Source organism: Natator depressus, chromosome 11, assembly GCF_965152275.1.
Source record: "Natator depressus isolate rNatDep1 chromosome 11, rNatDep2.hap1, whole genome shotgun sequence".
Lineage (NCBI taxonomy): Eukaryota > Metazoa > Chordata > Testudines > Cheloniidae > Natator > Natator depressus.
This window is the reverse complement of record NC_134244.1, coordinates 1185468-1297308: the sequence shown is the minus strand read 5'-3', so window position 1 is coordinate 1297308 and position 111841 is coordinate 1185468. Positions and strand designations below refer to the sequence as shown.

At 60.3% G+C, this 111841-nt stretch overlaps 3 protein-coding genes across 5 annotated transcripts; 2 read left to right on the top strand and 1 right to left on the bottom strand.

The window, feature by feature from the left end:
* The first annotated feature begins 13011 nt into the window (after nt 1-13011).
* LOC141995510 (dnaJ homolog subfamily B member 2-like) lies at nt 13012-34455 on the top strand. Its single transcript, XM_074966747.1, has 8 exons — nt 13012-13076; nt 18660-18769; nt 22852-22905; nt 26218-26334; nt 30067-30177; nt 31161-31266; nt 33078-33148; nt 33869-34455. Exons 1-8 carry the CDS (start codon nt 13012-13014, stop codon nt 34405-34407), a joined length of 1173 nt encoding a protein of 390 aa, XP_074822848.1. The 3' UTR covers nt 34408-34455.
* Nucleotides 34456-41161: 6706 nt separating this feature from the next.
* Nucleotides 41162-55331, top strand: LOC141995690 (dnaJ homolog subfamily B member 2-like). Of its 2 annotated transcripts, none has more exons than XM_074966970.1 (10): nt 41162-41298; nt 44655-44754; nt 45399-45508; nt 48361-48414; nt 49508-49624; nt 50938-51027; nt 52039-52144; nt 52949-53019; nt 53312-53527; nt 54652-55331. In XM_074966970.1, exons 2-10 carry the CDS (start codon nt 44690-44692, stop codon nt 54660-54662), a joined length of 840 nt encoding a protein of 279 aa, XP_074823071.1. In that variant the 5' UTR covers nt 41162-41298; nt 44655-44689; the 3' UTR covers nt 54663-55331. The 2 variants fall into 2 exon arrangements, with proteins under 2 accessions (XP_074823071.1, XP_074823070.1); XM_074966969.1 differs by having other exon boundaries at nt 49505-49624.
* A 1141-nt stretch (nt 55332-56472) lies between these two features.
* On the bottom strand, nt 56473-105939 carry PTPRN (protein tyrosine phosphatase receptor type N). Of its 2 annotated transcripts, XM_074966965.1 has the most exons (23): nt 105817-105939; nt 93681-93731; nt 93064-93177; nt 92772-92877; nt 90425-90668; nt 89720-90059; nt 83878-83994; nt 83593-83627; nt 77559-77908; nt 76767-76853; nt 76302-76381; nt 75881-75945; nt 67118-67330; nt 66753-66962; nt 64911-65058; nt 64507-64580; nt 64159-64236; nt 63292-63411; nt 62995-63161; nt 59736-59789; nt 59330-59394; nt 57950-58023; nt 56473-57414 (listed from the first exon to the last, which is right to left on the bottom strand). In XM_074966965.1, exons 1-23 carry the CDS (start codon nt 105899-105901, stop codon nt 57343-57345), a joined length of 2949 nt encoding a protein of 982 aa, XP_074823066.1. In that variant the 5' UTR covers nt 105902-105939; the 3' UTR covers nt 56473-57342. The 2 variants fall into 2 exon arrangements, with proteins under 2 accessions (XP_074823066.1, XP_074823067.1); XM_074966966.1 differs by lacking the exon at nt 67118-67330.
* Nucleotides 105940-111841: the final 5902 nt, after the last annotated feature.

Below are 111841 nucleotides of genomic sequence, written 5' to 3'. Positions count from 1 at the left end.
ATGGGCCAGCGAGGGAGGTGACTGCAAAGAGGAGGGAGATCTGCTTTCTGAGGAAGGGAAGGGTGGAAGTGGGGGGGGGGCTAGAGGTGGGGAGGTCCACCTGGGAGGCGTCTCTAAAAGAGGCTGGACAGTGGCAGATTTGAGGGGGTCGGTGGAGGTATAAGGGAAGGACAGTGACAATGGTGCTAGCAGGCCCCAAGGGTAGGGAGGCAGCAAGGGTTACTCTGGAGTTGGGAACAGTGGCAGTGCTCTTCAAGCTCTGCCCTCCTCAGGTACCTGAATGAGACGTGGAGAGCGCAGCTGTTCAGAATATGACTGTGCATGTCTCTGAGCTCTAGGGGGCACTTTGCCCCGGCTCCCCATGGAGGGATTTGAATACGTCCACAGTCTCCGCTAGTCTTTTTCTTGACTGGGGAAAGAGAAAGCGGTGGCACCTGCCCAACATCAGTATGTGTAAAAAGAAAAGGAGTACTTGTGGCACCTTAGAGACTAACCAATTTATCTGAGCATAAGCGTTCGTGAGCTACAGCTCACTTCATCGGATGCATACTGTGGAAAGTGTAGAAGATCTTTTTATACACACAAAGCATAATGAGAGGTCACTCCCAGTGACCTGTGAGGAAATAATTAACGGTGACACTTACATCATCACACCTGGGCCTCTGAGCTCGCACGCCCCTGCTGTTGACACTTCTCAGAGCTATTGTTGCCGGTTCTCTGCAGGCTCATCTCTGCAGCACATACACACAGGTCACAATTTTAAAGTTTTCTTCACAGCCATCACTAGAGACTTAATTCTTGTTAAAGACAGCTCAGATTCTGGAGCCCAGCTTGAGAGAGGTGCTGCTGTGTTGTACCTACACACACTGGCTCAATCCAAGACTCGGGAGACAGGCTCAAAGGATTGAAGAGAGGAGTTGACAGAGGAGTCGGGAATGAGTGGCATCTGTAGGGTGGCTGGTGGAAAACGGGAGGAGGAAGGCGGGTGAATGTTACAGTGGAAAGGCGTGAAGGAGGTGGTGGATGGAAGAGATTGTGAAGAGTTCTGAAGGGAAAGGGGAGATCTTTGGAGGGCAGCGAGGGCACTGATATGACGAGGAGGAGGACAGGAACCGCCGTGCTAGATCTATGTAGTCCAGTCTCCAAGTCCTGTCTAGGACAGTGGCTAATACCAATTGCGGTACAAGATGCCCACTGTCGTCAGACGTCACCAGTGTGGTGCTCTGCTCTGTTCAATGATGATAACAGTCAACTGCGTGCATGTGTGTTCTCCCTGTGTGCTGTCCCAGCTCTGTGCAGATAGCTGGCACAGCAGATCTCAAGCGAACCGCCCAGTGACCACAGACTCTGATAAGGTACGAAGGCACCCGGCCAGGTTTCTTGCCAAACGAAACACAGTGTCTAGCTCCCCAGGTCATATGTCTACAGTTCTGCTAGTACATATGTGCTCCCAGACAATGGACCAGCTCAGTCAGTGGCGGGATTTACCACTGCCCCCTAGGCCAGACCAAGACAACTCCTCAGGGGTAAATTCTTATACACAGGTACAAACAAGTTACACATCACTCCTGATGTATTGAGGTGCAACCCCTCTTTGTATTAAGGTGCCACCTCTCACCTTGTACATGTTGGTTCGAACAAAACAACTCTAGCCATCATATTACCCTTTTGCCCGTCTTTAGGATGGGTCCGCCCGTTCCTTGTTATGTGTGGAATGTGCAAGTATCGGAGTGTTCTTGGTACCATCCTGGCACATGTTTATATCTCTAGTGTCCAGTACCTTTTAGGTAGGTGTATTTTTGCAACATCAGCCCTTTCCTTGCCAGCTTCTGTGAGCAGGGCCTGCCTCTGGCTCACTGTTTAACTTTGCTTTATGTTAACAAAGTCTTGACCATTACTTTAGTTCAGGCCTTAGGCCTCACACTGGGCCTCTGACATAAGGGTTTATGTTTCAGGGCCTCATCTTACTACACCCACATAGAGGAAGTTTCTGCCTGACCCCACCCATCACTCGGTGCTTGGCTTATGTTCTGATGCAGGGCAGTTGATACCACTCTTGTTTTAATCCTATCTGCACGTAGCTGTTGATGTTCTCATTATCCAGATAAATGTCTAATCCTTTTTTAATCCTACTTAAGCCTTCCCCTCAGTGATTGTTGTGGCAATGAGGTTAGTTGTGCAGAAGACAGCTGTGGTTTTTATTTTTGACTGTGTCATCTTTTATGGACGTGGCAATTTGCTATGGAGGAAGCAGAAGCTGAGCAAGGTAGTTCTGGCAGGAGATGCATGTTTATTATTTAAGAATATGTACTAGTTTATGACATGCATTTCTAATGTACCCTTCAGGCTCCAATCTGGATAGACACTCAATATATTAACCAGACATCAGATTCCCCTAATGTGCAATTTGCAATTGCACATGTAATCTCCCCCAGAAGAAAGTGTGTCCCCTGAAGTCTCATTTCAAGATGAATTTAAGGATATGGGCCCAGTGGGCAAGTGAACTCGGAGTCCCCGTAGTAGGGCCCAGTGTGCCATTCATGTGGAAAGACTGGAATGGGTAGAAAGGCAGCTGGGTGGTCAGGAAGAACAGAGCTGTGACAGCTGGAGCTGTAGGCCAGTCCCAGTGAGAACATAGCCCCCCCCATCAGTCCGTACCACAATCAGGCTGAACAGACTCTCTTCTTCACTCACCTGAGGAAGGAAGGGTCCCTCCAGCTCAAATACCTCCCCAAGAGCCTAGGCCTGGGTGATCAAAGTAGCCCTTGCAATGACTTGTGAGCAGCCCACAACATTCAAACTCTACTTTCTATAACTTATTCAGAGGTACTTGTGGCACCTTGGAGACTAACCAATTTATTATTAACCAATTATTATTCATCGGATGCATCCGATGAAGTGAGCTGTAGCTCACGAAAGCTTATGCTCAAATAAATTGGTTAGTCTCTAAGTGCCACAAGTACTCCTTTTCTTTTTGCGAATACAGACTAACACGGCTGTTACTCTGAAACCTGTCATTATTCAGAGGTGTTAAGGCCAGAAGGGACCGTTACCTAGGGAGGTGGTAGAATCTCCTTCCTTAGAGGTTTTTAAGGTCAGGCTTGACAAAGCCCTGGCTGGGATGATTTAACTGGGAATTGGTCCTGCTTCAAGCAGGGGGTTGGACTAGATGACCTTCTGGGGTCCCTTCCAACCCTGATATTCTATGATTCTATGACCATCATGATCATCCAGTCTGACCTCCTGCATAACACAGGCCAGAGATTCTCTCCTGCAATTACTGAATCAACCTCTTTAACTTCTTGTTGAGCCTTAGTGGATCTCCAGTCTTCATTTAAAGACTTCAGGGGATGGAGAATCCAGCATGTCACTAAGTAAATTACTCTAACGCTTAATAACCCTCAGTGTTAAACGTGTTCACCTTCTAGTTTACATTGTTCTAGCTTCAGCATTGAACCATTGGATCTTTGCTGCTAGATTAAAGAGCCAATTACTATAAGAAATCTCTCCCCAGGTAGGTTGCTTATAGACCACGATCAAGTCAGCTCTGAACTGTCTCTTGGATAAAGTAAATAAGTTTAGTTAGTCTCTCTCACTGCAAGGCACGTTCTTCAGACAGATCACTCCTGTAGCTCTTTTCCAAACTCTTTCTAATTTGTCAATATCCTTTGTGAAGTGTAGACACCAGAACCAAACATAGTACCCAGTAACAGTCTCACTAATGCGATAGATGGTAGTAAGTCTATCTCCCTGCTCCTACGTGATGGGCTCCGGTTTACACATCCAAGGATCACATATTCCCTCTTAGCTACAGACTTGCACTGGCCCTCATGTTCAGTTGGTTATCTGCCATGACCTCTAAATCCTTTTCAGTCACTGCCTTCCAGGATACTGTCTCCCATCTTATAACTTCCTAACTGTCAGGGTGGTGAAGCACTGGAATAAATTGGCTAGGGAGGTTGTGGAATCTCCATCGCTAGAGATTTTTAAGAACAGGTTAGACAAACACCTGTCAGGAATGGTCTAGATAACATGTAGTCCTGCCATGAGTGCAGGGGACTGGACTAGATGACCTCTCGAGGTCCCTTCCAGTCCTACAATTCTATAAGTCTGACCTACATGTTGTGTTGAAGTACACTTTGTTCAAATGAACCTACCTTACTAAACAATCCAGATGAGTTTGCATAGTTGACCTGTCCCATCATTATTCACCACTCTACCAATTGCTTTGCTATCTGCAAATTTTACCAGCAATGAGTTTATGTTTTCTGCCAGATCACTGATGCTGAAGAGCACTGGGCCAAGAACCAATCGCTGAGAGTCCCCCTTAGAAATATCCCCACTATATGATGATCTCCCACTTGCAGTTACTTTTAGTGATCTATCAGAACTTCGGCAGATTCATGAGGGTCTCTGTTTACATTCAGTGTGTAATCCTGGGACTGAAGATTGATCTCAATCAATGTAACCAGGTCACTCACTCTGTCTCCTGGCCACACCTGGTCCTTTCTCTCACTGGGTTCTGCTCCTCTCTTTTTCTGTTCTGGAATCCTGGTCGCTTTCCCTTTCTCTGTTTCTGCATCTGTTTCCCTGCAGGGGAGTTTCTCCCTCTCCCCTTAGTCCTTTCTTTCCCCGTGTTGTTTTCTCTCACTCTGGATACCTTCAATACCTATTTTTTTCTCTCACTGTTGCCACTTCCTTCCCCTCCCCCAGGCTGAATTTCTCTTTCATTCTTTTTTAAAATCATCCCCGATCCCCCCATCTCTTCCTCCTCCCCCCTTTATTCCTCCCAGTTTCTCCTTCCTTTCTCCACTGCCTGTCCCACACTAACACACACCCAGTGACCCAGGCACTCACCCACCGGCCTAACCCACCTCTCCTCAGGCTCTCCCCCGGGCCCCACCCCCTCGCTCCCCTGCCATAGGCCTCCCCCACTCCCCCCCCACATGCCTCTTACTGTGCCCCCTCCCTCGGCCCATGCCACCCCCACCTCTCCTCAGGCTCTCCCCGGGCCCCACCCCCTCGCTCCCCTGCCATAGGCCTCCCCCACTCCCCCCCCCACATGCCTCCTACTGTGCCCCCTCCCTCGGCCCATGCCGCCCCCACCTCTCTTCAGGCTCTCCCCGGGCCCCCCACCCTGTGGGCCTGGCCAGGCCCCTCCCCAAAGCCCCCTTGGGTCCCTCACAGAAGCACTGTGTGCGTGGGGAGGGGCAGTGGGGCAGGCCCCCCCCGCAGGCCGGGGCAGCAGCAGCAGCGTTGCTCCCCCCGCTGCAGGGGGCGCCGCGCCACCAGGCCACGGCTGCTGGGAGCGAGGGGTGGAGCGGTGCGAGGCCGGGTGGCGCTCTAGCCACATCTCTATGGCTACGGGTGGGGAGGAGACGGCGCTCTAGGCAGGGTCTCTGTGGTCTGGCTGGTTGCTAGGCGGGCGGTTGCTAGGCGGGGCAGGGCCAGGCCTGTTGGTCAGACGGTCTAAGGCAAACTTCCCGTGGGGGGAGGGGCAGGGCCAGAGGGTCACACCGCTGCCACCATGCTGAGCTTGTGGCTGGGGCGCAGGACTCCGGGGTCCTTTGTCCCTGCCTGGCCCTGGGCAGCTCTGTCTGCCCATCTGTCACGGGGCAGGGACGCCGCCCCGCCTGCCGGGGCCACGCGGACGGGCCGAGAGTCAGCCCGAGTGCAACACTTAATCCGGAGTCGGAGCGTCCACACAGGGAGCTATTCCAGCACTGTTGTTCCGCTTCAAATTTACACTCTGCCTTACTGCGGATTACACCTCAGGTGCAGACAAGCCCTAAGTAACGGAGACTCCACCAGTCACATTACTTGGGAAGCTGGGCCAATAGGTAATCACACTCATCTTGAAACACATGCTTCTCATTTGCAGCTGGAATTGATCTAGCTTCAGTTTCCAGCCATTAGATCTTGTTCGGCTGTTGTCTGCCACACTGAAGAGCCTTCTCCCTGCATGGGTACCTAGAGACTAGGATCCAGTCACTGAACTTTCTTTGATAAGCCAAATCGATGGAGTTTCTTTAGTCTCTCCCTAGAAAGCATGTTCCCCAGATCTCTGCTCGTTCTTGGGGCTCTTTTCTGAACCCTTTCCCCCTTTTCAACAGCCTTTTAAGTGTTGACACCAGAACTGGCCCAATGGGGAGGTTCAGATACTGCATTAGTGGGGGGGTCGTAGAAATACCTAGATAGATTTTTCAAAGGCGGTGAATCTCAAGCTTTTCCATTTGGGACCCACAAGATCCCCTTAGCTGGGGCCCCATTCCTATTTAACAATATGGACAAGGCAGGGTGGTGTCATTCCCTCCTGCCCCCTCCCCCCCAGTTTGTGATGCCCCCACAGCTGGAGATTCCCCTCTCTAGCCCCTGGCAGGGTAAACAGGAGTCACTCATTGTCAGGTCAAACAAGAGGGACCTGCTGGGCTAGATCAGATGCAGAGGTGTAGAGACGTCACTTGACTCGCTTCCACATTTTCAAATAGAAAAAGCTCCCGGTGTCACTGCTGGTTATGCTGCCTGGACTCTGTGCTCTGCTCCCAAGTGGGGTGGTTCAGATTGTAGGACGGGGAATCAAGCAGCAAAGGACAGCAGGATTCTTCCCCTTCTTCAGCTTTTCAATCTTTAAGGCAACCATGCTCTTCAAAGTAGCCCTGGTCTTGCTATTATTTATTTGTATTGCCACAGTGCCTAGGGCATCCCCATCGTGGCTCAGGACCCTCATTGCTCTAGGTGCTGTACAAACCCAGAACAAGAGTCCTTGTATGTTAAAGCTCAGAAGAGAGGCAGAGCTGAAGCCCACCACTGTACTGCTTTCTGGCTCTGTTTTTAAGCTTGGGGAGGCATTTCACATTCGCTGCCCAGACTTGCTTGGGCTCCATCTGAGAGAGTGTTACCTAGTGGTTAGAGCAGCTCCCAGCCTGGGTAGTTGTTACGTTTTCCATGTGGATAAGAGCTGGCTGTCCTTTCGGCACAGCTCCCTTTTATGGGCTTGGCAAGAGGTGCAGAATGGGATCAGGCTTTAGGACACCTCATGAGGTCTGTGGGAAGAGAGATTTTCTCCTGCGGGGGCACACAAACATGCGGTATTCAGTAAAAAGGCAACGAACAGCGAAATTCCTGGACTCTTCTTTTAAAGTATTAATTTCAAAAGTGAGTTTCAGTGGGGTCCAGCCAATACTCCCCAGAATATGACTTCCCTTAAAAATTCCATCCCTTCAAGAAAGAGCCCCTGCTATTAAGAAGTCTGACCTGAACACTTGTGGGATGCAGCAAGCCGCCGGTGTATAATCGCCCTCCCTCTCACCCCCTGCCTGTTTGCTAGTCGTAGAAGGTCTTTGTGCAGGGACCTGTCTGGTCTCGGACACGGCCCCTCGCTCTTGGATGCTACAACCTGAGAAATGGTAATGGGCAGAGATCACAAGCAGCTTACGAGGAAAGAAGCATGCTACAGCTTCGGGGGTGCCACAGATCGCAGCCCCGTAACCTCAGGACCACCAAGCGGGGGGCTAGTAGAGAGAGGAAGGTGGCGAATCTGCTGCCCCGCAGAGCCAGCCGTTCTAGTAGGGGCAGGGAGGCTAAAGAATTGTGGGGAGGAGTAATTGCCTTCTCCTCACCCCCGTGCAGTGATATCTGCCCTTATGGCTGGGGGAGGGGAACTGGGTTAATGCCCCTGAGGACCACTGCCCAGGCCACCGCTGGGCTGAGGCTTGCAGCCTCATAAATGCAGAACCTTGACATCACAATCAGCCTGAGCTTTCTATTGGCCGCAGCAGCTGTTAATCAGCAGTGGAGGAACGTGACGGGCTGCTGATGAGCTCCGGCCCCGCCCTCCTCCCTCTAGCCAGCAGCAGGCGCTGCAGGTGTGAAGTGAAAGGGGAGCCACCGGGTTGCCGAGACCATGGTGCAGCTGGGGCCGTCTCCCCTGCACCGATAAGGTACGGCCGAGGGTTTGTTAGCTGCGGAGCACACAGAGCCCCAGGGCAGGCGCTGGAGAGCCGCTCCATGGGGAGCCCCTCGCTTAGAGCCAGCAGACGCAGAAAGACTCCTGGTTAGGTGCCTTCGTCTGTCACAGATGCACACGCTGCTCAAGCAATGCAGCTGAAGTGGGGCCCTCTACTTGTGGGATCCCCAGGGGAGTTCAGTGCTCAGCAGCCAGCTGCAGCCCTGCGGCAGCTCCAGGGACGAGAGGGGACTCTTGTAGCGGCGTAGATGGAACATATGGGCTACGGGCGTTAACATTACCCAGTTGCTGTCCACCATCGAGCAAGGTGCAGGGTTTCCATGCAGAGACCTCAGTCTGCTCAGTTGTGTCAGCCGCTCTGAGACCTGGGAAACTCATACCATGCTCGGGCTATTTAGGGCGTTGCTTTTGCTGCCTCTGTCCGATCACAGGCTCCCAGCAGTGCTGCAAGTTATGCAGTCTTGGCTGGCTAAGCCAGATGGCAAAAGGAGGGAGAGGGAAGAAATAAGTGGGGGAGGAAAAGGACCCACAATGGCAGGAGTTTGTGACAATCTCACACCCTAGGGGTGTGTTTGGGACTCAGCCAGAGCTGGAAGATGATGTCATCTGGATCCCTCTCTCTAGCTGGGTCTGCTCAGGACATCCCTCAAGACCAGGCTGACCAAGCCCCAGGAGATGGTGGGGGTGGCACTCATGATGGTGAAGCTCGCTGCAGTAGCCAGTTTTTCCTCTGAAGAGTCTCTTTCTTTAAGGACCCCAAAAGGGAGCGATGGGTGGAACAGCCCCATCTCTCATTTTGTCCACCACCTGGGCCTAACATCTGACACACCAGTTCTGGTTCATTAATTTCCATTTCCACAGTTCCTCATTTACCAGACCTGATCTTACCAAAGTCCTCGAGTTCTATCATGAGGCCTTTTTGTTTGGCCCGATTCACTGTCTCAATGATTATTATAGGTTATTGTGACATCTTAGGAGCTTCCCCTGGCCCTTTTACAGTTGAGGGAAAATTTGGTGGCCCTGTTATCACAGCAGGGAACCCCTGAAAAGGGAGCAACCGGAACCTGAGACCAAGCCACTCCCAATCCTTCCACTCACTGTCCCTTCCTTGGAATAACTGTTAGCTCTGCCTTGCGGGCAGGGAGATAGGCCTGGAGGGTCTGTGGCTAGCGCTGCTGCACAATGGGGCCTGGAGGGAAGCTGAGTCAACCAGGCTGACAGCAACACACACACACCCCGGAAATACTGGGGAGGGGTGAGGAATAGAGAGGACACAAAGAAAAGGGCCCATGTGGAGGAGAGAGAGAATTCTGCAGGAGAAAGGCTGGATCAGGAAAGTGTTTGAGCGAGAAGGATGTGCAGGGATGGACGATACAGTGAGCTGGAGTTATCGGCAGGAGATCCTGGACAGACACAGGCCAGTGTGACCTGAGAGCCAGGGACTCAACAGGGGGCAAAGCTGGCAGAAAGCAGGGCTGAGAGAGGCCTAGGGGAGGGAATGGGCAGCAAATGAGTGTGGGACACCCTGCAAACCCTAGGAGTTGGTCACTGTGATTGGGGGCTGCGTGTGCCAAGGCATCAAGGCATTGGGAAAGGACCATCCCCTCTCACTGTGGCTCTGGGGAGGCTGCAGCTCCCTGTTCAGGAGGGGATGTAATGTAATGGCATCATGTAATGGCAGACAGCTAAAAAGTGACAAGTTTTTTTAAGTGCTTATATACCAGTGCTAGAAGTCTAAATAAGATGGGTGAACTAGAGTGCCTCGTATTAAATGAGGATACTGATATAATAGGCATCACAGAAACTTGGTGGAATGAGGATAATCAATGGGACACAGTAATACCAAGGTACAAAACATATCGGAAGGACAGAACAGGTTGTGCTGGTTGGGAAGTGGCACTATATGTGAAAGAAAGTGTAGAATCAAATGAAGTAAAAATCTTAAATGAACCAAACTGTACCACAGAATCTCTATGGATAGTAATTCCATGCTCAAATAACAAGAATATAGCAGTAGGGATATATTACAGACCACCTGACCAGGATGGTGATAGTGACTGTGAAATGCTCAGGGAGATTAGAGAGGCTATAAAAATTTTTAAAAAATAATAATGCGGGATTTGCACTATCCCCATTTTGACTGAGAACATGTCACCTCAGGACGGGATGCAGAGATAACGTGTCAAGACTCTTTAAATGACTGCTTCTTGGAGCAGCTGGTCCTGGAACCCACAAGGGGAGAGGCAATTCTTGATTTAGTCCTAAGTGGAGCACAGGATCTGGTCCAAGAGGTTAATAGAGCTGGACCGCTTGGTAATAGTGACCATAATATAATTAAATTTAACATCCCTGTGTCGGGGAAAACACCACAGCGGCACAACCCTGTAGCATTTAATTTCAGAAAGGAGAACTACACAAAAATGAGGTTAGTGAAACAAAATTTAAAAGGTACAGCATGAAAAGTAAAATCCCTGCAAGCTGCATGAAAACTTTTTAAAGACACCATAGAGGCTCAACTTAAATGTATACCCCAAATTAAAAAACATAGTAAGAGAACCAAAGAAGTACCACCATGGCTAAACAACAAAGTAAAAGAAGCAGGGAGAGGCAAAAAGGCATCCTTTAAAAAGTGGAAGTTAAATCCTAATGAGGAAAATAGAAAGGAGCACAAACTCTGGCAAATGAAGTGTAAAAGTATAATTAGGAAGGCCAAAAAAGAATCTGAAGAACAACTAGCCAAAGACTCAAAAAGTAATAGCAAAAAACATTTTAAGTACATCAGAAGCAAGAAGCCTACTAAACAGCCAGTGGGGCCACTGGACGATCGAGGTGCTAAAGGAGCACTCAAGGACAATAAGGTCATTGCGGAGAAACTAAATGGATTCTTTGCATTGATCTTCACGGCTGAGGATGTGAGGGAGATTCCCAAACCTGAGCCATTCTTTTTAGGTGATAAATCTGAGGAACTGTCCCAGATTGAGGTGTCAGTGAGAGGTGGTTTTGGAACAAACTGATAAACTAAACAGTAATAAGTCACCAGGACCAGATGGAGTTCACCTAACAGTTCTGAAGGAACTCAAATGTGAAATTGCAGGACGACTAATTGCCATCTGTAACCGATAATTGAAATCGGCTTCTGTACCAAATGGCTGGAGGATAGCTAATGTGACGCCAATTTTTAAAAATGGCTCCAGAGGCTACCCTGGCAATTACAGGCCGGTAAGCCTGACTTCAGTACCAGGCAAACTGGTTGAAACTAGAGTAAAGAACAAAATTGTCAGACACAGAGATGAACGTAATTTGTTGGGGGGAATCAAAATGGTTTTTGTAAAGGGAAATCATGCCTCACCAATCTACTAGAATTCTTTGAGGGGGTCAACATGCATGTGGACAAGGGGGGGATATAGTGTACTTAGATTTTCAGAAAATGGCCACTGTCGGAAGACGGGATACGGGGCCAGATGGACCTTTGGTCTGACCCCGTGTGGCTGTTCTTATGAGGACTTAGGTACAATGTGTCTGCATCCACAACAGCCTCAGCCACATGTTTCCCTGGCCTCCCTCCACAACTGGGCAGGGACCTCCCAGCTCTGGGCCTAAAGCCACCTGCCTCCTTATTCGGCCCCCTCCTTCAGGCGGCCCGCAGGAGGGGGTCAGCAGCCATTGCTATATTGGTGCAAATTGGTATTACCAGCTGTACCGATGCCGAAACAGAGTGGTCATGTGACTACAGTACTGTAACCCCATCAGTCCTTGCCCCCACCCCTTGGCGCCCCATCCTTTGGGCAGGAACCACAGCTGCCTGCCTCTCCAGTAAGGCACCTGTCGTAGACTCACCATAGTAGAGCACCTCCTTGTGGCGAGAGCCAGCGTCACAGTCCCTCTGCCTCTTGCTCCCGACTCTGCAGTGAGTTCCCCTCCAGGGTATGTGGGTGACACCGCAGCCGGGGGAGTGCTCCCCGGCCCAGACAGACACTAGCTTTGCTGAAGGCTGCATGCTAAAGCTAGCAGCCTAGCTGGGGGCAGCACAAGCTAGGGGCATCCGTGTCACTTTGTACGCAGGTGGATTGCCCCAGTACCTGCCCACGATGCTACCCTAGCAACACTGCTGTTCTTAGCACCTGAGCTCAAGCTGGGAAGCACAGGCCCAGCTGCAGTGCAGATCCGCCCTCAGAGTCCTGCCCCGTCTGAGGTGACAACATCCCAAGGGAGAGGAATGAAAGCACTCCCTCCCTTCCTGGGCTCCGTCCGCCAATCCTCTCCTGGCCTCTGCAGACTTCCCCCTCGCTCTGCTACCCAGGCCTGCCCCCCACGGCTCTCTCCCCAGCACCTCCCAAGCCACCCACCCTCAGGGCTTCTCCCCCACTGTCTTTTCTCCTTCTCCCTTTAGAGACAGTCCCAGTGTACAGCCACCTTCCCAAACACCCCTTTGGGTTCCTGTCCTAGAGAGAGAACTAGGACTCCCCACCCCATGGCCCTCAGTCCTTCCTTTATAGGAACCAGCCAGGCTGGTTCTCCCCAGCTGGATCTAACCCTTAATTAAGGGCTAATTGGCCTTTCCTTTTACCCTCTCACTGCCAGTGTGGCTGAGGTTTATACACCCTGGTGCAGTGTCTCGGACACTGTGATTTGCTCTAACTTACTGTAATAACGCTGCAGAGTTGGGAGGACAGTGCAGAGGGGCAGGGTGGGGCGTATCAGTGAGAGGTGCCATTCGGGGGCTGCACCGAGCGGCAGGGGGGTGAGAGAGTCACAGGTGGATTTCTGAACAGTGGCTAGGTTGAGGTCAGAACCTGTGTGAGCTGGACAGATGGACAAGGACTTGGGACAGATGGACCATACAGGCTCGGTTAGGATGGTGTGGGTAAGAGAGAACAGAGGGATCTGGCCGAGGTCGTCTGCTCAACGTGAGGTACGGGCTGCAGCAGGTCTGAGTGAGGTGGTGGCTCACTCTGGGACCTGCAGGCTGGCCGTTCTCCTCAGTGCCGTTCATTGCCTTTCCCCCCTAGATTCCCTGCTGGCCTCAGCACAGGACCCCACTCGCCATGGTGGAGTACTATGAAGCCCTGGGCATTCCCCGCAGCGCCTCCTCTGACGACATAAAGAAGGCGTAAGTCCCGCTTCCTTGGAGCAACTGCAGCCCCGTCCCCACACATCCCAATGGCACTGTTCCTCTGTGCTTGCCCGCGCTGTCCCCCGGGGCTCCGGACGTAGGGCGTCTAGCGAGCTCTGTGGCCCACAAAGGAAGAAGGCAGCACTGAGTCCCACCGTCACGTAACAGGACCATGGACATACAGTCTTTGCTGCAGGGACCATGCTGCCCTCTCGGGAAAGGGGGCAGTTCTCAGCCTGTGCCCTGCAGGGCTCAGACTAGATGGTCCCAACGGGCCTTGGAATCTAGGAATCAATGCTGAGGTGGCTGCAGGGCCAGGAGGGCGGTGGAGGTGGAGAGGGGGTGTCTGCCAGTGTGTGGTGTGAGCCGGGACACGTGGTGGGGTGGGGGTGGCTGGGAGCTGGCTCCCCTGTAGTACCCTGTGCTGTGCCTAGGTATCCCGTTAGGGGCTGCCCTTTCCCCACTGAGCTGTGATAGAGACAGGGAGGGCGATGGGAGGGCAAAGGTGACCAGACCTCACTGCAGTTGGAGTTACCATGGGAGCCCTGCCTTTGACCTCGAGCCTGCTGAAATCAGGGTCCAAACACCCGTCAGCGGGAGCAGGCAAGGCCCTCTGCAGCAGGGCTGTGATTCCACCTAGCCACCATTCGCTCACTGCCACGCTGGGCCCTGAGATCCCATCATTACCGTGGCCCGGGGTCGTAGAAAGCCACGTGAGGAGACCGACACGTGTTTGAGGGGAGAGGGCCCTCCTTCCTGGGCAGATCCTCCAGTGGTGTCCAGCACGAACCATCCCTGGTCCCTGCTGGGGTGCCGTAGCGTGGCAGAGTTATTGTCATTCCTTAAAGCAGAGGTTCTCAAACTGGGGGGCTGTTTTGGCTTGTGTGAGAAGCTTTAGGGAAAAAACAAACAAACCCTTACTGCGCACATTTTTCCCACAGCAATCAACAGGCGTCTACTTAAATCACGGCGAAATCACACATTTTTTGCAGGTTGGTCAGGGGGTAAAGAGCCAGTTTCGCGGCTGTGTTCATACAGTTGTATGTTCCATGCCACCCTCACTTCTACGCTGCGGCTGGCGGGGCGCTGCCTTCAGAGCTGGGTGCCTGGCCAGCAGCTGCCGCTCTCCCACCGCTCAGCTCTGAAGGCTGTGCAGAAGTAAGGGTGGCAATACCGCAACCCCCCTACAATTGGGTTGCGACCCCTTTTGGGTCGGGACCCGCAGTTTGAGAAATGCTACTCTAGAAGGCCCTGTGCGGTTTGACGGATTTCTGTTAAGCTTGCCTAGCATTATACGAAGTTGTTGCCATCGGTATGTTAATCCGTTTGCTCTGAGGTGGTGTGCGCATTTCATTGTAAGCATGGACCACAAGCGCAGTTTTACTTGTGCTGTTATTACAATGGATCGTTGGCTCATTCGTGCAACAGAAAAGAACAAAACAAAAAAACCAACTCAAGTGAAAAACAAAGAAGCCAAAACAGATCCAAGTGAAGCCCCGCTGCTGGTGGGAGATATTGAGAAGCGAGCCACACAAACAGTGAAGCGTGGTACAGATAAGACTGTGACATGTGGAGTCTGTTGGGGGAGTGGCCCCTCTCTCTCCAAGTCTGTGGGCGGCCAATCCACCCCACTGTGTCTCCGGGGGTCGCCCGGCGTGGGGAATCAGCGGGCGTCGGGAGATGTGGGAGCGGGTCTGTGATCGGGGCCGAATGACAAACACAGTTACAGAGCCCAGCCCCTGGTCAGGGCGGGCAGTGAAGAGTCTCTGGCTCAGGCCGGCCCACAGGCTGGGCAGCAAACAGTCGGGCCCCCCTAGATCTGGCGGAGGGCCGACAAGTGCAGGCGTCTTGCCTAAGGGAGGGGGAGGCTGCCCCGCACGGCTGGGGGTGGCAGGGGGGACGCAGGCCCACCCACTCCACTGCGTCCTGGCCCAGGGCCCTAGCAGTGGGAGAGCGGTCTGGCGCTGGGTCACGGGGATCCTGACTGTAACATGCTGACTCAGAGTCGGCTACCCCTGGGCCACATCCCAGCTCCCCCTCCTGGCGTATCTGCCTCGGGAGAGGGTCGTTCTAGTCGTTGGGGAAGAAAGCCTCTGTCAGCGCTTGCAGCTCCTCCCTGCTCGGGTCTGTAAATGGCCCTGGCCAGTCCTCGGCTCCCTCATTGTCTGCAGCAGCCTCCCGGCTCAGGAGCTCACAGGAGGTTTCTGACTTCTCCGGCGGCTGCCTCCCAACTGAGTTCTCTGGCACGCCTTTTATACTCCTGGTCCCACCCGCTGACTTCTGGTGGGAGGATTGAGCGAGGTGTGGCTCCGCCCACCAGGGTTCAGTGAGGGGTCCCTTGCCCTCCGGGTCTGTGGGCGGCCAATCCGCCTCACTACACATGGCATAAAGTCAAGTGGAGGAAATACCGAGAGGAATACACACAGTACGGCTTCCCCCACTTGCTGATTGGAAATGTGGCGCACCCACAGTGTGTTCTGTGCTCAGAAGAGCTTGCACAAGATAGCTTAAAACTCGTAAAGCTGCAGAGCATCTGCAGCCTAAACACGCCACGCATGCCGATAAGCCAACAATGCATTTCCAGCGGAAAGAATGGGACCTTAAAGGTTGATGGGATGTTATGAACAACCAGCCAACCCCAGAAAAAGCACAAATGGCTTCCTACAGTTTCCTACCTAATTGTTAAATGTAAAAAAGCCCCACATAGTGGGCGAATCACCATTCTCCGGTCGCGGTAGCAATGTGTTGCATTATGCACAGTGACAAATTTGCAACTCCACTTCTAGCCCTTCCGTTGTCCAATGATACAGTGGCATGTCGCACTGGTGATATTGCTAACGACATAAAGGTTCAGCTGATCGAATGGTTTAAACATAGCCCCAGATACGCCTTACAACTCGATGGGTCTATAGGCATCTCTAATCCAGGTCAGCTGCTTGTGTACGTCAGTTACTGCTGCAACAGGAAGCTGCAAGAAGATTTATTTTTTTGCAATTCTCTTCAAGGAGAGACAATGGGACAAGAAGTATTTTGCAATCTTGACAACTTCATGCATGAAGAAGGACTGGAGTGTTTATGCTGAGTTGGTGTATTTATAGATGGGGCCTGTGCTATGGGGGGAAAGGTTGGAGTAAAAGCAAAAGTTTGGGGATTGGTGCCGCATGTTATTTTCACACAGTATGTACCCACAGGGAAACTCTGGCTTCCAAGACACTCGAACCAGAACTTTTTTGTGTTCTGCTAACTGCAATCAAAATAGTGAACTTTGTTAAGTCTTGTTCCCTGAACTTGAGATTGTTCTCAAGTTTATGTAGAGATGGGATCAGAACAGGAGAAATCTGGGGGCTATCTTGAGAAAAGATCCTGATGCATGTATTTGAGCTGACAGATGAACTCCACTTGTTCCTTCTTGATGCCGGCTCACCTTATGCAGAACTTCTGTCTGATTCCAAATGGCTTTCAAGCCTAGCATATTTAGCAGACATTTCTGAGGAGCTGAATGTTTCACTTCAAGGTGCCACCTTGAACCTTCTGCTATTAAATGGTAAAACTGACGACTTCCTGAAGAAATGTACTCACTGGAAGGAGCGACTGGAAGGTGGGATGGCAGAAATGTTTCCAGTGTTGGCAGAGTTTTGGGAGGAGAACGAGCTTGAACTTGAAACGGTAAAACCAATCACGGCTCGTCATCTCGCAGGCTCAATAGCTCCTTTCAGAAATGTTTTCAGGATTTGACTCTCGATCAATATGACCGGGTTTGACAACCTTGTCAAGTGACCCATCACTGAAGACAATATTTGCTTCCACCCCACTAAGTGAGTTCTGGCCGTCAATCGCCGGGGAGTATCCAGTGTTACCCGAAGCTGCAATGAATCTCTTAATTCCTTTCACATCTACCTGCTAATATGAAACAGCCTTTTCTGCCCTAGCTTGCATCAAAAACAAAGACCGATCTCGGCTCCAGGTAGAAGGGAACCCTCCGGATTGGTCTCAATCACCCAGCCCAGGAGGGAATTGCTCTGCTCCAAAAAGCCCCCAGCACACTAGTGACAACAGTGTGATGCCCCTAAGCAGGAGTAACATTTCCATGACTCTCTACTTCAGTGGCTCTGTTTGAGCCAATGCCTTACGGGTTTTAATAGTTAGTGAGAATCGCATATTGATTTGGTTTATCGGTATATGTACTGATGTGGTGGGGTGGGGGATGTAAACACCTACAGACACAAAGAAGGGGGGTGCAATCAAAGAAGTTTGAGAACTACTGCCTTAAAGGGTGCTTGTGCCCCTCCTGGCACTTCAGGGAAAAACCCACGACCACCATCAAAGGGCAGCTTGTCCGAACAAACCCCAGGGCGGGAAACATGTCCAGAGCAGGGAGTCATAGCCAGGAGGCACTGCCTGCCCCCCGAGCCAGGAACCACCCCATGCAGGCCGCAGCCTGGGCCCAGAGTCTGTCATTGTCTGGGGATGGAATTGCATTCGTCTGTGGCAATAACTAGGGTTGCCAGGCGCTCGGTTTTTGACTGAAACTCCCGGTTGAAAAGGGACCCTGGCGTCTCCGACCAGCACTGCTGACTGGGCCGTTAAAAGTCCGGTCGGCGATGCAGCGGGGCTAAGGCAGGCTCCCTGCCTGCCCTGGCTCCACACACCTCCTGGAAGCAGTGGCATGTCCCTATGGCCTCTAGGCGCAGGGGCAGCTAGGGAGGCTCTGTGCGCTGCCCCCGCCCTGAGCGCCGGCTCTGCAGCTCCCATTGGCTGGGAACTGTGGCCAATGGAAGCTGCAGGGGCAGTGCCTTCGGGTGCAGGCAGCACGCAGAGCCCCCTGGCTGCCCCTACATCTAGGAACTGGATATATCAGCTGCTCCTGGGAGCCGCCTGAGGTAAGCACTGCCTGACCAGAGCCTGCACTCCGAACCCCCTGCCCCAGCCCTGAGGCCCTTCCCACACCCCAACCCCAGCCCTGACCCCCCTCCCGCACCCCAACCCCTGCCCCAGCCCGGAGCCCCCTCCCACATCCTGAACCCCTCATTTGTGGCCCCATCCTGGAGCCTGCCCCCCCAGCCAGAGCCCTCACCCACTCCCGCATGCCAGCCCTGTTAAAGTGGTGGAGGGTGGGGGAGAGTGAGCGATGGAGGAAGGACGAATGGTGTGAGCAGGAGGCGGGGCCTCAGAGAAGAGTCCGGGCAGGAGCGGGGCCTCGGGGCAGGGGGCGCAGGGGGTGGGGCAAGGGTGTTCGGTAGCTGCTCTGGATCCCATGAGGAGTCACAGCAGGAAGAAAGTCATCCCCCGTGTCCAAATGGAGCAGAGGTGACGTCCATGGGGTTGATCCGGACGCCTGGATCAGGCTGGGCAAGGCCTGACTGGAGATGTCGGGCAGCCTAAGGGACCGGGGCACTGCTGCGCTTGCCGGGGCATATCCAGAGCCAAACCTGGCTCTCTAGGAAGATCCAGCCCTGCTTTCTGGTGGAGCAGAGCTTTGGGGAAGGAGGGGACAAGGGGATGATTCGACTGGGCGCAGCCCCTGGTGACCGGCACACTCAGGGATCACTGCTTACTGCTGTCTCTCTGGGCACTGTGCAGGTACAGGAAGGCGGCGCTGAAATGGCATCCGGATAAGAACCCAGGGAACAAGGAACACGCCGAGCGGAAGTTCAAAGAGATTGCAGAGGCCTACGAAGTGCTGTCGGACAGTAAGGGGCCGGCGTCTCCCCTCCCTCCGGGCTCAGTGTGGGTCCGGGCCGTGGGGGCCGGCGTCTCCCCTCCCTCCGGGCTCAGTGTGGGTCCGGGCCGTGGGGGCCGGCGTCTCCCCTCCCTCCGGGCTCAGTGTGGGTCCGGGCAGTGGGGGCCGGCGTCTCCCCTCCCTCCAGGCTCAGTGTGGGTCCGGGCCGTGGGGGCCGGCGTCTCCCCTCCCTCCGGGCTCAGTGTGGGTCCGGGCAGTGGGGGCCGGCGTCTCCCCTCCCTCCAGGCTCAGTGTGGGTCCGGGCCGTGGGGGCCGGCGTCTCCCCTCCCTCCGGGCTCAGTGTGGGTCCGGGCAGTGGGGGCCGGCGTCTCCCCTCCCTCCGGGCTCAGTGTGGGTCCGGGCAGTGGGGGCCGGCGTCTCCCCTCCCTCCGGGCTCAGTGTGGGTCCGGGCCGTGGGGGCACAATCCCTGCACAGGGCGGGGTGGCCATGGGTCAGAGCAGGCTCTCACGTCCTCTTGCTGCGCTTGGAAGAAGGGTTTGCTCTCTCTGTTGCCTGCTGGGTTGCTCCCAGCGCTGTGTGTCTCACCCGTAGACGGGACAACTGTGTTACCCAGTGGCCCAGTGTGCCGCTGTCCTCTCACCAGCCGCCCCAGTCGCTGGCTGCCAGGTGCTTCCAAGCCTGCAGGGCTTGGGGAGAGTCTAGTCACCAGTTCTAGCTACGGGGTCTATAGGGCGCACTCCAGGGCCCAGACCATTCATCCAGCTTCTTCCCACCACTGTCCAGCCATCCTAGACGTCAAAACCCATGTCTGAGCCCTCTGGAACCCCCCAGTGCTCACTCGCCCTCCCGCCAAGCTCCACGGGGGCTGCGGGCACTCTGGCCTTCCCATTCAGCCCCCTTGGGGACAACGTGGCAGGAAATCAAAGAACCCAGACGGTGCAGGCGAGGTTCCTAACCCCAGTGACGTCAGCCTTAGAGCCTTCGAGAGTCACAGATCCCTGAAAACTACGAAAGCCGTGAGACACCCGCTGCCCTGGGCTGAGGTAATCTGAGGTTCATCAGCGTTTCCGGCTGGACAGCGTCCCTGTTCTCTCCCCAAGCCCTTTGCTGCTGGGGTGAACCCCCTGCACAGAGCCAGAACCCGCACCCACAGCGGGCCCGGGGCTCTGCACCGTGTGCACAGGCTGGGAAGATCCAGCTCCACCAGGCAGGCTTGCCCTCCCTTTGCGGCCCCTGTGTAGAAAGGCCATTGTCCTGGGGGGCTCGGCCAGCTCCCCCCTATAAATGCCGCAGCGAAACGGCTGTAGCGTGGACACTTGCTATCGCCACAGAAGGGGGTTTCCCATCGCTGTGTAAATCCACACCCGTCCCCCGAGGGGCGGGAGCTAGGTCAATGGAATCGTTCTACCGTTGATCCTACGCCGGGGCTGAGACTGGCTTAACTCCATCTCGCTGGGCCGACCCAGGCTGTGGGTGTGGACCAGTCAGTCCGAGGCGATGGCAGCTTGACGGCTGTCAGTGATGGCCCTTCAGTGAGGTGTCCACTGCCTGGCCCCGGCGGGGCAGCTGCCTGGAATGCAGCACAACGGGCTGCCCTGGGCCAGCCAAGCTCCTGCGCCAGGCTGCCCACATTTCAACACAGGCACTCAACAGAGACTCCGTAATCTACCGTCGCCCGCTGCTCCAGCTGGGCCCTCAGGCGTCCCGTGGCTCTCCCTCTGCCATCACCTCTCCTGCGTAGCTGCCGCCCCTAGGACGGGGCAAGGTGCCATTTGCCAGGCTGGGATGGTAGAAGGGAAGCCTGCTGGAGCAATGCCTCCTGCCTCCTCTCTGCCCCCGGCCCAGGAGTCCCATGCAGGAATCCGTCTGGCTACTGTGTTGCCCCTGATCCCATGCTGAGGAGGGGCTGGGAGCCTGGAGCCCTGTGATGACCCATGAGGTGCAGGATTGCTCCCCTCTGAACATGCCCACATGTAATGCCCCAAAGGTGGGGGCTCCCACCCCTCGCCCTGGGGACAGTTCCAGAGCCCAGCCCCTCCTTCAGACAGGAGCTGCTTCCGGATAGTCAGCCTCCATCTTCTCCCCTTGTGCCCTAGTCACAGCCCTGGCACACCTTAAATCCCTGTCCCTTCCCAGCAGCCGCACCCTCCCCATAGCTGCCGGCTTTGGGCAAGCCCCTCGTTAGCTGTCTTTGGGCTGAGCTAGGATGAAGCCCCGTTAACCGTTCTTCAGAATCCCCAGGCTGGTCTCCACTGAAAACTGAGGTCAGCCTGTGAAAAATCCACCCCCCGGAGAGACGTCGCTGTGCCGAGCTCACCCCCCGGGGTTGCCAGCCCTGGCCAATGGAAGTTCTTCCGTCGACCTTGCTGTCGCCTCCTGGGCGGTGGGTTAGCCAGCCCCCCCCCCCCCCCTGTCTGCACTGACGTGGGGCAGCTGTGCTGCTGGAGCGGTTTAAGTGCAGACATAGCCCACTCCCCGGATGGTTCCTATTGTGCAGCTCCGAGTCCCCTGGGGATTGCCCTGGAGCTCTCCAAAGCAGGCCCGGGCGGGAGTTGCCATGTGCTGGGCAGGAGGTGGTCTGCAAAGCACAGGAACGCCAGCGTCATTTGGCTGTTTGGTGATTTCATTCCCCGGCAGAGATCGGGACATTTAACTGCCCCGCACACACCGAGCACCGGGGCTGGGAGACTGGTCTCGTTCTACAGTCCTGCGGGGGGGCAGCGTGTACCTGTGGGTTCTCCCGTGTCGGTCAGGCCCGTGTGTGCTGCCATCTTCTCTCAGCATCACCAGCCCGTCTGTTCCACAGCCCAGCCTCATCCCTGGCTGGTACCTGGCACTACCCAAACTGTCCCGCCTTTTGCTCACCGAACAGCCTGTCAGCTCCCTCCTGTCCCGGAGTCCCCGGGCAATGCTCTGGAACTGCTCCCTATGAAGCCAGGCAGGACTCTGGGGAAGTCTCCTTTCTGTGAGCAGCCTGTCTGCAGGACACACAGCTCACCCGGCTTCCACCTTCCTGGGTCTGACCTAGGAGCATTCAGCCTCCTCTGCCCCTCCGTGCGCTTCCCCCAGCGAGTCCACCCAGGCGGGGTCCTGGGGAAGCCAGAGGGTCCTGCCCCCTGACTCCGCAGTCAGATGTGACTCTCAGCCAGCTAGCAAAACAGAAGGTTTATTAGATAGTCTAACACAGAGCTTGTAGGTACAGAGAACAGGACCCCTCAGCTGGGTCCATTTTGGGGGGCAGTGAGCCAGACAACCACAACTGCACTTCACTCCATGTCCCCAGCCAGCCCCAAACTGAAACTCCCTCCAGCCCCTCCTCCACTGGGCTTTGTCCCTTTCCCGGGCCACGAGGTCACCGGATTCCTTTGTTCTCCAACCCTTTAGCTCTTACCTTGCAGGGGGGAAGGGCCCAGGCCATCAGTTGCCAGGAGACAGAGCGTCGGCCATTTATGTACCCTGGCCCTTTGCTCTGCAACAATTACACCCCCTTATCCCACCCCCTAGAGACGTAAGAAATGCCTAGGGGAAACTGAGGCACCCCTACAGTATTCAGAGGAAACATTAAGAACAGTCCCATTTCGTCACACCTCCTGTCAGTCTGGGTTCTGCTTGGTGTGTTCACCGGTTCCCTCCGCTGCCAGTCTGGGTTCTGCCTGGTGTGCTCACCGCCTCACAGGCCTGCATGGCTCCCTTGATGCCAAGGCTGCCTCGCTGCCCCAAGCCGCGGACTCCGGGGTCGCACAGGTCAGAGGAGCAGGCCCTCCCCAGGTGAAGTTGAGAACTGATCACTGTTTCTGCAGCCCCCTGGGGATCCTCTGGAAACCTGCTCTCCCGTCCCTCACTAGATGGGCAGGGAGCCCTGACATAGGCACTGGCCCAGGCGAGCCTGTGGCAGTCCCATGTCTGTTCCTCTGGCTGCTTCCCCATTTGCGGGCAGGCAAAGCGGCCCTTTCACCAGGCTGAGCCTCAGCCCCAGCTGGCCCATTGCTGGGGCTGAGGCTCAGCCTGGTGAAAGGGCCGCTGTGTCTGCAATGAGACCCGCACTCGGCTGAAGATGGGCTGGGTGACCTCTCGCTCCTTCTTCTTTCCAGAGAGCAAGCGCGACCTCTACGACCGCTACGGCAAGGACGGGCTCACGGGGGCAGGTGAGTGACCCACTCAGGAGAAGTGGCCTTTCCCACGGACCAGCACTGGATTCCAAGGGACTGGTCTATCCGTGGGTGCGGTTCTCCAGCCCGGGGTCTGTATGCATGCCCTGGCCTAGGGGGCCTCCTTCCCGGCTGGGCATGAAGCGCCTGTCACGGAGTCCCCGGGCGATGCTCTGGAACTGCTCCCTATGAAGCCAGGCAGGACTCTGGGGAAGTCTCCTCTCTGGGAGCAGCCTGTCTGCAGGACACACAGCTCACCCGGCTTCCACCTTCCTCGGTCTGACCTCAGAACATTCAGCCTCCTCTGCCCCTCTGTGCACTTAGAATCATAGAATCATAGAATATCAGGGTTGGAAGGGACCTCAGGAGGTCATCTAGTCCAACCCCCTGCTCAAAGCAGGACCAATCCCCAACTAAATCATCCCAGCCAGACCTTTGTCAAGCCTGACCTTAAAAACTTCTAAGGAAGGAGATTCTACCACCTCCCTAGGTAACGCATTCCAGTGTTTCACCACCCTCCTAGTGAAAAAGTTTTTCCTAATATCCAACCTAAACCTCCCCCACTGCAACTTGAGACCATTACTCCTTGTCCTGTCCTCTTCTACCACTGAGAATAGTCTAGAACCATCCTCTCTGGAACCACCTCTCAGGTAGTTGAAAGCAGCTATCAAATCCCCCCTCATTCTTCTCTTCTGCAGACTAAACAATCCCAGTTCCCTCAGCCTCTCCTCATAAGTCATGTGTTCCAGACCCCTAATCATTTTTGTTGCCCTTCGCTGGACTCTCTCCAGTTTATCCACATCCTTCTTGTAGTGTGGGGCCCAAAACTGGACACAGTACTCCAGATGAGGCCTCACCAATGTCGAATAGAGGGGAACGATCACGTCCCTCGATCTGCTCACTATGCCCCTACGTATACATCCCAAAATGCCATTGGCCTTCTTGGCAACAAGAGCACACTGCTGACTCATATCCAGCTTCTCGTCCACTGTAACCCCTAGGTCCTTTTCCGCAGAACTGCTGCCTAGCCATTCGGTCCCTAGTCTGTAGCTGTGCATTGGGTTCTTCCGTCCTAAGTGCAGGACCCTGCACTTATCCTTATTGAACCTCATCAGGTTTCTTTTGGCCCAATCCTCCAATTTGTCTAGGTCCCTCTGTATCCTATCCCTGCCCTCCAGCGTATCTACCACTCCTCCCAGTTTAGTATCATCCGCAAATTTGCTGAGAGTGCAATCCACACCATCCTCCAGATCATTTATGAAGATATTGAACAAAACCGGCCCCAGGACTGACCCCTGGGGCACTCCACTTGACACCGGCTGCCAATTAGACATGGAGCCATTGATCACTACCTGTTGAGCCCGACAATCTAGCCAACTTTCTACCCACCTTATAGTGCATTCATCCAGCCCATACTTCTTTAACTTGCTGACAAGAATACTGTGGGATACCGTGTCAAAAGCTTTGCTAAAGTCAAGAAACAATACATCCACTGCTTTCCCTTCATCCACAGAACCAGTAATCTCATCATAGAAGGCGATTAGATTAGTCAGGCATGACCTACCCTTGGTGAATCCATGCTGACTGTTCCTGATCACTTTCCTCTCATGTAAGTGCTTCAGGATTGATTCTTTGAGGACCTGCTCCATGATTTTTCCGGGGACTGAGGTGAGGCTGACTGGCCTGTAGTTCCCAGGATCCTCCTTCTTCCCTTTTTTAAAGATTGGCACTACATTAGCCTTTTTCCAGTCATCTGGGACTTCCCCCGTTCGCCACGAGTTTTCAAAGATAATGGCCAATGGCTCTGCAATCACATCCGCCAATTCCTTCAGCACTCTCGGATGCAACTCGTCCGGCCCCATGGACTTGTGCACGTCCAGCTTTTCTAAATAGTCCCTAACCACCTCTTTCTCCACAGAGGGCTGGCCATCTACTCCCCATGTTGTGATGCCCAGCGCAGCAGTCTGGGAGCTGTCCTTGTTAGTGAAGACAGAGGCAAAAAAAGCATTGAGCACATTAGCTTTTTCCACATCCTCTGTCACTAGGTTGCCACCCACATTCAGTAAGGGGCCCACACTTTCCTTGGCTTTCTTCTTGTTGCCAACATACCTGAAGAAACCCTTCTTGTTACTCTTGACATCTCTTGCTAGCTGCAGCTCCAGGTGCGATTTGGTCCTCCTGATTTCATTCCTACATGCCCGAGCAATATTTTTATACTCTTCCCTGGTCATATGTCCAATCTTCCACTTGTAAGCTTCCCACAGCAGTCCACCCAGGCGGGGTCCTGGGGAAGCCAGTGGGTTCTGCCCCCCAACTCCGTAGTCAGATGGGACTCTCAGCCAGCCAGTAACACAGAAGGTTTATTAGACGACAGGAACATGGTCTAACACAGAGCTTGTAGGTGCAGAGAACAGGACCCCTCAGCCGGGTCCATTTTGGGGGGCAGTGAGCCAGACAACCCCGTCTGCCCTTCACTCCATGTCCCCAGCCAGCCCCAAACTGACTCCCCCTCCAGCCCCTCCTCCTCTGGGCTTTGTCCCTTTCCTGGGCCAGGAGGTCACCGGATTCCTTTGTTCTCCAACCCTTTAGCTCTCACCTTGCAGGGGGAAGGGCCCAGGCCATCAGTTGCCAGGAGACAGGGTGTCAGCCATTTATGTACCCAGGCCCTTTGCTCTGCAACAATTAGACCCCCTTATCCCACCCCCTAGAGACTTAAGAAATGTCTAGGGGAAACTGAGGCACCCCCACACTATTCAGAGGAAACATTAAGAACAGTCCCACCTCGTCACAGCACCCTTGGTGCCCTGTCCCAGCCATTCCTCTGAAAAAGCCTCCCGAGGTACAGCACGGTCCTGAGACTGCAGCTACCATTTTAGTGGGGCACACAGAAAAAATCTGAGCTCTCCCTTACCTGGTGCGAATTTAGTGGAGTCACTTAATTCCTCCTGGAGCTGGGCCCAGCCCCACCAGCCTCCTCGGAGACACTGGTGCTCAGACAGCGGAGTGTGGGGGCAGGGCGGGTGGCTCCAGACCCCCTGGGAGATTCTCCCCATGGGCGTTAAGGGCTGGGCTGACCCTATGTATAGTCAGGGAAGCTCTCCCAACCAGAGATCCCCATGGGAACCGCCTCGGACACCAAAGGCATTGCATCCTGAGATCCATAGTGTCCAGAGGCCACAGTTCTGGGTGAAGGTCTTTCCATCTGGCTACAGAGCTCTGGGGATTCCAGCCTGGCCAGCCCCCAATGACCCCTGTTCTCCTTCCCTGGGAAGGCAGGTTTGTAATGGCCAGCGTCTGCTTTTCCCCCAGGGACCGGGGATCCCCGGGGTGGTGCCGGAGCTCCGGGCTTCACCTTCACCTTCCGCGGCGCAGACGAGGTCTTCAGAGAGTTCTTTGGGGGCCGAGATCCTTTCGCCGACTTCTTTGGTGAGCATTAGCCCAGTCTGGCCTCCTCCTGAGGTGAGGTGGGCCCAGCCGTCCCCACGGCCCATCTGCTGCCCTGGGGGAGTGAGCCGGGGGCCTGCTGTCCTGCCTGCGCAGGTCCTGTCAGCTGGAATACAGCCAGACCCAGTGGGGGAGCTCATCCCTTCAGCCCCGATGGATCTCGCCTTGGCCCAGCCCCGAGTGTCACACCCCCTCGGGAGAGCCGGGTGTGACTGGACTCTCCACAGGAGTGGGTGTGACACCCTCCCACCCTGAGATTTCACCCTGCCAGGCTCTAGGTGACTCATGGCTTGGGTCCAGCACCAAACCAGGACTCATGTTACCAGGCAGAAAGGTCTGGCTCAGTAACTCTCCCACCCCTCGGTGCTGAGGGCCAGTGACAGAGCCCCCCCAGGGATCGTTGCTGTGGGCCGTTGGTGAGATCAAGCTCCGGTACAGAGAGACAGGAAACAGGGCTCATTTCCTCCGGTTCATGCTCCACCGCGGAGCTGGGCCGTGGCCTGGGCTGGGCCGCGGCCCCAGTCACTGCTCAGGCTGTACATTCCCTGTAGCCCTGATGGGATGCTCGCGGCCTCTGGTTGCCCCCCCATGGCCCCACACAACCATTCAGCACTTCACCTTGTAGATTCATAGATACTAAGGTCAGAAGGGACCATTATGATCATCTAGTCCGACCTCCTGCACAACGCAGGCCACAGAATCTCACCCACTCCTGCGAAAAACCTCTCACCTATGTCTGAGCTACTGAAGTCCTCAAATCGTGGTTTAAAGACTTCAAGGAGCAGAGAATCCTCCAGCAAGTGACCCGTGCCCCACACTGCAGAGGAAGGCGAAAAACTTCCAGGGCCTGTTCCAATCTGCCCTGGAGGAAAATTCCTTCCCGACCCCAAATATGGGATCAGCTGAAACCCTGAGCATATGGGCAAGATTCACCAGCCAGATACCCAGGAAAGAATTTTCTATAGTAACTCAGATCCCACCCCTTGTTTCACCCCTTCCCTGTGTGGTCCCCCCACTTGTCCCCACTCCGAGCCGATGCTCTATCCTGCTTGTTTCAGAGTGACAGCCGTGTTAGTCTGTATTCGCAAAAAGAAAAGGAGGACTTGTGGCACCTTAGAGACTAACCAATTTATTTGAGCATGAGCTTTCGTGAGCTACAGCTCACTTCATCGGATGCATACTGTGGAAAGTGTAGAAGATCTTTTTATATACACACAAAGCATGAAAAAATACCTCCTCCCACCCCACTCTCCTGCTGGTAATAGCTTATCTAAAGTGATCACTCTCCTTACAATGTGTATGATAATCAAGGTGGGCCATTTCCAGCACAAATCTAGGGTTTAACAAGAACGTCTGGGGTGGGGGGGTAGGAAAAAACAAGGGGAAATAGGTTACCTTGCATAATGACTTAGCCACTCCCAGTCTCTATTCAAGCCTAAGTTAATTGTATCAAATTTGCAAATGAATTCCAATTCAACAGTTTCTCACTGGAGTCTGGATTTGAAGTTTTTTTGTTGTAATATCGCAACTTTCATAAACCAGTCGGAGAGCACTTCAATCTCTCTGGTCATGCGATTACAGACATGAAAGTTGCTTTATTACAACAAAAAAACCTTCAAATCCAGACTCCAGCGAGAAACTGTTGAATTGGAATTCATTTGCAAATTTGATACAATTAACTTAGGCTTGAATAGAGACTGGGAGTGGCTAAGTCATTATGCAAGGTAACCTATTTCCCCTTGTTTTTTCCTACCCTCCCCCCCCGCAGACGTTCTTGTTAAACCCTGGATTTGTGCTGGAAATGGCCCACCTTGATTATCATACACATTGTAAGGAGACTGGTCACTTTAGATAAGCTATTACCAGCAGGAGAGTGGGGTGGGGGGAGGTATTTTTTCATGCTTTGTGTGTATATAAAAAGATCTTCTACACTTTCCACAGTATGCATCCGATGAAGTGAGCTGTAGCTCACGAAAGCTTATGCCCAAATAAATTGGTTAGTCTCTAAGGTGCCACAAGTACTCCTTTTCTATCCTGCTTGTGCAGATCATATTAGAAGCGCCTCCGGGCAGGGACCTTGCTTTGTTCCTGTCTGTGCTGCTCTGTATGTCGCCCTAGATAAACGCCACCGTGCCGAGAAGAAATTAGCCAGCAAATCATTGTGAGCTGAGAGATTTCAGGCAGCCAAATCCTGCACCCCCAAGCCCTCTTCCCACCTTGGAGCCATCAATCCAGGGCCATCTCCTTTCCCTGCCCCATTCCCTTCTCAGGAGCAGGTGCCTTCTCCCCACCCCTAGCCAGCAGTAACGCCTCTTGGGACTGCCCGAACCTGCCCCTCAGCCGCATCCCAGAGACGCAGACAAACAGGGCTTTGGCGTTCAGTTCTCAGCACACGCCCTGCACCCAGAGTCCTCCCGGAACAGGCTCAGCTTTGTACCCGCTCCTGCCCTCAGAACGTCCACGGCATAACCTCGACAAGGGTGCCAGGACGTAACCCATGGGCCCTGTGCAGCGTCGGAGCCTTTCACAGCCGTTTGTGGGCACGTTTCCATGTGCGCTTGGGCTGTGCACGGCAGGGCAGCTTTACCCTCTCGCTCAGCCAGAGTCAGTATCAGCTCCTGGCCCCACAGCGCAGGGTGTGTCTCCGTCGGCCTTAGCAGTCCCTCTTGCTGAGGGCTATCTCCGGGCTGCAGGCCCCCGCTGGCACACTACGTGCCTGCAAGCCAGCCCTGGACTGTACAGACCAGAGAGCTGCAGGACAAACGGCGCTTGGAGCTGAGCAGGGAGGAGGAGAGAGGGCTCTGACAGACCCAGCTCCCAGCTGGCTTAGATTCTGGGGGGGGAAGAGCCCAGCTCCCCTGTGGAGTTAGCACCAGATAGAAGATTTGATGGTCCTGGATGACCAGAATGGACCTTAGTTTTCACACCATCAGTGACTCCGAACAGCCCCTCAAGTCACTGGAAGAGAAGTACCTACATGGGACCAAGAGCTCAGCTCTCAGAGGCCTCTCTGGTCCTGCCCCCAAAGGCAGAAGGGGATCCACTGGCAAGGGGGGAAGCGAGCTAGATTCAGACTAGCAAGGAAGGTGCAAATGGTGTGGGGAACTAGCCCTGGGGCCAACTCACCCAGGGATCTCGCTCAGTGTCTTCAGTCCAAGACGGGGCGGCTCCAGGAGACTCTGCAGCCCAGCGGGGAGTGGTGGGTGTGACACAGGCATCTCTGGGCTATGCAGGGGGTTGGGCGATGGTCCCTTCTGGCCTTGCAATCCTTGAATGAAATGACCCCCCTGCGCCAGCCTGCTCCGCCCGCCCCGTTGCTGGGAGGAGGAGCAGCGCTGCCATCTCCCAGCCGGCACTCGGCCGCCATTCAGCCCTACCTGGCTCATGCCTGCTGGAGAGTGATATTAGTACAGACACAGCGCCCCAAATCTTCAAGAGTACCGAAGCGAGGCCCCTGCCCCACAGAGCCTGGGCTCTCCGTGGACGGGGGCAGGAGCCCCAGGGCTGGAGCGTGGCCTGCAGCAGGAGTCCCAGCAGCTCCATGCTACGGGTTTGGGTGGCTCTGTTGTGTCTGTCCTTGGCGGGCGGGGGCAGAGTTCCAGGCTGTGCTCCCATCACGGCCCCCCCGGAGAGCCCCCTAGTGGCGGTGACCCCTCCCCCTGCCCTTCCCGTTAGCTACCGGGCTGAATTACCCACCCATGTCCTGCTTTCCAGATGACGTGGGCCTCTTCTCAGAGCTGCATGCCGGAGGACCCCGGGGCCACGGACGGGGGGGCCCCTCTGTTGGGTACTCCTTCTGCTCCTACGCCTTCCCAGAGCAGTCAGGTAAGGGGGCGCGGGGTGCCAGCAGACCAGCTTGGGGCTCCCCATCGCCAAGGATTCTTCCTCTGGCTCCAAATTGTAGCCCAGTCCCATTGTCCTCAGTCACACCCCGCTTCTCCCCCCGTCCTTCCTCTGAGTCCTGGCCCTGTCTGAGCCCTGCACATCTAGCGCCATTCCCCTGCCCTGCCCAGCCCAAACCTTCTCCCCTCGGCTCCAGCTCCCCTGCCCAGCCCAGCCCAAACCTTCTCCCCTCGGCTCCAGCTCCCCTGCCCAGCCCGGCCCAAACCTCCTCCCATCAGCTCCGGATCCACCGCTCAGTCCAGCCCAAACCTCCTCTCCTCGGCTCTGGATCCCCTGCCTGGCCCGGCCCAAACCTTCTCCCCTCGGCTCCATATCCACTGCCCAGCCCAGCCCAAACCTCCTCCCATCAGCTCCGGATCCATCACTCAGTCCGGCCCAAACCTCCTCTCCTCGCCTCCGGATCCCCTGCCCGGCCCGGCCCGGCCCAAACCTCCTCCCCTTAACTACGGATCTCCTGCCCTGCCCAAACCTCCTCCCCATGCCTCCATTCCCCTGCCCGGCCCAAACCTCCTCCCCTTGGCTCCAGCTCCCCATCCAGCCCAAACCTCCTCCCGTTAACTCCGGATCCCCTGCCTGGCCCAAACCTCCTCCCCATGCCTCCATTCCCCTGCCCGGCCCAGCCCAAACCTCCTCCCCTCGGCTCCAGCTCCCCTACCCAGCCCAAACCTCCTCCCCATGGCTCCATTCCCCTGCCCGGCCCAAACGACAGTCTCGCCCTGCGACTCCTAGACAGATATTTCCTATCCCAGTTTCACACCCGCCCTGCAGTGCATCCCCTGGCTGACCCGTTACCACCTCGTCACCCTCTCACACCTGGCCAAGGACCCCCTGTGATCCCGCGGGGCTCCCCGGGGCCTGGCCCAGGCTGGGGGCTCCTGCTGTGAGGTTGTCACCCTGTTTTTCAGATTTCTTCTCCTCGTCCTTCAGCCCTGGCACCGACCCCGGAATCGGCTTCCGCTCGGTTTCCACCTCCACCACCTTCGTCAACGGTAAACGCATCACCACGAAGAGGTAGGGAGGGGCCAGCGCGGACTGGCCAGTGGCCAAGCTAGCCTGTCTCCCAGCAACACGGCAGCTGCTCCAGGGGACCACATCATGGAGCCCCCAGTCCCATGTCCCACCACCCGCCATGCCAGAGCCCTCCATGGGGCCAGCCAGGCTGGTGTCCTGCTTTCAGCAGTGGCTCCCTGCCCCGTCTCAGGAGTGAACCTGAGCTGGGCTCCTGCAGGGTGAGGGGGAGCCCAGCAATCCCCGGAGTCACACAAATGACCCTGACTCTGGATGCATTCCCAGTGCCATTGTCTCATGCTCTGGAGGGCTGGGGGACGGAGGGAGGGTGCCGCAGCTTCCGGGTGCGTGGAACGTGTGAGCTCCCATGGGGCACGGCCCTGAGGGTAACGGGGCGCTGTACGCTCACAGCTGCGCACTTTGCGAGGTGGGAGGCAGTGCTGGGTGCCCAGGGGTAGCAGCAGCCTCCCCACCTGCTGAGTGTGTGTGGCCAGGGCTGGTGGGGTTTCCTTTCCTTGGGGTTCCCACTGCCTGGGGCATGGGGCAAAGTGCTCACGTGCTCAGAGAATCCGGGATCCAGGGGGCCTGTGGCAATGTACAAGCGAACGGTGTGCGGGGTGGGGGGGAGCAGGTGCGTGGGTGTCTCTTAGAGCGGGCCGTGTGGGTGGGAAATGGGGAGGAGGAGTGAGTTTCCTCTCTGCTGGACCCATACGCTCTGTGCCCGGGATGTGCCACACTGACAATGCCACGCTCAGGGCAGGCACACCAGAGCTGGTGGTTTGCTCTGTAACTAGATGCCCCAGGCCCGTAACGAAAGTGCTGCATCGAGCCCTCCCCGCCAGTCCCCTCTAGGCAGTCCAGCCCTTGGCTCCCAGCCATACTACCCAGTCCCGTGTAATGAGGGGTGATTGAAAACCCATTTCCCCGTATGTGAGTTTCTACTAATCTCAAAGGACCAGACACTTACCCCAGGTCAGTGTGAATCTCAGATCTTACCCACGTATCACCCTGCCAGCCCATCCTTAGTGAGCTAACGAATGGTTTATTCATGAAAGAAAAGCAGAGTTACAAATGGGTAACAGATCATATACGGACAAGTGATGGCAAAGTCCTTAGACAGGGCTGTAGCAGGGATGCAACAGACGGCTCGCTTGCAAAGTCTCTCTGGCACCTTCCCATAGATTGGCAGGTCTTCAGTCTACGTTCAAGACGCTCCTTTGAGTTGTAAATCCACAGTCCATAGAACTAGGGCAGGAAAGAGGCAACATGGAGATGTCTCAGGGGTCTTTTATATCCTTTGCCGTGTGCGTGGAAATGTCCTGTCCCAAACAAAGCCCACAGCCCCAGTGCATGGAAAGTTACTGCCCAAGATGGAGTCCAGGGGCACATGGGCAGATCACATCCCTTACATGGCTTGCTGACTCCCAGGGGCTGCCACTGCCCATCTTCTCTCTGAGGGGTCTTCAGGAAAGGCTTATGGGGCAGGATGTGTATCTTCAACGGCCCGTTGTGAGCCGAGTGTCCTTGATGGGCCATGAACACACAGCTGTCTGGCCCCGCTGTAAACCCATCTGGGGGCATCACCCACAAACAAAACAGCAGCTGGAGATACACAGCCCATATTCCTCACTTCGGATACAAAGCTGATACGTGGATTTCACCAGGATAATCGCACTCGATAGATTATAGTGTTTCCATTGACACCGGACATGAGACACTTTGTGCAAGACTTGTTGCAAATGCACCACAGTGGTAATATCAGGGGTAGAAATGGTCATCTCTACGCATACAGCACCCCCTCCTCTGTTCCCCAGGATCATCGAGAACGGCCAGGAGCGGGTGGAAATCGAGGAGGACGGAGAGCTGAAAGCTACAGAGGTGAATGGTGAGGAGCAGAGCTTCTGGGCCTCCGGATGGGGGTTGCACAGGGCCAGTAACTTGTGAGGCCCCACTGTGTGCCTGCCCTGGCCGGTGCAATTACCAGGGAGACTGGGGGGAAGTCTGACGGGAGAGGGAACTCAGCCCACAGGGGCCTGGAATGTAGACTCTGCCTGGTGCAGAAAATGGGAACCAGAGCAGTTTGGTAAGTAGCCCAGGCTAGCCCCGCCCAATGCTGGGTGAGCAGATGGGCGTCGGGAGCGTCTGCGGGAGAGGGGAGCGCCCGACGCAGAGACGGGGCTCCGGGGACATGGCCCGACGCTGCATCCCCACCCGGTGCTGCCAGACAGGCAGTCTCCCCTCGGCCGTTGGCCCTGGGGGACATTGTCCCTCGCACCTGGGGCTACCTGGCCCCTTATTGGCAGTGTCAGCAGAGGGGCCCCTGGGAGCTCCCCCAGCTGGAGGTGGGGTGGGGGGCTCTGGGCAGGGGCTGTGGGGAACTCCACTTGCCCACACTGTGCCCGTCTGAGCACAGAGGAATTCGCTCTCTGGGGCTGTGGATCCCTCCTACCAGAACCCGCAATGCCACACTGGGGCAAGGAGCCGAGGCCCATCTGGACACGGAATCTGGGCCCCTGCTTCCCTGGCTGGGGGCTGGCCCCGGGTCCTGGGGAGGCTCTGGCCGGGTCCCTCTCCGGTTACTCTGGTTCGGGTGCTTTCCTTACAGACGTAGCCAACAGTGTGGAGCCTCAGGTAGGGCTGCACCGCCAGGAACAGCACGACATCCTGAGCTCTGCGTCCGACTCCCCCACCCCGCAGCGCCCCCCAAGCACGGCCTCCTCCTACGTGCTCCCCGAAGAGGAGGACAAAGATCTGCACCGGGCCATGGCCTACAGCCTGTCGGAGCTGGAGGACATGGGGCAGCACCGAGTGGACGCCCGCGGCTCCAAGAAGAGACGGGTCAGTACGCGGCGGGCCCGCAAGGGGGCCAGCGAGGAGGCGGGCGCTGCCCTGGCGCCTCAGAGCCGGGCCAAGGGAGCAGAGAGCCCCGGCGGAGGAGACAGCGCGAAGGAAGGGGAGGAGAGGGCGGCCGAGCTGCAGAAGGTGGGGAGCATTCCTGGAGCCACGGGGGGCGGGTTGGTGCCAGACGAGAGCGAGTCGGTGCCGGACAAGAGCCGGTTCACGCTCAGCGACCTCAAGTCAGCGCTTGCCGAGATCGAATCTGCTCCCGACGAGATGGAGTCGGTCGTGTGTGTCCTCCTGTGACGGTGGCCACGGGGAGCCCTCAGCGCGCGGGGATCCGCTGGGACTGCACCAGGCAGCGGCTAGTAAAGGTCAACATCAGCGCTCCGAGCCTGCGTCTTTATCATTCACTGAGTCAGGAGCCACTCAGGCAGGGCGGGAGCAAAGCCCGCCGGGCCAAGGTCTGCCTGGTCTCCAGCCCCATTGCCCCGGGAGATGCTCGGGGCCCCGTGGCCCTGGGGCTGTTTGGCGCTCCCCGTCTCTTTCTCTGGGACCATCTGTCCAGGGTGGAGGCGCAGCGCTTTGGGAGGACCATAGTCCCAGGGCAAGAGAAGGCGCGCTGGTTAGTCCCCTCCGGGGGCTTGGGGTTCGGCTGCATGCCCCTTGCTGAGGGGCATCTGTGATCTGCATGCCCAGGTGAGAGGCTTTTCTCAGCTACTCCCTGGAAACCGGGGTCAGAAGGGTGTGCTGTGGGACCCTGGCTAGCAGCGTTAGTCCTGGGAGCAGATGGAAGGGGTCAGAGAAGAGCAACAAAAATGATCGAGGGGCTGGAGCAATTGACTTATGAGGAGACACTAAAGGAGCTAAACCTGCAGCTTGGCCAGAGGAGAGCAGGGTGGACGTGAGAGCTGGCTCCACAGAGCTGGAGGAGGAACCCCACTAGTGTTAGCACGGTACAAGGGGAGTAAGTGGGAATAGCAGAGTGAAACTAACCAGGGAGACGTTCCTTCTGAATAGCAGGGAAAGCTGCCAGCAGGCAGATGGACCAGGCTGGGGGATCCTTTCCCCCAGGGAGGGCGGAAAGCCCGAGGCCCCGCCTGCTGCATGCGAGATGAATCCAGCTGCGAGCACGAGCTGCCCATCAGCACACAGAGCTACAGCCAGTCCCTGGCAAGGCTTCCTGCTGCCCCCTCTCTCCTGTGCACAAGAGGCACCAAAGCAAGCCCGTGTGCGTTCCAGAACAAGACCCCACCCAGGAAAGCCCAGGCAGTGGAGGAGAACTCTGTTGGGGGCTAGAGAGCTGCTCTGCCTCCAATACCCTCTCCCATCCCCCAGGAAGAGGCGGGTAGAGCCGCTCACCTGCTGACTGGGGGTCCCACTTCTAGCCGTGGGTCACGTGTGGAGCATCCCGCTCCCCAAACATAAGTTGGGGCAGAGTCAACACGACGTTTGTAAGGGAGATCAGGCCTCACCGAGCCGTTAGAATTTTCTGAGGGCTCAACAAACATGGACAAGGGGGATCCAGTGGCTATAGGGTACTTGGACTTTCAGAAAGCCTTTGACGAGGTCCCTCACCAAAGGCTCTTCAGCAAAGTAAGCTGTCATGGGGCAAGAGGGAAGGTTCTCTCCTGGACTGATAACTGGCTAAAAGACAGGAAACAAAGGATAGGAATAAATGGTCGGTTTTCAGAATGGAGAGAGGTAAATAGCAGGGTCCCCCAGGGGTCTGTACTGGGACCAGCCCTATTCAACATATTCATGAGTGATCTGGAAAAAGGGGTGAACAGGGAGTTTGCAAGCAGATGGTACAAAACTACTCAAGATAGTAAAGACCCAGGCAGACAGCGAAGAGCTACAAAGGGATCTCTCAAAACTCGATGATTGGGCAACACAATGGCAGATGAAATTCAATGTTGATAAATGCAAAGTAATGCACATTGGAAAACAGAATCCCAACTAGACATATACAATGATGGGGTCTAAATTAGCTGTTACCACTCAAGAGAGAGATCTTGGGTCATTGTGGATAGTTCTCTGAAAACATCCACTCAATGGGCAGCGGCAGCCAAAAAAGCCAACAGGGAATGGCTTTTGGGAATCATTAAGAAAGGGAGAGAGAATAAGACAGAAAATATCCTGTTGCCTCTCTATAAATCCATGGGACGCCCATATCTTGAATACTGCGTGCAGATGTGGTCACCTCGTCTCAAAAAAGATATATTGGAATTGGAAAAAGTACACAGAAGAACAACAAAAATGATTAGGGGATGGAACAGCTTCTGTATGAGGAGAGAGTAAAAAGCGGGGACTGTTTAGCTTGGAAAGGAGATGGGTCATGGCGGAGGATAGGATAGAAGTCTATAAATACATGACTGGTGTGGAGAAGGTGAATAGGGAAGTGTTATTTACCCCTCCACATAACATAAGAACTAGGGGTCATCCAATGAAATTAATAGGCAGATGGTTTAAAACAAACAGAAGGAAGTATTTCTTCAGACAATGCACAGATAACCTGTGGAACTCATTGCCAGGGGATGTTGTGAAGGCCAAAACTATAACTGGGTTCAAAAAAGAACTAGATACGTTCCTGGAGGATAAGGCCATCAATGGCTATTAGCCAAGATGGGCAGGGTCAGAACCCCCTGCTCTGGGTGTCCCTAAGCCTCTGACTGCCAGACTCTGGGACTGGACGACAGGGGATGGATCACATGATAATTGCCCTGTGCTGTTCATTCTCCCGGAAGCACCTGGCCCTGGCCACAGTCAGAGACAGGGCACTGGGCCGGAGGGACCCTTGGGCTGACCCAGCCTCGCCGTTCTGTTCCAAACCACCCCTGCCACCTGATGTGCCTAGACTACCTCTGAGCCCTTTATTCCCTGCCAGCTCGGGACTCCAGTCCCTTGCCTGGCTGGAGCCAGACCCACCAGCCTGCTGCAAACACAGACCCAGGTCTGAACCACGTCCCCCACAAGCTGCAGGCTTAACTGAAAACAGCTGAAGAAGTGCTCCTGTCTCCCGCACTCAGATACCCAAACAAATCCGTTTTACCCTGTAGAAAGCTTATACAGGGTAAACTCATAAATTGTTCGCCCTCTATAACACTGATAGAGATATGCCCAGCTGTTTGCCCCCCCCCAAGTATTAATACATACTCTGGGTTAATTAATAAGTAAAAAGTGATTTTATTAAATATAAAAAGTAGGATTTAAGTGGTTCCAAGTAATAACAGACAGAACAACGTGAATTACCAAGCAAAATAAAATAAAACACGCAAGTCTAAGCCTAATACAGTAAGAAAACTGAATACAGATAAAATCTCACCCTCAGAGATGTTCCGATAAGCTTCTTTCACAGACTGGACGCCTTCCTAGTCTGGGCCCAATCCTTTCCCTGGTACAGCCCTTGTTCCAGCTCAGGTGGTAGCTAGGGGATTTCTCAAGATTGCAGCCCCCTTTGTCCTGTTCCACCCCCTCATAGAGCTTTTGCACAAGGCGGGAACCCTTTGTCCCTCTCTGGGTTCCCACCCCTCCTTCTCAATGGAAAAGCACCAGGTTAAAGATGGATCCAGGTCAGGTGACATGATCACATGTCACTGTAAGACTTCATTACCCACTTGCCAGCCCACAGTAGACGGGAAGACTTACAAGTAAACAGAGGCATTTGCAGTCAATTGTCCTGGTTAATGGGAGCCATCAAGATTCCAAACCACCGTTAATGGCCCACGCGTTGCATAATTACAATAGGCCCTTAGAGTTATATTTCATATTTCCAGTCTCAGATACGAGAGCGATACATTCATACAAATGGGATGACCACACTCAGTGGATTACAAGCTTTGTAATGATACCTTACAAGCCACCTTTTGCATGAAGCATATTCCAGTTACGTCGTATTCACACTCATTAGCATATTTTCATAAAATCATATAGAGTGCAACCTCACACTCCCCACTGGCCAGGACACCAGGAGCTGGGCCGAGCACAGCACTGGGCTAATTCCCCCCCTCGGTCCCTCTGGGTCCTGGGACTCGCCTCATCCCCACCCGGGGTCTCCACCAGGCTCCCTGCTAGCCATGGTGGGGCCCAACCGCAGCCCAGCAGGAAAGTGCAGAGTCAGCTCAGCTGGCCCCTCCCTCCCAGCGGCTGCCCTGAGGCGGGGGTCAGCAGTTGCTCTGTGCTCAGCAGCCACCTGACAGCCACAACAGCCGGTTTCCAGCATTTGCTGGGGCCTGTCTGCTGACTCTGCCGCTCCCCTCCCTTGTCTCTCATTCCTGGACACAGACCGACCCCGCTGGGGCTGGGGAGCCCTGGGCCTAGCACACCAGTGCCAGGATTCACCGTCTCAGAGCCCAGGCTCTCTGGGCTCCCCAGCATCAGGGTGTCCCTACTGCAATTCCCAGGATTCCCAGGCCCCGAGTGCTGTAGGATCCACCCATGGGGTAACTGCACAGTGCTTGCGTTCACATGCCGGCCCTTCGATGCACTAGTGCAGCGTTCACACGCCGGCCCTTCGATGCACTAGTGTGGGGTTCACATGCCGGCCCTTCAAAGCACTAGTGCGGGGTTCACACCCCAGCCCTTCGATGCACTAGTGCAGCGTTCACACGCCGGCCCTTCGATGCACTAGTGCGGGGTTCACACACCAGCCCTTCAAAGCACTAGTGCGGGGTTCACACCCCAGCCCTTCGATGCACTAGTGCAGCGTTCACACGCCGGCCCTTCGATGCACTAGTGCGGGGTTCACACGCCGGCCCTTCGATGCACTAGTGCGGGGTTCACACACCGGCCCTTCAAAGCACTAGTGCGGGGTTCACACCCCAGCCCTTCGGTGCACTAGTGCAGCGTTCACACGCCGGCCCTTCAAAGCACTAGTGCGGGGTTCACACGCCGGCCCTTCGATGCACTAGTGCAGAGCTCACACTCCCTGCCCCTGAAGGGCAGTAGAATGCACACCCTGGATCCGTAGTGCAGGGCGCATGCTCTCGGGCTCTGGGTGCCACGGGAAACGCACACCGCCTCTAGGTGGGAGAGGGAGAGGAAGCGACACGGAGCTGGAATCCATGGATCTCCCTGCAGAGGCGCGCCCCGTCAGGGCCGGACAGGCGAGCTCTCCTGACCTCTCATCACCATGGCTGCTGGCTTCTCCTGGGGGATCTCTTGCCCAGGCCAGCCCAGAGCGCCTGCCTCGTGGTTTTACTCAGCCCTCCCTCAAGTGGGGCTGTGCCCGCGTAAAGCCCTCCTGGTCTGGCCCAGCCCTCACACTGGGGTCACTCCTCCCCCTCTTCCCTAGGTATGTGGCACTGCCCCTCGGAGTGGGAGGGGAACGTGGCCGAGGAGCTACCCGCAGCTGCCCCTCAAAGGGTCAGAGTGGTCCTAGCACCTGCACAGACCAGACGGTCACACAGGGAAACTGCCTTGGGCTCCATGGGCCTGGATCAGCCTTGGTGGGGGGCCATAAGATGATCCGAGCTGCACTGGGGGCGGGGGGGGCAGGGGACACCCAGCCCAGCTCATGCACTTGGGACTCATCCCAGTGCTGCATCAGGGCAGCCCCAGTCCCTAGGCACCCTTGTGCATGTCCCCTACTCCACTGAGGAGGGGGTGGCAGGGTTTCCTCCCCCAGGAGCCAAGCTGGGCTGGTGAAGCACCCACGCTGCTCCTCTTTGGGCCGGCGAGACCCCTCCTGTGGGCTCAGTGGCCTGTCCCAGGCAGGCTGGGCTCCTGGCAGGAGGTGGCCCAGCAGAGCTCGGATAGGGGGCCACTGGTGCCCCCCTCCCTGCCCTGTGGGATGGGGGGGTGGTTCCCCACCCCCCCAGCCTAACAATGCTTGTGGCAGCCTGATGCTGCCCGGCTGTCAGGACCCAGCAATGGCTGCCAAGGTCAGTCCCCCTTGCCCAGCTGTGCCCACCAAGTGGCCCAGGGGCTCCCAGCCACAGTGGGCGGGCAGGCACTCCCCATCCATGGGGTGGCGTGCAGACAGCCTGCCTGGCGGGCTGGCTGGAGTGGTGGGGCCGGGAGTCTTCCTCCCGCATTCCCAGCAGCACTGGGGGAGGAGCAGCTGCTGGCTTGGCCCAGAGGGCACATGATGACCCATACTCGGGGCCCTCAGCTCAGGCCTGCCTGCTAATCCGTGGCCCCAGGGACTCGGGTATGTGGTGCGCTGCCCGCCAGTGTTTTAGAAGGAGTCTCATGAAATTTGGTTTCAGAGTAGCAGCCGTGTTAGTCTGTATTCGCAAAAAGAACAGGAGGACTTGTGGCACCTTAGAGACTAACCAATTTATTTGAGCATGAGCTTTCGTGAGCTACAGCTCCCTTCATGGGATGCATCCTGTGGAAAATACAGAAGATGTTTTGTGTTTGGTGTTTTTCCTAAGCTCCCAGCTGCTGGAGTCAGGTGATGCGTTAGGTGGGAATTGCAGCCTTCCTTTAAAAAACCAGCCAATTCCTTGCCCTGGGATGGGGGAGAACGGCTGGAAAAGGGGACCTGAGTGAGCCGCAATGGCTGTGGGCGGGCCCGGAGGGTTGCCAGATGTCTAGCTTTCAACCGAACACCCGTGGAAAAGGGACCCTCCCCAGCCAGGTGAAAAAGAGCAAATGAGTGAGGGTGGGGGAGAGCGTGCAAGGGAGCGGGGTGGGGCCTCGGAGAAGGGGCAGGGCAAGGGTGTTCGGTTTTGTTTGGTCACAAAGTTGGCAACCCCACGGCTCCTCACCTTTGGGTGCCTGGGGCTGGCTGGACGGGGGAGGCGAGGCACCCACCTCCAAGCCGCGCCCTCTGGCTGGAACCCCAGCGCTGTGAGCTTCCTTGCAGCAGTGCCCTGGCAGGCCAGCCTCAACCCCAACCAGGAGCGACCCAGGCCTTGATTTCCATCCACGTGGCCATGCAAGGGGAGCCCCCCGGGGTGGGGGGGGCAGTGGGCGGGGGGCCGTCCCGGGAGCCCCGGGGTTCGAGGGAGGGGCGGGGCCAATGGGGGGCGGGGCTCTGAGCTTGTGGTTCATGACCTCATCAGTTCAGAGTGCAGGGCCCTGACGTCACAATCGGCCCGGGCTCCCCATTGGCGCTAGGCGCTGTCCGTCACACAGCGGAGGGGTGTGATGGGCGGGGAGCGCGTTTTTGTCCCGCCCCAGGCCCGCAGCTGCAGCTGGGCTGAGCCGCGCTCGGAGCCTGGGGAGCCGGGGCCGCTGCGCCGCGGGGAGGTACGGGGGGGGGGGCTCTGGGGGGGTGCAGTGGGGCGCAGGGCAGGGAGCACCTGGAGGGTGCAGTGGGGCAGGGATCCCCCGGGGGGCGCGGTGGGGGGGCGCAGGGGGCGCTCCCCCCGGGGGGCGCGGTGGGGGGGCGCAGGGGGAGCTCCCCCCGGGGGGCGCAGTGGGGGCCGCTCCTGCGGCGGTGTCGGGCCTGGGGGGCCCCCCGGGGTCAGGAGGTTGCGGGGCGGCTGGGGCAGGGGTTGGGCCCCGACGGGATCGGGCCCCGTGCCCCGGGATCGGGCCCCAGGCCTGGGGGCCGGTGGCTTGCGCCGCTTGTGGCCAGAGACGGGGCCGCGGTGGCGGGGCAGGGGGCCGGTGTGCGAGGGCCCAGCCCGCCCCGTGCCCCCGACGGCCAGGGCAGCTCCGCGCCGCGGACGGGACGCCAGCCTGGGCCCGCGGAGCCTGGGGCTGCCGGCGGCTCGGGGCCCCTCTCGCGGGGCTGGGGCCCGGGGCTCCGGGGTTGCCCCGTCTGGGCGGCGAAGGGAAGAGGCCGCCGGAGAGAGGCCGAGGAAGTTCCAGCCGGTCCCGGCGCCCGCTGGAATCGCTGCCGGGCACCCGAAGGGAACAGGTGCCGGGGCGGGCCCGGCGTCTGGCCGGAGATGAGCTCCCTGGGTTGGCAGCAGGACGCCCGGCCCTGCACCCGGCTTCGAACCCGGGGCCAGGCGCGAGGGAGCCCTGGGGGTCCAGGGGAAGCTGTGACTCGCCTGGTCTCCCTTGCCCTGGGTGTTTGCCCCTCCTCGGGGTCGCCCTGGGTCTGGGCCTGCTCAGCACCATTGGGCCTCCCCCCCTCCCCCGTGCGCCCCAGGAAAAGTGAGAATTGAAGTTTGTGTTTTTGCTTTCAAAGGCAGAAAATCACACGCTGGGGTTGCAAAATCCCTTATTTACCAACAGAACCGAGCTGGGGCCCGAGGCGGCCCTGGGAACTGCTGACCGCAAGCGGGGGGAGGGGGGCGGCAGGGGGGGAGAGCGAATTAGTGTCGGGCACGTGCTGAATGTGCGGGGGAGGGGAGGGTGCAAAGCAGCCCCACGGATAAAGGGAACAGAAGAGGGGTGTTCTCTCCACCGTGCTGTCTGCTTCGGGGCCTGTCCCCCCTGAAATGGGAAAGGCCCAGAGAAGGGCAGCAAGCAGGGTGGGGCTGAGAGGGGCAGAGTCAGTGCGCCAGGCGAGGGGCCGGCTGCAGGAGCAGGTGTGGGGGCGGTGGGGGGCCGTGTGAGATGAGCGGCGAGGGTGTGAAGGCAACGGTGAGGCACCTGGATGTAATGCGTCTGGAAATGGGGAGCCAGTGGAGGGGTTCAGAGGCCGGGGCCGTGACCACGGCAGCTGCAGGTCGAATGGATTCTGGGGTGCGGGAGCGTCGGCCAGGAGGAGGCTGCAGCGTAGAACTAACCTGTGGAACTGGCCGCTGTGGGGAAAGCGCACAGCTGTGACTGAGGCCACGGCCCCCAAGTAAACAAATGGCCCGATTTCCCGAGGAGCCAGGCGCCCTCCGCTGCCCTCGACCCCGGTGTGGGTCACTGACGGGGGCGGGCAGCCTCCCCTCCCGGCAGAGCTATTCTTACTCCTCCCGGGTGGCAGGATTAGATGTTCATAGTAGCTGCTAAGCTCCTTAATGCGGACAGGCTGACTAGGGAGGGGCTGGGCCCCGCTCTGTCCCGGGGTGAGATTCCCTGTTCTCTGGTCCCCTGCTCACTGCGCAGTCCCCCCCTCCCCGCCCACATTGACCCCGTCCAGCCGGGGAGGGCATCTGCAGCGCCCCCTACGGGCCAAGGCTGAGACTCCCACCTAGGCCCGCCCTCCGGCCCCCCAGCTCCCTCGTTAGGCACCAAGGGCCAGGTTTGTAATGGGATGTCGGTGCCGAACTCCCACTGGGAGTAAACTGCCTGTAAAACCCTGAGCTCTAGAGACTTGCAGAAGGGGGGAGCGATGGGGGCTGGGGGCGCTCGGCCCCTCTGCATAAATCCGGCCACTTCCTCCGGGGCCTGAATGCTGAGCTGGGCGGGCCCCCGCGGCGAGGGGCGGTGTTCTGTGGTGTGGCCCCCGGGGCCCGTTGGGCTGGGCCCTGCCCAGGCGCATGGGGAGGGTGGTCCTGGGCTCCCTGGTATGGGTTGATGCCGGCAGTGCCCCCCCCCCCCCCCAGCTGCGGAGCGGGTTCTAGCAGGGACCCCTCCTCGCCCCTCGTCACCCCCGCCCCCAGTGCCGGAGGCCGGGCAGGGTGGGGGCACATGCTGAGGGGGTGCCCAAATGCCGACCGCAGCTACCCCAGTCATCACCACAGGGAGCTCTCCCGGGCACCTGATTAACAGCCCCCCTGCCCCCGCCCCGGGGGTGAGACCCTGAGGGCAGCTGGGTGCTTTGAGGGACTGGGGTGGGACAAGCAGCCAGCCTGGTCTCTGCTCCTCCCCTTGGCTGCTCCCTGAAGAGCCGGTGGGGGGTGGCTGGCCCTGGCTGCGGGGGTGTCTCCCTGTGGGCAGGTGAGTGTGGGGGGAGCCCCCTGGTGGAGAGGGAGAATGGTGGGGGGTCAGACATGAGGAGGGAGAGGAGCAGAAGCAAACCTCCCGTGGGGAGGCACCTCCCTTCGGCTCAGCAAGGGCGAGGGACCCGGGCGAGGAGGGGGTGGTCCAGAGGGGCTGAGGTCCTGTGGTTGCGTAGGTGGAGCATAGCCCTGCCCCCGAGTGGCTCTGGGAGGGGTGGGACCCTCTGGGGTGCCAAGAGGCAGGGTCCCTTGAAGACTCTGCAGCTGGCGCCGTCCCTGCGCTCGGGCTGTGACAGAGACAAGTGCCCCTGGGGCTCTGGCTGCCGGCGCCTGACGTGGGTGGGGCCCGCCAGCCTCTGGGCCACAAATAACCCCCTTGCATTCCCGCTGCCCGGGCAGGGGCAGAGAGGCTGAGGCCGAGGAGGGGTGGCAGCGTCAAAGTGAGGGGGCGAGCCGGGGGACCCCGTCCTGGCACGACAGCCCATCGGCTGGGAGGCAGACAGACCGGGCAGTGAGGCAGGGACTGAGGGCAGATGGGGCCCGGTGTCCCCACTCTGCCTGCTGCATCAGCAGCTGCCCCTGTGCAAAGGGGGTGGGACGTCCCCCTCTGGAGCTGGTAGCGCTGTTGGGCCCCAGTGGGTCTCTGCGGCTGTGTTTGCCGGGCTGGCCCTCTCTGGCAGGGGACAGACAGCCCAGTCGCTGCTCTTCGGGACCTGGGGACGGGCGGCTGTTTCTGGCTGATGCTCTGTCCTGAGCAGCCAGCACAGTCCTGGGGGGCTCGCTCTGCTCCCCCGGGCATCTCCAGATATGCCTGACGTTGCCCTGCCTCCCCAGCTGCACCGCCGGCCCCTGACGGACGGACAGGCGCCATGGTGGAGTACTACGAAGTGCTGGGCGTGCCCCGAAACGCCTCCTCCGATGACATCAAGAAGGCGTAAGTCCTGCCCCCGCCCGAGTCGCCTGCGCTTTCCACTAGCAGCTGCTGCCCTGCCGGGGCCTCCCTCAGGGTAGAGTGGGGCTGGACGAGCGCTCGAGGGGCAGCGGGGCCTAGTGAGCAGGGCCCTGGGCTGGTGCTCGGGAGCCCTGGGATCCGGCCCTGCTCTGCCACTGATCTGCTGCGAGCTTGGCCAAGTCCCTTCCCCTCGGGCCTCGCTTCCACGGCTGGGCGAAGGCGGCGACAGGCCATCCGTGGCCTCTGGGCCTGCACAGCCCCCTGCCCCCCAATCCCCCCCCGGCAACCCGCACCATCTCCCTCCCAGATCTTGGGCAGGGCCAGGTGGGAACATGCGCTGTGATCACAGGCCCCGCTTGGGGAGGGGGTGGGGGGCAGCATGGGGAGGGGCGTGCAGGGTGAGATGGTGGGGGACTGTTCAAGGGCAAAGGGGGCATCCCAGGAGCTAAGAGCAGCTCTCTAAGGAAGCCCCTGGATGCCAGGCTGTGCCCGGGTGCTGGCGGGAACCTGGCGCGGTGGGGTCGCACCATCGTTTGGTCTTGGGGGTGGCTGGCACGGTGGGGGGAGGATGGCACCTGCTGACGGCAGAGCTGTGGGGTCACTGACTGTCCCTGGGCACTGTGCAGGTACAGGAAGGCGGCGCTGAAATGGCACCCGGATAAGAACCCGGAGAACAAGGAACACGCCGAGCGGAAGTTCAAAGAGATTGCGGAGGCCTACGAAGTGCTGTCGGACAGTAAGGGGCCGGCGTCTCCTCTCCCGCTTCGTTTCGGGACACCTGGCGCTTGTAGCCATGGGGCTGGAAGGGACCTCAAGGGGTCGCTTAGTTCAGCCCCTGCACCACGGCAGGGCCAAGTGGCCGTAGCCCAGCCCTGACGGGTTTTTTGCTTAAACCTCCAGGGATGGGCGTTCAACGGCCCCCGGGAAACCTGCTCCTCAGTGTAGCTCCCCGGAGTGTTGGAAACTTTTCCCGCAATTGCCCCAAGTGCCCCGTGCTGCAGATCAAACCCGGCACTTCCTGTGGACGTGCAGCACGACTGGGCTGTCCACCCTGCAGTGTAGACCCGGGGCTGTGGGGCTGGGCCGTGGACTCCAGCATCCCCACTGCGCGGCAAACCAGGGCCGGGCCCGGCTCTCTCAGCCAGACTAAGGCGGCCGCACCACGCTCTGCAGCCCTTCTGACCCGGGGCTGGGGCTTGCGCTGCGTCCACACTGCAAAGTGACAGGGCTTGGACCTCGCCCAGCAGGGCCCTAGGGCTCCAACTTGGGGACCGAATGGCTCAGCAGCGGTTCTGCAGAAAAGGACCTAGGGGTGACAGTGGACGAGAAGCTGGATATGAGTCAGCAGTGTGCCCTTGTTGCCAAGAAGGCCAATGGCATTTTGGGATGTATAAGTAGGGGCATAGCCAGCAGATCGAGGGACGTGATCGTTCCCCTCTATTCGACATTGGTGAGGCCTCATCTGGAGTACTGTGTCCAGTTTGGGCCCCACGCTACAAGAAAGATGTGGAAAAATTGGAGAGAGTCCAGCGAAGGGCAACAAAAATGATTAGGGGTCTGGAACACATGACTTATGAGGAGAGGCTGAGGGAAATGGGATTGTTTAGTCTGCGGAAGAGAAGAAAGAGGGGGGATTTGATAGCTGCTTTCAACTACCTGAGAGGGGGTTCCAAAGAGGATGGATCTAGACTGTTCTCAGTGGTAGCAGATGACAGAACAAGGAGTAATGGTCTCAAGTTGCAGTGGGGGAGGTTTAGGTTGGATATTAGGAAAAACTTTTTCACTAGGAGGGTGGTGGAAACACTGGAATGGGTTGCCTAGGGAGGTGGTGGAATCTCCTTCCTTAGAGGTTTTTAAGGTCAGGCTTGACAAAGCCCTGGCTGGGATGATTTAATTGGGGATTGGTCCTGCTTTGAGCAGGGGGTTGGACTAGATACCTCCTGAGGTCCCTTCCAACCCTGATATTCTATGACTCACCCCCTGAGGGCTTGCTGAGCTGTCTGACTGGTGTGTGTGTGGACGGAACGTGGGCTCAAGCCAGGGTCAGAGCCCAGCCTTAGAGTGCAGCATAGACAGACCCTTAATCCCCATCCTCTAGAGAAGAGCCCTTCACGGACCTGGAGCCTGGTCTCCGTCGTCTTGTCTGCAGACTGAACGCGCCCAGGTATTAACCCTCCCTCACGGGGCAGGTTTCTAAAGCTGTGATCAGGTTTGTTGCTCTCCGACTGGTTCACATCTTTCCTGACGTGCGGTCCCCAGCCCTGCCGCAGCCCTGCCGCTGAGGCCTCCCCAGTGCCGAGCAGAGCGGGCCAATGACCTCTTGTGCCTTACGGACGGCGCTCCCGTTAGCACACCCCAGCACGAGCAGCCTTCCCGTAGCTGCGTCCCGTTGTGGACCTAGTCGGCGTGTGATCCACGGGGATCCCCAGATCCTGCCCAGCCGGTTCCCCGATTTGGTGTTGAGGGGAGCTGCTGTGCTCTGTATGGACGGTGTCCCCGTCGCGCCCAGCTGTGCGTGTGCCCCTGGGCTGTAGGCAGGACGGAGCTGCTGCCCTGGTTCCTTGCCCCTTCGCGGAGCAGGCCCCGAGACGGCCCTTTGCAAGCAGCCTCCAGCCCGGCTGCATCCTGCCCCGGCGCAGGGCAGGGAAGCACAGAGACCGCGGCTGTTCCTGCTTGTGGCCAGTGAGCCCCTCCCTCTGCCCAGGATCCCCGGCACAGGTGCACTCTGCCCCCCCAGCCAGGCCCGATCCCTGCAGTAGGGAACCCTGAGCTTCCGGAGCCCCCTTTGCACCCCCTGAGGTGCTTGGGGGGGGGGGGGGAGGTCTGGCCGGTCTGTGCCTCTCTCCCTCTCTTTGCGGGAGAGCTTCTTGTTAACCCTCTGCTCTCTGAGCCACACGCACCATTTCGTGTTCCTTTGCTCTCTCCCTGGGGGCTGTAGTCGGGGTGCGGGGAGGGGTCCCCAGGAGTCTCTGGCCATGGCCAGCCCCATGCATTGCGCACGACTTGCTGGATTCGTTCATTCCCCACAGACTCGCTCTTATCCCGGGCGAGCTGTCGGAGCTTGGCCCTCGCTGCTGAGCCCCCAGGCCTGGGGTAGCCCCATGCATCCCATGGATCTAGGGGGGCTGGCTCAGATCACAGCGCCTGGAGCCGCTGTGATCCGATACTGCTTAGAGACCCCGTGAGCCTGGAGTGGGGCACCTGGAGAGCCGGCCAAGGGACAGCCCCACCCACCCCCCGCACCAGCCCCAAGGGTCCCAGAGCAACGACACTAGGTCGAAAATCCCCAGACTTTTCAAAGGAAGTGTTGGGTTCTCGTCTGCGCCCTGTGTCTGAGCCCTGGGGGTTGCCGTCCCCCCAGGCTTTGCTCTGCAGCCAGGAAGGGGAGGAAACAGCAGCTGACAGTCTTGCCCCATCCCATGACTCCGAGAGCTGGGGCTTTAGGAGTACTCCCAATGGCACGAGAGCTGGCGATGCCACCTGCCCACGCAGCGGGAGATGCTCCCCCTTAGCTAGGGGCCGCCCCTTCCCCAGCCCAGCCCTGCTGGAGCGGTGGGGGCCAGCTAACTCTTCCTCTTCTCCCCACAGAGGAGAAGCGTGACATCTACGACCGCTATGGCAAGGAAGGCCTCATGGGAGCAGGTGAGCCGGCCGTGCTGTGGGGGAGGAGCCTGGCCTGGGGGAGCTGAAATCGGGGGGGGGACCTTGCTCCTGAAATCTGGGCTGAGGGGAGTAAAGTCTGACAATCCCAGCCTCTGCTGTCGCGTGACGCGCGCCAACGGGGTGCTGTCCTGCCAGCTCTTGCCGGGAGCCTAAGGGACAGCCACGCTTCGCCCGCACACCGCCCGCCTGGGGCGTGGGCATGAGCAAGACGGCAAAGCCCTACGCGGCCGAGCCCCCCAGGTGCAGCCCCACGGGGCTCGTGGCCCCCCCAGCAGGGCCTCCCACTCTCTACGCGGCTGAGCCCCCCCCCAGGTGCGGTCCCACGGGGCTCGCGGCCCCCCCAAGCAGGGCCTCCTACTCTCTGTGCGGCCGAGCCCCCCAGGTGCGGCCCCACAGGGCTCGCGGCCCCCCAAGCAGGGCCTCCCACTCTCTGTGCGGCCGAGCCCCCCAGGTGCAGCCCCACGGGGCTCGTGGCCCCCCCAGCAGGGCCTCCCACTCTCTACGCGGCTGAGCCCCCCCCCAGGTGCGGTCCCACGGGGCTCGCGGCCCCCCCAAGCAGGGCCTCCTACTCTCTGTGCGGCCGAGCCCCCCAGGTGCGGCCCCACGGGGCTCGCGGCCCCCCAAGCAGGGCCTCCCACTCTCTGTGCGGCCGAGCCCCCCCAGGTGCAGCCCCCCGAGCAGGGCCTCCCATTCACTACGTGGCTGAGCCCCCCAGGTGCGGCCCCACAGGGCTCGCGGCCCCCCCCGGTGTGGTGTGGTGTGTCTGTGCTCCACCCACCCATCAGTGCTGCAGGCGTTCGGGGTGGAACTTGCCCCGGGCTGGGTGCCGGCTCTTGACCCAGGGGCGAATTGCACCCACTACAAATATTTGCAGGGGGACCCGAGTGAGAGCGGCCCTGGGAGCGCGTCATGTCCTGTTGCATGCTGGGACCTGTAGTTTGCACAGCCCCCAGCTAACAGAGCACCTTTATCCTGGCGCGTCTCCCCAGGGGGCGGGGACCCCAGCCTGGTTCTCACGCGGTTCAGACTGGGATCTTGGTGCTCGCGTCCTGCGTCTGCTTTTCCCCAGCAGGGCCTGGGGGATCAAGAGCCGGCGCAGGAGTCCCCGAATTCACCTTCTCCTTCCGCAGCGCCCACGACGTCTTCCGGGAGTTCTTCGGCGGGCGGGATCCCTTCTCTGAGCTCTTCGGTGAGTTTTGGCCCACAGCTCTCCTGGGGGCCCTGGAGGAGGGAGGGGAGAGTGGGCCCAACCCAGTGCACGTTTTGATTCTTTGTGGCCAGAGAAGTGGGGATTGGTGAGAGACCCCAGAGGCTATGTTGTGTGTCATGGGTCCTGTACTGCTGAAAGCTCATGGAGATTCGCCTTTGACTCAAGTGGTGTGGCCTGGGCTTTTGGCTCGGGAGGGGCTGAGTTTGAACTTCTGGGTGACAGCAGGGGCAGGAGTCGCCAGCCTAGCAGCAGCTGTGACCCCTCTGGTTAGTACGGTGCCTTCCACCGCGTCGGCCCCCTGCCCCACAGCTGGAGCAGCAGCTTCCTCCAGTGCCTGCTGTGCCGGTGGTGTGGGAGCCGGTGACGCCATCCAAGGACTGTCCCACGCTTTCAGCAGGCCCGGTCCAAGCAGACGCTGGTCCTTGTGCCAGAGGACACAGGGGAGGAGCGAGGGAGGCCGGATAGCCGAAGGAGAGAGGCTGGGAAGTGTTGGTGGTCTGGGCTCGGTCGCTGCGGGGAGGCTTGGCTCCGATGCAGCTGGGGATGACACGGGGGGAGAGCGTCCGTGACGCGGGAGGCAGCCATGCTTGCTCCTGGGCTGAATACACAGGACAGAAGGATCCGTGCGTGGGAGGGGCTGATCCGTGAGGAAGGGTGAAGAGCCGTGACCGGCGGTGGGTGGCCGACACTGACGACTGATGGAGCTGGCCTAGGTGCTGGGCCCAGGCTTGTGGTAGGAATTGAACTAGAGTCCCAGGGCCGTGCCCTAGCTGCTGGCCAAGGGCTCGCTGCGGGTGCTGGCAGGGGGCGGCTGGAAGCAGCATGCTGCCGTTACGAGGGGGGCAGGTAGGCTGCCTATCGGGAATCCTCTCCCAAGGGCTGAGGGAGCCTCAGGACACGTGAACTGAGAGAGGCCAGAGCAGTGCCCGCTGGCTGCCAGCCCTCGGCAGTGTTTGGCCCTGTCAGAGCGACTAGCACCCAGGCCCTGCCCCCTGTGTGGGCCTGATCCCGCAGCGCCCGGAGCAGGAGAGCCACTGTAGCCGGGGTCTGCTGGATCTTCAGCTTCTCTTCCTGCAACTCAGCAGCTGGACACATGGAAGTGCCAGCTCCGTAGGCCTCCGGAGACCGCCCCCCAGAACCCCCTTTGGGGCCTGCTGCTCTGGGGCCCGTGGGTGCCCTGCCCCCAGGGTGGACTGGCTGCACTCTGGAGTTGTGTGGCTGCCGCAGCCTGGCCTGGCATCCTGCGAGGGAGATTCTCGGGCTGTGCTCACGCCACGATCTCTGTCTTCCAGATGAGATGCTGCCGTTCTCAGAGCTGCGGGGAGCTGGCCTTGGACACCCCGGACAAGGCTCCTTCTTCTCGTCTTTCCCGGCATCCTCAGGTAGGGGGCAGCCTGCCTGTCACTGCCAGCACTGTCCTCCCTGGGCACCTGCCGCACCTGGAGCGGGCACCTGTGTGGTCCCAGCCCCGGCTTTCTCCCGAGTCGCTCCTCCTCCCCTCGGTGCCAGATCCCCTGGCCGGCCCAAACCACCTCCCCTTGGCTATGGCGATTCAAGGACAGTCTTGCCCTGTGTCACGGAGTCCCCGGGCGATGCTCTGGAGCTGCTCCCTACGAAGCCAGGCAGGACTCTGGGGAAGTCCCCTCTCGGGGAGCAGCCTGTCTGCAGGACACACAGCTTCCCCCGGCTCCACCTTCCCGGGTCTGACCTCGGAGCATTCAGCCTCCTCTGCCTCTCCGTGCGCTTCCCACAGCGAGTCCGCCAAGGCGGGGTCCTGGGGAAGCCAGAGGGTCCTGCCCCGCAACTCCACAGTCAGACATGACTCTGAGCCAGCCAGTAACACAGAAGGTTTATTAGACGACAGGAACATGGTCTAACACAGAGCTTGTGGGTGCAGAGAACAGGACCCCTCAGCTGGGTCCGTTTTGGGGGGCCGTGAGCCAGACAACCACGTCTGCCCTTCGCTCCTCGTCCCCAGCCAGCCCCAAACTGAAACTCCCTCCAGCCCCTCCTCCTCTGGGCTTTGTCCCTTTCCCGGGCCAGGAGGTCACCGGATTCCTTTGTTCTCCCACCCTTTATCTCTCACCTTGCAGGGGGGGAGGGGCCAGGAGACAGTGTCGGCCATTTATGGACCCTGGCCCTTTGCTCTGCAACAATCACACCCCCTTATCCCACCCCCTAGAGACTTAAGAACTGCCTAGGGGAAACTGAGGCACCCCTACAGTATTCAGAGGAAACATTAAGAACAGTCCCACTTCATCACACCCTGCGACTCCTGGACAGACATTTCACTGCAGTGCATCCCCTTGGCTGACCCGTTACCACCCCGTCACCCTCTCACACCTGGCCCAGGCTGGGGGCTCCTGCTGTGAGGTTGTCACCCTGTTTTTCAGATTTCTTCTCCTCGTCCTTCAGCCCTGGCACCGACCCCGGAATCGGCTTCCGCTCGGTTTCCACCTCCACCACCTTCGTCAATGGCAAACGCATCACCACGAAGAGGTAGGGAGGGGCCACTGGGGACTGGGCCATGGCCAAGCCAGCCTGTCTCCCAGCAACACGGCAGCTGCTCCAGGGGACCAGATCATGGGGCCAGCCAGGCTGGTGCCCCACCTTCCCCCATGCCAGAGCCCTCCATGGGGCCAGCCAGGCTGGTGCCCCACCTTCCCCCATGCCAGAGCCCTCCATGGGGCCAGCCAGGCCAGTGCCTCACCACTCGTCATGCCAGAGCCCTCCATGGGGCCTGCCAGTATGGTGTCCCCCACACCAGAACTCTCCATGGGGCCAGCCAGTGCCATGTCCCGCCACGCCAGAGCCCACCCTTCCTGGGGCCCAGCTGTGTCCTGGCAGGGTCCCCCCATCTCTGCTGGCTCCTGCAGCAGCTGCTGTTTGACCTGCTGTCAATGGCCAAAGACCCGGCCTAAACAGCGCAGCGTCTGCCCTTCATGACCTCCCAGCCCCTCTGCCGGGTGACGCCTCGATCAGCCCCAGCCGGGGAGCCCAGAGTCCTACCAGGAGGCTTTGTTGCTAGGCCACCTGTCGCCGCGTGCTGGGCGGGGAGAGCACTTTAAATCAATGGCCTGCACCCCCCGGAAGCGTAGCTCGTGCCCGAGGTCAGAAGATACTGACAAGGTGAAGACCAGCCCCCGCTCAGAATGGAGTTGGCAGCTGCCCCCAACGCACATGGAGCCCGTAGCCTGGCACAGTCCCTGATGGCACCGCACAGTGCCCCCCCCATCCCGAATCTCCCCCGTGGGGTGCCGCCCTGGCCGGCTGGGTGACCTTGTGCTGGCTCTTTCTCTGCAGGATTGTGGAGAACGGGCAGGAGCGGGTGGAGGTGGAAGAGGACGGGGAGCTGAAATCAATCCACGTTAACGGTGAGGAGTGGGGTGGGAGGGGTCTCTGGGGACCAGGGTGCCCCCTATATGTTGGCTGAGCCCCGCCCTCTGGGAGGCGGGGGGGCCGGGTTCTCCCCAGTTCACAGACAGCGGCACTGAGACCCAGATCAGATGACCTGGCCCAGGGTGAGCTGGGCAGACGGGGACAGGCCTAGAATTGTGTCTCCAGGGTCCCCATCTGGTGCCGTCGGCACAGGCCCATCCTCCACGGCCAGGCCAGGCCTGGGGACAGCGCGCCTGGGGCCTGACCCCTGTGCCTCCTTCCCGTCAGGTGTCCCTGACGACATGGCGCTGGGGCTGGAGCTGAGCCGCCGGGAGCAGCAGGCCCTCCCGGGCCGGGCCTCGCACTCGCCCCCCGCCCCGCCGCGGCCCCGCGGCTCGTCCCCGGTCTGCCTGTACACGGACAGCGAGGAGGAGGACGAGGATCTGCAGCTGGCCATGGCCTACAGCCTGTCCGAGATGGAGGCTGCGGGGCAGCACAGAGCAGGTGCGCGTGGCGCCAGCAGGCAGCAGGAGGCGCAAGGGGGGAGCCAGGTGCCTCGGCCCCAGCCCGTGGGCAGCGAGGGGAGCCGGACACAGAGCCCGGGGGCAGGGGGCGGGCAGGAGGGGGCAGCGCCCGAGCCAGCAGTGGGGACGGAGCCTGCTCCCAAGCCGAAGCAGCCCCACTGTCGCCTGCTGTGAACCGGGCTGGGGCTGGGGGCCCGGGCAGCCGGAGGATCCCAGCCCCGGGGAGCAGCAGGCGCCGGGCTGCCTGACGACCCAGCGGGGCCGGGGGGCTCAGTAAAGGGCTGGAGAGAAGCCTCCCTCTGGTGGGTGCCGTTGCAGAGCGAGGAGCTGCCCCCGCAGGGCGGGAACCGAACGCTTCCCCTGGGGCGTCCTGGGGGGGGTCGCGTGGGGCCCTGGCACCATCACATGCTCAGCTGCCTGTCCATGCCATGTCCCCCCCCCCCCCCCCTGCAGGGGGTGTCCCTCCCCCAGGCCAGCACTGCCCCTGGCTCAGCTGTGTGCGAGGACCTGCCCAGGTTCAGTGGGAGCTGGTCTGCCCCTAGGGTCTCCTCCCAGAACCCCCCTGCTGGGCCAGGCTGCCTGGGAGGGGTGTAGGGGTCACGGCCTGGCAGGGGAGGGCTGCCCAGGGGTGTGGGGCTCAGGTCCTTCGCCAGGGGACACAAGCACAGCTGGGCTGCTCTAGAGAAGTCAGGGGCAGGGTGTCCCTCGGGGGGGAGATCCTGCAAGGAAGTATTATTATATAAAGAAGGGTATTGGGGGGGCAGGGGATGGGTGCTAGTTCTTGCCCTCACTGTTGCTGCTCTGGATCCTGCTGCTTACCCCACCCCCCACCTCCACTGCTCTGGCTGCAGCCCCTGTCCCACTTCCACAGGGCTGGGGGCCACCCAGCTGGGGCATCAGGGCCCAGCACCCCTCCCTCCTGCGCCTCAGAGCACCCAGGCTGGCAGGAGCCTCGGCTGAGTCCTGCCTCAGGAATGGGGCTGGAGCCCCCCCCAGCCCCAGGGGCGCTGGTGCCCTGGCCTGCACGTACCCTGGCTGTCACACGCTCACAAGGCTTGATTCATCTGTGTCGTCCCTCCCCTTCCCCTCTGCTTGTCTCCCCAGGTGTGTTCTGAGGGACGCGCCGCGGGGACCCTGCCATGTGCAGTCGCCCAGGGAGGCTGGTCACACCCGGACATCGCTCTGTTTCCGCACTCCCCCTCCCCCCAGTACCCCCGGGCTGCGTAGTGGGGGGCTCTCTCCTGTTGCTGTCTGCTGAGCAGTGTGTAGTCGGCTGTAGCTAGTGAGGAGGGGGCATGGCATCTGTGCTGGGGCCTGACTGGGCAGTGCCCTGCACGTGGGGCCCTGACAGCTCTGCAGGGCAGCTGTGCCAGGGGGCCCCGGTGGGAGGGGGGCTGGGGGACAGAGCCCTGGGCACCTCCAGTCCAGTCCTGCTCTGCTGGGGGTTGCCGCTGGAAGAGGCCTGACTGCGGGGATGGAGGCAGCCCAGGGGAAGGAGTAAGGGCCCCCCCGCCGCAACCCCCATGGGGGGAGGGAGCTGCAGCTGGAAGAGATGAAGGATTCTCCTTCAGAGCCTGCACAGGGGGAGGGGACTTACTCCAGCAGCCTCCCCCCCCCCCCCCTTCCCCTTACAGCTGGGCAGGAGCTGCTCTAAGGCTGCGGATGCAGGGGGGTGGAAGGAGGGTGCCTGCGCCCTGCAGGTCCTGCTGTGCAACCCCCTTGCTGCTGTGGGGCTGCGCCAGCCACCAGGGAGCGGACCCTGCTGTCAGTCAATAAACTGTTTGCAATAGATGCGGTGTGTGAGGGGGGCTCTCTGAGGGGGGAGGGCAGGGGCTGGCTGGAGCCCTGTGTGGGGTGGGGGGGTGATTAAGCTCCTACAAGAGGGGCAGGGCAGGCCTGGGAAATTCCACCCTGGGGCGGCTGGGGCTGGGCCAGTCACCTGGCTGGGTCCCCAGCCTCAAGCAGAGTTTTCCCCTGGGGAGGGTAAGCCCAGGCTGTTCCCATTGGCAGGACTGGTGCAGGGGGGTACCCAGGGCCCCTTGCCTAGCTCTATCCCCCAGCTCTCAGCTGCTGGTGGCAGGGCATAGAGCAAGCTGGTATCTGCTCAAACTGCTGCCTTCCCCACCCTGGGGCGTGGGTGCAGGGAGGGGCACAACTCTGCCCCCAGCACAGTAACCCCCTCCCAGAGACGGGCCTGGCTGGAGGGTGCAGGGAGGGGCACAGCCCCCAGCCCCAGGCAGGGAACCACCCACAGCCCTGATGGATGGCGTAGTGAGGGGCCTGGCTGGAGGGTGCAGGGAGGGGCACAGCCCCCAGCCCCAGGCAGGGAACCACCCACAGCCCTGATGGATGGCGCAGTGAGGGGCCTGGCTGGAGGGTGCAGGGAGGGGCACAGCCCCCAGCCCCAGGCAGGGAACCACCCACAGCCCTGATGGATGGCGCAGTGAGGGGCCTGGCTGGAGGGTGCAGGGAGGGGCACAGCCCCCAGCCCCAGGCAGGGAAACACTCACAGCCCTGATGGATGGCGCAGTGAGGGGCCTGGCTGGAGGGTGCAGGGAGGGGCACAGCCCCCAGCCCCAGGCAGGGAACCACCCACAGCCCTGATGGATGGCGCAGTGAGGGGCCTGGCTGGAGGGTGCAGGGAGGGGCACAGCCCCCAGCCCCAGGCAGGGAAACACTCACAGCCCTGATGGATGGCGCAGTGAGGGGCCTGGCTGGAGGGTGCAGGGAGGGGCACAGCCCCCAGCCCCAGGCAGGGAAACACTCACAGCCCTGATGGATGGCACAGTGAGGGGCCTGGCTGGAGGGTGCAGGGAGGGGCACAGCCCCCAGCCCCAGGCAGGGAACCACCCACAGAGACAGGCCAGGCCGGGCTGCAGCTGCACAAACGCGACACGAGAACTTTATTCACATCAAGATACAAAATTATATTTCTCTAGAAATTTCTCTTCTGCTCGACTGATGCTGATTGACCCACACAGGGGGTGTTGGGGGGGGGGAGGGTTCCCCCGCCGGGCTGCCACACCCAAGGGCTTGGCTGGGTAGGCCCCTGGCATCACCAGAGCAGGGGGGCCCTCAGCCTGGCAAGGATTGTTCCAGCTGCATCACCTCTTGCCCTGGGAACTGGGGTTGGGGGGGAAGGGTCCGCCCCCGGGCACGGAGACCGGCAGTGGGAGGGACAGGAGCGGGGCAGGTTGGGGCCAGCCTGGCGAGAGCTGCAGGGCCCCTGCCCCCAGAGGGAGGGCGCAGAGCCGCAGAACTCCTGGGGGTAGGAGAAGCAAAGGCAGCGGCTGCTTCCTGGCCCAGCAGCTGCAGGCTCCTGGGAGAGCTCAGAACCGCCCCGTGCTGGGTCAGACCTTCCCTGGCCGTGGGCAGGGCCTGGGGGGCTGGGCGGGGGCAGCGTGACTAGACACACACACACGGGGAGGAGCCCGTGGCAGGGGCTGTGCGTGGGCACCTGTGCACAGGAGGCAGGTGGGCACTGGGCATGCAGGGGCAGCTGTGGGGGGGGGGCGCAGCATGGTCCCATCTTAACCTCTCAGGGCAGCCGGTGCAGCCCCTGTCCCCCCGCGGGTTCAGGCTGCCCTGTGCCTGCTGTCAGCACGACTCCTCCTCCGGGCCCAGCCGCTCCCAGCAGGAGGTGGCAGCCAGACGAGGCCCGGGCAGCCCAGTGGGGCGAGGGCGGACGGGGGAGACGACCAGCATCACAGACACGACGTTACACGGGCGAGCAGCCCCGGCAGGCGGGCGCTCGAAGCACACGGGCACGAGGGGGCCGGAGGCGAGGTGAGCGGGTCACTGGGGCAGCGCCTTCAGGATGGCATTGACCTCCTCTGCCACGGCCGTCAGCGCAAACTCAAACTGGTCCTGCCGAGGGGAGAGCAGGGTGAGACCCACCCCGGAGCAGCGCAGTGCCTGCCCAGCGTGAGGGGGCAGGGCTGTGCCCCCCTGGCCATCACTCCCCCGTGCTGCCCGCAGCCGCCAGTGCCCACCCAGCTCATGGGCAAGGCCGCCCAGCGCCAGGGCTGCCCAGCGCCAGGGCCCTGCTTCCTGGAGGCTGGTCCCGGAGCCTGGCCCCAGCAGAATGGAGGAACCCGCCGCCCTGGGAAGGGGCAGCCCCATTGTGCCCCCCGTGCTGGGAAGGAAGCCAGCGGCCCAGGATCTTTGCCCCCCGTTGGGAGCACTAGCCAGTGCCTGGGTGGGGGGCACAGCGGCTGTGGGGCCAGGTGCTGTCTGGGAGCAGCGAGCGATGTCAGAGGGGAGAAGGGCTGTATGCCTGCCCCCCACTGCTCCATAGGGGGGGCCCTGCCCCTTCCCTGCAGGGGGCTGGGCTGGCCCCGGGGCTGAGCTGGGCCCGGGGCTGACCTGCTGGCCTGGGGCCTAGCTCGGGGAAGGGGCGCACCTTAGTCTGCACCATGCCGGGCCTCTGGTCGCGGACGTGCTCCAGCGTGGCAGCGATGTCAATCTCCTTCACGCCTAGGGCAGAGCACACGAGGGGTTAGGGGGGCCCGCAGCCAGGGCTGGGCCCCGGAGCACATGCAGGGGATGTGGAGGGGAGGATGCGGGCAGATGAGGGGCAGAGCTAGGACATGAGCTCAATGTCTAGTTGGCAGCCAGTGTCAAGTGGAGTGCCCCAGGGGTCGGTCCTGGGGCCGGTTTTGTTCAATATCTTCATAAATGATCTGGAGGATGGTGTGGATTGCACTCTCAGCAAATTTGCAGATGATACTAAACTGGGAGGAGTGGTAGATACGCTGGAGGGGAGGGATAGGATACAGAAGGACCTAGACAAATTGGAGGATTGGGCCAAAAGAAATCTGATGAGGTTCAATAAGGATAAGTGCAGGGTCCTGCACTTAGGACGGAAGAACCCAATGCACAGCTACAGACTAGGGACCGAATGGCTCGGCAGCAGTTCTGCGGAAAAGGACCTAGGGGTGACAGTGGACGAGAAGCTGGATATGAGTCAGCAGTGTGCCCTTGTTGCCAAGAAGGCCAATGGCATTTTGGGATGTATAAGTAGGGGCATAGCGAGCAGATCGAGGAACTTGATTGTTCCCCTCTATTCGACATTGGTGAGGCTTCATCTGGAGTACTGTGTCCAGTTTTGGGCCCCACACTACAAGAAGGATGTGGATAAATTGGAGAGAGTCCAGCGAAGGGCAACAAAAATGATTAGGGGTCTGGAACACATGACTTACGAGGAGAGGCTGAGGGAGCTGGGATTGTTTAGTCTGCAGAAGAGAAGAATGAGGGGGGATTTGATAGCTGCTTTCAACTACCTGAGAGGTGGTTCCAGAGAGGATGGTTCTAGACTATTCTCAGTGGTAGAAGAGGACAGGACAAGGAGTAATGGTCTCAGGTTGCAGTGGGGGAGGTTTAGGTTGGATATTAGGAAAAACTTTTTCACTAGGAGGGTGGTGAAACACTGGAATGCGTTACCTAGGGAGGTGGTGGAATCTCCTTCCTTAGAGGTTTTTAAGGCCCGGCTTGACAAAGCCCTGGCTGGGATGATTTAGTTGGGGTTGATCCTGCTTTGAGCAGGGGGTTGGACTAGATACCTCCTGAGGTCCCTTCCAACCCTGATATTCTATGATTCTATGATAGGAGACAGCCAGAGGGACAGGTGCCGAGCGCAGGGCAACATGGGGGGGCCAGGGAGAACGGGGCCGGGGCTGGGCGCCAGGACCAGGCGACATGGGGCTCCAATGCCAGGAACGCGTGTTGGACGCGGGGGGGCTGGGGGGGCGGGGTCGCTGGGAGGGGCCACGGCCGCACTCACCTTTGGCCATTCGGTTTAATACCATGTCGATGAGGATGTAGGTACCGGTCCTGCCCGCCCCGTCACTGGAAGAGACACAGACACTTGCAGCTCCAGGGACGCGCCATCAACCCACTGCACAGGGGGGACACCTGGCTCCCAGCAGGGTATAGGGGTGGTGGGGGGAGGGGAGAGCCACTGTAGGCTTCTCGGGGGTCCCCACTGTGCTGCATATGCTCTTCCCCCTCCCGCCCTGGCAGGGGAACGGGCCCCAGGCCAGCCTGGGGCATCCCGCAGAGGGAGGAGGGGGCAGCGTGAGTGAACCCCTGCTAGGATGGAGACTGCCCTAGGCAGGGTGGCAGCCAGGGCCCCCCAGGACCCCCGGGCAGGGCCGAGCGGCGCTCAACGCGGATGGAGGGGCCGTTACCTGCAGTGCACGATAACAGGGCAGGAGCGACCCCGGTAGCACTTGTTGACCTTCCTGCAAGGACAAGGAGAGAGCAGGTGAGAGCAGCCAGCGCCCACCCAGCTCCCACCCAGCCAGCCCTGCCTCCAGACCCCCGCAGCCCAGAGCAGAGCCCTGCCCCGGGGCACACACAGGGCTGGGCGGGGTCATGTCCTGGGGCCTGGCGACCCAGTGGGAAGGACCCAGAGCCGAGGGCTCTCCACAGTGGGGCCGGCGATGCGCTCTGCCCGCTGTTCAGCCCCAGCCGCCTCACCCCGGGGGCCGTTCCTGCAGCGACGGGCACACCCCCCCTGCCCCGGCCGGGAGGGCTGGCGTCCCTGCTCCCGACAGGCCTGGCTGGGGCGTCTCTGCAGGAGGCCACACACAGCAGAGGGGGCCAGGGCATTCACAGATGGGTGGGGAGGGGAGCCATCCCCGGCCCTGGGCGCGGCTCCTCCAGCCCAGCTCCATGCAGCACGTGGGCTCTAGCAACCCCCCCTACGCGGTCTCTGCCGGGGAGCAGCCCCGTGGGGCGGGGGCTGGAGACAGGCCCACAGCAGCGTCCCGGGCCCGGCGCTCTGCACCGAAGTGGGGCGCTGGCGGGAGTCCAGGGGCCCGGGCTCCATGCAGCAGACACGGCTGCCAATGCTCACTTTTGTGACTATGCAACTGGACCCAGATTACTAGCTGCAAATCACAAAAATGCCACTGGCAGCTGCACGAGAGAGAGAAGGGGGCAGACCGCGTGAGTGGCAGGGCGAGCGCGCGGAGATCCCAGCCGGGCTGTGGGGCCCTGCCCCACAGAGGGGCCCGGGGGCAGCACAGACGGCCACAACCAACATGAGGCTTCAAAACACAGCCCCCCCCCCCCCCCCCCCCCGAGGCCAAGGTGGCGGCAGGAGGGGCCGGTGCAGCAGCGGGCGCCCCTCTCCGGTCCAGCCCGGTGATGTGGCGCACACAGCCCCCCACCCCTGGCGCTGGGGCGGCCTGGGGAAGACGCGGCACTGACAGCAGTTAGAGCCAGAGACGGGCTGGCTGCAGACCCCGCCTGGCAGGGAGCCGGTAACACCGTCAGCCCCACGGGGACGCCAGGGAGGGGCAGTGCCCGCGACCCGCCCTGCTGCCCCCAGCTCTGAGTGCCGTGGGTTACGCCCACTCTCCTCCCCACACCCAACGCCACAGCGGGTGCAGGGGGGAACCCATGGCCACAGCCCCCGGCCTGCACTCCTGCCCCAAGCTAACCGAGACGCGCGGCACCGTTCGTCAGCAAGAGGCTGGTACGAGAACCAGGCCTGGTCTCTATCGGGGGAGACATGCCTCAAGCCCAGGTACCCACCAGCCACACCCGCCAGGGCCCAGCCCAGCAGGCAGGGGCTGGAAATCACCTCCCTGCCAGCCTGGAGCACAGTAACCGTGCCCCACCCGCGGAGACCAGCCCCTCTGCGGGTCTAGCTCTCCTGCAGCGCCCCCCAAGCACTGAGCTGCAGGGCTCCTCTGGCCCAGCCCTGGGGCCAGGGCAGGGGTCCTGACAGACTCCCCAGCCATCGGGATCCCAGAGGAGGGCCTGCTCCACTGCAACCCCCCCCTCCCCCCCCCCGTCCAGAATCCTCCTTGAGCCCTGGGTCTGGAGGGCCCAGTGTCCTGTCCCTCCAGCAATCCCCTCCTCCAGCCATGCAGCCCCCAAGAGGGGACTGCGACCCTCTGGCTGGGGCCAACAAAGCCCTAGAACCCAGGACTCACCTCCCTTCGCTGCAGGGTGGGAGGCCCCTGTGCACGCAGGCCCAGGTCAAACCAGGCTTTGGGCTCCCATCTGCAGTGGGGAACTAGGGTCTCATCCCCTGCCCCCCCAGACTCCCTGTTCCCCCGCAGGGCTTCCCGCAAGGAGCAGCTCTCTCTGCCCCAGCTGCAATAGCTGAGCTGGCCCCCACCCTAGGCTCTCCGGGCCCTTCGCCCAGGGCCTGGTTTCTCTGCCAGAACTCCTCCCGCTTCCGCATCCCACGCCAACGGCAGGGCAGGGCACCGTTCCCCGTCCCCCGCCCGCGCTCCCAGGCCCTTTGGCCAGAGCCCCATGCTGCTCGGGGGCAGTTTGCCCCAGGACATTCAGGGCCTTTTCTCTCCGCCATTTCCCCATGGCCCACAGGCAGAGACTGGGACGAGGATCATTGTCAGGGTTCCCTCCCCACTTCTCGCGGCCGGCCCATGCTGGCCCAGCTCCAGCTCTGCAAGTCGGCACACCCGCTTGTGACAAAGTGGGACTGTTTCCTCTGAATAGTGTGGGGGTGCCTCAGTTTCCCCTAGGCAGTTCTTAAGTATCTAGGGGGTGGGGTAAGGGTGTATGATCATTGCAGAGCCCTAGAGGGCAGGTATGTGCAGGGGTCTGGACACAGACAATGGCCGACACCCTGTTTCCTGGCCACTGATGGCCTGGGCCCTTCCCCCCTGCAAGGTGAGAGCTGAAGGGTTGGAGAACAAAGGGATCAGGTGCCCTCCTGGCCCGGGAAAGGGACAAAGCCCAGAGGAGGAGGGGCTGGAGGGAGTTTAAGTTTGGGGCTGGCTGGGACATGGAGTGAAGGGCAGACGGGGTTGTCTGGCTCACTGCCCCCCAAAATGGACCCAGCTGAGGGGTCCTGTTCTCTGCACCTACAAGCTCTGGTTTAGACCATGCTCCTGTCGTCTAATAAACCTTCTGTTTCCCCGGCTGGCTGAGAGTCCCGTCTGACTGCGGAGTTGGGGGGCAGGACCCTCTGGCCCCCCCAGGACCCCGCCTGGGTGGACTGGCTGTGGGAACCGCACGGAGGGGCAGAGGAGGCTGAATGCTCCGAGGTCGGACCCAGGAAGGTGGAGCCGGGTGAGCTGTGTGTCCTGCAGACAGGCTGCTCCCTGAGAGGAGACTTCCCCAGAGCCCTGCCTGGCTTCATGGGGAGCAGTTCCAGAGCATCGCCCGGGGACTCCGTGACACCGCTCCCCAGCCTCCCAGACCCACGGAGCCCCGAGGGACTTACAAGCACAGCCCCCTCCGAGTGGGCATCAACGCCCCCTGGCTGCCCTGCTCGCCCCTGGGGCCCCAGCTGACTGGGCATCCTACAGGGCTGTGCACCAGCCCCTCCCAGAGCCACCCCCGGGACCCGGGCCGGTGCTTTCCCTGACGGCTCCCGAAAGAGGCCTGGCTTTGCCAGCCCATCTGCCCTGAGCCTGCGGCCTGGCCCACTCCTCGCCAGGCTGGGAGGAGACTGCCCCTTACCTGCGGAAGTCCAGGAGGGGGCGGGTGGTGGTGGGGATGCCCTCGGCTGGCCAGCTCAGGAAGTGGAACTGGGTCAGAGTGCGGGTCTCCTGCGACTGCACGTTCTTCAGGTAGAAGCTGCGCACCAGGAAGTCCTCGCACCAGATGTGCTCCGAGACCAGGTTCACCTGCACGGAGAGGCCCAGGGAGTCACGGCCAGCCAGCCCCAGCTCCATCCCGGGGGCTGCACGCTCAGCCGGGCCTGCGCTCTGCCCGCTCACCCCATGGGCCATGCCCCCCGCCCACCCCGCCACTTGCCTCGTAGATGTGGTAGAGGGAGGAGCCTTCGTCGGGCCAGTAGCGATCGCACTGCTTGACGCTGTCCTCCACCAGCGGGCTCAGCATGACGATCACCGTGCAGCCGTTCTCCCACACCATCTGCACGCAGGGCACACGCCGTCAGCAGCGGGCGCCGGCAGGCCGGGCCCAGGCTCAGGGGTGCTGGTTAAAGGGGCTCTGCTGGGAGAGCCAGTGGGGACTGCGAGGAGCCCAGCGGAGGGCAGAGGTCAGCGGCCAAAGCCTGGGGCCCCAGCCTGCACCTGCTGAGCCTGTCCAGAGACTCCTCTTGGCAAGGGGACTGGGCTTTCTTTGGGGGAGCAGCCCCAGCAGGCCCCAGCAGCCGGCACTGGGCACCTCCCTGCTGCTTCCTGCCCCTGGCTCAGGAAACCGGGGCACCCCAGGGCACAGTAAGGTCCGGCCCAGATGATGCCCACCCGCCATCCTCACACATGCCTGCCTGAGGCCCTGTGACCCAGCGCTCCAGGGAGCCTCCAGTCTGCCCACTGACAGGAGAGGGACTCAGAGCCGAGCAAGGGGAGATGCAAGGGGAGCCCCCTCCCAGGCAGTGCCGACGGGACAGCGCCACCGGTCCCTCCAAGCTGTGCGCGTGCGCGCCCACACAGCACCGAAACCCCGGGCACACGGTGAAACCCCACGCACGCAAACATCTGCACAGACGCCCAGCAATTTGCACAGAAGACATTTTGTGCGCACGCGGCCTGCCAAAAATTAGAGGGAACTTTGGACAGCACCCCGCTGTGGGCACCTCTGTGCCCAGCCAGGGCTAACGCCGCAAAGCCAGGGGTGGGGAGGGTCCCGCTCCAGCACCCGGCGGCCAGCACTTACCTGCCAGAAGTCGGCGATGGTGTGCGAGAGGGGCCCCTGCGTGGCGATGTACGCTGGCATCCGCGGGTCGTGCTCAATCTGGGCCAGGAGACAGCGCATCAGACACTTCCCTCAACAGCACGATGGGGGTGCAGCGGGGGCCCCCCAGGAAACGGACACGTCAGGTGGCACCAGGCGAGCAGGCACACACGAGTGTCGGTACAGGGCGGGGGGAGGGGTGGGTACATGAGTGTAACAGGGAGAACCCCGCTCTGAGGAACTCCCCGGTCGCCCCGGGGCAGGTGGGCTGGGGGGGGCAGGGCTGGGGGGCAGGGCCGGCACATGGGGCCCAGGCGAGCTCTCACTTACGATAGGGCTGGCGTTGATGAAGTCGCTGCGGGATGGGTTGGTCTCGGCCTTCAGCTTGATCCGGGCGTGGTCGTCTGGGAAATCACCGCACAAGGGGAGCCGTGAGCGAGCAAGACGGGGCTGGGCAGGGTGCCATGCACCCCGGGATCCGCTGGGCCTCAGCTCTGCCCGCGGATCAGCTCCTGGGGGCAGGGGAGAGAACCGGTTCTCCCTGTCCAGGCCATGCCGGTCGGCACACCCCCATGCCCCCGCTGGCTGGGCTCCCCCAGCCTGTATGGCCCCCTCTACCCATGGCCAGACCCCACCATACCCCGAGGACCCTTGGTGTGACACCGGCCGGGCTGGCAGCTCTTTGGGTCACAGCCCGCTGGGAGGGGGGCGCGCCGAGGGGGCAGGGCACTCACAGGGCACGTAGTCGGGGTTGCGGTTCTTCTTGAGGTTGGCTTCGCTCTGGGCGGCAGTGCAGACGCTGGGCTCAGCCTGGTAGGCGCACAGGGCCTGCCACTCCTTGGCCAGCCGGTCGCGGTTTCTCAGGTGGTCTTCCATGTAGGCCTGCGGGGGCAGCTCGCGGGTCAGCGCCGGCAGGGAGCGCCACTGGGCGGGGCCCACCCAGGCAGGGCCACGGGCCGTGGCAGGGCAGCCTCCCTGGGGTCGGACGCGGAGAAGAGGCCACATGGGCAGGGGAGGGAGCCCCTGGGGCGGGGACATTTGGGCCAGCAGCAGGAGGCATCTCCTCCAGCAGGGGGCAGCAGTGACATCCCCACCCCTACCACGGCTCCCTCCCTCCAGCAGGGGGCAGTTCACACACACACAGGGATAGGGGCAGCAGGGATGGAGACACACCCACCCACTCCTACCAGGGCTCCCTCCCTCCAGCAGGGGGCAGTTCACACACACACACACACACACACACACACACACACACACGGGGATGGGGACACACACCCCAGGGCTCACTGTCTCCAGCAGGGGGCAGTGCACACACACACACACACACATGGGGATGGGGACACACACCCCAGGGCTCACTCCCTCCAGCAGGGGGCAGTGCACACACACACACACACACACACACACGGGGATGGGGACACACACCCCAGGGCTCACTGTCTCCAGCAGGGGGCAGTGCACACACACACACACACACACACACACACGGGGATGGGGACACACACCCCAGGGCTCACTGTCTCCAGCAGGGGGCAGTGCACACACACACACACACACACACACACACGGGGATGGGGACACACACCCCAGGGCTCACTGTCTCCAGCAGGGGGCAGTGCACACACACACACATGGGGATGGGGACACACACCCCAGGGCTCACTGTCTCCAGCAGGGGGCAGTGCACACACACACACACACACACACACACACACACACGGGGATGGGGACACACACCCCAGGGCTCACTCCCTCCAGCAGGGGGCAGTTCACACACACACACACACACACGGGGATGGGGACACACACCCCAGGGCTCACTGTCTCCAGCAGGGGGCAGTTCACACACACACACACACACATGGGGATGGGGACACACACCCCAGGGCTCACTGTCTCCAGCAGGGGGCAGTGCACACACACACACACACACACACACGGGGATGGGGACACACACCCCAGGGCTCACTCCCTCCAGCAGGGGGCAGTTCACACACACAAACACACACACACACACACGGGGATGGGGACACACACCCCAGGGCTCACTGTCTCCAGCAGGGGGCAGTGCACACACACACACATGGGTATGGGGACACACACCCCAGGGTTCACTCCCTCCAGCAGGGGGCAGTTCACACACACACACACACACACACACGGGGATGGGGACACACACCCCAGGGCTCACTCCCTCCAGCAGGGGGCAGTGCACACACACACACACACACACGGGGATGGGGACACACACCCCAGGGCTCACTGTCTCCAGCAGGGGGCAGTGCACACACACACACACACACATGGGGATGGGGACACACACCCCAGGGCTCACTGTCTCCAGCAGGGGGCAGTGCACACACACACACACACACACACACACACACACACGGGGATGGGGACACACACCCCAGGGCTCACTCCCTCCAGCAGGGGGCAGTGCACACACACACACACACACACACACACGGGGATGGGGACACACACCCCAGGGCTCACTGTCTCCAGCAGGGGGCAGTGCACACCCCCCAACGCCCCTCTCCCCCCGCCCCGCCCCGCCCCGCAGTGCAGCTCACCAGGATCATGTGGCCGGTGGAGATGTCCATGTTGGACTGCACTGGCTCCTCGCACCAGGACGGCGTGCTGCTGTGAGAACTGGGGCTGGCCTGGGGGGCGTCGCTGAACTGGGACGAGACGCTGCTGACCCGGGAGTTCTCTGCCGGGGCCGGGGGGGCTTCCGCGCGGCCAAAGAGCGACTTGGCGGCCATGTGCTGCCGGCACAGCTCCTGGGGGGCGGGGGCGAGACCAGTTGCCCCTCGGCACTGAGCCCGCAGCATCCCCCCCTCCCAGCCCGCCCCTCCGCGCCAAGCCCCGGCCGTTTCAGGCCCCGAGGACTCGGTCCCCGCTGTGCCCCCCCCCCGCGGCGCTGCCCAGGCCCTACCTGGTACTCGAAGGTGCTGTCCCCGGTGCCCTCGGGCCCCAGGGCCGCCAGCCGGTCCTTCTCGCGCTGCTTGGCGTGCTGGCGCAGGCAGACGGCAATGCCGGCGGCGATGACCACGCCCGCCACGCAGGCCAGGGCCAGGAAGGTGAGCAGCACCGAGTGGAAGGTGTCGCCGAAGTGCGAGGGGCGCGGGAACGGGGCGGCCTCATTGCGCTGGGGGTGGGGGGGGGCACCGTCAGCGCAGCGGCTGGGGGTGACCGCGGGGCCCACCGGGCAGCCGTCAGCCCCTGCACCCTGCCAGGTGCGGGGCGCGGCGGGGGGGGGACCCCCCGATTCAGGGGACGCCCCGGGGCCGATCCGGACAGCGGGAGGCGGGCCCGGGCTCTGCAGAGAGCTCAGGGCCGAGAGCCAGCAAGGGGCAGGCCCTGAGCCCCCCGGCCAGCCCCCCGCAGCTTGCGGGTCTTGAGGCTGCATGCGCCAGCGGGGGAGGGGCAGGGCGGGGGAGCCCCAGCCAGGAAGGGGGAGCCCCATTGTCCCTCCTGCTCCGGCCCGGGGAGGTAACCATGGGAACGGGCAGGAGCCAAACGGCGCCGGCTCAGCGGGGCACCGGGGAGCAGGCCGGGGTTACCGTGGCAACGGCACGATGCCAGCTGCAGCGCCCGGCCCGGGGCCGAGGAGCGTGCGGCTAACGCTGGGGAGGGAGCCCCGCGCCGGGACGGCCTCCCCCTCCCAGCTCCAGCCCCGGCCGGGGCACCCTCCGGGGGACGAGAACCCGCGGCCAGCAGATGGCCGCAACTTGGAGTCACTCCGGACCCGGGGCCGGGTGGGAGCCAGCGCCCCCCAGAGGCGACAGGCCCCTGCCCCATTCCCCGCCCCCCAGAGCCAGCCAGTCCCGCCTGGGGCCGGGAGCCAGCGCCCCCAGAGGGGACAAGCCCCATGCCCCATTCCCCACCCCCCTGAGCCAGCCCCCGCATCCGCTCGGCTGTTTCTGTCTCAGGATTCAGGCCCAGCTGATCTGCCCTCCCAGGAGGTGGGGGTGGGGCGGGGTGGGGCAGCAGGAGGGCAGAGGGAGGACCCATGCTGCTGGGCTCCTCTCCCCTGACTCCCTGAGCTCCCAAGTCCCTAGGCAGTTCTTAAGTCTCTAGGTGGTGGGATAAGGGGGTGTCATTGTTGCAGAGCAAAGGGCCAGGGTACATAAATGGCTGACACTCTGTCTCCTGGCCACTGATGGCCTGGGCCCTTCCCCCCTGCAAGGTGAGAGCTAAAGGGTTGGAGAACAAAGGAATCCGGTGACCTCCTGGCCCGGGAAAGGGACAAAGCCCAGAGGAGGAGGGGCTGGAGGGAGTTTCAGTTTGGGGCTGGCTGGGACATGGAGTGAATGGCAGACGGGGTTGTCTGGCTCACTGCCCCCCAAAATGGACCCAGCTGAGGGGTCCTGTTCTCTGCACCTACAAGCTCTGTGTTACACCATGTTCCTGTCGTCTAATAAACCTTCTGTGTTACTGGCTGGCTGAGAGTCCCGTCTGACTGCGGAGTTGGGGGGCAGGACCCTCTGGCTGCCCCAGGACCCCGCCTGGGCGGACTCGCTGTGGGAAGCGCACGGAGGGGCAGAGGAGGCTGAATGCTCCGAGGTCAGACCCAGGAAGGTGGAAGCCGGGTGAGCTGTGTGTCCTGCAGACAGGCTGCTCCCCGAGAGGAGACTTCCCCAGAGTCTTGCCTGGCTTCGTGGGGAGAAGCTCCAGAGCATCGCCCGGGGACCCCGTGACAGCATCACACCCTCCCCCCAACCCCCAAGGCCTCGCACGTTGCTGTTCCTGCCCCACCTCAGTCACTGCAGCTCCCCCTTTAATACTCCCAAACCGCAGCCCCTGAGATATCTCCCTGGCCCTGGCACCCAGTCCAGGCTGCCTGTCCTCTCCGCAGCCTGGCATTGCTCCCATCGCTGGCCCCACCCCACTGGGCCCAGTGGTGAGATGCCAGGTGCGCTGCCCCCGTGGCCAGACAGAGACCAGGCTCCCTGCAGGCAGGGCCTTGCAGCGAGCAATGGAGTGCCCAGCGAGAGGATTCACCCAGAGCTGCTCAGCCCTTGGCAAGGAGCCGGCTCTCCTTCCCGGGGCACCATCACCGGAGCACCACAGTGCTTGCTCTGGGGCCTTCCCCTCAGGCTGCGCTGGGCAGTGGCGTCCCTGAGACCTGCCCCATTTGGGGAGTTGGGGTGATCCTCGGGCAGCTGGTGCACTGCCAAGGTGACACTCCTTGCGGGAAGGGCCCTCTCCCCTCACACCACAGACCCCTTGATGGAGTGGGAATTTTTCATAGCATTTTGTTTGATGACTGTGCGTGCCTCAGTTTCCCCTATGTGCTGCACGGTTAACTAGGTCGGGGAAAAGCTGTCTGGAGTCTGGGCCCAGACCATGGCCTGGCCATTTGGTACCTATCAACTAATGACTGGGGGGGTGGGGCACCAAGCTGGGACTAGTTGGAGAACAAAAGGACTAAAGAAGAGGGCCAGGTGACCACGTTCACCCAGAGACATGAAAAAGGAGGGCCCTTTGGGGCTGTTACGTATGGGCCTCTGGAAGCAGGATGCTCTTCCATGGGGACTGGAGAGGGGCTGGAGGGTTCTGGGCTCAGGCTGACCCAGCTGGACGCTGCTGTCACTGTGTTAACCTAAGGACTCTACACTGTGTCCAGACATCCAATAACCCTCCTGGTTGTAGCCCGCTGGCGGAGAGTCACTGCAGAGTCAGGAAGGTGGGGGTGCTTTGCTCCCTTAGGGTGGGCAAGGCTCCCTCAGGAGTTCAACCCAGTAGACTTGCTGAGGGGAGCTCACGGTGTGACCCAGGGGTGCTGAAGGCTCCGAGAGGGTCGGTCCCACCTCCCACCAGCCAAGGGGCTCACACCCCATCCCCAGCCCATCCTGGGAGCCCTCCAAGCTGCACAGCCCCCAGGACACAGCCAGGTCAGCTACCCTGCTGCACAAGGCAGGGACGCTCTAGGTCCAAACAGCTACGCCCACGTCAGGGCGGGCAGGAGCAGCAGCCAGCTGTCCTGCAGCCTCCTCCAGGGGAGAGCACGGTGGTGCGTGAGCCACCGCCGTGTCATCCCCGGGAGTTGGACTGGATCCTGTTCCCAGCAGGGACCACGAGATCAGCTGGCCTGAGCTCCTGTACAGCCCTGACCCAAGGATTCCCCCCCAGTCACCCCCTAGTGAGCCCAATAGCCTGGCTGGGGTAAAGCAGCTGCCAGGAAGGCACCAGGCCGGATGTGAAGCCATGGCGAGCTGGAGAAGCCCCCGCTGCCCATGGGAGTTTGTTAATCAGCCGCACTGTTAACAACGGGTGCCTAATTTCTAACCGGAAGTTGTCTGGCTTCAGCTTCCAGCCATTGGCTCTTGTTTGGCCTCTCTCTGGTCTCTGGGGTTCGCTACCCATTCTGTGCAGCAGTAACAGACGGGTTGTGCCAGGGACCCAGATTGAGCCAGGAGCGTCTTTAAAATCCGTGAAGGCAGAAGCTCCTTTCCCTGGGTCCGATGCCCCGTGGTGGTTGCTGGGCATCCCCACACCCAGGTAGTGGCTCTGGTTTGTTTCTCAGAGCACCTGTGAGGCAGGGATTGGTCAGGTTTGTTTCTCAGGGAGAAAGTCTGTATTAGTGTGAAGGTTCCTTCACGGGAAGGAAGCAGCAGGTACTAACGGATTCGTTAATCTAGTGGAGCCGGGCAGAACAAAAGCCAACAGCTGGAAGCTGAAGCCAGACAAATTCCAATGGGAAATGAGGTACAAACTGTTAACAGGGCAGGTGATTAACCACTGGACCAAGCGCCCAGGCCCCCGGTGGCTTCATGTCCAGCTTCGCTGATGCTTTAGCCAAATCAGTGGGTGGGTGAAAGCGTCCGGCCTGCGCTAGGTTGGGGGTGAGACTAGAGGATCTCATGGTCCCTACTGGCTTTAGACTCTATGGAGTTACGAAAAGTCCCCTAGACTCATGGACCCCCCCTATCAGTTCAGGGTCAAGAGGGCCAGTGTCTGCCCTACACCTGGCCCAGCAGGACCGGGATCGGTGCCACTGCCAGACAAAGGTAAAGAACAGCACCAGTGTCCTCTGGCTGGTCAGGGCAGTAAAGCAGGGCTGGCCCCACCGAGCCTCTCAGCCACGTCCCTCAATACCGCGCCCTGGCCACTCCGACGGATCACCCGCTGTGTGGACCTGGCCTGAGCCCACCGGCGCTCACGTGGGACCAGCGCCCGCTCCAACTTCACAGTGTGGAAACAGGGGTAAAGGATTTAAATATAGGTCTCTTGGTTGTAAGAAACAGAGTAACTGTCATGGTAAGTCTTAGCCTAATATCGGGACCTGTAGAAGCAGGGCTCACGTCAGAAGCGGGTGGGAAGACAGCAGAGTAAAGTCAGCGTGACCCAGCCCTAAAATAGCAATGTTTTAAAAACAAAGGTAAAAAAATACAGGAACGGGCAGGACATAACATAAACAAACTGCAAATGTTTTTAATTAATGCATGCCACTAAAACGTATAAATGCTTGTAAGATATTGCTTGTACTTTGAAGAAACTGAGGCAGAGATGCTCTCTGCCTGCTGTATTCTTCCCTTGCAATTGCTCGAATAAAGCGGTCTCTGATTTTGTTGCTTCCAGCCTGAGAATGGAGTCTGTTTTCTTCCACAACAGCAAGCCCCAGGCTGCAGGGCGCTAATCAGGGCCCTTCAGAAACAGCCGGAGCCACATGAAGACAACACAGCCCTGAGCGCCAGGCCCTGGCCTCGCAAGGGCAGCATGGAGAGAGCACTCAGCAGGTGGCTGGCACCATCCCCAAGGAGCCCCCGGGGCCACAGCCCCCAGCCCGGGGCCACGGGACAGGAGTGAGATGCAGGGCTGGCTCCAACCACAGACCACACTGACCAGGGCGAAACCCCACCCTGCAGCAATACAGACCCTGTCACCTGGTGCAGAACTGGGCGGGGCCCCTGCCACAGGGACTGGGCCACCCCCCCCCCACCGCCACAGAGCAGAGCCAGGCCAGTCTCCCAGCCCCTTGTTCACCGCCCCCAGAGCAGAGCGCCACCTCGGCCCAACCCCTCCAGAGGGCACGAGGAGGGTCAGAAACTAACCCCAACCGCAAACAAGACCCACTGCTACAGCATCGCTCCCTTGGCACGACCCCAACCAGGGCGCAAACAGCCCTGCCCCAAACCAGAATAAGCCCCAGTCTGAGACACTAACGTCCACATCAAAGGCTGCTTGAGATCCCTGCACAGCCCTGCCCTGCCTGGTCCCAGTGACACAGGCAGAGCTAGGCTGGGCCAGGGGCAAATTTGCACCACCCACAGAATCAGGGCCCAGGAACCAGGGGTCAGGAATGGGGGAGAGCCAGCAGGACAGGAGGGGCCGGGGCTGGACAACACAGGAACAGGGCAAGGCCGCCTCGTCCCAGGGATGAGCAGACTGTCCAAAAGCCACAGCTAGAACCGGGCCTAGCAGAAGAGCAGCATCGCACCATAGGGCAGGAATGGCCCTGGGGGCTCAAACCCCACACCCAGGGGGAGGGAACCCCGACAGAGATGGGGTTCTGCCTCAGTGACACCTGGCAGCATGCGGGCAGCCGGCCATGGCAGGGAAGCTTCATTTTAATGTAACTGATCTGTGCCCCATGGGGTAGGTGTGGATCATCGACGTGCACCCCAAGTGCCAGTCTGCCCAGGCCACCCCCTTTGCCATGGCAGCCCCCCCCCCCGTGCCTCATTTCAGGACATTCTGGCCATTGCTCCAAATCTCTGGCCCCAGGACAGGAGCCTGAGAACTCATCCAGCCCCATCTCCACCCCCACCATCCCGGTGCCCAGGGAGCAAATCCCCCAGGCCCCTCCTTTGAGCCCTCAGCCCACGTGGTGCCCGGTGCAGAGGGGAGTGGTGACGGCAGCCATTCCTCTGCAGGAGACGTCTCTGCGCTGAGATCAGCATCTCCCCAGAAACCGATTCTCCCCCACCCAGCTGGGACATGCACCTCGGCCCCTTTCCTCCCGGCACAAGCCAGGGGCGTTTCCCAGGGCAGAGGCAAGCGGACTCCGTAGTCCATGCTGCCGCAATGGAAATTGCCCCGTTCCCCAGAGAGGCAGAGGCTGGCTGGCTGTGCCAGTCACAGCACACACTGCCCCGAGTCCTGCCCCACTCCTCAAGGCTCTGCTGAGGCCAGCCCCCATCCTGTGGGATTTTCACCTCAATCAATGGGGGGGCAGGGCTGGAGCCCTGCTTCAGACCATGGTGCCAAGCAGAGGGGCCCTGGGTACATCCTGGAGCTCAGCCTGGGCACGGGGACTGGCTTCATGGCCATGGCACTGTGGGGCTCACCCCAGTTTCACTCAACTACCTGAAAGGGGGTTCCAAAGAGGATGGCTCTAGACTGTTCTCAATGGTAGCAGATGACAGAACGAGGAGTAATGGTCTCAAGTTGCAATGGGGGAGGTTTAGATTGGATATTAGGAAAAACTTTTTCACTAAGAGGGTGGTGAAACACTGGAATGCGTTACCTAGGGAGGTGGTAGAATCTCCTTCCTTAGAGGTTTTTAAGGTCAGGCTTGACAAAGCCCTGGCTGGGATGATTTAACTGGGAATTGGTCCTGCTTCGAGCAGGGGGTTGGACTAGATGACCTTCTGGGGTCCCTTCCAACCCTGATATTCTATGATTCTATGATTCATGAGGGGGCATCCGTGCTCCCCCACTCCCAAAAGAGCTGAGGGAGGTTGCGCTGAGAACCCCAAACTCATGTCACTTATGTTCTAAGAGTGGGTGGGAACAGGGCCACGGGGGATGAGGGGAAGGATGGCCCCGTGGGGGGGCACCAGCCTGGTACCCCAGAGACCTGGACTCAATTCCCAGCTCCCTGGCTCCAGCCTGTGCAATGGGGCGACAGTGCCGCCCCGCTGCTGTGGGCTGCCAGGCCCTGGCCCTTGGGGGGGCCTGCCCCATGCCATCCAGGCCTCACCCCTGGGGGCTGGGGTTACCTGTATGCCAGCCCCCGTCGCTGGGGGTGCAAACAGCCCCATCGCGGTCACGAGCGGCTGGGGGTGGGAATTGGGGGCCCCCTGCTGGGGGTCACCGGGAGGGCCGGGGAAGCCAGGCAAGGCCCAGGGCACCTCAGCCACTCCCAGCACCTGCCACTTGGCCCATCCAGGGGTGCGGTCATGGCGACGGCTCCACAGGCTGTTGATGGAGACAGGCTGCCTCAATGGCCAGGGCCCCCGCAGCTCAGCCCAAGCAGCCCCGCGCTCAGCCCCCCTATGAAGGGCAGCCCCCGGCTCAGCAGCAGGAAACCCCCTTTCACCTCCAGCTGGAGACCAGCATAAAGGGGCTGGTGAGTGGCCTGGCCCCCAGGCATCCCGCACCCCTCTGCACACTCAGGGGCGCTCCCAGCTCACACCACACCCCCCTCCCTCCGCCCCACCCGGGGAGAGCCGGGGCTGGGCCAGTGGGCTCGGTGGGCAGGAGCCAGCTCCATGCCTCCGAATGCCCCACCAGGGGCTCAGCACCTGCTGCACCCCCACCCTGCCAGGCCTGCCTGGGACCAAGGCTCAACACCCTTTGTTAGGCGGGGATGTGGGAGCCAGGGCTGGATTCAGGCCATTCAGAACCCCAAAGCCTGCCCCCCCGCCCCACGGCTTGGCCATGGTTTAGGGCCCCACCCCCTGCTGCACTCCAGGAGCCCCAGGCCCAGAGATGGACAGGAAGAAGGTCTGATCTCCTGGTACTAAATCCTGAAGTGGAGGAGCTGGGGTCCCTGCGCAGGCTGCTCCAGCCCCAGGAAACAGCCCTGGCCCCTGCCACACACCTGGCCCCACAACCCCAGGAGACAGCCTGTCTCGGTGTCCCCGGGCGATGCTCTGGAACGGCTCCCTACGAAGCCAGGCAGGACTCTGGGGAAGTCTCCTCTCTGGGAGCAGCCTGTCTGCAGGACACACAGCTCACCCGGCTCCACCTTCCTGGGTCCGACCTCGGAGCATTCAGCCTCCTCTGCCCCTCCGTGCGCTTCCCACAGCCAGTCCACCCAGGCGGGGTCCTGGGGGGGCCAGAGGGTCCTGCCCCCCAACTCCGCAGTCAGACGGGACTCTCAGCCAGCCAGGAAAACCGAAGGTTTATTAGACGATCGGAACACAGCCCAAAACAGAGCTTGCAGGTGCAGAGAACAGGACCCCTCAGTCAGGTCCAGCTTGGGGGCAGGGAGGCCAGAGCCCCATCTGGGCCTCCCTCCATTTCCGCAGCCAGCTCCAAACTCTCCAGCCCCTCGTCTGGCCTTTGTCCCTTTCCCGGGCCAGGCGGCCACCTGGTCTCTTTGTTCTCCAACCCCTTTGCAGGGCGGGGCCCAGGCCATCAGTGGCCAGGGGACAGGGTGTCGGCCATTCTCTGTGCAGACACCACCACACTGGCCCTCTAGGGCTCTGCCACAATCACACCCCCTGATCCCCCCACCTGGACACTTAAGAAAGGCATAGGGGAAACTGAGGCGCCCACACAGTATTCAGAGAGAACATTAAGAACAGTCCCACTTTGTCACATGGCCCCACGCCCTGCTGCACCAAGACACAACCTTACCCCGCCCCAGATCCCAACCCCCAGGACGCTGGCACTGGGACATGGCCATGTCCCCAGTCACTCAGCTGTTCAGTGCTACATGGGGCACTGCAGGGGCACAGTGGGGAGCCCGACCCAGGACAAGGGGGGAGCCCGTCGTGCGTCTCCGGCAGGGTCGCTCCCTTACCTGTCCCATGCCCGTCTGCACAATCTTCAGCCCCAGCTCGGCCTCCAGCTCCGACTTCACCATCGCTGCAGAGAGTGGAGAGGTCGGGGGGAGCTCACGGGTCCAGCAGACGCAAGTGGGGTGAATCGCCGAGGGCCTGCCCCGGATCATGAGGGCGTCACCCTGCTTCCCAGCTCCCATCTGGGCGCAGGCCCGCCCCCCGCTGCCTGCCCTGCAGCGAGGGGCGCAGATCACAGCAGGCACTCACACCTGGGAGGGGCCGTGGGCGAAGGGATCAATGAATCACTCGCCTCGGGGCCAGCCCCGCCCACCTGAGCCCCCCGCTCCATGCACTGGGGCCCTGGACTGTGCCCCACACAGCCGCCCCTCACCCAGGTGATGCAGGCCTAGCCCCCAGAGCCCCCAGCCGCACCCCACTCACCGGCCTGATTGGTCACATCTGCCAGCGACAGGTTCTGGTGGTTCTGCCGGATCCGGAAGGTGAGAGCAGGGCCCACGACGCTGCAGGGAGCAGAGAGGCCTGGGCGTCACGAGCCAGGGAGGGGCCAGACCCCAGCCAAGGGGGCCATGCCCCCTGCCCAGACCCCACCCCGGATACCTGTGCCTGGCCTAACCGAGCCAGGGAGTTTGGGGGCAGGGCAGCTGCTGATGTGTTGCAAAGAGAGGGCAGCAACTGCAGATGAACTGGGGTGAGACCTCAACCCCTTGGCCCCACGCTGCCCCCCACTGCACTCACCCCAAGCCAGCCCATCCCCCACGGTGCCCCTATCACCCCACCCCCTCCAGGGATGCCACACCCCTCCCAGGATGCAGTGCTCTGCCCCCCCCCCCCCCCCCGCACTGGACACTCCCCTGACGCCCCCTCTGGGGCTGCCCCTGGCCCCACCTGATGTTGATGAAGCTGGCCGTGGACAGGTGGACGTGCTCGGCCAGGATCTCCAGCAGCCGGACGCCGGCGGCGAGGCCCAGCGGTCTGGAGGGGAGCAGAGACGGGAGCAGCTCAGGGACGACTCCGGGCTCACAACCTCCCCCAGCACCCGAGGCGGGTCAAGGGCCTTGAGGGTGGCCGGCTGGGTGTCTGAGCAAGCCAGCAACGGGGGGGTCCCAGCCCTGCCAGGCCCCCGCCGTGCAGAGGAGCTGGGAGGAGGGGGCGTGGAGATGGGTCAGGGGGGCAGTTAGGCGGGCATGCCAGGCGGGCGGGGGTGCTTTCTCCATCTCCAGGGGGAGGGGAGGAGTCTGGTGCATGGACGTGTGAGCTGGGGGTTAGGAGCATTTACCCAGCTTGCATGTGTGGCCATCGTGTGCAGGGGCTGCCGGCACGCATGTCGCACGGCCCTTGGGCTGCTCCCACCAGTCAGAACCAGGCGCTATCACCGCACGAGGAACAAGCTCCCCATACGCACCGCACCCTGCAGAGCCCCCCCGGGGGGCAGGACAAGGGGCCACAGCCAGAACCCCGGCAGTCAGAACCAGGTGCCACCCCCTGCCTGAGGAACAAGGTCCTGCCTGCAGGCACCCCGGAGAATCGTCCGCAGACCGGCCACTGGGGCGGGGGCCAGAGCCGGGAACGCTGGCCCCCTCCCCACCATGGCAAGAGGCAGGGCAGCCACACAAGCCAGGAAGCCACATGCTCTGGCCCTTTCACCCCCCCAGCCCAGCCCCTGTCCGCAGCTCTCACTTCTGGTCGGTGACGATGTAGCCGTACTCCTCGGCAGGCCGGGGCTCCAGCGGCTCCCCCTTCCCGCCACGGCCCCTCGGCTCCGTGGAGCTCTTCTTCTCCACTGGGACTGGCTTGTGGAGACGGAGCACGTCGCCCGCGGCGGGGTCCCTGGGCACAGCCTGCCCCGGGGCCTGCGGTTCAGCCTGGGGCACCGCCGGAGGCCTGGCACTGCCCCACGCCGGGCCAGCCGCCTCCTCCCATCTCGGCCCCTCCGTCCAGGAGGAGGCACTGGCTGGATTCTCAGGGGGAGGCACCGTGGAGGGGGGCGGCTCCGGCTCCTCTCCGTGCTGCATTTCCCCTTCCGTCACCTGGGGCAGAGGGCGGCACGTTACCCATGGGGCAGCCGGGCCTGGCTCATGGCAGAGTCTGCCCCACCTGGGGAAATGGGGCCTCACAGCTCCAGTGACCTCCCCTCACCCAGCCCTTGGCCAGAATCCCAGTCTCCTCGTGACCTTGGCAAGACCTCTCAGAGGAGGCAGACAGCTCCGGCTGTGCAAGACTCACCCTGGAGTTTTGCTGTCGCCCCCGAATCTCAGCCTGCTGCTCCCCGTAACAGGGCTGCCAATAAATATTTGCAGATGGAGAAAGCACACTCGGGCTAGTTTGCTCTCAGCAAACCCATTCTGTTTGCACCCTGGGGCCTGGAGGCCCAGCCCCTGGGACACTGGACTGTGAAGACCCCTCTGAAGAGCCAGCTGGTCCAAGGGAATGGAGGGCGGTACAGGACGCACCTGTGGAAGGCTGCTTGGCCCAACCGGGAAGGAAATTAAGCCTGCCTACAAAAAGCTCTCCAACCGTCCAAGGAAGATAGACAATCCTGGTCAGGGATTCTATACTAGGAAGATCTACAAGGGCCAGGAGGACCACAGGACGGCGTGCTGCCTTCCCGGAACCAGGCCGCGAGATGTCGCTAAGATCCGACAGGTTTCTGCAGTCGACGGGGACGGTCTGCACTCATGACAGAGCTCGGTGGGATCTCACAGATTACACAGGCCCTTCCAGTTCCCTGAAGAACATCCAAGCGATCTTCTCGGAGATCCTGCCTGTCCTACAAGCAAAGTAGGACAGAATAGAAGATTCTGGGGGTGAACTGCTGGCTAGGTGCTAGGAGACAGGGTTGCAGAGTTTGGCTGGCCTCCAGCTCCGCAGAAAGAGGGCCAATCTCCTTGGGGACAGGCTGGCTAGAGTAGTCAAGAGGGGGTTAAACTAACAAGGGGAAGATGACAACGGGGAGGAAACGAGAACAGAGTTGTGATGCTGAGAATATCCTCACCAAGACACCAGAGGACATGAAGAGCAGAAATTCTTTAACTGCCTGGACACCAAGGGTAGGAGCCTGGCGAACAAACCAGAGGAACTGGAATTGCTCATTTGTGAGCATAAATTTGATCCAGTTGTTTTGACTGGCGGGAAGATTTGGGTGACTGGCATGGCAAAAAACAGCGGTTACCACCGACTGAGGAAGGATCAAGTGGCCCAAAGGGGAGGGGGAGTGGCACTGTCAAAAATAGCATGACCTCCTTCCGATATCAAATGCTTATGGCTCAATAGCCAAAGACAGAAAGCACAAGATGGGGTGTTGGTTGGCATCTGCTGCAGAGCCCCAGATCCCACTAGGGAACAGGGTGACTGGCTTCTCAGGCACCCAATTAGGGAAGAGAGCCACATGCTCATGGGGGGACTTCAGTCTGAAGGACACACACTGGTTGTCTCGTGCTGCCAGGACTAAAATATCCTCAGAACTTCTAAAAATTATAGAATTTCCTAACTCAAGCCAGTGCTGAATCCAACATGGGGGAATTCTGCATTAGACCTCACCCTGAGGGGCAAAGAGGAAATGATCAAAGATATAAAAATTAGTTGCAGCTTAGGTACAAGTTAGGACTTGATCACATTTGTTACGTGCCAACAGAATAAAGTCTGAACCAGTTAAATAGATACCCAGCGGTTTAACAAGGGACAATTTCATAAAGCTCAAAACAATTATGAGCCAAATCAGCTGGGAGAAAGTTCAAACAGAACAGCGTGAATGATAATTATGAATGGTTTAAGAATGTTTTACTAGATGCTCAAAAAGCTACAATTCAAGAAAGAAGGCTGCACTGGTTAAAAAACCACCAACTTGGCTTACAGTGGAAGTGAAGGCAACTATTAAAAATATAAAACAGGGAAGAAAAGAGAAGTTGACAGTAATGAACTATAAATCAGAAGCTCGGCACTGTAGAAAATGAATGAGGGAAGCAAAAGGACACCATGAATAATGACAGGTTTCAGAGTAGCAGCCGTGTTAGTCTGTATTCGCAAAAAGAAAAGGAGGACTTGTGGCACCTTAGAGACTAACCAATTTATTTGGTTTATAGCTTATCTAAGGTAATAGCTTATCACAAGGTGATCTAATGTGCATACACATTGTAAGGAGAGTGATCACCTTAGATAAGCTATTACCAGCAGGAGAGTGGGGTGGGGGGAGAGAAAACCTTTTGTAGTGATACAGACCATGAAAAAAAGGGGTGTTTGTGTATAAAACCATCTTCTGTATTTTCCACAGTATGCATCCGATGAAGTGAGCTGTAGCTCACGAAAGCTTATGCTCTAATAAATTGGTTAGTCTCTAAGGTGCCACAAGTACTCCTTTTCTTTTTACCATGAATAATGTACATCCAGCAGAGTTAAGGACAATAAAGAGTTTAAGTATACTAGAAACAAAGGAATCCTAACAATTATATCGGTCCATTACTAAACGGAAGTGGTAGAATTGTCAATAATAATGCAGAAGAGGCAGAAGTTCAATACATTTTTGTTCTGTATTTGGGGGAGGGAAAAATGATGTAGTCATATCACATGGTGATGATGAAATACTTTCCATTCCAACACTAACTCAGGAGGATGTTAAACAGCAGCTAGTGAAGTCAGACATTTTAAAACTCAGCAGCTTTGGACAGTTTGCTTTCAAGAGTTTTAAAAGAGCTGGCTGAGGAGCTCACTGAACCATTAATGTTGATTTTCCATAACTCTTGGAACACCAGCGAAGTTCCAGCAGACTGGAAGAAAGCAAATGTGCCTCTATTTAAAAAGGGTAAGTGGGATGGCGCAGGTAATTATAGGCATGTGTGACAAGAACATGTGGGACTGTTCTTAATGGTTCCTCTGAATAGTGTGGGGGTGCCTCAGTTTCCCCAATGCAGTTCTTAAGTATCTAGGTGGGGGGATAAGGGTGTATGATCGATGCAGCGCCCTAGAGGGCAGGTGTGTGCAGGGGTCTGGATACAGAGAATGGCCGACACCCTGTTTCCTGGAGACTGATGGCCTGGGCCCTTCCCCCCTGCAAGGTGAGAGCTAAAGGGTTGGAGAACAAAGGAATCTGGGGACCTCCTGGCCTGGGAAAGGGACAAAGCCCAGAGGAGGAGGGGCTGGAAGAAGTTTCAGTTTGGGGCTGGCTGGAGACATGGAGTGAAGGGCAGACGTGGTTGTCTGGCTCACTGCCCCCCAAAATGGACCCAGCTGAGGGGTCCTGTTCTCTGCACCTACAAGCTCTGTTTTAGACCATGTTGCTGTCGTCGAGTAAACCTCTGTTTTACCGGCTGGCTGAGAGTCACGTCTGACTGCGGAGTTGGGGTGCAGGACCCTCTGGCTTCCCCAGGACACCGCCTGGGCGGACTGGCTGTGGGAAGCGCACAGATGGGCAGAGGAGGCTGAATGCTCCGACGTCAGACCCAGGAAGGTGGAGCCGTGTGAGCTGTGTGTCCTGCAGACAGGCTGCTCCCAGAGAGGAGACTTCCCCAGAGTCCTGCCTGGCTTCACGGGGAGCAGTTCCAGAGCATCGCCCCAGGACTCCGTGACAGTATGTCAGTCCAACATTAATCCCAGGAAAAATAATGGAGGAACAGCTGATAATGGGATTTGATTAATAAAGAATTGAAGGAGGGTAACAATGTAATTAATGCAAATCAGCAGAGCTTTATGGAAAATAGATCCTGTCAAACTAACTTGATATCTTTTTTGGATGGTATTACAAGTGTGGTTGGAAAGGTAATACCATGGATGTAATCTACTGAGACTTCTGACTCGGTGCCGCAGGACATTTTGATTAAGAAACGATAAGGATATAAAGTTAAGATGACCACACATTCAATGATTAATAACTAGCTTATTGGTCTCAAAATATAACTGTAAATAGAGAATAGTCACTAAACGGGTGGGTTTCCAGAGGGGTCCTGCAGGGATCAGTTCTTGGCCCTGCACTATTTAAGGTTTTTATCATTGACCTGGAAGAAAACATAAAATCATCTCTAATAAAGTTTGCAGCAGACACAGAAATTGGGGGAAGTGGGAAATAACAAAGAGGACGGGTCACTGATGCAAAGTGATCTGATCACTTGGTTAACTGGGCTCAAGAAAACACACATTTTAATAAGGCCAAAGGTGAAGTCAGATATCTAGGAAAAGAACGTTGGCCGTACTTACAGGATAGGGGATTCGATCCTGGGGGGCAGGGACTCTGAAAAGGACTTGGGGTCACGGCGGATACCTAGCTGAACACGAGATCCCAGTGTGACCAACGCAGCCAAAAGAGCTAATGCGATCCTGGGATGCATCAACAGGGGAATCTCGAGGAGAAGCAGGGAGGTTATTTTACCTCTGCATTTGGCACTGGTGCGACCGCTGCTGGAATCCTGTGTCCAGTTCTGGTGCCCACAGCTCAAGGAGGATGTTGATAAATTGGAGAGGGGGCAGAGAAGAACCACGAGAAGGATTAGAGGACTGGAAAACCTGCCTTCGAGCAACAGACTCATGGAGCAGAATCTACGTAGCTTAACAAAGAGAAGCTTCAGGGATGACGTGATCCCAGTCTGTAAGTACCTTCATGGGGAACAAATATTTGCTCACTGGCTTGTCTGCCTAGCAGCGGAAGATCTAACACAACCCAGCATCTGGAGGTTGAAGCTAGACACATGCAGACTGGCAATCAGACCAATGTTCAGAGGGAGGGTGATTAATCGCTGGAACAACTCACCAAGGGCCGGGGTGGATTGTCCATCACCAGCAGTTTCTGAATCCAGGATGGATGTTTTTCTAAGCCACCTGCTCTCGCTCAGACAGGCCTGAACTCAGGGCAGGGCTCAGGCTAGGTGGCCACAACGGTCTCTGCTGGCCTTCAGGTGTCTGACTCTGTGAACCCTTCCTGACCACTGGGGGCTGTGGACCCTGTGATGAAGCGGGACTGTTCTTAATGTTTTCTCCGAATACTCTGTGGGAGCCCCAGTTTCCCCTATGCAGTTCTTAAGTATCTAGGTGGGGAGATCAGGGGGTGTGATTGTGGCAGAGCCCTAGAGGGCCAGTGTGATGGTGTCTGCACAAAGAATGGCCGACACCCTGTCCCCTGGTCACTGATGGCCTGGGCCCCGCCCTGCAAAGGTGCCGACTGAAGGGGTTGGAGAACAAAAATCAGGTGGCCTCCTGGCCCGGGAAAGAGGCAAACCAAATGAGGGGCTGGAGAGTTGCAGTTTGGAGCTGGCTGGGGAAAGAGAGGGAGGCCCAGACCTGTGGTCTGGCCTCCCTGCCCCCAAGATGGACCTGACTGAGGGGTCCTGTTCTCTGCACCTACAAGCTCTGTGTTAGACCATGTTCCTGTTGGCTAATAAACCTTCTGTTTTACTGGCTGGCTGAGAGTCCCGTCTGACTGCGGAGTTGGGGGACAGGACCCTCTGGCTCCCCTAGGACCCCGCCTGGGTGGACTCGCTGCGGGAAGCGCAGAGGATGCTGAACGCTCCGAGGTCAGACCCAGGAAGGTGGAAGCCGGGTGAGCTGTGTGTCCTGCAGACAGGCTGCTTCCAGAGAGGAGACTTCCCCAGAGTCCTGGCTGGCTTCGTAGGGAGCAGTTCCAGAGCATCGCCATGACAGACCCCCCATCAACAGGCCTCTCGAGTCCCAGCACAGCCCTGGGAATGGGGCTGGGATGCTGCCCTGTGCGGCAGGGAATGGCTGGACTTACCCGCTTGGCCTCCGGAGCCTCCTGGCCAAAGCCACCTGCCGGGAGAGAAAAGGACATTTTGTGTTGGCACAACCAAGGCTCACGCACTGCTCCAGGCACAAAGAAAGCACCTGGGGTGCGGGGGGAGGAATCAGGCAGATTCGAGGATGGGGCAACGTACTCCCCCCCTCCTGGGGGGAACCGGCAGCACATCCCAGAGTAGAAGGTGTAGTGCTGGCATCTCTCACCTGTCTGCCCCCCGCCCCGCCGCCCATCCTCCCGCCTGCCAAAGTCAGCCCCACTCACCGGGGTGCTGGAGCAGCTGCAGCAGGGTGGAGAGGCTGCCGAGCTGCTGGGGACTCAGGTCCTGCAGCCCCACCCCGTAGTCGGCCAGCACCGCCACCAGTCTCTGCAGGGCTGCATCTGCGGGAGGGAGACAGCGCTCGCTTTGGGATCCTGCCCAGGGAGCAACAGGCAGCCCAGCGCCAGGCACCTGCCAGCTGGCAGGGGCCACCCCATTGCCGGGGGCTGGACTCAATGGAGGCAACAGGGAGGAGCAGGGAATGCCTGCTAGGTGAGAGAAATCGTGGCCTGGGTCGGGAGGGGACACCTCAGCCAACTGTCTGCCCTCGCTGGGCCAGAGAGGTCAGGATCCAGGGGGGAAAGGGACAGGAGCCACCTGCTGGGGCAGGGCAGAGCCCCCACCCCGGGGCCCAGAGGAGGAAGGGGAGAGGGAGCTGCATGACTAAGGCTAAGATTTAGTCAAAGTCATGGACAGGTCTCATGCAATAAGCAAATAAGCAAAAAATTCATGCCAGTGACCTGTCCATGGCTTTTACTATAAATACTCGTTGACTAAAACTTAGCAGCTCCTGGGGCCACGGGGGTGCTGCTGCGCTGGGTAGCCCCAAGGGCTGATAGCTGGCCCCTGCTCGGAGGCGGGGGGAGGCTGACTGTCCCCTGACACCCTGAGACCCCCAGGGGCTGCTGCTGCTCGGGCGGCCCTGGGGTCAGCCGCTTTGGCAGCTGCGGAAGTCATGGAGGCCCCGGAAAGTCAAGGAATCTGTGACAGACTTGCAGCTTTATGCAAGAGCTGCGTAAGACTGGTAGTAATGGGGAACTTAAACTACCCCGACATCTGCTGGAAAAGTCACACGGCAAAACCCAACTGTGACAAATGGGAATATTTTATGAGCCTGATGTGTGCCTCAGTTTCCCCTATATTTCTCATGGCTATCCAGGGGAAGGGGGGTTGGGGAGGACTGTTTGTGCTGAGACATAGGAGTGAATGTCGCCCAGCTGTCTGAGCCGGGCTGAGTCACTGGAAAAGCACTGTCCAAGGCTGACCCCAAATCAATGGCGAATCTGAGAAGACAATGGCAAATCCAGTCACTGGGCCATTGACATCTAGCAACCAGGGGGAGACGGCGTGACCCTGGCTGAACTGGTACCAGCTCACGGCAAGGTCCCCATGGTTCAAATCCGTGGCGGGAACCCGCCTGGCTCCCCTGTGCATTAGTGCTGGTAAAACAGGCATTAGAAGCCTGAGGAGGGCGTTCTGCTTCGTCTTTATGGATTGCCGGCGAGTGGCTGGCAGCATCAATCTCACTTACCGCAAGTGCATCCCCTACGGTACGGTGGTAGTTAAGCATTTGTGTTGTGAGCCTGGGAGTGTGTAAATCACCAGCCAGGAGAGACAGTAACTCGCGCGAAGGGCAGGTCTCCGACAGCAGGTGTTAGGTCCTGCCACCAGGGAAGGCCCCTTGACGCCTGACGGACTATTGAGGGATGTGAAAGGACAGAAGCCTGTCGCTCTGCTCTTCCCTCCCACTGGGGACGAGTCGTGCAAGTGGATTCCTCCCCCCAGTTGAGTTGCCAGCTCAGAGCACATGGGAGGAAGGGAATAAAAGCCCCGCCCCAGGAGGAGCTGGATCTCTGGGCCGCTCGGACCCTGGGGGGCAAGGTTTCTAGGCATCAGCAAGTGACCCCCAGCGGCTTAGCTGGGGTTAGCCCTGAAGGTCATACAGAGCTTGCTTATTACCGCAGTTTCTATTACCTTTGGAAACTTAAGATGGTAACCACTGGTGTAGCTATGGTTACCTGCTTTAACCTTGTAAATAACACGTTTCCTTTGCCTGTTTAATAGATCTGTAGATCGCGTATTAGAGGCTTGGCTACAAGCATTGACTTTGGTGAGAGACCCCAGCTTAGTTGTGTGACAAAGTGGGGGGTTTTCTTGGTTTTCCCATGGGTTGCATGCGGGGGGGGGGGAGACTCAGTTTCCCTGGGTGTTACGGGTTTAACGGGGGGGATGGGAGAGGGAGTTTGTTGGGACACAGGACCGGTGAGGGAACTTGGGACCCCGGCCAATGGCCTGGAGAATGGAGACCCCAGCGACTGGGGGGCCCAACTCAGGAGTCCCAGCTGGGTCTGGCCAGCGGGAGGACAATGGGCTGAGAAGAGGGGACCCCGGTGACCTGACCGGCCGGGTCCAGCCAGAGGGGCCAGAGCACAGATGAGGGGAGAGGGGGCCCAGGTGACCCTGTTTACGACCCTGTTTACCTGGAGAGAAGACAATGGACAGAGGGTGGGGCTTGGGGCCGGTGATCTCAGCTGCGAAGCAGGGGGGCTCTGGGCTGGAGGGAGGGGGCAGGCAGAGCCCCCCTGGATGCAGGGAAGACTGGGATGTGCTGGGCTGAGGGAGGCCAGGCCTGAGGCTGGAGAGTTTCCTGTGCTGTGTTCAGATGCTCAAACCCTCCTGTGTTACGCCGCGGCTGAGAGTCACTCTGGTCTAGAGACCGGGGCGGGGCGGGGCGGGATTATTCCTTCTGGGAGTGGAGGTCCTAGGGGTCCAGAGCGAGGGGGCCCATGGCAGAGACAGGTGTGCTAACGCTCAGAGAGGTGCTGTTCCAGGAGATGGAGGGGCTTAACCCCCGAGAGAGAGAGTGGCCCCCCGAGAAGGGCTGTTGCACTGGCAGGGGTTCCCCCCAGGAACCGCACGGGGCCAAGAGTGGGCACGACCTGGGAATCCGTGACAAGTTGCACCTGAGATAAGTGACTGGTGCTTTGGGACTGGGTGTAGCAGGAATAGGGCTGCGATCCTTGGTGTCAGGGAGCATCTGGCACCAAGGTGAGGCAGACAGATGGAGGTACCCAAGCAGACTGGACCCCACGCCGCGTTTGGGCAGTGAGCATGCCCAAGGCGTTCACACTTAACTGGCTGGCGAACTCTCAGCATGGAACTCACAGCCAATGCGGGGTTTGTACGTGCCCTGAGGCTGGTCCCCACGCCCGAGTCACAGCAGGACAGCGTGATGGATGGTCTCCCCCTCGCAGGGAGGCTGGAGCACTAGCCCCCAGCTCGAGAACAGAGGACGGGCAAGGGGTGAGGGGGAGAAGAGCTGGCTGCTGGAGGATCAAGTAAGCAAGGTCGGGCAGAGCCAGAGAGGTGAACCTGGCGCTCACGACAGCTGGGCCAGGCTCTGGGCTGACCAGAAGGGAGGGGGAGGATGCTTTGACCGGCCTTTCCCTGACCCAACCGAAGGACATCCTGTGCTGTGTGCCAGTGAATGAAAACCCGACTGTTTCAACAGCGCTGTCACCGCAAATGCTGGGTGAGGGGCATTAATCCCCAGGGAGTGGACAAGTCTGCTCCTCGGTCTGTCTCAGCTGGACTTGCTGAACGGCACTCACGCTGCAAAGCAGGGGGGCTGGAGCCCCAGAGGTTCAGCCTCAGGTGATGGTGAGGCCGCATGGCTTCCCCTGGAGGAAGAGTGAGACCCTTTCGGGGCCTGGCCCACCGACTGGTTCCTTCGAGAGACTGTTCCAAAGCTGGGGGCATAGCACCGATCGTGGGGATCCGGGACACCAACATTTCCAATAAATCCTTGGAATGTCTTGGGGACAACTTTTTGTTTCAGAAAGTGGAGGAAGTAACCCAGGGGACAGCCCTTGTAGAGTTGATTCTGGCCAACAGGGAGGAATTGGTAGCGAATCTGAAGGAGGAGGCAGTTTGGGTGACAGTGATCATGAAAGGAGAGATGTCATGATTCCGAGGAAAGGAGGAGAGAGAGCAGCAGAACGAGGACAATGGATTCCAGAAACCAGACGTGAACTAACGCAGAGAATGGGAGGTGAGGTCCATGGGCAGAGACTCTAAGGGGTTTAGGAGAGCTGGCAGTTTTCCCAGGAGACAATAGTCATGTTACAACTGCAGACGAGCCCGATGCAAAGAAAAGATAGGAAGAACTGTAAGAGGCCAATGTGACTCCACCAGGAGCTCTTTAATGACCCGAAACTCAAAAAGGAATCTTACAAAAAGCGGAGACATGGACAAATTGCTAAGGAGGGGTACAAAGGAATAGCACAGTCTAGTAGGAGCAAAATCAGAAAGTCCAAGGCACAAAATGAGTTACAGCTACCAAGGGACATAAAAGGCAACAAGAAGAGGTTCTTTAAATACATTAGGAGCAAGAGAAAGACAGAAGAAAGTGCAGGTCCTCGGCTTAGTGGGGAAGGAGAGCTAATACCTGATGACATCAAGAAGACCGCAGTGTTTAAGGCCTATTTTGGTTCAGTCTTCACTAGAAAGATTCATGATGACCAGACACTCAACACATTTATCACTAACAAGGGGGAAGGAACAAGCCGAAATAGGGGACAAACTGGTTAAAGTCTATTTAGAGGAGTTGCATGTATTCAGGCTGGCAGGGCCTGAAGGCATTCATCCCAGGCTACTTAAGGGACTAGCTGAAGCCATCTCTGAACCCTTAGCAATTATCTTCAGGAACTCCTGGAGGACGGGTGAGGGCCCAGAGGACTGGAGAAGGGCAGAGACAGCCCCTGTCTGTAAAATGGGGAACAAGGAGGACCCAGGGAATTTGATACCTGGAAAGATACTGGAACAAAATATTAACCAGTTTGTGAGCACCTTGAGGCTAACCGGTTTAGAAGGAGTAGCCAGCATGGCTTTGCCAAGAACAAATCACGCCAAACCAACCGAACTTCCTCCTTTGACAGGGTCACTGGCCCAGTGGCTGGGGGAAGCAGTGGACGGGATATATCTGGATGTCAGTAAGGCTTTTGGCACAGTCCCACGTGACATTCTCCTAAACAAACTACGGCAATGTGGTCTAGATGAAATTACTAGCCGGTGGGTGCACAACTGGCTGAAAGGCCGTACCCTAAGAGTAGTTATCCAGGGTTCATTGTCAAACTGGGAGTGTGTATCTGGTGGGGTTCTGCAGGGGTCAGTCCTGGGTCTGGCACTATTCAATATTTTCAGTCATGACGTGGATAATGGAGTGGAGAGGATGCTTATGAAATGTGCAGATGACACCAAGCTGGGAGAGGTCACAAGCATTTTGGAGGCAGGATTAGAATCCAAAGCGACCTTGAGAACTGCAGAACTGGTCTGAAATCAACAAGACGAATTCAATAGAGACAAGTGCAAAGTACCACACGTAGGGAGGAAAACTCAGCACAAACTGGGGACTAACGGGCTCAGCGGTAGCCCTGCTGGACAGGAGCTGGGGGTCACAGTGGATCACAAATTGAAGAAGAAGAATCAGCAATGTGATACAGCTGTGAGACACGCTATCCTCATTCTGAGTGTCTTAACAGGAGCGTCGTATGGAAGACACGGGAGGTCACTGTCCCGCTCTGCTCAGCACTGGCGAGGCCTCAGCTGGACTCCTGTGTCCCGTTCTGGGCGCCACACTTTAGGAAAGATGCAGATAAATTGGAGAGAGTCCAGAGGAGAACAACAAACCTGATGAAAGGTTTAGAAAACCCGCCCTCTGAGGAAAGGTTAAAAACCAGGGCATGCTTAGTCTGGAGAAAAGGCAACTGAGGGGGGCCTGAGAACAGGCTTCCAATACGCTAAGGGCTGTTACGAAAAGGCCGGAGATCAATAGTCCGGCCTACTGGACACGGAGAACAAGCAGCAATGGGCTTAACCTGCAGCCAGGGGGACTGAGGTTAGCAACCAGGAAAAACTTTCAAATGCTCAGGGGAGTCACGCTCCAGAGCAGGCTCCCAAGGGGGGCTGGGGAATCTCCGTTGTCAGAACAAGCTGGACAAACCCCTGGCTGGGCTGGTCCAGGTGTCCTAGGAGTCTGTGGGCGACTGGCTGGAAGGCAGGGGTTACCTGACTGCACCTGGGGACCCAGGGCTGGCTGCTGCTGTCTGTTCTCTTCATCGGGCTCGGCGTAGTCCCGGAGGAGCCCCTGGCTGTGCTGGGCCCTCGTGCTGGCAGGGGCCAACCGGATCGCCTTCTCTCTCGGCAGGTAGAGCATGCCCAGGTCCTGGAAGAGATGCCCTCCATCCAGCCCTGGCTGCCCCCCATAGGAAGGGATGGGGCTGGCCCCAAAGAGGGCTTGGGAGGCCTGGGCAGGGGCCCTGCCAAGGAGAGCAGGGAGCTCAGGGCTCTGCCTGGCCGAATTGCCCTGGATAGAGCTCAGCTGCTGTGCACCATCCTGGTAGCCAAACTGTAACCAAAGCACAGAACCATCACACCCTCAGTGCCAGGAACAGCCACCCTGGAGAGCAATCTACCATGGGCTACAGTGCTAACAACATCCTCCCCAAAACCCTAGAGAAGAGGGACCCCTCGCCCAGTGCGGCGATGCAGCCACCTCTGGGGCGGGGTGTGGCCGCTGGTTAACAGCCGTATTGCACAGCGGTTTAGACAAGCTGGTGAGACAGAATCTTGCGTCCATCAGGAACACAGGGGGGCTGGGCCTGCCTAGGGTGTCTGTCTGATCTGCATCTGTCTGTCCCGCTCTGCCCCACCCACCCAGGGCCTCCAGGGCTCGCCTCAGGGCCGGAGGAAGGTGGCCTGCTCCCCACTCACCTTGTGGTACGAATAGGGGTGCAGCAGGCCTTCCTCATAGCCCAGCTCAGGTGGGGGGCCCAGCAGCAGGAGCTCCAGGTATCGCTGCAGGAGGGTGGGGGGCAGCGGGGGCTGTGGTTCCAGGTGTGGGGCCTTCTCGGCGCTGGCGGGCAGCTGGCGTGGAGCCATCTGCAGGGCACTGCCCGGCTGGCTGGGCTCTGACGGGAACAGGGCCATCCGGGGAGCGGCACGCAGTGGCGAGAACCTTAGAGACACAACAGCCCTGGAGAGTGACATGGCGGGGCTGGGCTCCCCCTTCTTCCCCACCACCCCCGAGAAACAGGAGAGCAGGGGCCTGGGGCGCCTGGAAACACGGGCTGCAGGCGTGACCCTATGCCCCATATTCTTCGTAGAGAGATTGTTATGATGTGAATATGGCATAACAAAGATATGTTTTACGCAAGATGGCTCATGTGAGCTCTCATTGGAAAGGCTGCGATTTACTGAATGGGATTATCCAGTGGGTATCCCTGTATCATTTCTGTGTCTGAAGTTAGGAATATTGACTATGTAACAATTACAAGTGGGTTTACATCGCGGGAACGCCCACCAGACAGAATACCATCAGCCTGGATGGGCCATCAGGGAGAACAACAGGACTTTGAAGGTGCTAATCTCCCACCTTCCTGAGAAGCTGCTTTGACACGGCAGGGTCATGTGATCATGTCATCTGGTACTGGACTCCATCTTGGGCTGCTGGTATTTTTCCACTAGTAGGGGGTGGGAATCAAACTGGGAAACTAAGGATTCCCGCCATATGTAAATCCTATTTAAGGCTGAGGAGTTAATCAGGGTCAATTCTTCACTGAATCCCCACCCAGGATGATGGCCGAGAACATCTAAAACAAGGACTGAGGGGAGGAGAAGAGCTGAGCCCGGGCCGGAAAAGGAGTCTGGCCTGTGACAGAAATACCTGGAGTTTTAAGCTGCAAGCAAGAGCAGAAACTCTGCATTTAGGGTGAGAAATGACTACTTGTAGCCAGTTTCAGAAGAAGAGAAGAATGAGGGGGGATTTGATAGCTGCTTTCAACTACCTGAGAGGTGGTTCCAGAGAGGATGGTTCTAGACTATTCTCAGTGGTAGAAGATGACAGGACAAGGAGTAATGGTCTCAAGTTGCAGTGGGGGAGGTTTAGGTTGGATATTAGGAAAAACTTTTTCACTAGGAGGGTGGTGAAGCACTGGAATGCGTTACCTAGGGAGGTGGTGGAATCTCCTTCCTTAGAAGTTTTTAAGGTCAGGCTTGACAAAGCCCTGGCTGGGATGATTTAATTGGGGATTAGTCCTGCTTTGAGCAGGGGGTTGGACTAGATGACCTCCTGAGGTCCCTTCCAACCCTGATATTCTATGATTCTATGATTCTTTAGTGTGTTAAGTTTAGTTTGCGTGTTTGCTTTATTTGCTCAGTGATCTGCTTTGATCTGTTTGCAATCCCTTATCATCACTTACAATCTCTCTTTTGTAGCTAATAAACTTGTTTTGTTTTCTCTAAACCAGTTTGCACAATTCATGGGGGGGGGGGGGGCTCCTAAAAGCTGTGCATATCTTCCTCCACATCGAGGGAGGGGGTGATTTTCATGAGCTTACGCTGTGTAGATTTCTGTGCAGCTCAAGACAATACAATTTTGGGGTGCAGTACTGGGCAATCCTCGAGCTGACTCTTCCCATGCAGAGCAGATCTCAGTGCTTGTGTCTTTCTGCAGCTGGGCATGTCCCTGCCTGCGTGTTGCTGGAGGGGGCTTGAGGGCCTGGCTCAGCAGGACAGGGTGAGGGAGCCCAGGCTGGTGGAACAGGCAGGCTCAGTGGGACCCCAGTACATCACTCAGAGGGGATCAACCCATCACAGCAGGGTCCACCCTGAGCGCCCTCGGGGCTCCTGTGCCTGACCAGCCAGCTCCTGGGGTCACACAGGAAGCTGCTGTGGGGTGCAGGATAGGGGCTCTCTCTTTGAATGCTGGGGGTGGCCCTGGGCAGCAGGGGTTGGGGAAGCCCCAGGACCGGCGCCCTGTGGGGGCCAGCTGGGGTAAGCCAGACACTCCCATCACAGATCCCCTGCTGTGCCTAGTTCTCCCCAGGGTGCGGGTCTGGCTGCTGCTTCCCCAGCGGGTGCCAGCAGCTCACTCAGCCGCAGCAAGCAATGCCCACCAACGGGGGGGCGCCCCAGCCAGAGTGGGCAGACGACACCCAGCTGCGCCCTTCGTGCCACCCTGGTAGGGCTGCGTGTGGGGTGGGAGCTGCTGGGAGGAGGGTGGCACAGGCTCTGGGGTGCCCCTGGCATGGGGCGGGGCGGGCACCCAGCCCAGCCCTACCTCTCCTTGGCCACGGGCTCCCGTGCGGGGGGCGGACGCAGCCTGGGGATCCGCTCCATCTCCTGGGCGATCACGTATTGCGTGAGGTCATCCCGCCACGAGAGCCCTGTCCACGGGGAGAGAGGCAGCCAATCAGAGCACAGAGACGAAGGGGCGGGAGCCAGTTCCCAGGGAGACGCCATGGCGAGAGGAAACGGGCCATCCTGGCACCGACCGCCCAGGCTGACCTGCCCCTGCCCCAGGGCCACCTGGGTCCCAACCTGCTCCCAGCCCCCCGCCCGCCGGGGCTCACCTTGGGCCGTGAGGCGGTGCAGCACGTCCTGCAGGCGCTGAAGCACGGGCGAGGTGACCTGGAAGTAGGGGCTGTCGCGGGCCGCGCTCTCCTGGCACTGCCCAAACAGGCCATCTAGGAGCAGAGCAGAGAGGGTGCCAGCCTGGGGGCTCAGCCCTGGGCCCAGGGGAGCCCAGGGGCAGTGAGCTCAGCTCCTGTGGGTCAGGCGGGGGGGCTGACCCCTGGTTCCCCCCCTCTCATTCACCCTGCTACGGAGCAGCCACCGGCCGCCCAAGGTGGTGGTGGGGGCAGGACGCTGCAGCCAGCACCGGCCCCAGAGATCAGCAGGTGCCAGGGCAGCCCAAAGTCACTGGTGGAGGAGGGGAGCTGGGGGCAGTTTTACTGCACCCTAACCTGTCTTCCACCTGCCCCCTCGGGCCCCCCCTGCACCAGGTGCTCCAGCCTCAGCAGTTCCCCCCCCGGGGTCGCCTTTCACTGCTGGGGCATCACCACAGCAAGGCCCCAGGTCGTGGCAGGACTCAGCCTCACCCCGCCGAGCCAGAGGGCACTGCCCCCCTTCCCCGACACCGAGCCGATATGGGGCCGGCCCCTCCCTCCCAGGGCCCCAGGTCACTTACCCTGCACACAGACCTCCTGCTGGGAGCAGAGTCTCCTGTCGAACAGGCAGCCTGGGACAGACACGGGGACAGTTAGCGTCCCCCAAACGGACAAACAGCCAGCATGTAGGGAGGGAGTGGGGGGAGCCCTCCAGGGGCAGGACCCCCCCCCCAACATGCACTGCGCGGGCACACAGCATGCTGACCCCCCACTCCTCCGCTGCTCCACTAGCTGCCTGTGACAAAGTTTATGGGAAATGTTTATGATCTTATGTGTGCCTCAGTTTCCCCTATATGCTGCATTGTTTTCCAGTGGGGGCGGAGGGGGACCGTTTGCCCTCAGGGCAAGCTAAGAGACAGGTGTGGGTGGCCCCAGCCTTCAGAGCCAGGATGGGTCATTTCTAAGGCTACGATCATGTCACGGAGGTCATGGAATCCGTGACTTCCAGCAACCTCCGTGACACCTTCTGCCCGGGGCTAGAGCTGTCAGCTGGGGGGGCCCCTGCCCGCAGCTGGTAGCCACTGGGCAGCAGGGGGACCCAGGAGCTCCCAGCTGGCCCCCTGCAGCTTCCACACCCAGCCCTGCTGGGGGGACCCTGGAGCTCCTCGCCTCCCCGGGCGGTGGGGGGACCCCAGAGCTCCCAGCCACTGCGCAGGGGACCTGCTCCCACTCACCGCAGCAGCAGGGGGGGCCCCTGGAGCCCCAGCAGCAGTGGGTGCTGAACTCTCCTCCCTCCCTATTTTGACAGGGCTACTCTTAGTGAAAGTCGGGGCAGGTCACGGGCTTCCCTGAATGTGTGTTTATTGCCCACGACCCTGTCCCTGACCTTTACTAAAACTATCCCTAACTCTTAGCCTCAGTCATCACAAGGGACTGGCCCAGGTCAGTGGAGAATCCCAGAGGAGAACAGCAAATGCAGTCACCAGGACATTCGCCCCGAGCAAACAGCATGGGGGGCAGGGGATTTCCCCACCTCTCAGCCGGGAGGCTGGGCGCAATCCCCCAGGACAAAGGGCTGGCGGCTGGAAGCAGGCAGGGGCTCTCACCTGGGTTCTGACCAGGGCGGTGAGATGGAGACACAGATGCAGCTTGGACCGAGGGAGTCACTGCAGCTGGGCTGGGCTCTGGGCTGACCAGAGTGGACTCAGGGGAGCACAGGGAACTGAAGGTTAAAGCACCGCCCAAAGATGGCCTGTGACGTAGGCTGCCTGAGAGCCACGGCAACCACTGGCTGAGCTGCGGTAACCTCTGCAGAGTGGACGGCGTCCGTCTCAGTGGGACTCGCCGAACAGAGCTTGCAGCGTGAAGCAGGAGGGCTGGACCCCCAGAGGTTCAGTCTCAGGAGCCGGTGAGGCCGCAAGGCCTACCCTGAAGGAAGAATGAGACCCCCAGGGGGTCTGGAGCATTGAAGGGGTTGCTCCAAGAGACTGTTCCGAGGCTAGGGTCATAGCACTGATCCTGTGGATCCATGACTGTTGGTGGCAGTAGTGGGACGCTGAATGCACTAGCAGTATTTTGCAATAAGTGACTTGCAGAAGTAAAACAAGGGTAGTCAAAGGAAATGTCCTATAACCACCTCCCTAAGAAGGGCATCATAAACCTCTGCAGGGAGATGGTTATGCATGGGTAAGCTCAACAAGGCACAGCTGATTAAGCTCAACCAGGCTCCCCACTGATAGATCTGAAGTGGTGGGTGTTGGAGCGGAGAGCGAAGGAGCTCGCTGACGGCGAGAGGGAGCGAAAGCATGAGGAAGAACGGTGGAAGAACCAAGAGAACCAGCAAAAGCCTGAACTGGAGCTGGAGAAGCCGAGGGGCAAGAGATCCCACCGAGGGGCGAGTGAGGAAAGGCCCCAGGATACCAATTCCACGGGCAGCCTAGATACCAAACTGCTGCCCCAGTTTAAGAGGGGAGATATCGATACCTGCTTCACTGGTTTGTGATCTGAACCAGGCTGACTCTGCGGACGGGCTACACTATCTCACCCCCAACTTGGCCCCGGAGCCATGGGGCGCAGGGCCAGACGGACAGGTGGAGATGGGGACTAGGAGTTGTTTACAAAGGCTCCATGCTTAGGTTGGAGTGGACCCCTGGGGCATATGGGAGACGGTCTCGGGGTGTGCGAAGATGTCAGCCCCGACCCTGCAGGGAGAATCTCTCTGCGCCTGGGGTCAGGGTCACCGTGCCGGAGGATCAGTGTAACCCGGCTGGGCTGGAGCAGGTCTGAGATCCATCCCCTCGAGCTGAGCACGTGGCCAGTGGCCAGGAAGTCCGAGGGTCTGGCAGGGCAGGTCGGCTGGCAGAGGAGTCTGGGGACAGTAGGTCTGGGGATGGAAAGAGACCCAAGGGGACTGGCCTAAGCCTGGGTCCAGGGAAAGGGACCCAGAGCAGGCACCCCAGAAGCAGGATTCAGGGAAACCCAAAGGTGGGGGAGCAGCCGACCCTGGCGAGGGGTCACGCAGACCAGGGGGGCAGCAGCGAAGGGTAAAGCAGCTGTAAGACTGCTGCTGGTACCAGAGACGCCTGGTCAGAGGGTGGCCACAGCAGGGTCTCCCCAAGAGACCCCGAACCCTGGCCCATTAGGAGGGGGCTCTGTCCTGGGGGTGAGGGCAGCAGGTTAACCCCAAGAGGGGAGATGGGCTCCTCGCATAGGCATAGCCCTGACGTTCGGGGGCCTGCCGATGTGAGGGAGAACCTGCACCCCGGCCTCCTCAGTCCCTGGGGCAAGACCAAATGCTCCTGGGGTCACTGCCTACCCCAGCCTAGGGGCAAGGACACTGTGCACTGCAGCCAGGACAGCTGGCCCATGGAGGTGGGGCGGTCACTGCCCCCCTCACACCCTGGCAGACCAGGGGGAGGGCAGTCACAGGACCCCGGCCCGGGTCCAAAGCCAAAGGTTTTGTGGTGGCAAAAGGGCTGGGGGACTGCAGGAACCCCCCTGTGCCCTGCTGGTGCCGTCGGCCAGACCCGACCGGAGGGAGGACGTGACCCTGCTCTGAGCCGCGTAAGGTTCAGTGATTAGCAACGGAGCTGGGAGAGGCCTGGAAGTGCCGGACGGGACAGTGACCGAGGGCAGGGGAAAGATGCCGCGACACCACTGAACATTGGTGGGTTCAAACTGCCCCAGGTCACTGCTCAGAGCGACCCTGCTCCGTTCAGTCCCCAAGGGGCAGGGGGCCCCGATATGCTGCACTGGTACAGTCGGGGGAGGACAGTTTGCCTGAGCCGGGATGGGGCATTAACAAGGACTGGCCCAGCCCAACCCCAGGAAGACGACAGCAAAGCCAGTCACAGGACACCAACACCCACGACACACTGTGCGCGCGCACCCCCGCTCTGCAGGGAAGCGGAGCACAATCCCCCAGCTGGAGAACAAGGCCGGGGAAGGGGGGAGTTGGGGGCTCTCACCTGGGAACGGACCGAGACAGACGGGCTCACGACAGCGTGGCTGGGCTCTGGCTGACCTGGGCGCCCAGTGCTTTAACCTTCCTTTCTCTGGCCTGACCTCAGGCCTCCCTGTGCTGCGTCCCGCTGAGTAACAAACCTGACTTCCGCCTGCACTGGCTGCGTGGCCCTGCGACGCTGGGCGAGGTGCACTGATCCCTGCGCGGGGACAAGTCTCTGCCCAGGGTCGGTCTCAGAGGGGCTCGCTGTCTGGAGCCGACCGTGGGAAGCAGGGGGGCTGGAGCCCCAGAGGTTCAGGCGCAGGAGGGCATGTGGCTGACCCTGGAGGAAGAGACGCCTCAGGGGTCTGGCACACAGACGGGGTCCTCCAAGAGACAGTCCAAACCTGGGGGCAGAGCTCTGACCCTGAGATTGGTGCCAGTGCCCAATGAGGGGGGCCCCAGCCCTCAGCTGGGCAAGCTTGTGTCTTGCTCTGTCTGAGGCCCCGAGGCAGGATGGTCCCTGCAGCCTGTTCTCCAGGGTTCAGCCCAACCCAGCTCGAGAGCTGCCCCCCATCCTCTCCCCCCAGGCTGGGGAGGTCAGTACAGGGCAGAGGGCGAGAGAGAAATGAAGGGTGTGATAACTGTCCCCCCAGCAGGACTGGGGACATCAGGCCTGTGGCTGGCCCTGGGGGGCTCAACCCCCAAATCTCCCCGTAGGGCAGGGGACAGCCAAGACAAGACCTTCCCCAGGGTGTCCAAGGAACCGCCAGGCAGGCTGGACAGGGCCTGCCCCACGCAGCCAAAGGAGGGGCGGCGCGGGGAGGTGCTGGCGGAGGGCAGGCCTGGGCTTGGAAAGGGGGAAGCACGTGGAGCTGCAGGGAAAGACGGGTGGGAAGAGGGGACAGGACAGAGATGGGGAAGCCAGAGCAGGCCGGGGAGAGACGTGGGGACACAGGGGGCTTGGACCTTGGAGGGGAGCCAGGCTCGGGTCGCTGCAGGGCTGCTCCCATGGCCTGGCCCACGCACGTCACTCGGTAGCCTGCTGGCCCAGCACGAGGAGAGGGGGCCTGCCTGACGCAGGGATAGGGAGGGGCAGAGACAACGCACCAGCTGCCGTCCACCGCGGAAGCTGCCAGCCCAGCCCACTCCCTTCTGCCCCCTCACAACAGCAGCGTCAGGAGCGAGGGGGGGGCACACAACATGGGCCTGATGGGCAGATTCCCCCCCCCCACTGCTTCCCTCAGCCCAGCAGCAGCCGATGACTCAGCCAGAGAAGGGCCAGGACGGCAGGAATGAGAAAGCAGCTGGCGGGAGGGGTCTGGCCGGCCTGGAGCAAAGCTCCCCTCTGCCGCCGGCCTTGGGCGCCAGGCTGGGGCTGCTCTGCCCGGGACACCCAGCCCCGCCGCCCTGAGCTGCCCCACGCACGGGCTCTCGCCTGGGAGCCCGACTGAACCCGGCACTGCTGCCACACGCAGCAGAAGGGCCCCATCCCCACAGACAGAGCCTGCCCTCCAAGGGGTTAAACAGGGCAGGGGCGGGAGGGACAGACACGGGCAGGGCACTGGACACGCGGAGCAATGGGAAATTCAAGCTGCAGCTCCCAGGGAGAGGGATCCGGCTGGGAATCCCTCCGGGGGAAGGGCTGGGGGCCCGCTGCCCCTGGCCAGGAGCCAGAGCCGGCTGGGGAAACGTTCCCCAAGGGAAGGGGCAGCAGCTCCAGTGCTGGGGAGCACGCGAGCCCCCTGGAAAGGGCTGGCGCGAGTGACCCTGCCCTGGCTCAATCGCCCAGGGTCTCCTGTCTGTGCTGACCCCTGGCCCGGGCGGCTCACCCCTCTCCAAAAGGACACACACGACAGGCCTGCCGCGCCGTCTGCCCCTGGGGCATCAGGTCCCAAAGCACCGCACACGAGGCCTGTCTCATGGCAAAGGAACCACGGTCCCCCGCCCCGCCCCGCCTGCTGGGAGCTGCCCATGGTGCTGAACTGCCCAACTCCGTCCCCCCAGCCACGTGTGAAACAAACCACGGCCCCACAATGGGCCCAGCCACGACCCCTGTGGGGCAGGGACCCCCCTTCCATTCAGCGACGTGCAGCACCCAGCACCACGGGGCCCCGACGCGCTACCGCAGCCCCAGCAAACAAACCACTGCCCTGAACCGTGGCGCTCCCTCCCCGGCAGGGCGGAGGAAACCAGGCCACCAACGAGCAGCGGCGTGAAGGCACCAGGGCAGGAGAATCGCAACCCACCACGGCCACCCGCCCTGGTAACACTGGAGTCTGCCCAGCTGCAGCGTGCAGCCCCTGGCCCCGCTCGCCTCTCCCCGCCGAGGCTGAGCCACCACGGCCTCGTCAACATTCGCGACACACTGAACCTCACTCTGCTGCCGGCCGGCGCTTCCGCCAGCCTCCCGCTCCTCGGGGGGCACCTTTCCACAGCCTCCAACCACCACCTACGGCCGACGGGGGCAGGTCTCCCCAGGGTATATCCCCTCCCTGCTCCTGCTCCCCTCCCCGTACAGCCCAGGATCGCAGGCCCCTAAATCCCACGCCGAGTCCCTGCTCTCCCGGGACTGGCCGTTCCGTGATGGCTTGCACTCTGCCAACAGCAGCCCAGCGCACGGCGCCAGGCCCTGTACACACAGGGACACGGCCTGCTCCAGAGCTGGCAAGGCACACAGGGCAGGAGAAGGGCTCGTTACCCCACTGCACAGCTGGGAACCAGGAACGGAGCCATGCAGGGTCTCACCTGGGGAGCCTGGGCTGGAGCTTGGACTTGACCCCGGGCGGTAGAGCGTCAGTCCCCAGGGGGGCCAATCCAGCCCCTGCTGCCTACCAGGGATTTACTCAGTCGCTAAAACGTCCAAGCCCTGGTTCCTGCGTCACCATTAACGCAGCCCCCCCACGCCAGCACGCGCTGCACGAGGGGACTGCAGCGCCGGGTGCGTGTGCGACGCCACGACTCACACTAGGGCAGTCGGGCGCACAGCACAGGCTGGGAGGAGCCCAGGCAGCCAGGGCCCCCCGGGCCGGTCGCCTGACGGCTTCTGCAGACCCCAGATGGCCAGGCCCAGTCTCCCACCAACCAAAACCAGCAGCAGGGCCTGGGGTGCCGGCAGCTGCCTCGGGTTCAGGACAGACTGGCCCAGCCTGGGCCCGCCTGCAGGGAGGCCTTCTGCGAAGAGCAGCAGCTTGCGGCATCCCACGCGCCTCCTGACGCGCCCGGCCGGCGCCCCTCGGGGCAGGGACGGTGACCGGGGCACTGTGGGAGGAGGCTGCACAGCAGGGGCTGCGACGGACCCTCAGGAGGAGCGAGCTGGCAGGCGCCTGCGACTCCCGGAGCCCTGTTGCTGGACCCATCAAAATCCAGCCCCAGCCCCAGGCAGGGCTGGGGACGACCCATCTGTCCCAGCCATCTCCCATCCCGGGGTTCTGGCCAGCCCCAGCGCCATTCTGACGGACGCTTCCCGGCCACGTTTCCACCCGTCCCCGCGAGTCCCTTCCCGCATCTCCGGCAGGCACGCCCCGGATGGGGCCGCTAGCTGGCTACACAGGAAGAGGGCCGGCTACTCTCCTGAGCTCACGTGGGGGGCTGGCACAGGGCGCGACCCAGCTGCCCGCTCATGCCTCCTGAACCAGGAACATTCAATGGGGGCCCCAAATCGATCTGACCAAGCACCCCGCAGCGTCGTGCTCCACTGGGGTGGCCCTTGGGCTCCTGGCACATTGCTGACACAGCCCCCAGCTCACCACAGCTCTGCCCATGCCCGGCCAGGGCCCAGCTCTCTGCACCCCTGCCCCCAGAGAGCTGGGGCACGGGGGGGGGCCAACAGGCTGCGAAGGAGACTGGGGAGGGCTGGCAGCTGCGAGCAGGGCATCGGGAGGTGGCCACAGGGACAGCCTGCACTGACCCACCAGGGAGATGGGCCCTTCCCGGCTCTAGCCGAGGCGGGAGGGGAAGCCACTTGCCAGGAGCAGGGGAATCCCCAGACAGACAGGGGAGCCCTGCCCACCCCTCCTACCACCACCGCAGGGAGGGAGAACCAAGGGGGATCCATAGGACACTGAGTCCCTGAGACAGCCGCAGGCCTGGGGTACTGCAGGGATCTCCCCTTACATCCCCCGCAACCCAAACAGCCCAGACACACGCTGCACCCAGCCCCCCCCAACACAGTCCCCCGGAGCCAGCCCAGCGAACTATCAAGTGGCCTAGGTGCTCCAAGCCAGAGCAAAACACAGAGCTAAAGACAGAGCTACATGCCCACCCTGGCAAAGTACAAGAGACTCTGCCCTCAGCCCCCGCAGAAACCCCCAGGAGAAGCCCAACCCCACTGGAATACAGTGCACCCCCGCAGTCAGTCGCCCCCTCCCTGCCCAGGGGACAGCTCCCTCCGAAGGCTCCTGAGCCAGGTGGCCACCCAGCTGCTGCAGGGCTGGTGCAGCCTAGCCGTACAGACGTGGTGGCACCGAGCTCCCGGTGGAAGAGGAGATGGCTGCCCCATGTGAGCGAGGCGCAGGGCAGCAGATGGCTCGGGAGGGGGGCAGGTCCCCCGGAGGCAGCGAGCCCCGTTTGGGATCCAATCGGACCTGGGACCCTCGCGAGCAGGCAGGGCAAAGCTGAGCAGAGACAGGAGCGTGCAGCAGCCCAGGTGCCCGGGGCCTGGTGAGTCACAGGCAGACGCAGGGCAACAGCTGTGACATCCTCAGCAGTGAGTCAGCGGCCTCCCGAGGCAGGAGAATCCGTCCATGGCAGCCCAGTGCAGGAGGGGGCTACAGGGCCGCTGGGCTGACCGCACTCTGCACAGCCACCTGCCTCCCCCCCAGGGCGGGGATTCACCGCCCCCCAACGCAGCATCTCCGCCAGGGGAGCGGCACTCGGGCCTGTCCTGCCCCAGGGACGCTGGCTCCAGCCTCCCACCGCAGCCCCGGGGCCTGTGCCAGCCCAAAGAGAGCGAGGGTGCCAGGCCGCACCTTGGACAGGGAGAGGCTGGCACGACCCGGAAGCTGCCCCGTTTCTAGTCACCTCACAGCTAGCCGGGGAGGAGCTGGCAGCCCTGCCCCCCCACGCTGGCTTGTCCCAGTGCACAGGGCCTGTGGGCAGCTCCCACAGGCCATCAATGGCAGAGGCGAGTCCTTGAAGCTGTCCAGACGCCCACCTCTCTCACACGGCCAGCCCGGGACAGCCACCAGCCCAGCCACAGGCCTGCACCCACAGCCTGCTCACGCCCTCCGTGCAGGGGCTCAGGGCTCAGCCGGGAGTAACGGAGCCCCACTGCCCTTCGGCGTCACTAGCACAGCACCTCCCCGACCTCCATAAGGTCCCGGGTGCCCTGCTCGGAGACGAGGGGCCCCCAGACTAGCAAGGCCACCGCATCCTCTGGGCTCCCCGGCCCCTCATTCCCCCACACACCCCAGGGCATCACCAGGGGAGCAGAACTGACTACAGGACATGAGAGCAATTTCAGCCGCCAGTCACACCCCCAGCCCAGCCCCACACCAACGGTGGGGCCCACAGCACCTTCTGTGCCAGGCTCCGAGGGGCCCATGATCGTTCCCATGGGAGCCAACACGGCTTGGGCCCTCCCTGTCCTGAGGGGAGGAGGAATGGCCCCAGAAGACGCTGCAGGGGCAGAGCCAGGCATGAGGTGGGCACCCTGGTTACACAGCCTAGGTACGCCAAGCCCCCGGCCTCGCTCAGGCCGGCTCGAGCCTGCTGGGCGTCATGTCCACAATATTTGGATTTTAGAGGCTTCAAGGTCCCGGAGGAGGAAGATAAAGTACAGGGCAGCTTTGGAGCTGGCACCCTGCACCCTGGGTCTGCCCAAGCACTCCCTCCCTCCACACCCCCCCTCCAATGCCCCAAAGCCTCACCACCACCACCACCCTCCCCAAGGGCTCTAAGGAACCCTGGGGTGCTGGGCAGAGACCACCCTTTGCCCAGGGGCATGTGCCAAATATGCCCTTAAGTCTGGACGCACCGTCACTCCTCTCGCTGCCCAGCTCTGCCCCCAGAGAGCAGGGCGGGTGGGGGGCATCAGGGCCAACCGGACATGAAACATTTCACCACCAGGGCCCCAGCCGCCACCGGACTCTCTCTGCCCTCACCAGAGGCTGGAGCCTTCCCAAGCCCAGCACGGGTCCCCGCACAGCCTGGCCTCCAGCCGCACCCCTGCGCCGAGGGACTGCCGTGAGCAACGCCCGCGCCTCCAGCAAACCCACTGCATCCAGCTCAGAGCTGCCCTGGCTGCAAAGCGCTCTAGATCCCAGCTCCGGCCGGCCCTCCTCTCCAGCTCCTCTGCCCCCCATCTCTGCCACCTCCTCTCTAGCAGCATCCCCATTGTTCTCTGCTCCCCTCAAACAGCCTCCCCCTGGCACAGGACTGAGGCACCCCGCCGTCAGGAGCAGCCAGAGCCCAGCAGGGCTGCAGGTGGCTCCACACAGGGGCACTGAGTCCCGGGGTCCCGAGTCCCAGGGTCCCAGACATGCCACCTGCCCGAGCTCCCAGCACAGGTCTAGATGCACTCAGGGCACTGGCTCCTACCCCATTTCACAGGCGCTCCCTGGGCAGCGGGCAGCCCTCAGGGGAGAGCGGCAGGCCTAGGGGAGCCCCCTGGCACCTACTGGCCAGTGTGTTACGGGAAGGACCAGAGCTGGGCGGTGCAGGAACAAACCGCACTGGGGCACAAGGAGAGCCCCCACGCAAGACCCAGCCCAGACAGGGGCCTGGTGGGGACACCCGAGCCCTGCGGGCAGACAGAGACGCACCGAGCATCTCCAGCTCTATCCCTAGCATTGTGGAGGGGACTCTGGATCGGGCCCTTTGAGCAGCAGGCCTGGGAAACGCAGGAAGCCCAGCTCAGTCCCACTACTGTGGGGAACCCAAATATCAGCAGGCCTGGCACCCCCTAGCCCGGCTCTCACCATGGGGGCACAAGAGCCCCAGGCTGGGGGGTGGAGAGGAGAGGCTGCTTGGGGAGGGGGCGTCTGGCACATCCCCCGAGAGCAGCGTCACCGGCACCTGCCATGAAACCCCTTGGGCTCCAGGGACCTCGCCCGGCGAGGGAAGGCACCAGCCTGCGTATCTCTGTGTGCAGGCGCCCAGCTGGACCCCGCAGCTGATGCCTGCACACAGAGATACGCAGGCTGGTAGGGGAAGAAGCCTTGGGCGGGGCGACGGGGCCCTGGGCAGGAGAGGCACGCTGGAAACCGACGGGCAGGGGGTCGGCAGCCCGGCTGGAAAAGGAAGCAGCTGGGATGGCGTCAGCAAAGAAGGGGAGGCATTCCCCCAGCGCTGGCAGGCAGGGACCGAGAGACGTCTGCAGCTGAGCAGAGGAGGAATAATGCCTGAGACAGGAGATCAGAGCATCCTAAGGAGCAGGGCGAGCGATGAGCTAAGGGGGTCCACAGGGCTGGGCTTGCGAGCTCCATGACGTGCCTCATGACAGGCAGCCACGCAAAAGGGGTGACATCATCGTCCTGCCGGGAGCAGGGGGGTCCAGCTAGATACCTGGGATCGGGGGGGGTTCATCCCACCCCCAGAGTCTGGGCTCTGCTTGTGCTCCTAGCTGCATTCCTTGGGGGGTTGTTTGCAAAGACTCAGGCTGGATCTGGCCCCCCAACCCCCACCCCTGTCAGCGCTGCCCATGCTCCCAGCCCTCAGGGGAGCAGGATTAGGGTTTCCAGGTGCAGCCCATGGGGTCACTCCTGCTAGGGCAGCCAGCGACTTCCCAGGGCTCTGCCCAGCCTAGGATGGAAACCAGAGTGAGGAATGAGCCGGGGTGCAGAGCCCAGGGGCCTGGGAGGGAAATCACCACCGAACTGACCCTGCTCCCCGAGAGGAAGCTAACAGCAGTGCAGGGAGCCTGGGGGGTGCAGCCCTGGGACTCCCAACACATCACAGAGGGGATCCCACTTTCTCCCCCACCACATGCACACAGTGACCCCCCCAAAAGCCACAATGGAGCGTCGCAGCCCAGGTGCGCAGGGCAGGTGCATAGGTGACAGCCGGCCCCCCCAGTCCATGCACTGCTGGGGGCCCAGTGCACGGGCCGGGGGGAGGGAGACGACCTCTCCCCCCCCCCTTGATAGTTGGGGTCCGAGCAGCAGCACCCCGTGCATGGGGGTCCGGCCGAGAGAAGACGCTGGGTGCCCAGAGAGCAACCACACCCAACCCTCACACAGCCCCCATTGGCTGTAACCCGCCTCCCCCCAGCCCCAGTCCCCACCGGACCCCCCTCCCGGCTTCCCAGCCAACGCTGCCCCGATAGCCCGGCTCCCCCAGCCCAGGTCTCACCGTGGGTCCCGGCCGGGCCAGTCCCCCCAGCTCAGCTCAGCTCTCCCCGGCCCACCCCCGCCAGTCTGGCTCCCCGGTGCCCGGCACGACCCCCAGCCCATGGGTCCCGGTCTCCCCGGCACCCCCCAGCCCAACCCCCCCAATGGGTCCCAGGGCCCCCCAGCCCAACCCCCCCATGGGACCCGGCGCTCCCCAGCCCAGCCCAGCCCAGTCCCCCCCAGCGCAGCCCCCGCAATGGGTCCCGGTCCCCCCGGCGCCCCCCAGCCCAACCCCCCCAATGGGTCCCAGGGCCCCCCAGCCCAGCCCAGTCCCCCCAGCCCAGCCCCCCCATGGGTCCCGGTCCCCCCGGCGCCCCCCAGCCCAACCCCCGCCTGGGTCCCGGCGCCCCCCAGCTCAGCCCAGTCCCCCCCATAGGTCCCGGTTCCCCAGGCGCCCCCCCATGGGTCCCGGCGCCCCCCAGCCCATCCCGGCCCGGCCCTCACCGTGGGGCCCGGCGCCCCCGGCCCGCAGCAGGCGGCCGGCCACGAGCAGGAGGCAGAGAAGCGCCCGCAGCAGCCGCCGCCCCATCGTGGCCGCTCAGCGCCGCACCATGCCGGGCCCGCAGCGCCTCCCGCCGGCCGCGCCCCGCCCGCCCCAGCGCCGGCCCCGCCCCCGCCCGAGGGGCCAATCACAGCCCGGCGCCCGGACACGCCCCCTCGGGAACCACCATTCGCCGCCGGCCGCTCGGACACGCCCCCAAGCGGGGAGCCAATCGCAACCCGCGTCCCGGACACGCCCCTCTGGCTCAAGTTAATTGTGCAGGGGCACGCCCCTTGCGAATAGCCCCGCCCCTTTTGGGATACACCAATCACGGTGCTCGCTAGAGACCCGCCCTTCGACACAGGGACCAACCGCCTCTCGCAAGCGGGGTTAACCCCTGGGGCTGCCCCAATCGCACTTGGTCATAGGACACGCCCCTCTCTGAGGAGCCACGCCCACTGCCGATGACATCAACCACAACCCAGGCGGAGGGCACAAGAGACACGCCCCCTGCGTAACAGACCAATCACAGCCCAGCCCTGGGACACGCCCTCACACCAGGTGGGCCAATGGGATGGTTGCCGTCTGGACTCCCAGGAGTGGGACCAAGGGGCTTCCCAAGCCTGCTTGCCCCTGTCTGAGGGGTGCAGGAAACCATGGGGTGGGGCAGCCAGTGGGGCAGGGCGAGGCAACGGGGCAGGATAGGTAATAGGGCAGGACAGGATATGGGGCAGGGCAGGGTAAGGCAGTGGGGCAGGATGGGCAATGGGGCAGGACAGGATATGGGGCAGGGCAATGAGGCAGGGATGACAATGGGGCAAGCGGGAGAATGGGCACGACGGGATATGGGGTAGGGCAATGGGGCAGGACGGGGCAAAGCTGACAATGGGGCAGGACAGGATATGCGGCAGGGCAAGGCAATGGGGCAGGACACGGTATGGGGCACGGCAGGGCATTGAGGCAGGGATGACAATGGGGCAGGCGGGAGAATGGGGAAGGTGGGAGAATGGGCACAACGGGGCAAAGCTGACACTGGGGCAGAACAGGATATGGGGCAGGGCAATGGGGCAGGGTAGGGCAAAGCTGACAATGGGGCAGAGCAGGGCAATGGGGCAGGGCAGGGCAATGTGGGAGTCAGACAATAATTATTGGACGTTGTGAGTGGCAGCTCACTCCCACGCCCGTTGTGGGCATCCCATGGCTCTGTCCGAGGGGACCAGCCTCCGCTCACACTGGGGTCCGTTCTCCAGCAGAGTTTCTCCCCCAGGGCCCAGCTGGGCCTGCCAGGGACGCTTGCTGGTGATGTGTTTTTGTGGGTGTGACGATGTGACGCAGCAGGGAGGGGGGAGTGTTGACCTGGGAATGTGCCCTGGGGACGGGAGACCTGAGAGCCTGTCACCTGAGCCAGGAGGGGGAGGGGAGGTGACACCTCTGCCCAGGAATGTGGACGGAGGCTGCAGCAGGGAACCTGCTCGGTGGGTTTAGTTTCAGTTTGGGGCTGGGTGGAGGAACACAGGGAACCCCAGGGCTGGGGTCTAAGCTCCCTGCTCCCCCAGAAGGACTTCACTGAGGGGTCCTGGGTGTACCCACAAGCTCTGTTTTGGACTGTGTTCCTGTTGTCCAATAAACCTTCTGTTTTACTGGCTGGCTGAGAGTCTCAGTGAATCCCAGGAAGAGGGGTGCAGGGCCTGGACTCCCCCACACTCCGTGACAGTGGGTGTGCGCGTATCCGCTGTAATCGGCGTTCGACCTTTCCCGCTGACCCTCTAATCCTGCCGAGCCGGCCGAGAGCGTCCAAGAGCCCATTAGCAGCGACGGCTCCTCGCACTCGGTGCGGCCGGCATCAGCACCTCCCCCCTGAGCAGGTTCGGAGCCTAATGCTGCAGGCGGCATTGCCAGGCCCCTGCTAACGCGACAGCATCTCCGTGCCTGCATCGTGCGTCTCTCCGGCCTGATCCCACGTTCCCTCGCCCCACCCAGCGACGGGCATTCTCCTGGCCCGCCGCGTTCACCACGTCACCCCTCTCGTTGCCCCCTCCCCAGCTCGCTCCTCTCCATTGCATCAAACATCAGCTACTTGCCTGGCCCGTCAGAACACTGCCGCCCCCTCATCGTCTCCCATTCCCTCCCGGGCTGTTCCTGCCAGGGTCAGCCCCCAACCCCACCAGGCCAGCCCTCCAGGCCTCACCGGCCCTGCTGTCCCTCTGCAGGTTAGCCATGGGCACAAACCAACCCTCAAGCCCTGCAAGCGGCCCCCGCAGTGCTCAGCTCCTGGTCCACTGGATGCCCCTGGCTTGCACAGCCCTGGCGTGCCAAGGACGCCTCGGGATCACTGCTCTGTTTGACACACACACCCTGGCTACCCACGCACCCCAGAACCTCGACTTGCTACTGTCAAGTCCTGTAGTACTGCTCAGCAGCGAGGCTCATCACAACAGCTGGGATCCCTCATCCACGAACTGCCATGCTCTCAGCTTGGCTCCTCACTGCAGGGACCGAAGTGTCTCCTTGCATCCCCCTGAGACACCAGCCTGATTCGCTGACTGTCGTAAACAGGCCACCCTCCCATTGTGTGTTTCTTCCTGGCAGTTTTGTGGTCTCTTGCCAACTTCGCAATCTTGATTAGCTGGTGGTTCCCTGTGAGGATAGACTGACATTGTGAGACACACAGTGCACAAGAACCCACCAGGGAGAGGAGTGTCTCCTACCCCTTTGAATGATGCTGCCTCTGGCAGGACACAACTGAGTGTGTCAATTCAGGACAAATTGCTTAGAGGAGGGCAGTCTCAGCCCAAGGCTGGGGTTTCTATGCACACCAAGGCAAACCAAACTAGCCAGCCAGAGAGGACTTCGGTCTTGCCCCACTGGCTAACCACAAGTCACACAAGCAATTCCCTCAGACACACAAGTTTCCCAGTATCCCCACCAGCGCCACTCGGTATGGGGACAGATGGTTGTGAAAACCAATACCCCAGTAAAAGAACAAAGGTTCTCTCGATCCCAAAGGACCAAGCCCCAGACCCAGGTCAATATACAAATCAGATCCTACCCACAAATCACGCTGTTGCCAATCCTTTAGAATCTAAAATCTAAAGGTTTATTCAGAAAAGGAAAAAGATACAGATGGGAGCTAGAATTGGTGAAATGGAATCAATGACATAAAGTGATGGCCAAGTTCTTGGTTCAGGCTTGTAGCAGGGATGGAATAAACGGCAGGTTCAACTCAAGTCTCTGGAGAACATCCCCAGCTGGGATGGGTCCTTCAGTCCTTGGTTCAAAGCTTCAGTTTATAGTAAGGTTCCTCCAGAGGTCAGAAGCAGGACTGAAGACAAGATGGAGGGTTTCCAGGGCCTTTTATATCCTCTGCCCTGTGGAAGGACCCCTTTGTTCTGACTGTGGAAGATCACAGCAGCAAGATGGAGTCTGGAGTGAGTCACATGTCCGAGCACGACTCAGTTTGCAGGCCGGGACGCCATTGTTTACATGTGAGTTTGAAGTTCCCAGGAAGGCTCAGATGTGGATTGGCGTCTCCCAAAGTCCATTGTCAGTTAAGTGTTTCCTGATTGGGCACTTACTGAGAATTGCCCTTGCTCAAGGAGCTGACCAAATACGTCACTGAGGCTACTTAGAATCAAACACCACTGAGATACAAGTGCAGAGCCAATATTCAAACTTCAACTACAAAATGGTACACACATACAGACAGCATCATCCTACCCAGCGAATCACAACCCTCTCCATAGACACCGTCCTGGACCTCCTTTGTACAAGATTTGGTGCAATTATAGGACCTTGATTGCAACAATGATCTACACGGTCAGAGTTTATCTCAATAACTTGGTTTTGTGGTCCTCTTGCCAACTTTGCAGTTTTGATGAGCTGGTGGTTCCTTATGTGGACAGACTGACATTGTGAGACACACAGTGCACAAGGACCAGCCAGGGAAAGGAGTGTCTCCTACCCCTGCCCAACCAGAAGCCGTCTGTTACTTGCTGGTGACCTGGCTGAATTTGCACACCTTAAGAACACGGCTTTCAGGGTAGATACATCACTTTGTGACTAGCTGTACCTACCTGCCACACTGACTGTGGTGACCAGAGCTTTACGGCTCTTGGGAGAGCCCTCACGCCAGCCTTCGGCACACTATTCTAGAGCCATCAGACCCAGAGGACACTTGCAAACCCCTGTGCACCCCTCATGCCCCCTGCCAGTTGGCTCCAAGCAGTCCCTGGGTCACAGAGGTGCGCCCCATAAACACCCCCAAAGCTACCTCATTGTCCACCTTCCTCAAAGCGCTCCTTCGCCAAGAGCCCGACAGAAACGACCTCGCTAGGCCGCAGTGTGCTGAGCCCACAGCCTGCCAAGCTGCCCCGCCAGGGCTCCTTGTTCCTGGCACTCCCTAGCTGTCCACCCCATCTCTTGTCTCTTCCTCAGATCGTCAGCTTGCTGGAGCAGGACCTGCCCCTTTGCTCTCCGTCTGCACGGCAGACGGGGGTTCTGCTGCATGATGAGGGCTCGTAGGCAGTGATATAAATAGAGAGCCTCATCCCTATTAAACCATAGACCGCCTCAGGCCTGGATCTTCATATAGATTCTAGCAGGCCCCACGCCCAGTGCAGGCCAGCACCACCCCCCTGGGCAAGGGCTTGCCCACTGCAGGAGGGACAGGGACCGGGAGCACTGGCAGCTGTCTACAGATCATTTGCCGATATCTGCCCCAGGGAGGGTTTGAACTCACAGCATGTTGGGGCAGCTCAAGTTCCATAACCATAACCTGGGCTTGGTGCACAAGGACGTGCCAGTCTCCAAGCCGGGCTGGTCTAGGAGCCAGGATCTGCCTTTATTGCGCCCCCAGAGGGGCGGCTGGGAGAAACGCTGAGCGACTGAGACCGGCTGGGGCCTGATCTGAGCCGCAGCTGGAGCTCCGGCGGGTGCACAAAGCAGAACCAATTGATTTGGGAACACAGTGCTTCTAGGGGAATGTAGCTCGGACACCCCTAGCTCAGAGGACCCCAAAGCCGGACCCCTCACCCGACCCTGCCCCCAGGGAGGTCCCGCCCTTTTCAAGGCGAGCGGAATCAACATGAGGAGTTTAGAGCCGGAAACAGAAAGAGCCTCTCAGCTTCCCCGGAGCCGAGCAGCCGCTCTACTGAACTAATTGGCCCGCTACAAGCATTAGCCAACGGCTCCTCGCCTCCAGGCCTGGGACGCAGCCTGGCCAGGGGCGATGGCCGAGCACAGGCAGGGGCAGAGGCGGGCTGAGAAGCCAGGCGGGTCATGTCCGAATACTGGCACGTGGCTGGAGGCAGGTTCAGAGCCAGCGGCTGGCAGAGCCATTCAGGGGTGGCCCCTCCGGGCCGAGCCGGTGCCCTGCGAGGGGAGGAATCGCCGAACGCGGCTTTCCTCGAACAGGACCAAGGAATTTTGTTAGACAGGAGGGAGAGTCTCGGCCTACAGCCGCTCCCTCCCATCCTTGCTGCCCCACCCCACGCTGCAGGGTGAAAGGAGCAGTTAAAGCCAGGAATGTCTTTCAGCTCCCGTGTCTGGCTGCTCCGGCCTGCGCTGATCTGGCACCCCGCAAGCAGCTGAGCTGGGCTGGGGGTCGCCCCACAGCTCAGCAGTTAACATGGAGGCTGTTGGCTGGCAAATGCCCCTGGCAGCGGGCAATGCAGCCCCCTGCACCTGGGGGCACAGGGGCGAGACACTGCCAATCCGCACCCCCAAGAGCCTGGCCCCCCGAGTGGTGCGGTGCTCGGGACCGTGGGCGGCGGGGGGCACTCGAGGCAGGGCGCCCCGTCCGCCACCGCTGGGTTTATGCCTGAAGGACGAGGTCGATACCGTGGCCAGAGCGGCTCACAGAACAGCCAGGCCCTGCCCCACTGAGCTCGCCGGCCAGGGTTTGTCCAAGGCAAGGAGTCGGACGCTCCTGCTTTAGGACACAAGGCAACAGTGCTGGCGCCCGGAAGTTGGACCAAGCAGACCAGCGTC

Excerpts from the sequence above, each read along its gene's own strand:
- LOC141995510 (XM_074966747.1), top strand. The coding sequence starts at position 13,012 with ATGGTGGAGTACTATGAAGCCCTGGGCATTCCCCGCAGCGCCTCCTCT. Across the intron at positions 18,770-22,851 it reads CTACGAAGTGCTGTCGGACA|AGAGCAAGCGCGACCTCTAC; the intron begins GTAAGGGGCCGG and ends TCTTCTTTCCAG. Across the intron at positions 22,906-26,217 it reads GGACGGGCTCACGGGGGCAG|GGACCGGGGATCCCCGGGGT; the intron begins GTGAGTGACCCA and ends CTTTTCCCCCAG.
- PTPRN (XM_074966965.1), bottom strand. The coding sequence starts at position 105,901 with ATGGGGCGGCGGCTGCTGCGGGCGCTTCTCTGCCTCCTGCTCGTGGCC. Across the intron at positions 90,060-90,424 it reads ACCCCTATTCGTACCACAAG|TTTGGCTACCAGGATGGTGC; the intron begins GTGAGTGGGGAG and ends CTTTGGTTACAG. Across the intron at positions 58,024-59,329 it reads ATTAAACCGAATGGCCAAAG|GCGTGAAGGAGATTGACATC; the intron begins GTGAGTGCGGCC and ends GCTCTGCCCTAG.
- LOC141995690 (XM_074966969.1), top strand. The coding sequence starts at position 44,690 with ATGGTGGAGTACTACGAAGTGCTGGGCGTGCCCCGAAACGCCTCCTCC. Across the intron at positions 49,625-50,937 it reads TCCCTTCTCTGAGCTCTTCG|ATGAGATGCTGCCGTTCTCA; the intron begins GTGAGTTTTGGC and ends TCTGTCTTCCAG. Across the intron at positions 51,028-52,038 it reads GTCTTTCCCGGCATCCTCAG|ATTTCTTCTCCTCGTCCTTC; the intron begins GTAGGGGGCAGC and ends CCTGTTTTTCAG.